Raw genomic sequence first — 144,179 nt, 5'->3', positions numbered from 1 at the left:
AGCAGAAAACCAAGCAGTGTTCTTCACCCACAGCCAGTGGTACCTCAGGCAAATGCAAGTAAGCTGTCGGCACACGCAGGTCCCAGAGCACAGAGCAGAAAAGCAGCTCCTGTCATCACCACCATCACCATCACCACCATCACCATCACCCCCACCATCATCACCATCACCCCCACCATCATCACCATCATCACCATCACCATCATCACCATCATCACCATCATCTCATCATCATCACTATCACCACCACCACCATCACCGTCATCATCACCATCATCATCACCATCACCATCATTATCACCACCATCACCATCACCCCCACCATCATAACCATCACCATCATCATCACCATCACCACCATCACATCACCACCACCATCACCATCATCACCATCACCACCATCACCACCATCACCATCACCATCATCACCATCACCACCATCACCATCACCACCATCACCACCATCACCATCACCATCATCACCATCACCACCACCATCAGCATCACCCCCACCATCATCACCATCACCCCCACCATCATCACCATCACCCCCACCATCATCACCATCATCTCATCATCATCACTATCACCACCACCACCATCACCATCATCATCACCATCATAATCACCATCACCATCATTATCACCACCATCACCATCACCCCCACCATCATCACCATCACCACCACCATCACCATCACCATCATTATCACCATCACCATCATTATCACCACCATCACCATCACCCCCACCATCACCATCACCATCACCATCACCATCATTATCACCATCACCATCATTATCACCACCATCACCATCACCCCCACCATCATCACCACCACCATCACCATCACCATCACCATCATTATCACCATCACCATCATTATCACCACCATCACCATCACCCCCACCATCATCACCATCACCACCACCATCACCATCACCATCATTATCACCATCACCATCATTATCACCATCACCATCATTATCACCACCATCACCATCACCCCCACCACCACCACCATCACCACCACCATCATCATGACTAATACCCTGCAGATTTTAGCATGTTACACACAAACTCACATATAATGCATCTACAATAACTCAACTCAGGAGGTGCCTGGAATAGGCAAATTCGTAGAGACAGAAAGCACACTACTGGTCGCCAGGGGCTGGGGGAGGAGGGAATGGGGAGTTAGCGTTGGATGGGGACCGAGTTTCAGTTGCTGAAGAAGAAAATGTTCTGGAGATGATGGTGGGGATGGTTGCACAACAGTGTAAATGCGCTTGATGCCTCTGAACTGTGCACTTAAAAAGGGATGAATAGATATTCTCTGTTATGTGTATCATACCACAGTTAAAGCACGCACGCACGCGTGTGCACACGCACACGCAGAGTTGGATTTATCCTTGACCCTGGTTTCCAGGCACCCGTGGGGAAGTGTCCTATCTTTGCACCTGAGCCCCAGTCCCCCATCACAGGCTACATGGTGCATTTATCTTTCAAGAATACTTCATGTTGTCTCTTTCCCTAAAACTCTGTCATACTTTGTCTCAGTCGTCCCTTCCTGTTAGTCACGAAGCCATGTTCTGGAGCAAAAGACCATACAAGTCATTTTCTTTGGTGACTGGGAAGAAGTGCTTGTATCTGAAACTGGGAGGAAAACCTCCCTGGGCAAACAGAAGCTGGTGTTTGGCAGCTCCAACCCTGGCCAAACCCTAGGGTTCGAGAGGCTGATACTGCGTCATCAGTGGATCTGATAATTAACTCTCTGAAGAGTGGGTCTCTCCTGGGAGCAGGGACACTCTCTCGCCACCAGGAGGAAGAAACCGGTGCGGTTTCCCTTCCTAATCCCTCAGGGCTCACGGGGCACACCTTACAGTTAGCCTATGTGTGAAATAAACGCAGTGCTTCCATAGCAGGAGCTTCTCTTAAACCAACCTCCATGCAGAAAGCTATAAAACTTGGCACCTCGGTACTTCAAGGGTGATCAGAGACCTAACTCCATGCGCAGAGCTTTCAACTTGACAGACCAGTACTTCCAGGGTTAAATGATTCGAGTTTAAGAATGCACCCACTTGACATAAGAAAATATTCACGCTCTTTTCCTACCTTATGCAGAAAAAGGCAATCAGAATCATGTGGGAAACAAGCTAAAAGGAGCTGACCAAGTTTAACACAGGGGAGCGGGGGGTTGGTACTCTTTGCTTTCAAACGCAAAAATGCTCTTTGGAGAAGGAAACGAGCTTAGCTCTACCATATTGGAGAGACGAGGTCCTGATACAAATACGTACTCAACCAAGGACTTGCATTTGTGGAACCCCACTGAACACCGCCAAAGAATATGACGTTTGGGGATAATCAGGTGTTTTGGTGTCCTTTTTCTAAACGAGGAAGGAAGGAAACCGCCCACGGGTTCTACCTCAGTTCTGCCTCTTATCTACCTCTCCTTTTACTACATGTCACGTGACCTCAAGACCGACAGTAGCCTAACCTCCTGCGCCCCCAGCATCACCCAGGAGGAGGTTAGGAATGAAAACATCCCACCCAGACTTCTGAACTCAGCATCTGCATTTTAACACAGTTTCCCTGTGATCCCCTTGCAAGTTAATGGTTGCAAAGCTCTTAACTGTTATAGAGCATCTCCTTAATCTGTTTACAGACCCCTTGGTCTAGACCGGGTGTTCTCAACTGACGGCAGTCCTGCCCCCATGGGGACACCTGGAGATGCCCTGAGACATTTTTAGTGTCACAACTTGAAGAGGGGCTACTGGCATCTGTTGGGAGCCGGGGACGCTGGTCAGCACACTAAAAGCACACAGTCCCCATGACACGTCCCTCCCCAGGCAATTCTAAAAGTACCACAGTGTAGGAGTTTCCCAGGCTGCCATAAAAAATTACCACATGGGCTTCCCTGGTGGCGCAGTGGTTGAGAGCCTGCCTGCCGATGCAGGGGACACGGGTTCGTGCCCCGGTCCGGGAGGGTCCCACATGCCGCGGAGCGGCTGGGCCCGTGAGCCATGGCCGCTGAGCCTGCGCGTCCGGAGCCTTTGCTCCGTGGCGGGAGAGGCCACAACAGTGAGAGGCCCACGTACCGCAAAAAAAAAAAAAAAAAAAAGATAGCACAGGGTGGCATCTCTTCTGCCCTCACCAAGACCACCAGACAGATGGGAGAAAATGCATCTCCGAGGGCTCGGGTGGCTGGTAGGATCTGCGTTGAATACCCCCAGGCAGATCCATAGAGGCAGGAGTGGTTCCCGGGAGCTGGCAGGGAAGTGGGAGGATTGGGGCATGGTGACCACCAACGCATAGGATATATGTTCTCAAATCGGTACAGTGCTGTGAATGTGCTCCCTGCCACAGGAGGGTCCACTTTACAGCCCTTCAACCTTTAAGCCGTACGTGTGTGCATGTCACCACAAGAAAAACAGAAAACGAAAACACGGGGTCTCAGAGATGGGACGCCCATCCTCCCCAGGTGTGCCAAGTCCCGCCAGCCTCAGAAGGCTAGGGAGAATGTCCCGTGCTGGCACAGGTTTCAGTGTGGTTTCCTCTTCAGCCTGTTTATCCACGGTGCAGTCACCGTGCCCTTATAGCCGAGCGTTTCGTCGTATCTAGGTCAAGAGCTAGTCGCCGAAAGGAAACAGAAGCCTGGACACTGGTCCTCAGGGGTTAAGTTTCTCCTGGTTCCCAGAAGTACCTGCATCTCATCTGTCTTCTGAGCTCCTCTGCGCTGCAGACCCTCCATTCAGGGCAGCTACCCAGGTGTCCTCCCGTCACCCTCCCGGCAGCCTCTGGAGCCAGGAGCCCACGTGTGCACACCCGCCCAGCGGGAAAGGTTGTCCGCCTGGATCTGCTCACCCTCCTGAGGGTCCTGTTTCCCCAGCTGGCAGGGGGAAGCCCAAGGGCATAACAGGACCCCAAGTTTATCATTTCAATCCTGGAGCATCTCCTAAACTGCCTCTCCTCTCCGCTGGATGGAGCTGCTCCCCAGCGATGCTCTCCTGCACCCTCCCGCCCACAGGTGGAAGCACCAGGCTTGCCCGGGGAAAGCCATGTGCGTCCTTCCTACCAGCCCCTAACTGCCCCTTTCCTCAATCACAAGAAAATCCACCTGAAGAAGAACCCCTTGCAGCCGCCCATCAGAGTCGGAAAGCGCTCATTGTACAAGCGCTACAGTTACCTGTGAGACAGGGGCGGGGGGACCTCGCGCCACCCCCATCACCTGCAGGAGGTCATCGTTTCCTTCAAAGCCCTGGAGTGGGGATCGGGGGCTGGCCCCACCCGTCTGCAAAAAAGCAGCTGGGTCTCTGCAGACAGATTCATTCAGGGCCAGTCTTCAAAAGGGTCCCCGTTCCAGGACCCCTGTGAGATTGGATTCCGTCCAGGGCTCACCCACTTTGTTGGGAGAACTGCGGGGGTGCACGGGGCGGGGGGAGCTTGGAGGAGCCAGGTCCCTGGCACATCCCCCGCCCTCTCCCTTCTCGTTTTTCAGGCCTTTGGAGAGGCATCAGCTTACAGAGCACAGGAGGGAAATAGGAGAGCAACATTTCAGGGGAAACGGCAGCTCTGGCTGGTATGTCTGCCCCATACATCCTGTGCACTGGGCAGAAACGGATGGAAAACCCAGCACACCCTGACCCCCAGCGCCAGACAAATGGGGCCCCTCACTCCTGAGCTTCTCCAAGGGCCAGACCTTAGAACTGTCAACTACAGATTGGCCCTTGCTGTCACCTCTACAAGGATTAAATCAAGAGCCGCTGCAGCTGCTGACCTTCAACACCCCCGGAAGGGAGCTCAGGGTGGAGACCAGGAATGAGGAACTCTGTGCTCTGGCAAAAACTGGCGGGACAGGTCTTCAGATAGTTAGAGATTTTCAGGAGACGGTTTTATGAGCCCAATGCTCGCACCTCCTCGTAACCACGAAAGCACTAAAATCCTTCCTGGTGCCACGAAAGCACTAAAATCCTTCCTGGTGCCGTCTGTTCCGTGTGGCTCGCAGGAACCTGCAGGAGACTAGCAGGAACCTGCAAAAATATGTGCTGACTGCGTGCACTCCCCCTTCACCGAAACCCCACATATATGCTGACCTCCCCCCTCCCCTGCTACCTCTTTGGAGCGGTTGCTCAGAGCTGTCTGAAATGCTGTCTCCCAGGCTGTAGTCCTCAGTTTACCCCAAATAAAACAGCTCACAGCTCTCACGTTGTGCTTTTTTTTTTAGTCGGCAGAAGTGAGCTGCTGTGAGACACCTTTCTTGGATATGTTTGTTTCCTACGTTGGGAAACTGGCCAACGCGTGTGGAAAATTCCTCCAGTGAAGCATTCAGCTCGCCCACGGGTAATTTAAGGTGCTACCGCTTCACGCCCAAGTCCCTCTTTGCAAATTAAGCAAGCTTTCCGGGGCACGAGGGGACAAGGGGGACAAAGCCAAAGTCCCTGGTGACTCTTCTCTTCATGCACCCTTTCTATAGGTAGTTTCAAACTCAAGTAAATCATTTTGCAGACACCAGAAAGTGCTTTCTTGGCTGGCGTTAAAGTGTCCTTCCAATGGCTTGCATATTTAAAATCGGTTTTGTCATGGGGCATAAATCCTGCTTAAAAGCCTTCATTTCATGTTATGCGTTGAATGAGATTACAGAGTCATAACATACGGGTTCTTTATTCAGTACGGTTTGGTGCCATCGTAATATGCGACAACGTTTTTCAGCTTTACTGAGTTGTAGTTGACAAATAAAATCATAAGATATCTCAAGTATACATCGTGGTGATTCCATATACGTAGACATGGTGAAAAGATCGCCACCGTCTAGTTAACACATCCCTCACCTCACACATTTATCCTGTTTCTTTTTGGGGGTAAGAGCTGTGGACAAAAACATGTTTCCTGTCCTATCAGGAGTCCTCAATTATTTCAAAGCAAAAGTTAAAAAACATCTAGTGAAGTAGCTGGTCCACACCCACATTTTAGAATCGACTGAACAGAAAAATGTCCATTCAGTCTATTCTAAGACCTGCTCAACTCAAGGGCAGTGAGGGACCCACGGACACCGGCCCCATAGACACGTTCTCAGGATACCTGGGGTCTCCTGACCGCTTGGTTCAGATGTGGGTCCAAAAGTACAGCTGAGTGGGTGTTTGTAGTGGACTGTTGCAGCCTGTTCTCATGACTCATGCCAGTTATGTCCTGTAAAGTCACTGCGGGTGCTACGTGAGCAGAAACCGAACCACCATCCCTGGGGGCATCCTCGGTTAGGTTCGCGCGAGCCACTGGTCACAACCTCTTCATCGGCTAATCAGTACATAACCTGGCTTTGTGTGTGTTTCTGCTTGTCAAAAGCCTCCTCATTTAATGTTTATTTTTTTTTAATTTTTTTATTTTTTAACATCTTTATTGGGGTATAATTGCTTTACAATGGTGTGTTAGTTTCTGCTTTATAACAAAGTGAATCAGTCATACGTATACATATGTTCCCATATCTCTTCCCTCTTGCGGCTCCCTCCCCACCACCCGCCCTCCAGGCGGTCACAAAGCACCGAGCTGACCTCCCTGTGCTATATAATCTTTATTTTCGATGATTCACCTTGAACTCACAGCCAACAGCACTATAACTCTTGCCGGAAGGAAGCTTATCTAACGCACCTGTTTTCTCTGTTCACTACCTGCTCCCCCTTAGGAGCCCTGGACAGAACCTCAGCGCTGCTTGAAACAGCAAAATCACCAACCAGAAGCACGAAAATGCCAACAAATAAGTTGGCACTAAATAGATGAGAAAAGGACATTGTTTACAGGAAGAGCTGAAACAAGAAGGCAGAGGGTCACCTTGCTCAACCTCGCCTGGGAGCTGCCATTTTTCCCGCATCAGTGCAGGTCCACGAATGACCGGGGAAGTGTGGCCATGTTGGTTTGGTGTACAAGGAAACTGTAGCAAGTAGTCCAGTTTGCAAACAGAGGATCACACAGGTAATGAGGACAGACAGTACTTTGAGGACCCCCAGATAAACCTTGACCCCTCATATTCATGCCCCCGTGGGTCCCCTCCCCTGGAGCTAGGGTGACCCTGTGACATGATTTGTCCTACCTACACAACACGGCCGAGGGTGCTGCACCCGTGACAAGTCTAAGAAGAGCTGGAAGCTTCCGCTTTTGTGATATGGGATAAATCAGCCTCCATGTGAAAAGTCCAACTGCCCTGAGACCCCCCCATGCCGTGAGAAGCCTGAATTAGCCATGTGGAGGAGAACCAAGCCCAGGCAGCATTCCCAGCTGAGCCACTAGCTTCCACCCGTGCATCCAGGCCAGTGCATGGGGCCATCTTGGAAGTCAACCCTCTTGCACACTCGAGCTCCCCCTTCCGTGGGGCAGACCCTGGTGTGCCCACAAACCCCACAGAATCCCCAGCAGACAGCAGGATGCCCATAGGCAGAGCTCTGCCTCAGCCATTCTCTCTCTACCTTTTCCTTGGAGACGGTTACCTTGACTTCCAAGACTGTTTACCCAATTCCCAGGGGCTTTCTGAGCCTTCTGAAAGCGGAGCGTCTCCTCCAAGAATCAAAGAAACCAAACAGGATGCCTTAGGCATCCCTGGAACATCCCTAGGCAAGTTTTACCCATCAAGCAAAGACAGGCACCAGGAGGCTCCGGTTCCGCAGCTGGGTGGGACTGACGTGAACTTTGTGTGGACCCTAATATGCATATTGTAATGTGGCTACCCAAGTGCTTTCTTAGAAGGTTCTCTCCGGATGGGGAGACGCGACCTGAATGCATTGCCACACTCCTGTTGCGTGCCCTGAAGTTCCATCAGCTCAAAGTATGTCAGTGCCACTAGGTCTTCATGAAACGGAACCACTCCCTCAAAACCCTGGAAAGGTAGGAGGACTTGATATGAAAGATGGTGACACAGGCTTTACGAGTAGAGTTTCCCCATGTATTCTTAACGAGGGACGGGCGGCCCAGAGGATGCTGTGTTCACCTCGGGCACGGCACCGTGCATCCCCAAAGGGCCCATGGTGGGCAGACCTAGACACAGCAGCCCCCAATCTGTTCTACAAGAGCAAGGCTCTGCTTAATCACATGGGCACCGTGACAAATCATCTCTACATGCTTCTCCATGATTAGAAGTTCATACTGGGAAACAAGTCCCCCATTGCCTTTCCTTGGAATGAATTCTCTTTTTAACTGTTTTTTAAACAATTGAAGTATAGTGAATTTACAATGCGGTGTTAGTTTCAGGCGTACAGCAAAGTGATTCAGATTCTTTTCCATTATAGGTTATTACAAGATACTGAATGTAGTGTCCTGTGCTGTACGATAGGTCCTTGTTCAGAGTGAATTCTCAGTCTCATTAATTACACGGGTCGTTCCAGAAAGTTCTGGGGCACATCCTAGGGGGTGTCTAGGGAAGTTTAGGGCAGCTCAGCTTCCCAAATACGACCAGCAGTGACGTCTGAGTCCAGGTTGCTAAGGAAAGCCCGTGGAGCCAGAGAAGAGGTGCTGTTGGAACTAAGGGACGAGCACAATGCCAGTCTTTGTCAAGACAAAGAAATAAACCAAAGCCACCTGCAGGGCATCCGTGTAGGCAAAAGGCATTAGGACTAAAGTTTAGGTCGCTGAGAGGGGTACCCACCCAATGTCCCAGCTCCTTCACGTGCCTCACAGAGGGTGGCCAAGAGGCAAACTCAGGACATGTAAGCGTTCTCATGAAAATGATAAGTCAGAATCCCTCGTAACCCTTGTAAAGTGTCTCCTTGCTACTCCTCTTGGGTTCCTTTAAAACATCACCTGGTTGGGGGACGGGGAATTAACATCGGGCATGTGTTTCTCTTTGAGCACAATGAAATAGGACAATGAAATAATGCATCCAAAAAATTATGAACGAATTGATGTTGACCCTGAGGTTTGCTTTATCCTATGCGTCCTGGTGTGACTAGATAAGTCTGATGGGGAGAAATTACCCTCGGCCATGGCCTAGCTCAGAACTCTTCGTATGGCCCACGGTACAACAGTAATTCACTGCTCTCGACTAAAAAGCAGATTCAGGAAAAGGGTAGGAAACTGCTTATCAATTTCAAGAATAAAAGTAAAGCGTTGGCAGAACTGGGCTGTAAAACTCATCACCCAGGGCAGCCTTCCTGGGACTCTTGTTACCTTCCTATCACCTTCGAGGTACGCGGTCGACAGAATGGATGGTGTCTTATCGGAACGGTCCGTATCCTCAAATACACGCAGTTTCCAGTGCAAGTGGACTGAAATGGCCACGCAAGAGAGAGTGAGCCCTCACACAGCATGTTTTAAGCAGCTACCTGGGAGTATCCCAAAAAGCATCTTGATAGAGAATATTTCATCTCTGTCTAAACAGGCTTTGGGGAATTCGCTGTTGGTCCAGTGGTTAGTACTCTGCGCTTCCACTGCTGGGGGCCTGGGTTTGATCCCTGGTCGGGGAACTGAGATCCCACAAGGAAAAAACCCAAACAAACAAAAACAAACAAAAAATCAAGCAAACAGAAACAAACAAAACAAAAATAATAAGAACAACAACAAAAAAAACCCCCCAAGGTTTGGATTTGCTAAGCTAGCATGATAGAACAAAATTTCTTCCACATCAGGGTATTTGGCATTTGAGTAGCTTCTGTCAGACAGATGGAATGTCTTATTTCAGACAAGTGGGAAGGGCTGTCCAGGCTGTCTCCTTCTAGAAAAGGACTGCGGACTCATTTCTACCCGAAAAGAGCAGTGTATTAGTTAAGAGATTGCCGTGTACCAAATTATCACACTCATTTCTTCTGTCACGGTTTCCGGGCAGAACATGGCTGGGTCCTCTGCCCGGGGTCCCACAAGGATGAAATCAAAGTGTCGGCTAGAGCTGAACTCTCCTCTGAAGCTCCGGGTCCTTTCTCAAGCCTGCTGGCTGTGGACAGGACTCAGTTCATTGTGGTTATAGGGTTGAGGATCCCAGAGGCCACCGGCTGTTCCCTGCCACGCGAGCCTTCTCCACCCCAAGGCAGTTTGCTCCTTCAAGGACAAAAACAGAACATCTCTGCTGCTTCACATCCCTCTGACTGTAGGTCGCTCACCTGATTAGGTCAGGCCCACCCAGGACAGTCATCCCTGTTGATCAACAGAACGTCACCCGTTTCGAGACTCTAGTTACCCCTGTAAAACCCCTTCACCTGTGTTGTGTAATGTAACTTAATCACAGGTGTGGCATCCATGCTAGTCATAGCCCCACCCACATTCAGGGGGAGATTAGACAGGGTGTGTGGACCAAGGGGTAAGGATTCGGGGGATCATCTTAGAATATGTGTATCACAAGCATAATTATTACGTAGCTTTTACTTCCTACTTATTAACAAAAGAACGCGTGATGCCAAGCATTTTTAAATATCCCCAAATCAATAAGGAAGGGAAAAAAGCTTGAGGCTCCATCTGAACTCCACCCACGCTCCCGGGAAGGCTAACAGCTCGGAAAAGGCATCCCTCAGTTTGAACAAGGACTGGATTTGCTTGGAGGCTAACGCAGATCTGGAAGCAGCAGCCGTAGCTTCCCGATACCAGAGACTAATCAAACAGTGCTTGCCACACCAAGTCCAAAAGCAATTCCTGACTCTACGTTTGATTTTGAACAACTGCACACACACAGCTCACCCAGACCAGCAATGTCATCTCTGAAAATGAAAAATAAGAGAAAATAAGCCTTCTTGATCTCTAAGACACAGTGAGCAGTGGTTTGAAGCGAGACCTTAGTTCCCTGCCCAGGAATGGAACCTGGGTAGCCTGGATGAAAACCAGGAATCCTAGCCGCTAGACCAGCAAGGCCTAGAGGCTAGAAGCAGAGTCCCCCTGGTTCTTAACCCCAGTGAAAGATGCATTTCTCACAGAGGCAAAACTGTAAAAACAGACGGAAAGTTTATTATTAGAGACCCAGCACAACAGTGAGTGCGACAGCACACAGAGAAATGGTTTAGTGAAGACAGAAGCAGGGCAGAGACGCACACCCAGGGAGCAAGGGTGTGGGCGTCCCCCGTAATGAGGAGAAGCCCAGGAAAGAGGCGCTTAGCTCATTCATACAGGGCAGTTCTTCCCGGTCTCTGTTTACCTTTGGCCAGTTACCTGGTTTCTTTTTCCACACCTGCCCTGCCTAGGACCCTCCTCAACACGCGTGCAAAACGTTTTCCCAAGATGGATTTCAGCCCAGAGGCCTATGGGACCGCGTTAGCATCCCTCCTTTTTGAGCCCCCAGGAGCCTTTCTGCACATGTGCAGTGTCTCCCTTGCCCCAAGGATGGGAAATGCACAACCTCTTGATCTTTTACTGAGACAGGGTTTAGCCTCTTTCTGTTCCTGCCACGACTGCTATCTTACGGCGTCCACAGGAGACAAAGCCTGGCTGTTTACCCTCTGTCTGTTGTTATTTCCATTCTGAAGTGCAAACACGAGGCTGATCGTAAATATCTAACCTGAAGCCCATCTATCTCCTGTCTCAGGAATTGCAAACAAGCCTAGTTGCAAGTGTTCCCCTGCGGAAGCCCATCTTCTTCTCGCCCCAAGAAATGTAAACAGGAGGCCGATGTCAGTGCCTAGCCTGGAGCCCATCTATCTCCTGCCTCAGTCTGGTCCTCTTCTTCCTAGCTAGGGGTAGGGAAGAATTCAAATAAAATGTAGCCTGGGATGCTTTCCAGGAAGCTGGCAAGATTGGAGCCCAGAGCAGGGATAAACTCCACAGAAGTGCCAAAGCACATCCCGTACGCAACTGTTAGACCCCAGACTGTGACTCTGCAGGTTCAAGTCCCTGTTGGCTTCTCCATCTGCTGTACAAACAGACGTGTTTTGTTTTGTTTTTTTCTGCATCTGTTGAGACGGTCACGTGGTTTTGTCTTTTCTTCCGTTGAGGTGGTGTTTCACATTGGTTGATGTGCATATGTTGAACCATCCTTGTGGACCTGGAATGAATCCTGCTTGATCATGGGGCTTGAGCCTTCTTCTGTGTTGTTGCATTCGGTGTGGTAGTATTTTGTTGAGGACGTTTGCATCTATATTCATCAAAGATATTGGCCTGTAATTTTCTTTTTTCGGTCGTGTCTTTAGTTTTGGTATCAGGGTGATGGTGGCTTCATGGAATGACTTTGGGAGGGTTCCCTCCACTTCAGTCTTTCGGAACAGTTTGACAAAGACAGGTGTAAGTTCTTCTTTTATGTTTGGTAGAATTATCGAGTGAAGCCATCTGGTCCTGAACTTTTGCTTGCAGGCAGAGTTTTTTAAATTTAATTATTCTTACAGATTCTATGACACTTCTAGTGATCAGTCTGTTCAAATTATTGGTTCCTTCCTGAATCAGTTTTGGAATGCAGGTTGTTCCAAATCCTCTCGGGGGCCGATCTCTACCCAGTCACAGACCCTCCTGATGACTCTTTTCCTAGAGTTCCCCGGCTCTCCAGTGATGAGCCTGCAAATAAGAAGACATTCAGCCCCTTCAAGCTCACTGTTCACTGCTATCACACCGGCCCCAGTCCTCCTATAAAATGTGCAGGTGGAGATAAAGGAGCCTTGGGCTCCTTTGCTAGTTTTCACCCCCTAACTGATAGCAGGTCAACAGAAACCAGCCTTCCTGCCTGTCATTTTGCCCATAAATTAAAAGCAGACCTCTGCAGTCCCAAGGTCTTTCTTTCTTTCTCCAAAAATAAGCCCTGGTATCTGTGCCCCAGATCTTTTCTGAGAACTGAAAAAAAAACAAGACAAAACAAAAAAACAAACCTCAGGAAACTTTCAAGAACTGAACTACTCACCCGACCTAGGAGCAGGAAACAAGATACCCAAATGGATAAGAACCCTGGGTCCCTTCGTCATTTAAAATATAATCACGTGGATTAAATGGTAGCTAAAAAAAACCTTAGCAAGCCCGGCCTGAACAATGGTATCTCAAGTAGTCATTGTGTGACGGACAGCAGGTCGCAGGTTGAGCATCTTTTCTCCCTGGGGAAAGAACAAAGTTGAATTCACATCATGGCCCGGGAGGATCTAACCCAGTGCGTCCTGGACGAGGGCAGTGGAGAGCATCGCCCAGTCCCAATTCCACAAAGAAAGACTAGATTTCAGGATGGCTTCAAGCCAAAGAGTGTCCTGTGGGCTGTGGGATTCTGGGTCCTGAAAGATGATGCGAGAAAACTCTGTTACACTTTTCCCCTTTGTCTTCCTGCATCCCCTCCTTTTTTTGGGGGGGGGGGCCCAGTGGCTTGCGACATCTTCATTCCCCAACCAGGGATTGAACCCAGGCCACGGCAGTGAAAGCGCTGAGCCCTAACCCCTGGACCACCAGGGACTTCCCCCTGCATCCCCTCTTAACTGCTGAATTCTTTAAGCATCTCTGTCTCTCTTTGTCCCACTCTGCCTGCCCTCCCTCTGAGCTTTACCTGGTCCATTTTCTACCCTGCAGTGGACTCCTAATGGCCCAGCTAGCATCCACGTTCTCCTTTGTCCCTATTATCCGAAGCCTAGTTTATTTGAGGTGGCCGTCGGCCTAGCTTAAAGACTAAGCCCCACGGTCTCCCCTGGCACTGCAGGGTCTCTGATGACGTGTGAGCAGAGGCCGTGCAGTGGCTCCTGCCTGAGAGCTTCTGAACGTAGAGCACCTCTGGTCTTCCGCGTCCAGCGTCTTGGACACGACGACGAAAGCTTGGGGCACCATCTTGAAACATGAGTTGACAGTGAGGTCGGAAGCACAGAGTCAAGAGGACTGGACAGGAAAGACCAGAGTATCCTGGTCTCTGATGACAGTGTAACTGGCACGCGGACCCTGGTCTGTCTCCTTCAGCGCGTCCCCACAATAAGCCTCTGCCTTACGGAGGCGCGTGGGATTTTCTTGTCTTGGCTTTTAGTTTTTCTAAGTTGTATTTATTTATTTATTTGCTTGAAGCGTAGTTGATTTACAATGTTGTGTTAGTTTCTGGTGTACAGCAAAGGGATTCAGCTCTACGTTACATATATATCAATGTTTTTCAGATTCCTTTCCCCTATAGGTCATTACAAAATATTGAGTAGGCTTCCCTGTGCTCTGCAGTAGGTCCTTGTTGGTTCTCTGTTTTATATATAGTAGTGGGTGTATGTTAATCCTGAACTCCTAATTTATCCCTCCCCCACCCCCTGATTTTCTTTCATAATAGATAAGTAAGAGCGTACTAGATAGGCACTTGATTGATTTTTATAAGTATCGTGCCGTCAGTAAACATCTTCTGAGCTCGAGCGGGGAGGAAGAGGGTTGTAGCAAACATCATTTCACAGACGCTCGCTGGGCGGTTCTGGAAGAGTGCGTCCGCCTCCTGTGCTTTTCCAGGAACCCTGGAGAGCCGTGAGGGTCTCCTTTCTAGAAAGTGTGTGGTTAGGGCCAGGTGTTGCATCCGTGTGATCTCCTGAGAGCAAAACCGTCCACCCTCACGCTCACCCCGAGCCCTGAGAGATGAAAGCACACGTGACTGTCTGCTTCGTACGCTGTTGCTGTATTCCTCCGTCTTCATTTGTTTCCACAAGGCAAGTCGTTTGATGGTCCGGGCAAGCTTTCAGTTGCTCATCACAAGAACTCCCTAGAAGACCCATCGACTCCCCGCTGAAAAGTGTCCACAGGAAGCGTGCCACGTTTTACCTCTGTGGATGCCCGTGCATCAGTATGAGTTGTTGACAAATCTTTTTAATTCACCCAGGTGTTCAGAGGGGACTATTTAATCACGCACACATCCATAAAGCCTTTGTTCCCAAGTCAGAACGCCCAGTGCAGAAAAAGAAGAGAAACGTATTTTGAACGTCACCGTACTTGACACGTCTGAGCCCCTCCAAATAAAGCCAACGGAAGACCAGTATGTGTAGCCTCAGGTCCTTTATTTTCTCCACCTCCTCTCATCCCTTCTACATTTCTTATCTTCTGACTTCCAGGAAATAGATGACATGGCTGAAGCGTGTTATCTGAACGGACTCTGTCAGCCCATACGTGCTTCCGTTGCTTCCAAAGAAACCTGGACGTAGCTCGGAAATGAATGCCTCCAGGGAAGCAATGAAATCCTTCAGCTGAGCGTCGCCCCTCGTGCACAGCTTGGGGCTTTACCATTGTCTCAGCTGCACAGGTTACAGGACGACTCTTCCATCTACAGGTGCAAAAGCTCAGATTCTAAATTTCGACCATGTGCTACGCAACGCTGGATACAGCATGCCAGCCGGGAAACAGAACCTCAGTATGTTCAAACACTCTCGTTCGGGAAACGTTTTCTATCACAGACGAATATATTTTCATTACTGGTGGGAACCAGAAATCCAATCACGAGCCCATGGAATAATCCCATCACAGTGCTTAAAAAAGAATCACAAGACCTTCTAAGGCAGTGGTTCTCGAGGTGGGTTCTTGGACCAGCAGCCTCAGTACGACCTAGGAACTTGTTCCAGATGCCAGTCGTCAAGCCACGTACAAACCCCCAGACCCACCGAATCAAAAACTATGCTTTCACAAGCCCTCGGAGTGTTTCTGACCCACCCTGAAGTTCAGGAACCACCGTATTAGGTGTCACTTTCTCGTAAGTAGGTTCATATCATATTTGGCGTCTGGTTTCTGGAATCCCATTAATGTTCAAGCACAGCGGAAACCGTAAGATGAGCAGAAGCCATTCTCGAGATAATGACTCAGATGTCCGTGTGTCTGGTGAGATGCGCCTGTCAGTGAGGAAGCCAGTGGTCAGGCGGAGAGAAGAGAGCTCTAGTAGAAGGCTGGGGCAAAACAAATTGCGTTTCCAGTGTAAAGCATCATCTTGAAAATGTGCTGCCTTGAACTTGTGTGTGGGGAGGTGTGGGGTTGGAGGGTTCTTGGGTATGGTCATGGGCATGACCTCCTTGGCACCTTTCCTCCCCAGGTTAGCTGATGGTGCCTGCAGCCTGGCTCAGCCTCAGACCTCACCTGGCGTGGTTATCCTAACTGTACAGGGGGCAACAGTCCCTTGCTTTAAACAAATCGAGATGGAAATGAAGTCTGGATCTCAAAGACACATCTGCACTCTGATGTTCACTGTAGCATTACTCACAGAAGTCACGATGTGGAAACACTCTGAGCGTGTGTTGGTGGATGAAATGATGGGGTGTATATGTAATGCAGTATTATTCAGCCTTAAGAAAGAAGGAAGTTCGGCCGTTTACAACAACTGGAATGAGTAAGTGGACTGAGCCAGATACAGAAGGACAGACACTGCATGATTCCACTTTTTTTTTTTTTTTTTTTTTGTGGTACACGGGCCTCTCACTGTTGTGGCCTCTCCCGTTGCGGAGCACAGGCTCCGGACGCGCAGGCTCAGCGGCCATGGCTCACGGGCTCAGCCGCTCCGCGGCATGTGGGATCTTCCCAGACCGGGGCACGAACCCGTGTCCCCTGCATTGGCAGGCGGACTCTCAACCACTGCGCCACCAGGGAAGCCCTGCATGATTCCACTTTTATGTGGGATCTAAAGAAGTCAAATACGTAGAAGCAGAGAGTAGAATGCTGATTGCCAGGGGCTGAGGGGTCGGGGGAAATGGGTGATGTTGGTTGAAGGATACAGAGTTTCCTTTAAGGACACAAAGTTTCAGTTACGTAGGCTGAATAAGTTCTGAGGATCGAATGTACAGCGTGGTGACTGTAGCTAACAATACCGTGCTGTATCCTGGGAATTCGTGAAGTGCATAAATCCTATGCTCTGTCCTGCCCCAGACACGTGGAAGGATAAGTCTATGGGCAGTTGGTGTATAGTTAGCTCAACTATGGTCTTCGTTTCACTACGTATCAAAACATGTACACATTATATCAAAACGTGTACACTATTTATCAAAACGTTGTATACGTTTTGTATACGTTTAATATACACAATTTTTTAATGGAAATTGAAGTATTTTTTAATCTAAGAAAAAACAAAATACAGTGAGTAAAGAGACGTCATTTGAGTTTGCACTTGAAGGCACACATGCATTTGGTATTTTATTTTTACCCAGGATCACAGTTCCGTTTGAGAATCTTTGCTTGGGTGAAAGATCTATCCGTTTGCCCCCAGGCCACCTTTGCAGAGATGATCCCGCTCTTGCGTATTCCAAACCCTGCATCTTGGCTGCATTCTCTAGGTACGTGAAAGAGAGCTAACCTGCCACCAAATATTGCTTTCAAAACTCTCAATTCTGCCTTCAAGCCTGCTTGAAGCTACCCTCAAGCAGACACTGTCAAGACAAGTGGAAACCAATGTCACTAGCTATTAACCATTTCCACAAGAGGACATAAAATTTTGACTTCGAAGCTAGGTCAACCATGAGATTGCTTTGACATACACAAGCAAAAATGAGGGGACAGCAACAACAAAAAAGCCAGCAAACGACAAATGCTGGAGAGGGTGTGGAGAGAAGGGAGCCCTCCTGCACTGTTGGTGGGAATGTAAGTTGGTGCAGCCACTATGGAGGACAGGATGGAGGTTCCTAAGAAAACTAAAAATAGAGCTACCCTATGACCCAGCAATCCTACTCCTGGACATATACCCAGACAAAACTCTAATTCAAAAAATACATGCACCCCTGTGTTCCTAGAAGCGCTATTTACAATAGCCAAGACATGGAAGCAACCTAAATGTCCATCAACAGATGAATGGATAAAGAAGATGTGGCACATGTATACAATGGAATATTTCTCAGCCATAAAAAAAGAATGCGATAATGCCGTTTGCAGCAACATGGATGGACCTAGAGATGATCATACTAACAGAAGTAAGTCACATGGAGAAAGACAGATATCGTATGAGAGCGCTTATATGCGGAATCTAAAAAAAATGATACAAATGAACTTATGTACAAAACAGAAACAGACTCACAGACTTAGAGAACGAATTTATGATTACCAGGGGGGAGGGCTAGATTGGTAGTTTGGGATTGACATGTACACACTGCTATATTTAAAAGAAAACGTCTTTCCATGAAAAAAAAAAAAGGTGCTTATCACAAGAAAAAAAAATGTGTAACTATATATGGTGTTGGATGTTAACTAGATTCATTGTGGTGATCATTTCATAATAAATCCACATAACACATTTTTTTAAAAACTCAAAACAAAACGAAGGCTATATCCATGTGGAGAGGGGGTCTGACCACCTTTGCCGAGTATCTCCTGCCTTTGGGATCCACTGTGACTCAGTTTAACTTCCTCCTCCCTGATCCAAGTTCCCAGAGACTGACTTGGACGGATAACATGAAAAGATTGCCTCACCCGCTGGCTTCCAATCAGAAGGGTGGGGTACACCAGCAGAAGCCAGGAGGGAAAAAGAAGAGGGAGGCTGACCACTTCCGCCCCGTGCAAGGTACCCCTTCCCACAGAGCCCTCCAAGCCTCGAGATTCCGGTGTTTCCTTTCCCTTCTGCTCCTTCAAGACCCAGATTTTTGCATTCTTGCCTGGAGTTTCCCTATATCCTTCCCATACTTTGGAAACTCGCTCCTTTTTTACAATCATTCTCAAATCACAGAACTTGAGGCTGCCATGGTTTCCTGTGCAGGACTCTCCCCCCCAGCACCCCTTAGTCTGCGCCGCGTTTGGAAGAAAACTCGAGGGCTGATTTAGGTGTTCAGACGCAGACCAAGCTCCGTGATTATAACCCCGTAATGTAAAACCCATTGGCTGCGAACACATTCATTTTCTGCCGTATTAGTGGGTAAGCCTGTTGACTGTGGTTTCTTTCTGATGATCGCAACGACCATTGAAACGCTGTTAGGTGATTGGAGATGGTGTCTGAAGAGTGTTTTGATTTCAGATGACTTACAGGAAACTCTCGACGAGAAGCACTTAAGGTTTGCTTGACGAGGACAGCCCGTGCATTATTTATGTGCTGTATGAAACCTGTAATTATGAATATAATTGATAGTCCGATGCTCACTGCAGGAAATAAAGAATGATTTCTACAGTCATGCTCTGATTTCTGCTTTGGTTCTTAAGACCAGTGGGTCACAGGTAGGGACTTGAAACTGTTCAGCCCAGGCAGGGGCTCCTAGGAGAACTATCAGTGTATCCTGAGAGATTTAAGGCTTGAGAAATTCATGCACACTTAAGCAGCCCAAGCATTGTGACCCTTTAATGTCGTGTAGGAGGGAAGCTCCTACCTTAAAGAGGCTGCTATGGGAAACCAAGCCTGCGTATTGATAAAATTAATGGCTATTCTAGTTATTTCCCCCCCGCAGTGAACACTAAAATGACTCAGTCTTTAAGTTACACTTACCATCTTTCATGGCATTCAACCACCGCATTATAACAGTATCTCACTGCAGCTCTGTGGATGTGGAAAGTATCGGGAAAAAAGGTGAAGACCTACTCAAACTTTATATCCAAAAAGTGATCATTTTTAATCTCCAAAGCTATGGGCACATGAGGGTTCTGTCTGAAAGGCAGCAAAGTTTATCAAATAGAGAAATGCTGGCAAATGTCTTCTGCAAAACAATGGAGAATAAATACTTTGGGCTTTGTAGGCCATACAAACTCCTTCGAAATTATCCAACTCTGTCGTTGTAGCAGGAAACAGCCACAGATAGTACCCATGTGCAAATGAATGTATGTGGCTGTGTTTCAATAAAACTTTATTTATAAAAGCTGACCGTGGGCCAGATTTGGCCCACGGTTCATAGCCTGCTGACACTTGAAATAGAGCAATGTGGCCATTTCTAAGAGTTTACTGCAAGCTTGCAGCTTATATGTGATGCAATGGAACCTCATTTAGAGCATCCTTTTCCCGAATACGCAGTTAAATTTTCCATTTCACTTTCAAAGCAGGTACTTCTGCCTCTACACCAGAGCTTGACTACAAATCTATTTAAATTCTTAATGAGGAATGTTCTGGAAACCTTCAGGGATGAGCTTTGCTGTTCTCTTTGATTTCTGCATTAGTGACCACAGCTTCCCAGGAGTCTTCCAGAACAACACCCTGGCCATTACCAGCGATTGAAATTCCAGCTCTGAGCATTTTGTACGGAGCAATTAAAGTCAAACCCATCAAAGGGAGTGTTGTCTGTGCTCGGCCTCCGCTTCTTAAAATACATATAAAAAGAATGGATATATGTATCACTGAGTCACTTTGCTATACACCTGAAACTAACAGTCTGATTCTTCCGCTCTGATTTGCATCAGTCTTTTTTTTTTTTTCTATAATGAAGCCGCTATTGAAGGATGTCGTAAAAAAAAAAAGAAAAAAAAGAAAAGGAAAAGATTACTTTTGGATTCCAGAAGCTTTAATGCTAGGGTAAGAGGAGAAATTGCAAATGCACAAATGGACAACCCATCTTAGCTCCATTAAAGGAATCATCCGTGACAGGCGTCTTCCTGGCTTTAGCTGAAAGCAATTCCATCAGCCCAGCCCACCCACTGCCTTGCCCAGCAGGTCAGCACCCTCAGGACGAAGTGAGAGCTCTGATGAGAATTCACCTGTCAGTCAGCAAATGGGGGTGACTCTTCCTTGAAGCATCTCCTCAGCTGCTCTTACAGCTCTCCGTTCTAGAATCTTGGATTTTAACCATCAAGGTCTCCGGTACCGGGACTTCCCTGGTGGCGCAGTGGTTAAGAATCCGCCTGCCAAGGCAGGGGACGTGGGTTCGTGCCCTGGTCCGGGAAGATCCCACATGCCGCAGAGCCACTGAGCCCGTGAGCCACGACTACTGAAACCCACGCGCCTAGAGCCCGTGCTCCACAACAGGAGAAGCCACCGTAATGAGAAGCCCGCGCACCGCAACAAAGACCCAACGCAGCCAAAACTAAAAATAAATAAATCAAAACAACAACAACAAGAAAACCAAAAAGCCTCCCTGAAACGAAAATATGGAAGTACAAAAATCCTGCACGGTGAAAAAAGCATGTGGGTGGAGGTAGGAGGTTACCAAAAATAAAAAACATCGACTGTTTTCTGAGAGACAGAAAGAGGAAGTGAGGACCTGAAATCCAAAGTCTGGAGCGAGGGTGGTGACATTTGTTCCTTAGATTATGCTCAACGTTTTAAAAATTTTAAGTGCACACTCAATATGTATGCAAATGTACCTGTCAACATATTACATATTAGTAAGGTTTATTTTCTCCCGTTTAGTAAATAAAATAAATAGAAATTATCATATTTTTCCATATCCAAATAAATCGTCTTTCTTCCTCAATGGCAGAGTGCATACTCTTCTTTTTAAACCACTAATATTTTTTTTTAATTAGAAAAAAAATTTTTTGTGGTTCAATAGCAGATTTTATAGTATTTATTTCTTTATTTAATTTATTTATTGGAGTACAGTTGATTTACAATGTTGTGTTAGTTTCAGGTGTACAGCAAAGTGAATCAGTTATACATATACATATATCCACTCTTTTTTAGATTCTATCCCCATATAGGTCATTACAGAGTATTGAGTAGAGTTCCCTGTGCTAGACAGTAGGTCCTTATTAGTTATCTATCTTATATATAGTAGTGTGTGTGTATCAATCCCAATCTCCCAACTTATCCCTCCGCCCCCTTCCCCCCTGGTAACTGTATGTTTGTTTTCTACATCTGTGAATCTATTTCTGTTGTGTAAATAGGTTCATTTTTACCATTTTTTTAGATTCCACATATAAGCGATATCATACGATATTTGTCTTTCTCTGTCTGACTTACTTCACTCAGTATGATCATCTCTAGGTCCATCCATGTTGCTGCAAATGGCATTACTTCATTCTTTTTTATGGCTGAGTAATATTCCATTGTATATATGCACCACATCTTCTTTATCCATTCATCTGTCAACGGACATTTAGGTTGTTTCCATGTCCTGACTACTGTAAATAGCGCGGCTGTGAACATTGGGGTGCACTATCTTTTCGAATTACGGTTTTCTCAGGGTACATGCCCAGGAGTGGGATTACTGGATCACATTGTAGCTCTGTTGTTAGTTTTTTAAGGAAACTCCATACTTTAAACCACTAATTTAGAAGAGTCTGTGAGGGGAGAGAGAAGGTAGCGATCCATGGGCACCTTGAAGACTGTCTCAACACGGCCAAGAGACAGGTTATCTAACCCCCCAAAACATGCCCATCCTCAGGGGCTTCTGCCAGTGGAAGCCCCCAAGTACGGTGACACCTTACTTTCTCAGATTCAGGAGTTAGGCACTCAGCTGCCCAGAATCTGTACCGTCTTGTAAGGCTTACACCTTTCTCTGCAAGCAGACATGTTTCCTCTCTAGTTTTGAGCGCAAATATTTGTATCGAAGTACAGATACCCACAGGAATACCTCAGTGGTTGTTCCTGACACCCTGTGCTGCCGGCATCAGTAAAGGAACGTGAGGCAGAACCTACCCAGTCGTCCCTTCTCGGGACTCAGGCAATGATCTCCCCAACAGTGGGAGCCACCAGGTCAACTCCAGAGAACCATGTGACTTTTATCAGCCGACTCGATCAAAATGATCGATTCTTCCAGCCCATCCCTGGCCCCTTGACTCTCGGGGCTGTGGACGTACCCCTTAAATTTGTGATTTCAACCAGGTCACCCCGAGGATGGGGGCTTATCTATAGTAAGCGTGTCTACGTGCTGATCTCGATCATACTATACTTGTGCACTCATAAGTTATAGAAAAAACTTGTTTGAAGGAATTCCCTGGCAGTCCAGTGGTTAGGACTCGGTGCTTTCACTGCCAGGGGCCCGGGTTCACTCCCTGGTCAGGGAGCTAAGATCCCACAAGCCTCACGGCACCACCAAACAAGCAAAGAAAAAAACAAACTTGTTTGATTCTCTCTGAGATTGAATATCTTCGTGTGAGCTGAAAACATGACCGAAAGACTGTGAGATTCAAGTGTTGGTAAGATTAGCTAATCCACATCGAGACCCCAACACGTAACCCCATGTGGCAATTTCGCTTTCCCTATAAGCCAGTTTCTAACGCAAATATGTATCAGGTATGTGATAGCCATTTTTGCTATCTATACACTGAGTACCGGATAGAGAAATGGTCATCATCTTGTAACTCGTCGATGGTTAATGGTTCCAAAAAGAAATTGAATTCTGTTGTTACATCCGTCAAGACAGAAAGCACGTCAGTGGTTGCCAAGGGCTGCAGGAAGGGGGATGGGGAGTGAGTAGTCCACGGGTGCGATGGATGTCTTCTTTGGGGGGATGAAATTGCTTTCACGCTCCATAGAGGGGACAGTGATACCGTGTCATAAGCTTACTAAATGCCAGTGAACTGTACCCTTCACAGTGGCTAATTGCATATTACGTGAAAGTCTCTTCGATTTAAAAAAAGAAAAAGGAGTGGCACACTACATGCCTGCCTTGTCCGGAACCGTGATCAGAAGAAGCAGGTATGAAATACAAGTCCGTCAGCCATTTGCCTCATCATATTGACCCTGACTGCATTCATGAATCACATATAATTTCCATATATTGTAGGCAAGTGGCAGCCCCACCCACAGACCCTGAAGCAGCAGGGCTCGTGCGATAGCCAGGATTTCCATCTGCCACGTTGGCAAAGATGCCCACAGTGAGCTGAGAGCCCGTGGTCTGGCTCAGTGAGACGGACTGTCCCAGCCCTACAGATGCAGGGAAATGAATGAAAATGGGCTGCAGTAGACGCTGTGTGTTTTATCGTCTCCTTCGTTGGAGAGTTACGGGAAAATAGTCATTGGGGTATAGATACGCCACCGAGGTACCACGCTGGAACCAAGTAATTCCAATTGACTTTCCAATTGGTATAGATTAAAAACGTAAGACCATCAAACAGAAAGCCACAGAGTGAGTCAAAGATCAGGGGTGACCAGGGGTCTTGGGGAGGGAGGGATTTTAGGACCCTGAAATGATTCGGTATGATGCCGTGATGGTAGACGATGTCGTCATCCATTTGTCAGAACCTCCAGCATATGCGCTACAAAGAGTGAGCCTTAATGTAATCTCAGATTTCAGTTAATAATAATGTAACAGTATTGGTTCATCGGTTATAACAAATGAACCACACGAATGCAAGATGTTAAAGGTATGAAATGTTATAGGGAACACACTTGTGGTTGCCAAGCAGAGGTTGGGGGAGGGATGGATTGGGAGTTTGGGATTATCAGATGCAAATTATTATATGTAAGATGGATAAACAACAAGGTCCTATTGTACAGGACAGGGAACTATAGTCAATAGCCTGTGATAAACCATCATGGAAAAGAATATGGAAAAGAATGTATATATATATATATATATATATATATATATACATATATATCTGTATAACTGAATCACTTTGCTGTGCAGCAGATATGAACACAATATTGTAAGTCAACTGTATCTCAATATACTAAATTTTAAAAATATGAGATGTTGTGCGTGAGTGGGAAGAAAGAGGGTGCATAGGAACTCTCTACTTCCTGCTCCATTTTTCTGTAAACCTGAAACTCCTCTAAAAAATAAACTCTATTTTTAAAAATAGAATAAAGCTTAAAAATAAAGATGAAATGAAATAAAATAAACGCCTTGCTCTGCAAATTTAAGTTACAAATTGCCCCCTCCATTTGCCCCTCACAACTCCTTCAATGTTGAAATCAACATACTGGCTTACCCCACTATGGAGAACAGTATGGCAGTTCCCCAAAAAACTAAAAGAAGAGCTACCATATGATCCAGCAATCCCAGTCCTGGGCATGTATCCAGAGAAAACTCTAATTCGAAAAGACACATGCACCCCAGTGTTCATAGCAGCATTATTTACAATAGCCAGGACATGGAAGCTACCTAAGTGTCCATCGACAGATGAATGGATAAAGAAGATGTGGTAGAAATACACAATAGGATACTGCTCAGCCGTCAAAAAGAAGGAAAGAATGCCATCTGCAGCAACATGGATGCACTAGAGATGATCATACTAAGCGAAGTAAGTCAGACAAGGAAAGACAAATACCATATGGTATCACTTATATGTGGAATCTAAAATATGACACAAATGAACTTATCTACGAAACAGAAACAGACTCACAAAGAGAACTGACTTGTGATTGCCAAGGGGGAGGGCGTGGGGGAGGGATAGAGTGGGACTTTGGGGTTAGCAGATGCAAACTAGTATATACAGGATGGATAAACAACAAGGTCCTACGGTAGAGCACAGGGAACTGTATTCACTCTCCTGCGATAAACCATATGGAAAGGAATATGATAAAGAATGCATATATATGTATAACTGAATCACTTTGCTGTACAGCAGAAATTAACACAACATTGTAAATCAACTCTACTTCAATAAAAAAGAACATATTGGATTATGACAAGAGAAAAATGGTAGCTCTGTGTAGTGATGACAGAAGTTAACTACAGTTATTGTGGGGCCATTTCTCAGGCTATACGTATACCAAGTCATTATGCTGGACACCTGAAACTAACATCATGTTACATGTCAATTATACCTCAGTAAAGGGAAAAAAAATATTGGCTGCTCAGAAGTTTGACAGCAACGTCGAAATGAACTGACATCCTAAAAGGAGACATCTCGTAGCAAATACATAAAGGTGCTTAGCACACAGTGTCCTTCCATTTCATTAGGGCACACTGCACGCTGTTTTCTATATATGTTTTTAGAGATCTGTTTTTAAAATTATTTTTTCTAAGAATGACAAAATCTTTTGATAAACCAGAGTACTTATCTAAAATTATTGGAAACTCCTTAGCCAGTGTTCTTTATTGCCACAAACAAGCCAAATGTGGGTCTTAGTGCTATGAAAGGGACTGATAAATATTGGGAAAACGGATGACAGCTTAATTACAAATAACATCCCGAGTTGCAGAACCCGAAGTAAGTTTACTTAGTTAGATGCTGAAATTTTTTAAAAACAGAAAATCACCAGGCAGCTCACAGGATCCGAGTCATGGTGTCTCAGTCAGCTGGGGCGTGACCACGGATGGTAACATTTAACATTTTCATGACTCTTCATGCAAAGGGAGAAATCTTTTTTTTTTTCAGTATTCTTTTCCCATACCTACCAAAAATGATGCCATGTTCTACAACACCCAGCAAAACAGGATCGGTTTCTGTTAGGCACACAGAACTATTGCAAATATATAAAACAGTAATAAATGTGATCATTAAATTTATAAATCTGAATTAAACTACTATCGATTATTTACTAATGGCCAAACATACGAAGTTTTCCTTCTTATTATTAAGCAGTGTACCAAACATTAAATTTATTATCATTATTCAGTGTACAAAACATAAGATGATCGATTATCATTGTTATTGTTAAGCAGTGCTTATTACTGCTTCCTCACTAAATGGCAAACATTATAATAAGCTCTTTACGTGAAATATTTTGTGCTGGTTTCACAACAGTCACATGAGTTTGTTACGTAGGCATAGCCAGAAGCCAACTCCAGGGTGGTTGGATCTGAAGGCCAGTTTTCCTAACCTTGACAGTCCGATGAAAACATAAACATTCAAGTTTTAAAGTGCTGCTATTTATAACCACGGCCACCTTTGAAGGAGAGGGACGCTCCTTAAATAGAAATCTTGGCGTTTTTCTGGGTCTTGGGAGGGCCTGGATATGTGCCTTGGGGAGAGCAGGATGGATTTTCAGAATCAGTGGAGAAGCAGTTCAGGAAGCCAAAAGCTATTTACAAATGGGATGCTTCAGCTGAGAGGAAAAGTGTGTGCATTTCTCCATTGTAAACTATCTCCACCTTCCCTGGAAGGCAGAAGAAAAGGAGTATTAAATTCAATTTTGGCCTCAAAATACACAAATAAAGAGAAACAGAATAAAAGATGTGTGGGTGGATGGATGGGTGGGTGGATGGATGGATGGATGGGTGGATGGATGGTTGGGTAGATGGATGGGTGGATGGATGGATGGGTGGATGGATGGTTGGGTAGATGGATGGGTGGATGGATCGATGGGTGGGTGGATGGTTGGGTAGATGGATGGGTGGATGGATAGATAGATGGGTGGATGGGTGAATGGATGGATAGATGGATGGATGGATGGTTGGGTAGATGGATGGGTGGGTGGATGGATGGATGGATGGATGGTTGGGTAGATGGATGGGTGGATGGATGGAGTGTGTGTGTGTGTGTGTGTGTGTGTGTGTGTGTGTGTGTGTGTAAAACAATGTGAATCTGTAGGAACAAAATTTACAGGAAATTTAAAATTCCCACTCTATTCCCTTATTTCTGTTTCCCTTCTATTCCTCAGCATACATTTGGTTGAATCTCTTTTCATCGAGTCTCGTGTCTAAGTCATAAAACGTAACCAACGGGAAACAGATCAAAACGCAGAGCATTAGCAGGAAGGCCCAGAAGACGAAGCGCACGCATCAGGCCCCAGGGAATCCAGAGCTGAGGCTACACAGGCTTGACCCAAACTTCACATCTGACTCTCTTCCTGCTTCGCAGCCTTTAACCGACAAGAGGAAATGATTCCATGCCATCTCTTAGCGACACGAGCCCAGACTGGCGTAGCTACGAACTGAGGGAGCTGGCGTTCGTGTCCAAAACAGGCGCAGATTGTCTCTTTAGGGAGGAACATCCAGAGGGAATGGGGGGGGGTCCCTGCGGGCTGGATGCACCTGCTCCCAGTAGCTGTGCAGAGCCCGGGAGCAGACAGCTGCCTCCTGGGCAGGTCTGGGTGCTCGGCGGGCGGGCATCTGGGCTGTGCCCGGGATGAGCTCGGGGATGCGCCCTCCTGCACGGGGCACCTGCGGGGAAAGTCTGTACCTCCCTGTCTTGCAACCTGCCCTTCCAGGGCGGCGTCCACCACACGGGGACAGAGGCAGTCGCTGGAACACAATTCTTTGAACAGGAAACTGGCGTTTAAGATCATCCACTTGGACTTCCACCCACAATCCTTAACTCACCCCAAAGAAGGGGAATGTCTAAGCCTGGATGACTCCTCCGTACATCTGGCCGCACTCAGTAAGGCAGGGAGTCGTGGCTACCTTTCTGAGGCTTGGGGCTGTCCCATTTTTGTGCTCATTACCTTGAAGTATTTCATTCCCCCACCCCTTCTGGGGATATAGGAAAAATGAAGAGTATGTAGGCCTTGCTCTGTTTTCTCAGTGTCTCCGTCCGCCTCCCAGGCAAAGGCCCCCAGTGACCTTCACTCAAAAGCAGAGGAATAAAATCATCTGATTGTTCCATACGTTCTTAGCCTGTTTATCCCTGAGAAAAAGGAAGTGAGACATGTAGAACCATTGACCACGAGAAGCATGCTAACCACGAATCAGCGTGAAAACCACGTGTATCACAAATTTACAAGCCAAGACCAATTCGTTACGTTTGGCAACAAGATGAGAAGAAAATAAGTGACTTACTAGTTATCTTCATAGAGTCGTGGTAATTTTCTCCCATAGCGTCCATTATTAGTAATAATGAGTGATGTAATATATATTTGAATTTTTCTTCAGGAAGGAAGGAAGCAAGGAAGGAAGAAAGGAACTGCTAGGTCCCATGCAATCAGCATGCAATTCTGAGTAAGGCTGTTATGAACTGAACTGTGTCTTCCCGTAACCCCTCTGAGGACATATTTGGAGCCAGGAACTTTAGGGAAGTAATTAAGGTTCAATGAGGGCATCAGGGTGGCACCCTAACCCCACAGGGCTGTGCCCTTGTCAGGAGAGGAAGAGACACCACAGTTCTCTGTCTCTCTCTGTATGTCTCTCTCCCTGTCTGTCTACTGGCATGTGCAGAGAATTGGCAACCTGAGGACACAGGGAGAAGACAGCCGTCCACACGCCAAGGCAAGGGGCCCCGGGAGAAACCAGCCCTGCCCACACCTTGATTTGGGATGTCCAGCCTCCAGGGCTGGGAAACAGTGATTTCTGTTACTGGAGCCCCCAACCCATGGTATTCTGTTATTGCAGCCCTACCTGACAAATACAAAGCACCTCACCTGTTTGCATCTTTAAGACCAACCCCGACCCTTATACCCCTCACACATCATAAGCCCTTAGTAACGTTTTACCGAATTGAGATTTTTTTAAAAATTCCATTCTCTGAAGTGCACGCAAATCATTTGACGAAAAAAAAGGTTTAGAAAAAGTGAGAAAAAGACAAAACTCAGGGACTTCCCTGGGGGCACAGGGGTTAAGAATCCGCCTGCCAATGCGGGGGACATGGGTTCGAGCCATCGTCCGGGAAGATCCCACATGCCGCGGATCAACTAAGCCTGTGCGCCACAACTACTGAGCCCGCGTACCACAACTACTGAAGCCCGTGCTCCACAAGAGAAGCCACCGCAATGAGAAGCCCACGCACCACAACAAAGAGTAGCCCCCGCTCACTGCAACTAGAGAAAGCCTGCGCACAGCAACGGAGACCCAACGCAGCCCAAAAAAATTAAATTAATTAAAAAAAAACAAAAAAGACAAAACTCCAACCGGAGGTATTCAAGGGGGAATGAACGATTGGGATCACGTATTGGAGTTCTTTGTAGTGTCTGAAATGTGTGGTGCACTTATTCATGCCAGGGTCGTTGAGTGGTTGAGGTCCCACCCACCACATCCTGTATCAGATTTCATTCCAGAAGTCTCTGAATGCAACACTATTACTCTGCTCTGCCCTCACCCTAGTAGGTATCACAATAGGTTATAATCATGCATTCATCTCTCTCCATCCTCACGTGGTGACCTCTCTGAGGACAAGAACGGGGTTTGTCCACACCGAGTGTTGACACATTCTTCCTGTAAAGGGCCAGGTGGTAAATATGGGCCGCCACGGCATGGGGGAACATGTACCTTGGTCTGGAAGGGTCTAGAAATGGATGCCCCATGGACGGGTTTCCTCCTGCAGAACAAGAAAACTTTTGTGAGTTGTCGCGTGAGCATATCCTACTATCTAAGAAAAATAATTCCGTCTGCCACAGTCAGGGCGTGTGACGGTCCAAACAGAAACCCAGAGGAAGGCTGTGGTGAGCACACAGGTACAAGCCCCGTGCAGTCCTGGATGGGAGATTGATGAGGGAGATAAGGAGAGAAAGGTTCCAGTTTGAAGGACCTGATAAGTGCACAGTCAACAGGATGTGGTGACAGACCGCATTTGGAAAAAAGAAAAGAAAGGCAGAGATAACGTCCAAATTAGGACTCAGCAGGATTGAACAGAAGTGTGTATATATATATTTTTTAATATTGAGAAAGGGAACCACCAGCTTGGGTGATGGGGGCAAAATGTGGGAGCAATGAATTCACTTGTTATTATTTTTACTCTAGAAAATCAATTTTCGACCCTGAGCCTTTACAAGGAAGTAATAAGAACTCACAGATCTTTCAATTATCACTTTAAAATCATGTTCATATTCAAAGCACATGTACTTGCTTTAATAGTCAAGACGCTCACGTTTCACCAAAACCAGATAAGATGCCTTCTGTTGGTGATTGGTTCAATTGGGGGTTATTTTATAAATACATAAAAAGAATGAGAACGTACACTTCTAAAATGAACAAATAATAATTTTCATTTTAAAGAGGGCAAGATACTTTTAGACTAGCTTTGCATACATGAAGTCTAGTTGACGTCTTTCCTAGAGAAAGATTAAGGTCAACATATTGGAACTATGTCCTGTCATATATGGGATATATTGCTTAGTAAAACGAGAGAGAAGGAGAGAAAAAAAGCTGGTTCTCAACCTATTCTACCACTAATTGCGACTTTGAGATTTTTTTCCTCCATGCATATTTCTGTATTTCTGGTCTCTTCTGGGTCTTAAATTCTGATTGACGTGCTGCAGTTACAAAATCACCGATAAATTCTCACCACAGAGTGTAAATAAACCAGTCGATAGAATTATTTTCTTTTCCTTTCACGCATGCATGAGTATATAATATCTTGTAGAGTTAAAAAATAATAATACGAATACGCATGTACAATGTAGCATAAAGCAAGACGCACATCCCATATGTTATAAGCTTCTTGTCTGTCCCTCCAAAGCCCTCACGGTTAAAATATCCTGAATGTATGATCCTCATTAATTTGTTCTTGTTTGTTTGTTTTTGTTTTTGGGCCACACCATGCGGTTTGCGAGATCTTAGTTCCCCAACCAGGGATTGAACCCAGGCCCTCAGCAGGGAAAGCACCAAGTCCTAACTGCTGGACAGCCAGGAAATTCCCGCTCGTTATTTTGTTTTATAAGTAGTTTTGTCATGGGTCTCATCTCTAAACTGTAAAGTATGTTGTTTGCCTGTTTTTGATCTTTATATAAATGGCATTGGGTTACATGTCTTCTCCAACATGCCTGTTTCCTTCAACACTGTTTCTGAGAATTACGTTGTTGATGTACTTAGCTGTGTTTTATTCATTTTCTTTGCTGTATATTATTCCACCATCTGAATATCACGTGGTTTACTTACTATTTTTTTCCCTCTCGATAACCATTTGGAGGGCTTCCCGTCTTTTTTTCCTAGTACACATTTGTAAAAGTCTTTCCAGGGTGAGTAATTTGTGGAATTACTGAGTCATATGCATTTCCTCATCTTTATTTAGTCATGCCACATGGTTTTTCCAAGTAGCCATAGCACATCTACAGGCAGAGTATGCGTGTTCCCATGTTTCCATGTCTGTGCTCAGCTCTTGCTACTATTGTTACCAAACCACACTTGGGTCCCCTCACCCACGTGAAGTAAAACCAATCTACTGACACGGGATTGTGGTGAAGGAAAGGCACCAAGCAAGGAGTCCGGGCAGTTAGTACTCAGAAGACCCGAACTCCCTGATGGATTTCGGGGGAGGGTTTTTCAAGACAGAGTGAGGGAGGGGGTCTGTGGGTGTGTGGTCAGCTCATGGACCTTCTGATTGGTTGGTGGTGAGGTCATCGGCAGTCCACATCATCAACCTTCTGGTTCCAAGCGGTCTGGGGTCTCCATGCTGGTGGGCAGCATGCAGGTAACTTCTCCCACCTAGTGGAGGTTTCAGTATCTGCAAAACAGCTCACAGGACATGGCTCAGAATATGATCTATAGCCCTTGAGGAGGAACTAAAGGTCCTTGACTTTGTTTAATGGCCAAACTATTATTATTTTGTCTTGCTTGACTGTTTTCTTTCTGCATCTTCTCACTTCTCTGATTAAATGTAATCTTTGACTAAAGTTTTTCTACAGACAAAAGGCAGGTGGAGGACATGGGGTGGGAGGAGGTGGGGGAGACCTGTGTGGGAAGTCCCCATAGGGTCCCGCTTGGTTACACTATGAGATACCAGTGCTGGTTTTAATTTTATATCCCTGATGACCACTGAGTGAGCTGCTTCCCTTTGTTTAATTTATAACTTAGGTTTCCTTTTCTTTGAAATGCCTGTTGGAGTCTTTCACCCTTTTTTCTATAATCGTGTGGTCTTCTCAAGTGGACGTGTAGGAGTTCTTTATGTATTATGAATACTAATCTTCTGTGGATTATGTATAGCAAATAAGTTCCCCCAGTGTGTGTCTTGCCTGGCCGTGAGGCAGGCAAGGAGTCGTGAGGCAAAGAAGTCCTTCGTTTTCATGTCATCGCATGCAGCAGTCTTCTCCTTTCAGAGTTTCTGCCGATTGTCTCTTGGTTAAAAAATTCTTTCTTCCACAAGGTCATCAATATATTTGCTTGTATTTTCTTCTAAAGCGTGTTAAGGTTTCACCTTTTAAACCTAACTGCTTAATCTTAAAACCTTTGATTTTTTTTTTTTTGAAGCATTGTTGATTTACTTGAAACTTTTGATTTGGAGTATGGCTTGGTCCTTATGGAGAACGAGTGGTCCCAGCGCCATAGTGATTAGGTCATGGGTTACCCATGGACTTGTCACACACTACCATGCCTTCCATCGACTGTTTTCAGTCCCAGCACCCAGGCACCACTGCATTCCTCCTATTGCATCCTTAAAGATAACTCGACATCTGCAAGAATCATCTCCCCCTTGTTTTTCTTCTTCACATTTATTTTAGCAATATTGGCTATCTGTGTATCAGTTTTAAAGTCAGGTAGTCAGACTTTTGAAAAAAAATGTTGCTATAACTATGAGAAAGAGAGAGAGAGAGAGACTGCTTGCATCTTTATGCTACCCAATTTTTCAAACTTTCAACATGATACATTTCTCAAATTATATTCTTCAGCTATGTCTGTCAACAGGACACTAAATCTGTACAATTTTCTTCATTTGTTCTTGTGTTTCTTTTGGTAGAACAATCCAAAAGACTTTATTTTTTCTTGTTATTATAAATGGGATTTTTTTCATATTATGAAATATTCTTGTTCCAGTGTATTGAAAGGAGACTGACTTTGCTTCACGATTTTATAAGTGGTAATTTGCTAAACTCATTAATTCTATGTTTTATCTAGAAACTTGTTTGTTTGCCGCCTTCTGTATACATGTAGAAAATGCCCTCTGCAAATGATATGATCCTCCTTCTTTCCAGTTCTTGTACTTTATTTTTTTCTTGTTCTGGTCTGATTGTACTGGCTAGAACCTGCAAGACAGTGTTGAATAGAAATGATGTTATCCCTGAATTGTTCCTGATTTTAAGGAGACCACTTTCAAAGTTTCACTCTTTGGTATTATGTACAATCAGTTGTTTTGTAGAAAGCCTTTATTCAATTAAGGAAGTTTTTATTTATTCCTGTTTTGCTAAATCAAGAATGGATGTTCAGTTTTACCCAAGTTATTTTCTGCATCAGGTGGTATAAGAAGGGCTTGTTTTTACTTCATTTTGTTCTTTCCTTTAATCTGTTCACATTTAATGTGCAGCATAAAACAAACTCACTTAATGGCTTACCTAGCTTGTTTTGCCAACACTTTGCTTTGAAATTTGCAGTTTTTTTCCACAAAGAGTGAGATTGATCTGTGATTTTCTTTCCCATGCTTTCTTAAGTTTTGGCATAGAAATATTACTGGTTTCATAAAATGCATTGAAGATGTTGCTTGTTTTTCTATTGTCTGGAGTAGTTTAGATAATACTGGAATTTTCGACTACTTGATAAAACTACCTGAGCCTAGTATTTTCTCAGTGGGAAGCTTTTAGAGTACTGATTCGATTTATTAAACGTCTATAATACTTTTCAGCTCTTACATAGGTAGTTGAGTCAGTTTTGGTAAAAAAAAAAATACCAAATTCATAGTACAGTGTGAATGCATCTGTTGTGTCCAAGTTCTTAAATGTACGGGGAAAAGCGCTATTAAAAATGTTATCTTCTTGGGCTTCCCTGGTGGCGCAGTGGTTGAGAGTCCGCCTGCCGATGCAGGGGACACGGGTTCGTGCCCCGGTCCGGGAAGATCCCACATGCCGCGGAGCGGCTGGGCCCGTGAGCCATGGCCGCTGAGCCTGCGCGTCCAGAGCCTGTGCTCCGCAACGGGAGAGGCCACAGCAGTGAGAGGCCCGCGTACCGAAAAAAAAAAAAAAAAGATATCTTCTTGGATTTTTTGTTGTTGTTGTTATAAACACTGCTGCATCTTAAGTTATATCTGCTTTTTATTATTCATTGCCACATTCTATTTTCTTTTTATGTTCAATCTTACCAGAATTTTGCTGATTCTACTATTTCTATTTCAGTGTGCTTGTAGCTATATTACAAATTAAAATTTAAATTAAAATAATTGAATGTGTTAAATGTAAATTTTTATTTGGAATTGAGAGATGGGGATTGACATATATACACTAATATGTATAAAATAGATAACCAATAAGAACCTGCTGTATGAAAAATAAAATTAAATTAAAAAAAAATTTTTTTTTTTTTTTTGGCCACGTGTCCTGGCTTGCGGGATCTTAGATTCCCGACCACGGATCGAACCTGTGCCCCCTGCCGTGGAAGCACGGGGTGCTAACCCCTGGACTGCCAGGGAATTCCAAATGTAAATTTTTAAATAACACTAATTTTACTAAAATTCAATTTTAACTTAAAATGGATTTTATTTAAAAGTTTTCAGTGCTTTTAATTTTGACTACGTGGATCTTCTGTTTCTTTTCTTTCTTTCTTTTTTCATGTAATGAACCCTGCTGTTTCCCTTTTCTTTCTTCCTCTTTCCTTTGTGTGTGTTCAACTGCTGTACTCTTTCTAACCTCCCAGGTCGGACACTGTGCTCTTTTAATCTGGTGCCGTCTCTCCTTTCCTGGCACAAACACTGGACCTTTCAATGTAACCTCTCTGCATCCCACAGCCTCTGAACTGTTGAAGAGTACCAAGTAGCCCCAAATGGAACTCGCCAATGTTTGCTCAGGAAATGGAGACTGTCTATGTAAATATAAGGGCGCAATCGAGTTTCAAAGATAAACATTTGCCCCACGTGAAGGTCACTCTGTGCTACCTACTCCTCCGCGAATTTGGAAAGAACGGACACTTTGTTGCGTTTTTAGCAAAGCTCCCTGTCCAGGAGCTGGAAGCAGCGGCAAGATTCCCTGAGCCCCTTAGGGGAGACTTTTGTCCTTGGAACAAAAGCAGTAGGCAGATGGATTCCCCGTGCCTTTAGCCTGTGCTGAAAGCATCCGTGACCGCATGACTGGGTGACCCAAAATAGCACAAACGAGACCCGTGTGGGAAAGCACAAAAGGGAATTAGCCTTCGTGCCTGTGTCTTTGCACGTAGATTAGATGATTCGTGGCCGATGCTATATGTGCCCCACCATCTTCTGGGTGGAGGAGATGGGTACTTGCTTTGTGCTGGTTTTGAAGAGGGAGGGTCACGTAGGTGGCCCCTCCCAAGCTCCCTGCATCTTTCCTTTTCTTTAAAAAAATTTTTTTAAATGGAGGTATATTTGATGTACCATGTTATGTTTCAGGTGTACAATAAAATGATTCATAATTTTTACAGATTATACTTCATTTATTATTATTATAGAATATTGACTATATTCTCTGTGGTGTACAGTATACCCTTTTACCTTATTTATCTTATTTTATTTTTGGCTGTGCCGCACGGCATGTGGGATCTTAGTTCCCTCACCAGGGATAGAACCTGCGTCCCCTGTAGTGGAAGCGCAGAGTCTTAACCACTGGCCCGCCAGGGAAGTCCCAGGGCTTATTTATTTTGTACACAGTAGTTTGTATCTCTTACTCCCCTCCCCCTATCTTGCCCCTCCCCCTATCTTGCCCCTCTCCCTTCCCTCTCCCCACTGGGAAGTTCTCTAGATCTATGAGTCTGTTTCTGTTTTTGTTATAGTCACTATAGATCTCTAGGTCTGTGAGTGTGCTTCTGTTTTTGTTATAGTCACTGCTTTGTTGTATTTTGTAAGTTCGACCTGTAAGTGATATCCTACAGTATTTGTGTCTCTCTGGCTTAGTTCATTAGGCATCGTACCCTCCAGGTCCATCCCTGGTGCTGTATCCCTTGCGCCTTTTCGACGATGCTGAGGGAAGGGTGTCCTCTTACCTGGTGTGCTTCCCCAGGCGGGACGCAGGGGGAGGATAAACTGGCCTGGCTGAGTGTCATCTTTGTCAGCTCCGGAGGTGTCCGTGGGAGCTGACTGCTGCCGCATCACGCAGAATCGTGCCAGGAATCGGGTTTTCTTTTCGTTTAGAACGTGCACCATGTGTTGTCTTTTTCATGACCCTTGAACCCAGCCTTGCATCCCTAATTGCCACTTGGCCAACACGGGCTGAAGTCTTGCTAACCCTAATATCACATTTACACACGCATACCCAGGCCTGATTCATGACATAGCATATACACGTCCATCTGTACTTTCTTCTCGGGTATTTTCTTTAAGCTTCTTGTCCCTTTTTTAAAACAATTAATATTGTTACCTTTTTTATCTTTTGGCCGCTCTGCACGGCACGTGGGATCTTAATTCCCCCACCAGGGATCAAACCCTCACCCCCTGCCTTGGCAGTGTGGAGTCTTAACCACTGGACCGCCAGGGAAGTCCCTTCTTTTCCCTTTGAGTTCAGTTAAAACAAAAGAAACCATCTGTAAATGCCATGAACTGTAAACCGTTCTGACCTGCTGGAAGAGTTTAATTTCAATAAGTACACCAAATATAAATAAAAGTTTAATATTATTTCCCTTTTAAAAAATGCATGGATCGTCATTACTGAGTTTTGAGCACTCTGGTGGGCTCAATTATACCCCCAACCTCCCCCAAAGATACCCTGAAATCCTAACCCCAGTATCTCAGAACGGGACCGTCCTTGGAAATAGGGTCTTGGCAGGTAGAATCAACTTAACGTCAGGTCCTAGTGGAGCGGACGGGGCCCCTCTCTTCATAGAGCTGGTGTTTTGATGACAGGATGGTCCAGTGGAGACACAGGGAAAAAAACCATGGGACGATGGACGCAGATCCTCAGGGGCTGCAGGAGGGGAACGGAGAGTGACCGCTTGATGGGTACGAGGTCTCTTTTTGGGGTGAATTGGGGGGTGCACAGCATTGTGCGTGCGCTGACTGCCCCTGAGTTGTATGCTCTATGATTGTTAAAACAGCAAGTGGGAAGCCTCGTGGGTGCGATCAGAATCTCTCTCTGTGTCTCTGTGTCTCTCTCTCCCTCTCCCTCTTTCCCCCCCTCCACAAATTGTGACAACCAAATGTGTCTCCGGACACGTTGCCAAGTGTCCCCTGGGGGTGGAGGGAAAAGGTCAGCCCCAGGTGAGAATCACTGATCTCAAGTCTAGTAACCACGACAGGGAATTCTCCCCCCTCACCAGCCGCAGTCACCCACCTGTCTGCCTCGTCCATCCTTTCACTGATTTTTCACATCGATTCCGTTATAACGGCTGGCTTTTTCTTTTCTCTTCTGTTATTCTTTCCCTACCGCCCGAGCACTGCGTCTTTCAAGCTTCAACTGTTCCCGCACTCGTCTAGTTTCTGCAACATAACTTCTTTTTTTCTATTCGCCCAAAACACACATACAAGAGACCAAAATGCAGCCCCTGCCGTGGGACAGCCGCCTGGGGGCGCTTGCAGTATTCATTCCACTCTCCTTACGCCACGAAGAGTCTGCAACCCGGCACAAGGCCTCTCGGATTCAGGACAACGACCCCAGGCTTCCTTGCCGCTGGAGGGGCGTAGGATGACAGTTGGTTGGGCATAATGAAAGCACGAAGCCCCCGGGGGCAGCTCCCATGAGCCTCTTCGGAAGAGCTGGGTGTCTGTCACCTTCTTCTCTGACATCTCCAGCCTCCCTCTGAGAAGCCAGATGCCGCCGTCCTGGGCTATCCGGGTACAGACCAGACTCCAAGTGGGCAGAGCACCCCACGGGCGTTGGGCTGCATCCGGGTGGACTTTCTCCTTCCTAGGAAGAGAAAATATCCATCTCTTCTGCATCACTGTGCACTGGGCTTTCTGTTCCCTGCAGAGGAAATGAATCCTACCCAAGGTGGTACCCACATGTATTTTACACTTGCTGGCGTTGCTGAGACCGCGTGGCCTGTTCAGGGTCAGGTGGTGAAAAAGCAGGTGACCATAAAGACACCATCAAATCTATGAAGGCGACAGTGGTGACGAGTGGATAATAAATGTCCCTGCTCTTTGGCAAGTCACCTGACGCCCCGGGCTGACCCCCCAGCCCACCCTGCTGCCCTCTCAGACTTTATCTGAACCACGGTGGGTCTCAGCGGGAAGAGCCTCTATACACGTGGCACCATCTGTTTTGAAAGATGCTTGCACGCACTTGCTTGACGGAAGTGGCAGGGTGAGAAATGAAAACACCTGTACACACACGTTCACAGCACTATTCACAACCACCAGAAGGTGGAAACCACCCAAGTGTCCACGGATGCCTGGATGGACAGATGGATGGAGGGAAGGAGGGACGGATGGATACACAGAATGGGATCCACCCACGCGTGGAATATGACTCAGCCGTGAAAAGGAGTGAAGCTCTGACACAGGCTATAACGCGGCTGGACCTTGAACACACGATGCTCAGTGAGAGAAGCCAGACGCGGAAGGACACACAGTGTGTGATTCCATTGATACGATACGTCCAGAACAGGTAGATCCAGACAGACAGAAAGTGGGTTCGTGTTTACCAGGGAGGGGGTGAGGACTGAATGTTCATGGGGACGGGCTTTCTATTTGGGGTGATGAAAATGTTCTGGAATTAAATACAGGTGCTGGTTGCACACCTCTGTGCATGGACTGAGGGCATCCCATTGTACACCTTGGGTGAATTGAAAGCTATGTGAATAGTATCTCCAAAAGCTGTGAAAACGGAAAAGCGCTAGAATTTTCTTCTTCCCATCTGCAGACCGTAGCTAAAATTAAAATGATACAAAATAATAAAATAAAAATAGTGAATTCTGCTGGTTTCACCTATCTCCTTTCTCAGTTTTGTTTGTATTTCAACTGGGACCTTCTGGAAGATGATGGAATCCCAAGGGTCTCCACAAAGAAGGTCATTTCAGGCACCATGCAAGGGCAATCTTTTTTTTTTCCTAGCACCTCAGCCCAATTCAAGCCTGACACCGTCATGAGACATTTGCCCAGCTGGATTAGATCTCCTGGTTTTTACTTATTGCAACACTTCATACTCTAATAACAATTCCACCTGATCATTGGTTGACAAAATGTTTTCACACAGGTTGTTTAAGCCTCAAAACATTTCTGTGAAAGACATCTCACTCCTAATGTTTCCAAGGAATAAACAATGTAAACCCTTGAACTTGGAAAATGTAATTATTTTCCAATTTAGGATTCTCATCCTACAACTTGGCTCACAGCAAATAATATTCATGTAATCATAAAAAACAAGTTGGGATGACTCTTCACTTCTCTTGGTGACATACACGCCTCAGACTTTATTTAATGAAGGGCACCTAGAGTGAAGCAAAGCAAAGCCAAAGCCACTTTTCTTTTTCAAAGCACTGCGACAGCACTATAATTACTAATGCAAACACACACACACACACACACACACACACACACACACACACACACTCCTTTCCTTGCAAAGAATGTGCTCCTATTAGCTGGAAAACTTCTGATCATATATAATTATATAGTAATTGGGCTCGTAATAGCACTTTCGTCATGCGTTGGATTAGATGGGTGGCATCATCATGGCCACCGTTTCGATCTGTATTAACACCATGTAATTGTTTGGCGGGGCTGGGTGACACAGAGCAGAGCTGATGCTCCTTGGAAAACACAGATGCTAAATAAATCCTCCCCCGTGTCCACTGAAAGTTCACTTCAAACATGGTTGTTTCAGAAAAAGCAACCGTGTAAAAAGCATTGAAAGGTAGCTCAGAGGTGCCTTTCCTGGTAGAGCATAGAATGAGAGAGAATCAGACCGGCAGATGCAGGAGAGTTTTGCGTATTTTTAATGTTTGATTGGTTGGAAAAAGGCCAACTGTCAATATTTCAGAGGTTGGACTTGATTGAAGGCTATTTGAAGAACGTATTCATGTATTTTATTCTTTAACAGGAAGGGAATGTTTCAGATACACTTTTGTGTTTCCTTGTTAGGAAATATATTGAAAATCGTGAGTGTGGTGGGTAGAATCCTAAGATGGGCCCAGTTGTGGGTTCAGTGGGTCCAAAATGTGTGTCTACCCAGAACCTGCAAATAGGAATTCGTTTGGAAATTGGGTCTCTCTGCAGATGTGATGAAGGGAAGGGTCTGAGATGAGATCCTCCTGGAGGAGGGTAGCCCTAAATCCAGTGACAGCATTCTTACAAGACACAGAAGAGGAGAGACCCAGACACAGAGGGGAAGCCACATGAAGACGGAGACAGAGACGGGAGGGACGCGGCCACGAGCCCAGGGACGCCTGGAGCCCCCAGAAGCTGGAAGAGGCAGGAAGGACCCTCCCCTGAAGCCCCTGGAGGGAGCGCAGCCCTGGGACACCTTGACCTCTGACGTCTGGTCCCCAGGACTGACAGAGGATAAATTTCTGTTGTTTTAAGCCATCTGGTTTGGGTCATTTGTGAAGGCAGCCCTAGGACATCTCATACAGTGGCACCCCTGGCCTCTAATTATAACAATCAAAAACACCTGCAGGCATTGCCAGTGGTCCCCCAGGAGGCAGGATCACCCCTGGTTGAGAAGCCCGACTCTAAGCCTACAACAGTCCAGGTTTGAGTCCAACAGAAATGAGCTCCACGTTTTCTGCCAAGAAGCAGAAGCCTCACTGAGTCTCACTGGCCTGGACAGCGTCCCCTGCCCTCACGTGAGCTGACCCGAGAAAGGAGTGAGATTCTGCATGACCCCAGGACTTGGTGCCCAGCCCACAGCCATCACCGGGGAGGGGTGGGTGCGCTCCAGCGTCTTCCATACTGTCAGGTGTCTTGCCCATCGTATATCCACCCCCAGGATGCTGCTCCAGAAGAAGGGTCCCATCCTCCCCGGGGATTCAGGTGGTAAAGCTTGGGCGTCTCTGGGAAGAAGCAGCCTTCTCCTCTTAGCCTGGTGCGTGCTTGGGAATTTCCCAGAAGGCTCGTTCAACACAGCCACACCCCCAGAGCTTTCTGTTCATCCCATCTGGGAGGGACCCCAGATTCTGCATGTCCAGAAAATCCCCAGATGATGCAGCACTGGGGAAGTTCTGTGTGGGATTCATCACCGAAAGGAATGTGCAGTCTTTCAGCGAGAAACCAAAGCTGAAGCCAGGATATGGAAGCAACCTAAGTGTCCATCGAGAGATGAATGGATAAAGAAGATGTGGCACATATATACAATGGAATATTACTCAGCCATAAAAAGAAACGAAATTGAGTTATTTGTAGTGAGGTGGATGGACCCAGAGTCTGTCATACAGAGTGAAGTAAGTCAGAAAGAGAAAAAGAAATACCGTATGCTAACACATGTATATGGAATCTAAGAGATAAAGAAAAAAAAAGGTCATGAAGAACCTAGGGGCAAGACTGGAATGAAGTACACAGACCTACTAGAGAATGGACTTGAGGATATGGGGAGGGGCAAGAGTAAGCTGTGAAAAAGTGAGAGAATGGCCTGGACATATATATACCAGCAAAAGTAAAATAGATAGCTAGTGGGAAGCAGCCGCATAGCACAGGGAGATCGGCTCGGTGCTCTGTGACCACCTAGGGGGGTGGGATAGGGAGGTGGGAGGGGGATGCAAGAGGGAGGGGATATGGGGATATATGTACACATATAGCTGATTCACTTTGTTATACAGCAGAAACTAACACCATTGTAAAGCAATAAAGATGTGAAAAAAAAAAAAAGCCAAAGGCAGCATCCTGTAATTTTAGCGCTAGGCTGCCCAGATATTAAGGAAGATGGTAAAAGGCAGAAACAAGAGACTCAGGGACTTTGTAGAGTCTCCCACAAAAGTAGGTGTGATATTGTGATTTATAAGAAATATGTCTTCGGTCCTCACCCCCCTTTGTGGCATGGAGCTCCCCAAACCTTTGGAATTTCATCAGGAGAGAGACCAAGGTGTCTTTTGTTATGCTAATGAGGTGACTTTTGTTAACTTGCCTAAGGATGGGGGCCCGGGGAACCAACCCTGTGATTAGAGGTTGGAATTTTCAGTCCCACCCCCCTGATTTCCAGGGAGAGGAGAGGGGCTGGAGGTTGAATCAGTCATCCATGGCCAATGAGTGAATCTGTCGTGCTTAAGTAATGAAGCTTCCCTGAAGACCCAGAAGGATGGAATTCAGAGAGCTTCCAAGTTGGGGAGCGAGGTCAGTTCCACGTGACATGATGCCAGACCCCACACTCCACAGGGACAGAAGCTCCTTTGTTTGGGACCTCTCCGTCTGGCTGTGAATTTGTACCTTTTAATATCCTTTGTCACAAACCGGTAATCTAGAGAATAAACAGGTTTCCTGAATTCTGTGAACCACTCTAGCAAATTAATAGAATCCCACCCAGAATAGGTGGTCGCTCAGAAACACAGGTGTCACCCTGGATTTTGGATTGGCATCTGAAGTGGAGGAAGTCTTGCAGGACTCGAGCCCTTCACCTGTGGGGTCCGACCTTTTCTCCAGGTAGATGTGTCAGAATTGAGTTGAACTGTAGGACACCCAACTGGTGTGCAAGAATTGATGTGGGGAACCCTCCCCCCACACACACATACACCTTGGAATTGGTACTAGAATCATTTTTATAGCACAGGAACTATTCCTGCACCATTGTGTTGGGTTCAAACATGTGACTGGCCAATGCGTCAGTAACAGGTGACCAAAGTGTGGGCTCCAAATGCGGCAGCCTCGTTTGTTTAATCTTCTTAGCTCCCATTCTCTGCCAGAAGAGTGGGACACCCCAAGTACCCGCTGCCCCTTGGCCTGCACCCCAGCATGAAGACCCATGGGGAAGATAGTCACCCAACCGGAAACTTGGGGTCCAGCCGACCAGATCCCAAGTCAGTCCCGCTAAGATCAGTGTTCACGATTTCCAGTTCGTTTGTGTATCGTCCTCATGTCTCTTGAGTCGTGATTCACAACCTGGGGGTTATTTTGCCTCCCCAGGGACACTTGGCAGTGTCTGGAGACATTTTGGCTGTGACAGCTATAGGGGAGGGGATGCTGCTGGCGCGTGGTGGGTGGAGACCAGGGACACTGCTCCACAGCCCACAGTGCCCAGCACGCCCCGCATCACAGAGTCACGCAGCCCCAAAAGTCAGTGGCACTGAGGCTAGAAGACAGTGATTTCCCACACAGTAAAATGAGTGTCCTTTGCGGGGAAGTGAACCACGTGCCATTTCTCTGTGCTCACGTCTCGTCTCTTGAGTAACTGCTGTGTTTTAGATCTTCTTGTCCAGAGATAAAATGTTTGTGCAATTTTCTCGATCGCTTGCCAGAGGACAAGGACAACATTTGAATCATAAAACGCCTTTCGAAGGGACCGTACAAAAAAATACTTAAAATTTTAATTCTTAAGGATGTACACTTTAGACTTTTTTTTTTTTTGACTTGATTCGTTTGAAGCATTTTATTCCACTCCAATATCCAAACCGTATTTTAGGAAAGGCATTTGGGTTTGCAAATGTGTTTTTGTAATACGGATAAGTGCCTCTGGAATAGAGCTCACGATTGTATTTCTCTAGGTAAAAAAACAGAAGATCAGACTTCTTATTAGAATCAGAGGGTATTTCAGAAGCGATTGAAGGAACACCGCGGTCCCAGAAATCTCGGGAAAACTGGGGGGATGAAAGCTAAACTCAGCATTAAAACTACAACGTGTTTCAATTCCATCTTAAATCAAGGAAGGAGTATTCATTCTAGCTGCTAATTCTATGCTTAGGAAAACACCCACCTCCCCCATGTCTTCATAAAAGTCTACTTAAATAGTACAGACGCAACGATAGATTGTTTTATATTTTTTAAAATCCTTTATTAAAATAATCAACATAACTTATGTCTGCGTCTTCTTCCTTTTAAAAACTATGTTTAAACAAAACGTTAAATGAATATAGGCGGCGACATCTCTTTGTTCATAGAAGTTGGGGGTGCTTTTTTCATTTGGTTTTTTTTTTTTTTTTGGTCCGGGTGTTAAAAGGACCTCCAGGTCAATAAAAGACAGATGAGTGAGATTCCTGACCCCAGATTTTCCCGTCTGAGGCACTGAGATAAGCAGTAACGTCTGGAAGAGTGAGGTCTGCTGACGTAAACCCCCTCAACCCCCAGGAACTGGACAGACTCTCCCAGTGACATCTGATTAGACAGACAAGATCAAAATTCCACGGGATGAACACAGTTTCTCCCCTCGAAGCCCAGATTGCTCAATTTAAAACAAACACCCACGAGGAAAAGAATATGGATGTGTCCACAGATGCCTTAGGGGTGATCAGCTCAAACATTTAAAAATACCTAAAATTTCAGCATCAGCGTCTAAATATTTTCCTAAGAGTAATCATTACCTGGCTTCAACCTAATTTTAAGCTGTTCTTTTATACAAAGTAATTTCACCACTGAGGCAAGATTCGTTTGGAAGGAGTTATGTCGGAAAGAGGACTTTTTACGTTTGGAAGCTGCAGTTTCCAGAGAAAAGCTGCATTTGGTGATGTTTTCTCAAAGTTGCGTTCTAGTTTTTGCACTAGCCCAGTGACATTTTAAGGAATTAATGAAATGAGCTTGAGAGAGCTTTAGAAGTATCGAGCTAATGTGTCTTCAGATTCTCTGAGAAAGCTTTGCAAATACGAATAATTCCTGCATATGCTGTGTTGGGATTACGCTACCCACGTAGGTGCAAACAAAAAAATAGGTCTAAAAAAAAAAGCTCTTTATGCTTATAGACCTGTACTGAAGAAAAACTTAAAAACTTAAAAAAATACAAACGCAACAATTTGTTTGTTTCTTTAGGTCACTGTGATTTCCGCATTGGATTTCTTGCTGCACTGTTTTCTATACAAATATCATTTCAGCTTCCCTGAATGGAGTTTCTTTCAAACTGGAGAGTTTCACAAAGCATGTGAAACTTGCTTCCCCCTACGCTGTCATGATAAATTGGTTGAGTAGTATTGTCATGGAACAGATACCAGGAAAGTAGCTAAGTTTGTAGAAGTATTATTTAAGATTAAACGGAGACTGGGCTTCCCTGGTGGTGCAGTGGTTAAGAATCTGCCTTTCAAGGCAGGGGACACAGGTTCGAGCCCTGGTCCGGGAAGATCCCACATGCTGCGGAGCAGCTGAGCTTGTGCGCCACAACTACCGAGCCTGCGCTCTAGAGCCCGCGAGCCACAACTACTGAGCCCGCGTGCCTAGAGCCCGTGCTCCGCAAAAAGAGAAGTCACCGCAATGAGAAGCCCACACACCGCAACGAAGACCCAACACAACCAAAAATAAGAACAAATAAATTAATTAATTAAAAAAAAAGATTAAATGGAGACAAATCAATTTTAGGGATGTTTTCTTTAAATGAAAATTGTAACCAAATTTAAAAAGACAAATGTGGGCCTATCTATCTATCTAATTTGTCTACTATATAATAAGTGTCTGGTACATAGTTTCTATCTATCTGTCCACCTATCCATCTAGCATCTATCTATCTACCTATCTATCTATCTAAACGTATATATACACACCCACGTACAAAAATTATATCTATCGTCTGTGCGGAATAGCAACTATACGTGGTGCTAAGACAGTGATTCTCTACCACAGACAGTGCCCTCCTTCTGCAGAGAGGCAATGTCTGCAGACATTTTTGGTTGTCACCACTGGGGAAAAGGACATGGTCCTGGCATGGGGTGAGCGGTGACCAGGGATGCTACTCCACAGCCCGCAGTGCCCAGGACAGCTCCCCTACAGCAAAGAATTATCTGGTCTAAATATCCCCAGTGCCAGGGAAGAAAAACCCTGGGCTGTAGATTAGGAAATATTCAGCGGGACCCGTGAAATGTGCACACCAGGGAAGGGTGCCCACAGAGTGACGGACAGAACAACACAAACGCTGTAGAAGGATCTGATCAGTGTCATTCTCACCTGGCATCTCTGGTCTTTGCACCCGGTGGCATGCCCTATACATGGAGTTGAACATAACTCCAGGTACCACCTATTCTAGAAAAGAAATAAAATAGAAAGTCCCTAAACAATTTTTAATGTATTTTCCAATAAATTATGTATTTTCTTTTACAGTGTCTTTTTTTTTGGGGGGGGGGTGGATGAGCCAGGGCTTTTGGGGGTTTGTTTTTAAATTGAAATAGAGTTGATATACATATACAATATTATATGTCTCAGGGGTACAACATGGTGATTCACAATTTTTCCAGATTAAACTCCATTATAGGTTATTACAAGATACAATGGCTCTAGTCCCTGTGCTGTACAATATACCCTTGTATCTTACTTATTTTATACGTAATACTTTGTGTCTTTTAATCCCCTCCCCCATCTTGTCCCTCCCCCCGTCCCTCTCCCCACTGGTAACCGCTAGTTTCTTCTCTGTATCTGTGAGTCTGCTTTTTTTGCTATATTCACTAGTTTGCTTTGTTTTTTAGATTCCACATATAAGTGAGATCCTACAGTATCTGTCCTTCTCTGCCTGACTTGTCTTGCTGAGCGTAATATCTTCCAGGTCCATCCACGTTGTTACAAATGGCAAAAGTTTGTTGTTTTTTTATGGCGGCATAAAAATGTTAAAGAACCTCTCCGGAACCCCTCAACGTCAGAGCATGAATTGTTTACTTACCAAGGTTTAGTAAAACACTCAGATGGCTTTTGACTGCAAACGGAAGCAGGAAGTGTTAAGGGTGGGGCCCCGGCTCGGTGGCCAAAGTGGTTTGAGAAGTCAAGAAGATAGTATTAGGAAAAGGGTATTAAAAAAAAAAAGGGGGGTTATCAGATGAAGATTCTTGCTTCACTGCTCTGCGGCAGCTGATCTGGTGCGTGTCAGAGTGCAGTCACGGTACTTCAGACGAATGACATCACCTTTTCCCACCGTCCCCGCAAAACAAGCACCTTAAAGATGGCGCAGCCCCAGAGGTGACCTGACATCTCCCTTCCACAGGTTCTTATCTCGCCTCTCCCCCAAGAAGTGGAGCCTAAATTCCTCCCCCTTGCATCCGAGATAAACTTACTATGTCTCACATGTCTTAGTTCCCTAGAGCTGCCAAAACAATGCACCACTGATTGGGTGATGCACTGGGGCTGCACCCAATCGCCGTGCGACTGGGGCTTAAACATCAGACATGTATCTCTCCCAGTCCTGGAGGTTGGAATCTGAGATCCGGGTGTGGGCAGGGCTGGTTCCTCCCGAGGCCTCTCTCCTGGGCGTGTGGACGGCCATCTCCTCCCTGTGTCCTCACAGGGTTGTCCCTCTCTGCGCGTCTCTGTCTTGATCGCCTTTTCTTATAAGGGATCAGGACCCACCCTAGTGATCTCATTGTACCCTCATCCCGTCTTTGAAGACCCCATGTCCAAACACAGCCCCATCCTGAGGTCCTGGGGGTTGGGACTTCAACATATGGATTTTAAAGGCACGCAGTTCAGTCCATGTCACCACAGAATGGGGGTGGAAGGGACACTTGTAAGAGGTTAGGAAAGCCCCTGTAGCTTCCTCCCATTTCTCCAGGGATGCTCCCAGGGCTGGGAGGAAACCGAAGCCCCATGGACGTGGTCCTGCGGACAGCCCCAGCAGAACCCAGCTTCAAGTCACCGCTCCTCAGCTCTCGATTTGATGACCGCTGCGTGCTCATTCCAGAATAGCACCCCATCCATCTAAATATGCAACCGACCTCATCCCATTTAATGAAAACCATGAAGAAACCTGAAGATTGGGAAGAGAGAGGGCAGAAGTTGTGCTATTTCATTCGTATTCATTATGCAGGAGGGAGCCAGAAATCCAGTCTGTTTCTGAAATAACTGCATTCACCTCCTTCCGAGATTCCATTTCCCGGCAGCCTTTACTTTACTTTTGACAAGCTGGAGTTGCACCAGGTGTAGCCTTGAGACAGACGGCTCCCTGTGGCCCCACAGAGCTCTGACGCGTAGGCTCTACCTGCAAGCATCCCGGCTCACACGGCAGGAGCTCAGAAGAACAAACACCCAGCCTGCAACCACAAAAGCCTGCAGCCATCTCACACCTCCGAGTCAGGAAATAATAACACGCGCCTCTTATGAACACTGGCGGCTAGTATGAGGGACGCTGCTTCTGTCCTCTGTGTCTTGTTCTCACTGCTCCTTGCAAAATTCTGGAAAGATCTTTGAGAGCAAGAAAATCGGTAGCAATAGTTCCAAAAGGATGTCAGAGTTTTGAAGCTGTCATTCTTTTTTTTTTTAATTTAAATTTTTTTATTGAAGTATAGTTGCTGAAGTTACAGGTGTACAATATAGTGATTCACGATTTTTATAGGTTGTACTCCACTTACAGGTATTATAAAATATTGGCTATGTTCCCTGTGCTGTATAATGTATTCTTGTAGCTTTTTTTTTTTAACGTCTTTATTGGAGTATAATTGCTTTACAATGGTGTGTTAGTTTCTGCTGTATAACGAAGTGAATCAGCTATACGTATACATATATCCCCATATCCCCTCCCTCTTGCATCTCCCTCCCACCCTCCCTATCCCACCCCTCTAGGTGGTCACAAAGCACGGAGCTGATCTCCCTGTGCTACGCGGCTGCTTCCCACTAGCTATCTATTTTCTTGTAGCTTATTTTATCCCTAATAGTTTGTACCTCTTACTCCCCTCCCCCTATACTGCCCCTCCCCACTTCCCTCTCCCCACTGGTAACCACTAATGCATTCTCTACATCTGTGAGTCTGCTTCTTTTCTGTTATAGTCACTAGTTTCTTATGTTTTTTACATTCCACATATAAGTGATAACATACAGTATTTCTCTTTGTCTGGCTTATTTCATTTAGTCTGATCATCTCTAGGTCCATCCATGTGGTTACAAATAGAATTATTTTATTCTTTTTTATGGCTGAGTAATATTCCATTATATATATATATATATATATGGCACATCTTCTTTATCCATTCCTCTGTTTGATGGACATTTAGGTTGCTTCCATGTCCTGGCTATTGTAGATAGTGCTGCTATGAACATTGGGGTGCATGTACCTTTTCCAATTAGTTTTCATCCTTTCTGGGTATATGCCCAGGAGTGGGATTGCTGAATCACATGGTAGCTCTATTTTCAGTTTTTTAAGGAACCTCCATATTGTTCTCCATAGTAGCTGCACCAATTTACAATCCCACCAACAGTGCACGAGAGTTCCCTTTTCTCCACACCCTCGCCAATTGAAGCCATCATCTGTGGCAAGTGCACAGTTTATCTTGGGTGGGCTGGACTGTGGAACATTCTTGCACCATCAGTCTGGGATGTGACACATTGACAGACCCCCCCACCGGTACAACCTCATCATTTTGCAAAGAGGAAGGCAACCTGCCAACTGGCTAAAGGTAGACAGATGTATACATATTTTTAGAGTTTTTCTGTAAAAGGTTTATCCCGTGCCCTTGGGGCAACAAATGGGAGTGTCTACAGAAACAGACCCTCCACAGTACGACCTCCAGTTCATCAAATTCTCATGGGGATCTAAAATAAGACAAGCTGATGTGTTGGATTTCTGGGGTTACTGTAACAAATTACCCCAAACTGGGGCGACTTAGGGCAACAGAAATGTATCCTGAGTTCTGGAGACCAGAAGTGTGAGAGGAAGGTGTGGGTAGGGCTGGTTAGTTCTGGAGGCTCTGAGGGAGAAGCTGTCCCATCCCCTCTCCCAGCTTCTGGTGGTCCTGGGCTTGTAGATGTATTACCCCAACCTCTACCTCCTTGTAAACAGTGCTTTCTCCTCTTGCGTTTCCTTTTCATGTAGGGACATGTGTCCATGCATCACTGGATTTAAGGCTCACCTGATTCATCCAGGCTGATCTCATTTCGAGATCCTCAGTCACATCCACAAAGACTCTTTTTCCAAATAACATCCCATTGATGGATTGTAACAGGACATATCATTTTTTGCGGGGGGGAGAGAGGGGGGGCCACCATGGAACCCAGGACCTGGTCCATGAAAGACAACCTCTAAGCTTCTTGGCCATCGGCTTTTTAAGAATATGGTGGAATCTCAACATTTTGGCCAAAGATTGTGGAATCCCCTACCAGGAATTCACATTTATCCAGGTACCTTCAGATTCCTTAATGATCACACGGTAGAAATATTAGACTGATTGACATTTTCGAATCCTAAAATTTAGACCCACAGACTCCAGCCTAAATGACTTCACGGTCTGTATTAAAATGCCCCACAGAAGGCTGGGCCCATTGAGGGATCAATTTTCCCCCAAACTATACAGTTTCATCCATTGAACACTCTGTTGTGAATCTTTTGGAAAATTTTTTTAATTTATTTTTTTATTGAACTAATTATAGTTGATTTACAATGCTGTGTTAATTTCTGCTCTACAGCAAAGCGACTCAGTTATACATATATATACATTCTTTTTAATATTCTTTTCTATTATGGTTTATCCCAGGATATTGAATATAGTTTCTTCTGGAAATTTGAAACTCTTTGTACTGTCTCTAGACAAGCCCACACCTACTGCCCCCCTTTTAAAAGCTGAAGTGCTGTATCTGATATTCAGTGAACTGCAGTTCTGTGTGTGTCCACACAGCAGATTAAATTTGTTTCTAAATTGTTCTTAGTTCTGTGTCCCTCAAAGATTTCACACCACAGAACATTCCTATCCCATGAAGGTCTTTTTGTATTTAACCTCAAGCTTATCTGTCACACTTGTATCATCTTTCTTTTTGCCCGAGAGGGCAGCCACGAATTCAGCAAAATTCAAAACAAGTGATACCAAACCCTCGTTTTCTTATAAAGTTCCACTGTTCATTATACAAACACATGGTTGTGTTGTTGTTCTTGGTGGTGGTAACCCCAAATATACCCCATGTATGTGTGATGGATACGACCTGTTGTGCCTTTTATCCTGTGGGCAGGTGTTTGATGTTAAGTCCAGGCATGAGGTGTTGATGGCATCCTTGCTTTCTGGGGATGGGTGGAATCTGCTCTTTCAAGGTTATGGGATGGGATGTTTTAGGGCTCCTTTTGGATATGTCCAGTATTGCCTGTTTCTATTCAAGTCTGTCCACATTTTCTAAGACTGTTCTGAACAGCACTTCTTTCTTTCCCCTTTACTTATGTACTTTTAAATTGAAGTTTTGTTGATTTACAATGTTTTGGTTTCAGGTGGACAGCAAAGCGATTCAGTTATATATATGTGTGTGTGTGTGTGTGTGTGTGTGTGTGTGTGTGTGTGTGTGTGTGTGTATATATATATTCTTTTTCAGATTCTTTTCCATTATAGATTATTACAAGATATTGAGTACAGAGCCCTGTGTTGTACAGTAGGTCCTTGTTGTTTATCTATTTTATATATCTGCTAATCCCAAACTCCTAATTTATCCCTCCCATCCCCTTTTCCCTAATTCGAAAAGATACATGCAGCCGAGTAAATAAAAATAAATTAATTAATTTAAAAACAAAGATCTTAGGGAAAAACCTGAACAAACTTTTTGGCCACCCCAATATAACTTACATATACACTATGGAAAACGTATACGTTATACAGATGATACAAATGTATTTATTACGACTATCGTATTTTAAAATCCATATTCTCATCTAACGCTCCAGGGCTTTATTGTTGCACGTGCCTTTTGACACGTGAAGAATTGATTTCCGCGTCAAGAGTAGACCAAGAGGCCGGCTTTATTTACGTTTAAGTCACCCTGCAGTTTTCTGAATAACGTTTACTGGGTGACCCACGTTCTTTGCCCTGTTAAAACGGCATATGCATTCTGGACTCCTGTGAAATGCATTTCTCAATCTCTTTCTTTCCTCTGCAATAGGAAACTATTTTTTTTAAATCCTGGCTTTATCACGAGAAAAGCTAGTTGCCACCTCATTCCCAGTCTTATTTTTCGGGATTTTTAGAGCCCCGCCACCACGCCTCGGAGGGGATGATGCTGTGAGGCTGGCCTGAATCCTCCATTAAGGAAGAATTCCAGCCACAAATGCCTTCCTCCAAGATCAGGGGGTGTGTTTCTACTTCTAGTCACATCCTCCTCACGTCCTTCACGAGTTTTCAACTTTTCTCTTCCTACCGATAAATACTGATGACCAACTACAGCAATCTGTTTCTCCGATAAGAATTAATGTTTTCTTACGTCCCTCCTGGAAGTTAAGATAAACTACAGAACCACAGTTTCTAGGCAAGCCCTAAGATAACTCTCGTTCCGTATCTCCTGTGAAATCTTGTGTGTTCTGAGGTCTCTGTCCTTATGAAAAAGAAATTGGCGTACAGCATTAGAAAAATCTTTGTAAAGATTCTCCTAATCCAGACACAGCCTTTTGGGACATTTTCCTCCCTTTCTGGGGCGGGGGAGGCATCGTCTTGTTATATAGCGAAGATCAGAGTGTGTTACAAAACTTGGACAGCTGCCTATGATACTTAAAATGTGGTCATAATGCTCCCATTCTGAAGAGTTTGAAAATCCCCTTACGTAAACAGACCAGTATACTTTCCCATATTTCTGGGTGTTGAAAGTATGCCTATTTATTTCTCTATAATAAAAACTGCCTTGAATCATTGGTGTCATTGTCAGATCATGTCACTAAAACAGAATATCACTGACTGGGCGGCTTAAACAGCAGAAATTTATGGTCTCCAGTCCTGGAGGCTGGAATCTGAGATCCCGGTGTGGGCAGGGCTGGTCCCTCCCGAGGCCTCTCTCCTGGGCGTGTAGACGGCCGTCTCCTCCCTGTGTCCTCACAGGGTCGTCCCTCTGTGTGTGTCTGGGTCCTGATCTCCTCTTCTTATAAGGACACCAGTGCTACGAGATAAGGACCCACCCTAGTGACCTCATTGTATCCTCATCCCCTCTTTAAAGACCCCATCTCCAAATCCAGCCACATTTTCTGAGGTCCTGGGGGTGGGGACTTCAACATCTGAATTTGTGTGAGATTGCGGACCACACTTCATCCCATAATCATGGGTAACTCTGATCATGAGGCTTTTGATATTCTCCAAAATTTAATTGTGAAAAGTACATTTCTAGACATAGAATGACTGCACCAAAACATACGATCATTTCGTAACATGACAGCCAAAAGTGTATAAGAATTCCCTCATTAGCATATGGAACATCTCACCTGTACCATGTCAGGTGGATTTAAAAACAAAAAGAAAAAAGCCGTCACGTTCGTTCTCAGTCCAGTTTCTTTGATTATTAGTTACTTTAAAGATTTTCTGTTTCCTCCCTGTGTGAATGACCCGTAGCTATGCCCTTTTTTGGGTTAATTGTCTGTTAATGCCCATTGAACATGTATCAGTTTGGCTCATGTACTTTTCTTAGGCACTTTGCATTCTTGTTGTAAATGTGTTTTTATTTTGTTTATAATTCCATAATGTTCTTACATTTTTAGGCTGTCAGATCTATTTATCTGTTTACCCCTGTGATTCTGTCTCTGTCAAGTTTAGGAGGCCCTCCTATGACCATCCAGGGATTGGAAAACTGACCCCACTCCACTATCATGTTCTAGTCTTGTTGTTTTATATTTTTTGGCCATGCCACACGGCTTGGGGGATCTTAGTTCCCTGACCAGGGATTGAACCTGTGCCCCCTGCAGTGGAAGCGCAGACTCCTAACCACTGGACCACCAGGGAAGTCCCTAGTCTCATTGTGTTGTTTGTTTTCCCACTTCTTTATTTAAAATTTTTTATTTATTTAATTAAAAAAATTTAAATGTTTGTACAATTTTTAAAGGTTACTTTCCATTTGCAGTTATTATAAAATATTAGCTGTATGCCCTGTGTTGTACAATACAACCTTGAACCTGTCTTGTACTTTCCCCCTATCTTTAAATCTAGTCCTTCTGAAATGGATTTTAGTTTTCTTTCGTGGTAATGTCTTTTTAATAGCATACAAGGTGAGAATCTAAAAATCTAAAGAAGGTTTTAATCCAAAGTAGATAACAGTTGGTACTAGAATATTATTTATAATGTCTAGAGACATACACGACTTGATCTGGTATAATTTTTCTCATGTTCCTTTGTGGTACTTGGAATTCATGGAAAGCTCCAGACACTAGCACATGAGCTAAAAGGACAGCCTGACCCAAGTGACAAGGTCTGGTTTGTGGATTCTAGGATGCAGGTCACCGTGGCTCATGGGGGCCACCCCACTCATTCATTTTCACAACTTGAGATTTTAGGTAGGGAAAGGAAACTGCGTTAACGTATGATGGAACAGAATGATCGATGCCCTTGGTGAAATCTCTCTGAAGTCATCATATTTACTTCCTAATCATCTTTGCTTTCTAATCATCACTATGATTCCTTGGGTAAAATGTGACTTCTAAAGTTCAAGTTCAGAAGTCCAGTTACACAGCAGCCACAGGGGCACCGAACGTTAACTTCCCTTTCGGATGAAGGATGCCTCTATCCACCATATGTATTCACGTTTCGGGAAGCATGACCCACCTGTGTTCCTCCAGCATCACAGCTTAGATGTTCCATGAATCTCTTCAGCATCTGACAAGTAAAAACTTTCCTGCATCTCTTCGGTGATGAGTAAATGCACCTTCTTCTAATTACAGGCTGGTCTATCCCAGGCAATGTGTCTATTCTCAACACGTTCCTCTACAGCTTCCTTTGAAATCTCTCAAGAAAAGCCTCCGAGTAAATAGACACGTATAAAAACATTATTCAGGCCTTCCCTGGTGGCGCAGCGGTTGAGAGTCCGCCTGCCGATGCAGGGGACGCGGGTTCGTGCCCCGGTCCGGGAAGATCCCACATGCCGCGGAGCGGCTGGGCCCGTGAGCCATGGCCGCTGAGCCTGCGCGTCCGGATCCTGTGCTCCGCAACGGGAGAGGCCACAACAGTGAGAGGCCCGTGTACCGCAAAAACAGAAACAAAACAAAACCATTATTCATAGACGTTGGAGCTCCATACATGAATAAGAGCAGTGTGACAGTCAAATGTCCTTGTACTTTTTCAGATTTTTAAACTTCAGTTTGTAGAGAGGGTGGCTTAGGGTTTTATGTTAGTGATGGTGGGTTCCTTCATTTTACCCAAATGTGCACATGTTTAACCATGCAGGATTCTACCTTGGATGAGTTCCTTGCTCTCAGCCCGTTTGGAGTTCGTGGCCTCCCTAACCAGGGCAGCGTGTGTGACATCTCCATGGCGAAAACTTCATTTCCATCAGCAGGAAGGCCATTGCTAGGTCACAACTTATCCACGTATGTTGGGTCAAACACTTATTCAACAAGTGAAATTGAAGCTGTTGGAAAAGGGGGTCCGCTTTGCATAAAATATCTCTAGAGAGCCAGGCGCCAAAATACAGCCTTGGGGCGCGTGGGGACGCTTTGCGAGTGGTGGGGATTCAGCTGGGCTCCCACCGGGGCAGGCCTCTGATGACGGTGGGTGTTCTGATCGTAATGATAAAAGAAGTAGCATCATCTGTGACTCATCGTGACAGCAGCGGTCCATCCGTGGAGGCAGAAGTGCCCAGGATTGTAATAGAACGTAGCCAACTAACTAGGTTATTGTGAATTTCTAGCGCATGAAACCAACGCAAACCCACCCCAGGGCCGTCCGGACAAGGGAAAAAGAAGCAGCAGAGGGTTGCAAACCTACTAAAGGTGAGCGCTTATAAATACTTGAATCACTCCTTGCCAGGAAAACATTCACTGGTGCCGAATGAAAGCACAAAACCCCCCTACGAGCCTATGCAGCAGCTCACCTGAGAAAGAGGAACAAAATCACTGAGCATGAGACATGACCTAGGCTATTCCTCGTAAACCACGGCTTCATCTGAATGACAGTAAAGTCTAACCACGCAAATCGGAAACCGTATTCCTGTAACTGGACGCTTCTCTGAATCAGAATATATACTAAAATATATTAGAATGTATATTCCAGAATATATTAGAATGTAGTAATGTCACATAAATAATACCTAATATTATATATAAATTGTAGCGTCTGAAGGCAGCTGAAAACTTCTTTTGGAATATATATATTAGGACATATAATAAAACATGAGAATATATATCTCAGAATAGATTAGAATATGTGGGGTATAAATAGTATCTCATATTATATACATTAAAAACTGTAAAGTCTGTGAGGGCAGCTGAAAACCTCTTGGAATATATATATTAGAACATATAATAAAACATATTAGAATATATATTCAGAATAGAATATATGTGATATAATAATATCTAATATAGATAAAGTCTGTGAGGGCAGCTGAACACTTCTTTTGGAATATATATATTGGAACATAATCAGATAGAATATATACTGTAAAACATATGTATCACGGAATAGATTAGAATATAATATGTGATATTTAGTATCTATTATACACGTATAAATTGTTAAGTCTGTGAAGGCTGGTAAACACTTTAGAATATATATCAGAACACACTGGAATGTAATATAGATATAATAATGTAGAGAGACTGTAAACTTCGTGAAGGCAACTGTGCGCTTTTTATTTTCACTCAGTACACACACGCACACATATCTACGTATCTACTTATAGACATACGCATTTCCAAATACATGCAATTCCAAAAGAAGTGGCCAGCTGCCCTCACGGACCACCCTTTTGCTCTCTCCCTCATTCAACCCCGCCTACACCTGTTCCGGCGTTGACTTTAGAGCTCATTCTGCGTACGGGGAGCGTTTAGTCCGCTGGGTTACAGAGTTCGGTATTTCCCTGCCCCATCACCACCGAATGCTCATCCCAAAGGCGGTACAAATGCCCCTGTAATGCCTCGCTTGCACGGCTTTTTTTTTCTTTTTTGCCTTTCAAGAAATATGCTGTGGTTTCTGAAGAATTTTTATGAGCCTTCCAGATGAAAGCGGCTTTGTTCATCAAGGTGTTGTGAAACCCGCCGGGATATTTATAGGAACAGGTAGGTATGCGGTCAAACTCCGGGCGGGCGAGGAAGGGTCAGATCCACGCCGCCACCCAGAGTTTAACTCTGCAAGCGTCTCTGTTACTTTTTCCTCCCCGGCTGCCATTAGAAGGGCAAGGCGTGCCTTTCACTGGGTGTGAAACACTAGCCTTGACCATCGACCTTAATTAGCCAGCCCGACCGCAGTCACAAGGTCGCGTCCGCGGGGAGCGGGCGCGCGCTCTGCGTGGAGTTGCGCCCTTGCCCGGCGTGGACCGTCCCGGTCGCCCCTCCGCGGGGCACGGCCTGGTGGCCTGAGCGCGGGGGACCAGTCCTTGTCTAAGCAGCCGCTGGGGCGCACGCGGCCCGCTCCTGGAGCGCATTTTTCGCATTCCAGCTCAAGATCTGGCAACCAGCAGAGAGCAGGCGTCTCGCCCGGGGAAAAAGCCACCCACATTGTGCAGAGGAGGGCAGGGGCGCGGCTGGCAGCCGGGGGCCAGAGCACCACACCCAGAGCCGGTTCTGATTTCCTGTCACCCCCTCCCAGTTGGCCAAGCGAGGCAGGCCCGGCCTGGTCCCCCGTAAAACGCCTCCTTTCTGTAGTTCTGGCCTCTGCGACAGACCGTCCCCACGCCGACTAGAGGACTCAGGGGCAGGACCCTCCCTTTCAAGGGCGGAATCGCTGGAATCCCGCCAAACAATAGGGCAGGCTCGGTGCCTCTCGCTGCTCAAACTGTGGTCCGCGGACCTGCGGCCCGGATAGCCCTGGGGGCTGCTCTGAAAGACCGATTCCAGGCGTTCCTTGCCCGGCCCGCTGTGGTCCAAGGAGCACTTTAACCAGATCCCCGGAAAAACAGTGGCCGCATCCGTCTAGTTACATTTGCATTTCAGATACAGCCCCGACATTTTGGGGGTATAACTATAACCAAAGGTGGCCTGGGACACACTTCCCATTAGGAAAAACCTAACGCTATCGTTGTGTAGTTGTCTGTGACCGTACTGCGTTTCTTTTCCGAAATCGTCCCTGGTGTGTTTACACCAGCTGCCCGTCAAGTTGCATGCGCCGCATTTGGTAGTTGTCTGATTGTTACCTGCCTCTTAGTATTTTAAGAAATGGTTCTTTTGAAATAATTAAAGATTTATCGGAAGCTGTCAAGAAACGCTCCGGGAGCGCGGCTCCGCGCCTCCCCCATGGTGCGTATCTTACATGACTGCAGTCCAACAAGCCAGCGCTGGGAGCGGCCTTGGTCCCGATGGTTATTCGCCAGACGTGGCGGCCGCCCGCCGGGACTCGCGGGCACCGCGCGGTCGGCGGAGCGCGCCCCATCCGCATCCAACTCCAGCTTTATTTTTTAACTTTACTTTTCTTTAAGCCACGCCCTCCCGCTCCCCAGCCGGTCCCGCCTTCCCCCAGCCTTCCGGGCTGGGGCGCAGGGGGCGCGGGGACAGGCCTGCGCGTCTCCCGGGGGAGCTCGGCCGAGACCCCATCCCTGGGGCGCCCCGGGGCGCGGAGGCCGCGCAAGCAACCTGGTCGCCCGCGCCCGCGCCAGCGCCCGCCCCAGAATGGCGGGAGAGGCTCCTGGCGCCCGGGCCCTGAGCTCCCAGGGCTGGGGCGCGGAGGGGGCGGGGCGCGGCGGCGCGGGCCACACCCCCAGCCGGGCGGGCTGAGTCCGGGCCGGCGCCCGGGCGGGCGGAGGGAGCGCGCGGCCCCGCCCAGGCCGTTTCCGCCCGGCCCCCCAGCAGCGCGCACGCAGCGCCCGCGCGGCGGCGGCGGGCGCGGGACGAGAGGAATGAACAGGCGGCCGGGCGGCCGCGGCCAGAACCCCGCCTCGCGCCCGCCCGCCCGGGCCGCGTCCCCCGCCCAGGCCACGCCGCGCCCGCCCTCAGAGGCCGCTGGCTACTCCCACCGGCTGCCGCCGCCGCTCCTGCCCTGAGCGCCGCCCCGCGCCCAGCCATTGTCCCCGCCGCGCCGCCTGCTGCGCCCGGCCGCCGACCGGGAGGCGGGGGCCGCGCATGGGTGGCCGCCGCTGATGCCGCCGCCGCCGCCGCCGCCGCCGCCGCGCCGCCCTCCGAGGCTGCGTCCCGGGAAGCCCGGCCCCCCGCGCCCCCCGGCCCGGCCCGGCATCCCGGACCTGAGCGCGCCCCCATGGAGGCGCCCGGGCTGGCCAAGGCGGCCGCGGCGGACGCCGACGCCCGAGAGAGCTCGGGGGAGACCCCCGACGGCGCGCCCGCGCACTTCCCCGGCCCCGGGGCGCCCTCGCCGGAGCCGCCCGCCTACCGCCCGCAGGACTTCGACACGCTGGCCACCGTGGGTGAGTGCGACGCGCGGGGACCCGGCCCGCTGGGGCGCTCGGCGCCGCCCGGGAAGCCGGCGTCAGACAAAAGGCTTGTGTGCGGTCGCCCGGCCGCCGCCCGGGGAGGGCCCTGCCTGGTCCCGCCTGCTCGGGATCTCCGCGCGGGGCTCCCCGTGCGCCCTAGGTCCGCCGAACGCCCCGAGACTTGGAGGGCTTCCTTCCGGCCCCCGAGAGCCTCCCCACCTGCGGGCGCTCTGCCCCGCACCTCCGAAGTCTCCTGTTTTAGACCTTCCCTCCCGCCCCCCAGCAACCTCCCCGGTGTCTGGGCCCCCCCGACGTCACAGAACTTGCTGGGGTCACGTCACATTGAGGGCGGCGGCGGCCGCGGAGACCCTTGCAGACCTCACCTTGGCCAGGCTCCCCCTCTCCCCCGCGTCAGGATGCTCCCACGTGGACTTGAGAGCGTATCTGGAACTGGGAGGTCAGGTGTCCCGTGGCGTTTTAGGGGCGCGGGGCGGCGTTGGGGGTGAATTACGCATTTCCTTATCCTGCCGTATTTTCCGTCTGTGTATCCGGAACTGGGCATTTCTTTTATCCCGGCACTGATTTCCTTTTTGTCGTCCTCCTTTGAACCTGACCACTCCTAGGCAGCTGGAAACGTGAAGTCTCCAGTCCCATGAGTGCCTGGATCCCAAAACGTGTTGGTGTATGGAGCCCGCCCTGAGTGGGTCAGAATATCCCGACTCCGCGAGGGCGCTGCCTTCAGGCTGTGGGCTCAAGCCAGCCTGTGGCTTCTTAGCAACCCTTTGTTGCTAAGGGAGTTGTCCCAACCTGTCAGGAAAGAATCAGTGGGGAAGGGGGCACATACCGTAAATGACCCTGGAGCAGGGGTACCCAGGTACTTCTTCGGGCCCTTCCCCACCCTCTCTTGGAAGGAAGGAAGCATTGGCCTCAAGGGCATGGCTTGGGGTTTCATATGACCAAGGGGCACAGCCAGAATGGCATTAAAACCACTCAGAGTGGCCTTGAAACCTTCCCTTTTCCGTCAGTAGCCTTTTGCCGGTATGTAGTTGGCTGTGAGGAAGGGGTGCCCAGGAAGCCTCGTTTGGGACGGAGGGGACAGGAGGCACCCTCCCTCTCTCCTGTTTCTCTCCTCCTCTCCCTCCAAGCCTTCTTGTCCATCTCCTCCTTCATCTTCTTTCTCTCTCTCTGTCCATCTCTCCCTCCCTTTCCTGTTTTTCTCTCTCTCTGTGTGTCTCTCTGTCTCATCTTCTCCATCTTCTCTCTCTCTCCCTTTCTTTTTCTCTGTCTCTCCCTCCCTCCCTCCCTCCCTCTGGGGCGCTCTGCAGGGCTGCTTTAAAAGCTGGCTGTGTTTTGCAGGGTAGGAGACGAGGATAGAAACCTAGACCAGTGCAGTCATACCGGTAGGTGGAAACACAATTCAACAATGGAAAGTTGGTGGAGGACCCGGCGGCCCTTGGCACACAGCGCTGGCAACTGGATCTGTTTTGGGCACTTAAGCAAGTCTATTGTGAAAGGTGCCAGGGCATCAGGCGGGGCGTGGGCTGGGGGGTGGGCTGCGGACGTGGCGTAGCCCGGTGTCTGCAGCTGCCTGGGGGCCCTTTGGGCGCTGCCTAGTGGGCATAGGGTGCCCAGTGAGTCATCTTGTCCTTAAAAATAGAAAGTCACTGGCTCTGGGGACCGAGCAGGGCCGGGTGGGGGGGAAATGAGCTCTCCAGTTGTCTTTCCCTTTCTTAATGAAGAAGATACTTGCTCTTCAAGGATAACTTCCTGTGGGTTCCAAGGGTGTGAAGGGAGAGCCAGGTCACACGTGTTCAGGATGTTGGACCAGCAGGGGCCTGGGACCCAGGGGGTGTGTGTGTGTGTGGCTTTGCAGTTTTGGTGGCTTTTTAAAATCACCTTTTGCCAGAACTTTCTTTAATATTCCAGATTTATCTGCGCATGGTTAATCTAAGAGAGTAAGAATAAGCTTTTAAAAAATCCCAAACCCATCAGAGGTGTTAGAGTTTCCAGTAACGTTAGACCATGAGGTGTCATGGACAAAAGTGAGGGGCTATGTTGGGCTCTTTACCCACAGTTAGAACGCAGTTGGGGCCAGCATGGTGCCTCTTCATCCTAAGCTTCGGGCCCAGGAAACTTAAGTTCCCTTTTGACTGCCCCGGACCCATCCCTAACTGTCGCCCATCGCAAACAGGCACCCCCAGTGGCTCTGAATCGTCTGAGGCCATCTGTATGCATTTCTCCAGCTGAGCAAGGCTGTCTTCCACAACTTGAAACGAACCCACACACAAAACAGAAGACCAAAAAAACATCCTGACAAACCTCTCAGCCTTTCTTAACATAACCACAATCCCCACGCCCTTGGAACCTTCCAGAATGAGTCAGGGTGGAAGGACCGGGCCGGCTGGGCTTGTCCTCCACCCTGAAGTTCTGGCCTCACACAGTTGTGCATTTTCACCTGGTCTGATCTCCACTCCGGTGTGTGAGCTCTTCTTTTTCTCACCAACAGGTGTTTTTTTCATCCTTTTCTTTTGCCTGTGAGCTGGGCCCCGGGGGAGGCGCCTGTGGGACAGAATTGCTGACTCACAATCCCCCAAGGACGGTTGTGACGATCAGCGCAGGTGGAACGCAGCAGGTGGGCACAGATGTGCTTCTCCATGATTTAGCAAAACCGGCAGTGGCTGTTCAGATGGCAGGACCCCCCAGGAGGGTTGGCACCAGGATACCGAGACCCAGCTGGAAGCCGACGGCCCAGTTCACGGGGCGGCATGACACCTTGGAGATAGAATAAGGAGGAAAGTCAGTGACCAGTAAGGTCTCAGATGCTCTTATTCTGTGCTCCTCAATAAACTGTCTATGGGAAGTTGTCCGTGTTCTAGGTTGATTAGCCCTCCACAAATTCAGACAGCTTGGAAGAAAGCTTAGCTTATGTTGGTGAAAAATCTCATGGGCATTTTGGTGTTGTTGTTGTTGGGGGTAGGAGTTTATTAGTTTATTCATTTATTTTTGCTGTGTTGGGTCTTCGTTTCTGTGCGAGGGCTTTCTCTAGTTGTGGCAAGCGGGGGCTGCTCTTCGTCGCGGTGCGCGGGCCTCTCACTATCGCGGCCTCTCTTATTGCGGAGCACAGGCTCCAGACGCGCAGGCTCAGTAGTTGTGGCTCACGGGCCTAGTTGCTCCTCGGCATGTGGGATCCTCCCAGACCAGGGCTCGAACCTGTGTCCCCTGCATTAGCAGGCAGATTCTCAACCACTGCGCCACCAGAGAAGCCCCAACATGGGCATTTTTTAAAGAGCGTGGAAGAGACCTTGGGTCCTGTCTTGGCCAAACTGATTTCATAGATTGAAAAACAGGCCCAGTTACAGAAGGAATGGTGTGCAGCCCCCCGGTCCACATTCCTGGTCCAGGTAACCAAGCTTGATTTCTCGCTATGAGCACGAACAATGGTGCTATTAAAGATAAAATGTTTTGAAATAATGATAGGTGCACGGGGGATTCCAAAACCTGCACCTAGTCCCATGCACCCTTCATGAAGTTTTCCCCCGTGATGTCTTCTGTAGGTGTCACACAATATCAAAACCAGGACGCACGCCGTCGTGGGGTCCATCCTGCTAAGAGACCACAGACCTTCATCAGTGCTCCCACCTTTCATGGGAACTCCTTTGAGCTTGTGAGGAGCGGGCATGCGTTTGGTTTTGTGCAGTTTTATCCTGTACATCCGTCTGGGCAGCCACCAGCCCCGAGATCGAGGCACAAAGCTCATTCCCTGACCACAGAAACGCGCTCACGCCTGACACTTGTATTTTTTTACTATCACGTCACACTGTCAGAAAGTTGTATTTTCTTTAGACCGAGGAGACCTTCCGTAGTGAGTAATTAAACCTGCACTGTTGTCTCTTACTTTCATTTTCCTCCCTGCTGATAAGATTGTCTCATGCACCCTTGGTTCCCCAGAACCGGCCCTAATTTTTTTCTCTCCCACCTGGACTCCCAAAGCATCACCGGGAGCAGCACGCCCTGGAGGCGGGTGGAATCCGCAGTGGGGAGATTTCCCACTGCATGTGAATGGCTTCTCCCGGGGCGATGTTGACAGAAGCCTTTAGGAGGGAATGTTGCTTACGGTGTAGTGATACCCAGAAAATTGTGTTCACCTTTTAATCTGATTTACCTTGAGTGGGCGTGAATGGTAGTTTCAACTTAAGAGCATCAGAGGAACTTCGAAAGTTGGGTAAAATACGAGAAAAGAATGTTTCTTTTTATAAAATTACGGAAAATACTAGAAAAGAATATTTCGTCTTACAGAAGTCCTGCAGGCTGTTCCTCCTCATTTAAAAAAAATTTTACTTGTTTTTTGGCCACTGCCGGTGGCATGTGGGATGTCAGTTCCCTGACCAGGGATCGAACCCTGGCCGCCTGCAGTGGAAGCGCGGAGTCTTAACCGCTGGACCGCCGGGGAAGCCCCTGTTCCTTCTCATTTTTAAAAAATTGTAGTGAAATTCACATAACACAAAAGGAACCATTTCAAAGGGAACCGTGCCGTGGCGCTTTACACGTTCACAAAGTCGCACGACCCTCATCTCTGTGAGGTTCCAGAACATTTTCGTCTGCTGCCCCCGCAGGGCGACCCCAAATCTGTGAGCAGTCACCCCCTATTTCCTCCGGCTGCTGGGAACCCCCATCTGCTCTCTGTCTCCGTGGATCTGTCTGTTTCGTGTCGTCTTCATCTTACACACTCTGCTTTCTTACTTTGCATCTCCAAGGGGACGGCGGGGTGGGGGGAGGGGGGGGACTTTGGGAAGAGAAGCTTAGGAGATGCACAGCCAATAGTTCCCTGCTCAGGAGGAGAAAAGGAAAATGCGCCAGAGGATAGAAAGTGTGGGATGGGGGGGGGGGGGCGGTCAGGTGAAGACTAGCCAGGAGGAGAAACGTGCAGGCAGTGAGAGAGGCAGGGGTGAGCCAACGAGTCACAGACACGTGCACACAGAACCCGCTGTCCTGGGTCGGATCGAGTCCCCTTCTCCCCCGAAATTCAGGTCCTCTCAGAACCTGGGAACCGGGACCTCGTTTGGAAACAGGGTCTCTGCAGATGGGATGAAGTGAAGGGTCTGAGATGAGGTCCTCCTGGAGGAGGGTGGCCCTACATCCAATGACAGGGTCCTTCTAAGAGACAGAAGAGGAGAGACCCAGGCACAGAGGAGAAGCCCCGGGAAGACAGAGGAAGAGACAGGAGGGAGGCGGCCACAAGCCCAGGGACGCCTGGAGCCCCCAGAAGCTGGAAGGGGCGGGAAGGACCCTCCCCTGGAGCCTCTGGAGGGAGCATGGCCCTGGGACACCTTGACCTCAGACGTCTGGTCCCCAGGACTGGGGGAGGACGGATGCCTGTGGCTTTAAGCTCACAGTTTGTGGGAGCCCCAGGAAACTAATACACCTGCCAGAGAGGACTGCAGAGTTGATTTCTGTGCGGCCTTACAGCTTGGTCCATCAGGCAGTTTCCCCACATCCTTGGAGGTGGAGGACACCAGGTTACATGTGTTTTCCGAGGGCGTCCTCATCCCATCAGCATGTGGGCGTGGCTAAAGCAGAGTCCACTGTTTGACAGAGGTCATCCCCCGAGCTGGATGGGGCGGAGTTAGTTCCCATGTGGTCAGGCCAAGCTTCGCCATGTTGAATCCATCCCGACCTTGTTGTCTTGATTGGTACCAGCTGCCATGACAGAATACCGTCCCCTGGGTGTCTTACCACAATGCAGATGGATTTCTCCCAGCTCTGGAGGCCGCAAGTTCGAGATCAGGGTGCCAGCGTGGTTGGGTTTTGGTGAGAGTTTCTCTCCTGGGTCGCACTGGCTGTCTTCTTGCTGTGTGCTCAGATGGTGGAGAGTGGAAAGCTCTTATAAGGACGCTAATCCCATCCTGGGAACCCCACTCTCATGACCTCATCTCGTCCTAATTACTTCACAGAGACCCACCTCCGGATACCATCACATTGGTGGGGAGGGGATAGGGCTTCAGCGTGGGAATTTGGGGGGGCACAGACATCCAGTCCATCACACTGGGTTGACTCCTCCTTACATGTCACCCTGGCTTCTTTCTCCTGAGCTTCTGCCTTTGGGGTGCAGGTGGCTGTCCGAGCAACAGCCTCACCTTGCCACGTCCTGGATTCCTTACAGGAGGACACCTCTCTCCCTGGATCTGGGGACGACCCTCCTTGTCCCGACCTGGCTCATGCATGGGGACGAGGACATGACGCCATGATGCTGGTCTCAGACCTGCTTCCGGGATGGGTCTCTCCACAGTTGGGGACCACCAAGGAGGCCTTGTCTGTCACTGCAAGAAAAGGGCAGAAGCACCCCGTGACACAGACACACGCTTCCCCTTTCCGGGGTCACTTGAAGCTTGTGAGCACGATGTTCTTCTTGAGAAACACGTGTTCAGGATTCTCAGTGCCTCCTTCAGTCTCAGGAGTAACTTCTTGGGGCTTTCTTGGTATTTTCCCCCAAGTTTGTTTGCTTATTTTCAAACACCCACATGTCACCACCTTCACACCATTTAAAACGTTTCCCCTTTTCTTTGAAAACTACAAATGCTCTTTCTTGCTGGGAAGAACTGAGACAAGTAAAGAACTGAGACAAGAAGGTTCTTTAGAGAACCTAACAGAAAAGAATCAGGGGTAAATCCAAGGTTTGGGGTTTACATGATTGGAAAGCTGTACCACCCCTTGGAGACACTGAGGGGGTTAGGGATGGAGCAGTGTTGGGGGGAAAAGCCCAGGGGTACCGTTCGGGACATGGTTAGTTTGATCTGCCTGGGAGGTGTCTTTGTCGTTATCTACATCGTCTCCGTCCCCTTCCGCCACCTGCTGCCACATCCTGCCACCCTCCACCAGCATCACCTGCATCACTTCTGACCCTCGGGGAACTTTCGTTTAATGGAAACTCACGGAAGGTTGTTGTAACGTGAACAATTCAGTGGCACAGTGCTGTGCAACCACCGCCTCTGTCTGGTTCTAAAACATTTTCGTCATCCCCCGAAAGACACGCTCTGCCCGTCAGGCAGTCACTCCCCGGCCCCTGGCGAACGCTAACCCACGTCTCTGTGGCTTTGCGCGTGCTGGACGTTTCGCGTCAGTGGAATCCTACACTGTCTGGCCTTTCGTGTCCGGCTTCTCACCGAGCTTCACATTCTTGAATTTTATCCTGGTAGCCTGTGTGAGTGCCTCATTCCTTTCTAGGCTGAGTCATGTTTCATTGTGCTGGATGGACCCCATTTTGTTTCTCCTGTTGCATGCGTTTGCTTAGAGAAACAATGTACCACAGCCTGGGCGGCTTAAACAATAGACATTTATTTTCACACAGCCCTGGAGGCCGGAATCTGAGATCCAGGCGTGGGCAGGGCTGGGTTCCTCCCGAGGCCTCTCTCCTGGGCGTGTAGACGGCCGTCTCCTCCCTGTGTCCTCATGGGGTCGCCTCTCTCTGCGCGTCTGTGTCCTGATCTCCTCTTCTTATAAGGAACCAGTGCTCTGGGATCAGGGCCCACCCTAATGACCTCATTTTACCTAAAGACCCCATCTCCAAATACAGCCGCATCTTGAGGTGCTGGGGGTCAGGACTTCAAGATGAAATCCTTTGGGTGGAGGGACGCAGTTCAGCCCACGACACCATGAACCTTTCAATGCATCGTATGGTACCTCAGCCTCCTTGGCGTTCCCATGATGCACTAGTTGAGCCTCACCCCAGGTGGACTTGGCTCATTGCATCCAGGGTAGGCACCATAGTATCATCACCCTCATCATCACCAGCGTCACCTTTTCCAAACACAGGCTCATCTCGTGTTCCAGGACATACGGTAGCGTCTTTGAGTGGATTTGGCGCTGACTCCTCTCAGCACACCTGTCGTGCGTCCACCCCTCTGATGCTCAGAGCACCTCCTTCTTCTGACCCCGGAGTCAGGGAGCCGGGGAGGGGAGGGGGGCGGGCAGGGCCCGCACAGGGAGCCCAGTGCAAGCTCCACTTCCCGTGGTCTCCTGTTGGGATCTCTCGCGTGGCCTTTCCCACCTGTGGGCTACTGGAACAAATGACCTCGAACTCAGTGGCTTAAAACAACATGCATTGATTAACCTGCAGTTCCAAGGGTTAGGAGTCTGGAAATGGTATTACTGGTTGTTTTTTTTCCTTTCTTTCTTTGTTTTTTGGCCGTGCTGTGCAGCTCGCAGGATCTCAGTTCTCCACTGCTCTCGGCAGTGAAAGCTCCCAGCCCTAACCACTGGACCGCCAGGGAATTCCCAGCATGGCTGGGTTAAAAACCAAGGCGTGGGCAAGGCTGTGTGCCTTTGGGAGACTCCAGGGGAGAATTCTTTCGTGGCCTTTTGCAGCTCCTAGAAGCCGCCCGCATTCCTTTGTTTATGATAATCTTCCTTCGTCATTGAAGACGGCATTGCCGGGTCAACCCTTCTCGTGCCGTTTCTCTCCTGCTTCTCTCGGCTCCTTCTAAGGACCCCACTGGATTCACCCAGCTAACCCAGGGGCATCTCGCTATTAAGGCTCTGCTGATTCACCTCTGTGGTTAGCTCCTTGAAACTCAGTTCCCCTCGGCCACGTAAATGAACGCGTCCCCGGGTTCTGGGGATGACGACAAGGACATCTTATTCTGTGTATCATGCACTGATGCTTCTACTCTTCTGTGTGCGCCTCTCCTGAGACGCAGCACCGCTTTGGAGGACGTGGCGGGTGGATGGCTGCGCCCAGCCTGGCCTCAGGCCTGGTCTGACGGCCTTGACTTCCACAAACGGAGGGACCGCAGTTAGCAGTAAAAAGCTCTTCCGTTACTACCCGGGAGGAGAAACGGGAGATCCACTGACGGACAGACGGGGCTGGAAATGGGGTGTGTGTGTGCGCGTGCCCGTGCGCGCTGGGGAAGGGGTTCATGAGTTACCTGAGGCTGTCACATCTTTGCCCTCTTTTGAGGGGCTGGAATGGTGTCACCACTGACTGCCACGTCCCCGGCCAAGCAGCACCAGTTCTCGTGTTGCAAGAGAAAGGCCAGTGACGGGACTGCTCCAAGATGAGATGACAAAGCCTCATACCTTCGAGGAGCTTCTGGCCCCGGGATGGACCTTTAGACACACGGCTGTGACCCGTGTGGAGGCAGGTGTGGTTAGCCACGTGGAATCCCAGAAACCAAGCTGGTGTCCACGCGGGGGCGGGAGGTAACGGCGGCAGTGGGCGGTTTCTTCTCAAGGAGTCTTGAGCATGTTCATTGACTGGACAACACGGGGACGTTTATTGATCTTTTTTTTTGAGGAACTTGGCAGGCTCTCCCCCCGCCTCCCCGAGGTTACCCTTGGAAGAATAGTAAAAGCAACACTATGAAGGCGTCTAAGCAGCTCCTAATTCCAGCAGCGTCGTGCCCCGCCTGCGTTTCACGGGGAGGACGGATCTGCGACACTGCGCTGGGTCGGGTGCCCAGGATGCTGCATCTCTCGCTACACCCCTACGGCACTCCAGTAAACGTCCGCTTGGCATCTGGGTTGCGTCTCCAAGTAAGAGCATATGTTACAAATAGCTCTTCATTGCCTTTGGAGTTAGCCGTGGAGGACTCCAGTCACGCATCCTGAGTGTCCCCGAGGCTCGTCCCATTGGAACGCGCCCCATATCAGTCAAGGCCGCGGATGGAGTGGGCGCGTGTGTTCTACGATGCAGGTCCTTTCCTCCTCCGGCACGGACCGTCCTGCTGCCCTGGGGCGTAGGAACGTGAAGGGGACATTCTCCATATGGGTGGCTGTCACCGTCCTGTGAGTCACCGTGTCCCCGTGTAGGGGCTCCCGTCGGACCCCTCTGGGCCGTCCTTCCAGCCTTTATTTCGCGCCAGGTGCTGCCGCGGCCTCCCCAGCGCCTGCTTGGCCCAGTGCCTCCCGCTTAGTCTAGGAGGTCTGTCAAGACTAGACTCTGGGCGTCCGAGGTCCCCTCCCACTGGGTGATTCCATGCTTGAAAAAAAGATCCACCTTCCGCCCCTTGCACATCTGTTCACCCCACTCACCACTGGAAATTCACGCTGGCTTTCCCTCCAGTTACAGGAAAAACAAACCGTCTCCCGGAGTCCCTGCTCAAACGCGTGAGTTCCTGAAAATCGTTGCACCCAGCGCTCCCACGTCGTGCGCTGCTCTCTATACGCATCCTCTGGACGTGTCCTTTGGACACGGTTTTGATGAGGCGGGCTCATGGAAGGCATTTGGAGGGCAGCCTCCCCAGGGTTCCTGTAACACAGTTGACAGTGATTTGGGTCGATGATGTCACTCTGCTGCCTCATTATCTCGGGAGCCAGTTCACTGAACAAAGGACCAGAACGGGCAGATCTGAGGGCTGGGTGTGGCGGGCAGGGCTCCGCTGCTCACAGGACGGCCTTTGTAACGCCGAGGGCACCTGCGGTCTGAGGTTGCAGGGGCAGACAGAAGCAGGGCTCGTGTGCCCACGCCTGCTTGTGCCTGGGTGTGTGCAGTCTGGGGGGGACGGCTAGCAGGGAGCGAGGAGAGGTGGGTAGTTAGCCAGCTGGTGTTTGCGGACAATTCCAAAAACATTCAGCACAGATTGAAAACTCTCGCTTGGAGGGTTCCCCCCCCGCCCCCCTAAATCGAACGGGCACCCAGAAGGCCAGCTATCTAGAGTTTCCTCTTGTGGAAATTCTGCCTGGGTGCTAGTTTCCATTTATCCTCACACCGTAGGGGAAAAAAACATTTACCCAGAAAAAAACCAAACACCAGTGAGTCAGAGTATTGGCTCCTTGAATATAGTCATGGTTGGCAGTGATTTTACTCATGAAGACGTTCATTTCGTTGATCCTCCGAAAGATGAGTTAGCGCGTTCTTTTGGTAACAGGTTCTGAGGTATCCGTTGTATTGATTTGGGTCAAAGCCGCAGCTTCTCGTTGCCTCGATTATTTTTTCTCTATTGATTTCTTGTTTTCTTTTATTATTATTATTTATTTCACTGCGCTGCGTCTTAGTCGTGGCACGGGGCATCTGGTTCCTTGACCAGGGATCAGATCCGTGCCCCCTGCAGTGGAAGCGTGGAGTCTTAGCCACTGGACCACCAGGGAAGTCTCTTTTGTTTTCAAGTTCATTGTTTTCTGCTTGTAAAGTCAGTAAAGACCTAACACAGAGACGCGGGTTAGGTCTTTATTTCTGCTTGCTTTTGGTTTTTGTTACTCTTCTTTGGGTAGGCTTTTTCTTTCTTTCTTTCTTTCTTTTTTGGGTCTTTATTTACTTTTCCTGGTAGTAACATGTTGTATTTTGATTGAGATTCTGGGCTACTCCTCTGAGCCTCCCAGAGGGCCATGGAAGAAAGGGAATCGTGACCCAGGAGAACCGCTAAGCCTGCGTCATCTTTTCCCACCCTCCCAGGGCACCTTGGTCGTTGGGGGAGTCTTGTGTTCTATGCACTGTGGCTGGTGGACCCTCTTGCAGGTCTGTTTCCCTCTCCCAGCTGCTGCTGCTTTCGTGACAGTTCCCCCTCCACGAATGAAAACCCGCAGCTGCTTCCCTGGGGAGAACCAGCCACAGAAATAAGCAGGGAGAACAGCGAGTCGGCGGCCACCTGCTCCAGCCTGTTTCTGAGCGCAGTGCATTTCAGGACAGCCGCTCGGCTTCCTTAAAAGCAAAAGTAAAACGAGGGCGCCGTCAGCTTTAGACGTCAGCTTTACAATCCCCGTCTAGAACTGGGGATGCCATTGGCAAAACCGTCCGTGGGAAGGGTGGGGGGTGGGGGTGTGGACCGGGTTCTTCACCTCCTGGGCTATCGGCGGGAGGTCTTCTACCTTTGTAAAAGGGGAAACCGACTTCTTTCTTCAGTTGTCCAGTGACTTTCCGTGCTGCTGTTTCTCCCTGCATGACTGCATACACAGGTGTGCACACACCCACGTACACTGGAAGGTTTTTGGCTGAGGGGGTGAGAACCCTTCTGGCTGTTGAAAACACTCCAGTTCTCCGGACGTTGCCAAATCCTCTGATGAAACCTGAGACCGGCCACCTCTTTGGATGGGAAAAGCCATCTCCTGTTGCCAGGCCCGCTGCCTAGCCTTCCTGTCAAGTCAGCAGGGCAGGTCGTTCCTAGGTAGACAGTCCCGAGTCTGCGCCAGAAGGTGGTTTCTGAATTGTCCCTTCAGAATGTTTTTGTTCTGGAAACAGTGCAACCTCTGACGGTCCAGGTTCCGGGCTGCTTCCTTTGCGGTCCAGGGTCCAGGCTGCTTCCTTTGCAGCCTAGAAAAGAGTAATGAATCGTGACAGACATCACACAGGGATAGGAAAGTAGAAGGCAGGGTTAGTCTAAAATGAGGACGCCAGCCCAGCCCAGGGATCGCTCAGTAGCACAGACAGCAGGAGTCTTGCATGTGGATTCCTGAAAGACCACAGGTTTGCAGGGGGGCCATCGAGATGGAGTGAGCAGCTTTTGTCAAGGCTCTGGAGGAACTGGAGACATTGTCTTTCTATCGATTTTATTTGTTGCCAGCATTAAACTTGACTTCCCGAGTGGCTGGCATGAAACAGGTCTCTGGCTGTCCTGACTCTGCATGGACTGGCCGTGCCCGGGCTTGTAGAGCAGTGTACTTGGGGTTATGAACATGTTCTCTGGCTCCAGCTGGGCAAGGCTCAGGCACGGGCATTGGGAGACACTCACTTCTGTCTTCTTAGTAGATGTTTGGATTCCATGTGCTTTCCCGGGACGTGGTTCGCCTGTGTCGTGCAAAGATGAAGGGTGGACGCTTACCCCAACCTGGGGCCACGGGGGACTTTTAAGATGACTCCTGGGGACCCTTAGGTCGCTCCCTCCCAGACCCCCTGGTCTCCGTCCTTAGTCTTTGGGGAATGAGGGTTATGCTGTGGGAATTGGATATCCTTGGCAGGTAGGAAATCCTGGAGGAAGACGGTTGAGGGAAGGTAGGTCTTTGTCACATTCCCAAATGACACCTTTGATCTTGGGGAGAAGGTTGTGGTTTGAAGTAGGAATCATCAGAAAGACTTTGAATGGGAGACAGTTATATTTGATTATGTGTCGTTTGTTCAGGTTTTCAGAATGCCCGTATTTAGTGCCGTGAGCTCTTAAATGATCACAAAATAGACACTAAATGAGAATGAAAAGGGCGGATTGTAATACCTAACAGACTCAACTCAAAATGTGTCTGCTTTGCAGAGTCTAAACTAAAAAGACTGTAAAAATATTTCTTTATCCAGTTTGGAAAATGCTGGCTCTTGCGAAATAGTCTATTTAAGAGGCAGAATGAAATGCCTCTTGAAAGACCGCGTCGGTTACGCGATGGGTTGCTACGGTCGGTCCATAGCTGAGATGCAAGTGGTTCTCAAAGTGGGGTCCTGGGGCCCATGGGAGTTCCTTGTGGGACTCTGAGGTCACTATGACTTTCGTAAGAATACGAAAGCATTATTTGCTTTTTTTTCCTCTCTCCTTCTCGCATGAGTGTTGGGTGGCGTTTCCAGTGGCCGCCTGACGTGGCATCATGGTTGCCTCTTTGACCACCGGTGAAATGCATCCTTGAGGGCTCTTGCGTTTTCTGTATTTTTGTTTTACTTGTTACTGTGGCTGCTATCGAGAGGCACCCCAAGCCCCACACCAACAGACGCTCCTCAGGGATCTCGATAGGTTTCTAGCGCATCCAGAAGTCCTGAGATCAGAGAGTCTGAGAGGTGCTGCTTGGAGCGTGGGGGGCTGTGAAGTGGACATTGACGGGCTTGCAGGTGCCCTGGGTCTGTGTCTACCACACAGTGTGTGCATCACTCTGTACCCTGGGGCACAGTAGGGACCCCAGAAGATTTGTCCAGCCAGACACTGGAAGGATGGATGTGTTGCTGGCTGTCAGTTACGCTGGCGAGAGTTCAGAGCCTGAGGTCAGTTGGAAGAATGGAAGGGTCACCTCTCAGGGATGTGATCAGCAACAGAGAGAAGAGACGAGGATCGGGGTCGGGGCTTTAGAAGAAGAAAGCTTCTTGTGCTCCGGGAACCCAGCGGTTGCTCAGCTGGGGGATATTTCAGCAGGATCCATGCTTTCCATTAACCATCACGTGAACGGTCTAAACATTGTAAAGACTATTATGCAACTTCAGTACAGTTTTCTGTTACCAAGAATAAGTCTAGGGCTAAACCCTGACCCTCCCGTATCATGAAATAAGGATGATTCTCAGTAGTTTGGGAGCAGCATGGCGGCCTCAGCGCTGTCACGCAAATGAGCCAGGCTCCCGAGGAGACGCCGCAGGACCAGTTCAGCAAGTTCGCGTGCCTCGTTCTTGAGTCGTCTGCCTCTCCTGGATTCTCTCACGGCAAACTTCTCCTGTTCTTGGATTCTATAGAGCAGCGCGGTCCAAGAGAACTGGGTGCCGTGAGGACCATGTCCTACAATCTATGTTGCTATGGTGACCAGCTGAGGTACCAGCTTCTTTTTTTAAAATTTATTTTATTGAAGTATAGTTGGTGTACAGTATTGTGTTCGTTTCAGGTGTACAGCAAAGCAAAGTGATTCGGTGATACATGTGTAACATTCTTTTCCATGATGGTTTGTCACAGGATATTGAATAGAGTTCCCTGTGCTCCACAGCAGGACCTTGTTATCTATCCATCCTATACATAATAGTTTGCATCCGCTAATCCCAAGCTCCCACTCCATCCCTCCCCCACCTCCCCTCCCCCTTGGCAACCACAGGTCTGTTCTCTATGTCTGTGAGCCTATTTCTGTTTTGTAAATAAGTTCATCTGTGTTGTATTTTAGAGTTCACATATAAGTGACGTCATATGATATTTGTCTTTCTCTTTCTGAGTTACCCCACTTAGTATGATAATCTCTAGGTCCATCCATTGTTGCTGCCAGTGGCATTCTTTCATTCTTTTTCATGGCTGAGTAATATTCCATTGTATATATGCACCACATCTTCTTTATCTATTTCTCTGTCGATGGGCATTTAGGCTTCTATGTCTTGGCTGTTGTGAACAGTGCTGCTATGAACATAGGGGTGCATATGTCTTTCCGGATTACAGTTTTGTCTGGATATATGCCCAGGAGTGGGATTGCTGGGTCATCATCAACTTCCTTATTTGACTCCACCTCACTTCATTGGACTTTAAATAAGCCACATGTGTCTGGTGACTACCTCATTGGACAGCACAGCTTACACACCTAAGAATCTCAGCAGTCGTATAGGTCAACAAAATCAGACGTCAGAATTCCTTCCTTCTGGGGTGCCACTACCTCAGGATCGTTTTTAAGTGATTTCTCAGACACTGTTAGGGATACCAATGGAAACAGCTCTTTAATAAAATTCTCGGCTGTCCCCTGATTCATTACGATACCTGGGATAAATGACACATCAAAAAGACCTCCTTTCCCTAGTATAAGTGAATGTCCAGAGGCATACGTGTATTTTCCAAAAGTGATTGAATACCAGATGCCATTTTCTAAACATCTGTGGTTGCACGTTCCACACGGACCCCTTATAGCATCTCTTCTGTTTCTATATGAACCATATTCTTGTGGTTACTTGAGGATTTCATAACAAAACACTTTCAAACGGGCAAAACACCTTCACTGATGGGAAGATGGAGTTTGTCAGCAGAAGACAAGCTACATCTTCCTTGAGAAGATGTAGCGAAAGTTACAGTTTTAAATATATTTACACACAGGCATAGTTCACTTTATCGCACTTCGCAGATGCCGCGTTTTTTTACAAATTGACGGTGTAGCAGCCCCGCCTCGAGCAAGCCTGTTGGTGCCACTTTTCCAACAGCACTTGCTCCCTTTGTGTCTCTGGGTCACATTGTGGTCGTTCTCGCCATATTTCAAACGTTTTCATTGTGATGATATGTGTCGTGGTATTGTGGGTAGGGGGGGGGGGGGGGGGGGGGGGGGGGGGGGGGGTTGGGGGGGGGGGGGGGGGGGGTGTGGTGGGAGGATGGTTTGCAGTTTTTAGCAAGAAGCTATTGTAAAACGAAGGTCTGTACATTGTTTTTTTAGACAGAATGCTATTGCACACTTAACAGACTACAGGGGAGTCTGTCAACTGGGAAAGATCACTTTTATACGCCCTGGGAAACCAGAAAAATTCCTGTGACTCGATTTATTGCCATATTTGCTTTATTGAGTTGGTCTGGAACCCAACTTGTGTCTCTGAGGTCTGCCTGTGTGTGTGTGTGTGTGTGTGTGTGTGTGTGTGTGTGTGTGTGTAATTTATTTCCGGCCTCTCTCCATTGTAAATATCATCAGAGACTTTTTTATTAATTAATTTTTATTGGAGTATAGTTGCTTTACAGTGTTGCATTAGTTTCTGCTGTACAGCAAAGTGAATCGGCTCTACGTATCCATTTATCCCCTCTTTTTTGGATTTCCTTCCCGTTTAGGTCACCCCAGAGCACTGAGTAGAGTTCCCTGTGCTACACAGTAGCTTCGCATTAGTTGTTTATCGTATACATAGTATCAGTAGTGCAGAGACGTCTGATGTCGTGTGGCAACCTGACTGCACACAGGTGCCACCTGCTTGCTGGTACGTGCGCGCGCGCGCACACACACACACACACACACACACACACACACACACACACACACACACACACACACACACCCTCATAGTCTCCCTTTCCCAAGTTTCCATTAAACTGATAATACAGTTTATTTTCAGGAACACAGGAATAACGTAGGTACAGACAGTCGTCACGAAGGAGCTGCAGGTGTCACGCACAGGTTAGAAGTTGCATCAGACTTCGGGGCAGCCCAGAGCACACGCCAGCGTGTAGGACAGTGTGGACGAAGCAGCATGGGGAGGGCGGGACACGCCAGACCCCAGACGAGCTGTGACAAGAGTGAGCATTGAGTGGGCCTTCCTGGGCGGCCCAGGGGTTAGGACTCGGTGCTCTCACTGCCGAGGGCTCGGGTTCGATCCCTGGTCGCAGAACGGGGATCCCCGCAAGCCGCACGGCGGGGCCAAAAAAAAAAAGTAAGGCTTGAGTAAGGAAACACAGGGATCCCTGGAGAACTCCACAGCTCTTGTGATGAGCACGGTGCCCAGAAAACCATCAGCGCTGTTGGAACAGTTTATTCAGTAAAGAGACGGAAGGCAGTGGTTGCCCTCTAAGGGTAACGTTCTCCTAATGCTCTCATGCTGAGGGTCCCAGCCTCACTCACACGTGGAAACTTGAGTTTCCTCTGAAGGCCCTCATTCTTAACAGGAAACAGCCACCAAACTCGCCTTGTTGGATAGGTTTACACAGTCTGAGACATCAAGATAGCAGAAGACTTGAGATCCCAGAGAAAGCCAATAATTCAGGGAACCTAAGAGAAGGTGAAAACAAGGGAACGTAAGGAATTTTGTTAAAAGTCTCACTTTGAGTCATTTTCAGAGAAGTTTGACAAGATACTGTATCCATCAACAAGAATAGGAAGTTCCAATAAGAGAGAAACAAAAGAGTTTCCAACAGGATGGCTGGATATTACAAAGGAGAATTTTCTAAAGTCCAAAGGGTGATCTGATCCATGCTTGTGACTGTAGTTATCATCCTGGAGCTGGTGGCCAAAGGCACAGCCGTCACCTGCACCTTGCTCTTGCGAGCTGCAGGGTGGTCTCCAAGGCAGACCCTGTTGGGTGGGTTTGTCTCTCTCTCCCCGACATCCAGGGGGCCCCTTATATTAATTTCCCGGGGCTCTTGTTACAAATCGTTACAAACCAGGTGACCTACAGAAACAGGAATCCATCCTCCCCCAGTCCTGGAGACCAGACGTCTGAGGTCAAGGTGTCCCAGGGCCGCGGTCCCTCCAGAGGCTCGGGGGGAGGGTCCTTCCTGCGTCTTCCAGCTTCTGGGGGCTCCAGGCGTCCCTGGACTTGTGGCCGCGTCCCTCCCGTCTCTGCCTTCCAGCTTCACAGGGCTTCTCCTCTGTGTTTGTGTCTCTCCTCTTCTGTGTCTTAGAAGGACCCTGTCATTAGATGTAGGGCCACCCTCCTCCAGGAGGACCTCATCTCAGACTCTTCACTTCATCACATCTGCAGAGACCCTGTTTCCAAATAACGTCCCATCCTAAGGTTCTGGGTGGACATGAATCTTTGGGGGCTCGATTGAACCCAGTAAGTACATCCCTGCTCCTCCAGACATCCGCAGGGTCCAACATGGAACTTGTCACCACCCTCCCCAAAACAGAACAACTCAGTGGGCCCTTTGGACACCTGCCAGGGTTTCCTGTCTTTTTTTTTTTTTCTTTCTTTCTTAGAGCATACACTGTATACTTTTAGAGTGAATTATGCATAAAAGTCTGTGCAAACAATAACATATACTACAATAACATTCTCAAAAGATCTTACTATATTTTAGCGTTGTTAAGTTATATAAAATACATCTTCATAAAAGTACAGGCTCTTTTTTCAAGTTTTAAATCACGACCTTCTCAGATGCCTCAGTGCTACCCTGTGGGCATCTCCTCCCTCCCTCTCCCAGCCCATCCCCTCCAGCCTCATGCAGGATCTGTTCTTTCGCTCCACACTAGTCTTTCGTCCTTCCTACCGGCTTCTGCAACCGCAGGGAAATCTCTGAAACAAAACGGAAAGCACGCCGAACTCAGAGGAGTCAGTCACTTCCCCCTGCCCGCCGCGTGAGTTCCTGTAATCTGTTGCCTAAAGAACGCAGTGGAAGGATTTCAGAATCCCTGCCTTCTCTTGCCCTGTTTCCTCCATCCTCACAAATCTCCATTGTCTCTGTGGCCTTTGCTATCCTTAATTTCCTTTTTTTTTTAATTTTTAATTATTTTATTTTAGTTTAGTTTTTTGGCTGCATTGGGTCTTCGTTGCTGCGTGCGGGCTTTCTCTAGTTGCGGCGAGTGGGGGCTACTCTTCCTTGCGGTACGCAGGCTTCTCATTGCGGTGGCTTCTCTTGTTGCGGAGCACGGACTCTAGGCGCAAGGGCTTCAGTAGTTGTGGCACGTGGGCTCTAGTTGTGGCACGTGGGCTCAGTAGTTGTGGTACATGGGCTCAGTAGTTGTGGCTCGCAGGCTCTAGAGCACAGGCTCAGTAGTTGTCGAGCACGGGCTTAGTTGCTCCGCGGCATGTGGGATCTTCCCGGATCAGGGCTCGAACCTGTGTCCCCTGCATTGGTAGGCAGATTCTTAGCCTCTGTGCCACCAGGGAAGTCCCACCCGTCCTTAACTTCAGTGAGCCTCTACTTTCCAGTCCGCCCCACCCTCCAATTTCCACTGGAAACTTCCCTTCCTCAAAAACGAACGTCTGTCCCGACCTTCACCCCAAGGTGAGGTCCATCCATATGTACCTCAGCACACCTGTGTCCTGAAGTCCTGCAGCCTTAGAAGCCCCTGAAACACAGATGAGCGCATCAGAGTCAGGATGGCTGTTGTCATTAACGTTTACTGTCAGCCTTTCCCGCACGATGGTAACAAAACTAAGATATCAGGGACCAGCGTTGTGTGGATTGTGGCTGTTTCTGAATCGTGCAGAGCGTCCAACACACAGCAATATTTCAGTAGTTTTTTTTTAATACTTATTTATCTGGTTGCACTGGGTCTTAGTTGCGGCTCGCGGGCTCCTTGGTTGCAGCGTGCGAACTCTTAGTTGTGGCATGCACGTGGCATCTAGTTCCCTGACCAGATATCGAACCTGGGCCCCCTGCAGTGGGAGTGCGGAGTCTTAAGCACTGCACCACCAGGGAAGTCCCAGACCCCGTTTTTGCTTAGAGAGCTAGGTGGTCTTCACAGCGTGGGCCACACAAACCATCTGTTGTCAGAGGTACAGCATTCTCTACATTTCCAGAGGGGCAAGTTGACACTTGACGCAGGAATTGAGCGTGAGCTGAGTTGCGGCACCTTGAAGGCTGTCCGGTATGACAGCTGCTGGCCACGTGAAAGACGATCAAAGCCAGTCGCCCAGCCTCTGGAGCCGCTGTGAGCTTGTGGCCACGGGTTGGACGGCACGGACGTAGACTGTTTCTGTCACCACAGAAAGTTCGACTGGGCTGTCTTGCTCCAAGTTGGTGCTTCTGAACGGGGGGCAATGCTGCCCCCAGTGGACACTTGGCAGAGTCTGGAGACATTATTGATGGTTACACCTGGGGGGATGGAGACCAGGGAAGCTGGGCCCAGCACGCCCCGCATCTGAGATTCATCCAGCCCCAGTGTCAGTAGTGGTGAGGCAGAGAAACTCTGCGTTGACATGAGAGACCCTGTCTGTCTGTCTGTCTGTCTATCAATCATCTATCCATCCACCTATCATTATTATATCTATGCACCATCTATCAAAACTATAAATCTTTCATCTATCCATATCTATCTACCCATCTGTCATCTACCACTCTACCTATTATCTATTTATCCATCTACTGTCTGTCTCTATTTCTCTATCATCTATCTACCATCTCTGTATTTCTCTATTACGTATGTATGTATCCATCTATTCCTATATCATCCATCCATTTATCATCTGTCTTCTGTATCTTTCTATCCATGTATCCATCCATCCATCCATTTATTACCTTTTTCTATCTAGCTGTCATCTGTCATCACTCTTACTTATCATCTACCACCTACCTATTATCTATCTTCTATCTGTCGTCCATCTGTCATCCATCTGTCTATACCAGTGGTCTTCAACCAAGGGGATTCTGCTCCTCGGGGGGACACTTGACAATGTCTGGAGGCATTTGGGGTGTCACACATGCGGGGGGGGTGTCTACTGACATGTGGCGGGTGGAGACCAGGGATCGTGCTCCACAGCCCACAGTGCCCAGCACACGCCCTCCCCCCCAACCCCCGAATTATCTAACCCAGAGTGTCAATTAAGCTGAGGGGCATTGTTCGTAACTTTGCGGGGTGCTATGACATCATCACATCCCACCCTGGATGCAGTACCAGGCTGTGACTTTTAACCTGCCCGGATGGTGTTGTCAGAATACAAAGGCCAGCCTTTGTGCTCCTGGGTGAAGAGTCACCCAACGCGGTTCCAGGTCCCTCACATCTGCTCCTGGGGAGCCCAGTGCAGGGCCAGGGATTCCAGGCGTTTCCTTGTGTTACATTCCTTAGCGTTGGGGTTGGTGTGAGGGACTTCCTGTGTTTCTTTTTTCTTGCGTGATTATACACTTTGTATCTTTCTTAAGAGAGAGTGTAGCTTAGTAATTAATCTGTAAATAGAAGAATTGTGTGTCTGAAATATCTGTTCTACAGGAGGGCTCTGTGAAAGGGAATGTGGCTTGACCCAGCAACATTTTGAGAGAACTGATTGTTTTTGTTTTTTTTAAATCTGTCTAGACTAGTGAACTCACAACTCTTACCCCTCCCACCCAGGGCTCAGCTGAATTGTGTCCAGTTTAATCAGCTGATCTTTGAAGGTTCCAAGTTTAAAAAAAAAAAAATCCTCAGAGCTTTATCCAAAGCACACATTTTTGGGGGTAAATTTTGCTTATTAAGAGATAATTCACAAACCGTAAAATTCACCCTTTCAAAGTGTACAGTTCCACAGTTCTAATTTTAATCTGAGTTAGCACACATTCTTTAATAAACACCTTCTAAAGGTTTTTTTTTTTCGCCTGTAAAACAGAAGTTTGTACTAGTTTGCAGCCGTAATTTCCAAAAGCCAACTTTGAAAAGGAGAACTGCAGGCTTGGGACACATGATGTCATGCATTGTAGTTTATAAGCTTTTCTGATGTTACCTTAAAGGGGGGAAACCTCAAAGAAAAGAACTGGGTTTTACAATGATACATTCTTTCATTATGGTGTAGTAATTATCTTGCAATAATTATATAATGTATGTTTATTGAATTGATCAGTTGAACATAGATTTAACTATCATGTACCTGAAACATTTCTACAGCTCACAGATTTAAAAAATGAAAATTATACATGGAAATGCATCCCTGTTTTTGGCCCCCATCTGCCTCCATCACCACATCCCCTAGCCAACTCCAGGTACCCAGCTTAGTATCTTGTATCTTTCTGCAGAAGCCCCTTTCAGGGACTTCCCTGGTGGTGCAGTGGTTGGGAGTCCACCTGCCAGTGCAGGGGGACGCGGGTTCGAGCCCTGATCCGGGAAGATCCCACATGCCGCGGAGCAACTAAGCCCGTGCGCCGCAACTACTGAGCCTGCGCTCTAGAGCCTGTGAGCCACAACTACTGAGCCCGCAGGCCACAACTACTGAAGCCCGTGTGGCTAGAGCCCGTGCTCCGCAACAAAAGAAGCCCCCTCAGTGAGAAGCCCGCGCATCGCAACTAAGCACAGTCCCCACTCGCCGCAACTAGACAAAGTCCGCGCGCAGCAACGAAGACCCAACGCGGCCATAAATAAATAAATTTATTTATTTTTTTAAAAAAAGTCTTTTCAACATAGAGGAGCACATATCACTATCAAGAGCGGACTGACGTTTTCTTCATATACTGCCTTCTTTCAGCCTCCTTAGAAATTATAGATCCTTTTTTCAATTGGTTTAAACATCTGCAAACTAATTTCACTTGTCTAAACAGTTGAGGAGATAAAACCTTTGCTCCCGTTGGGTGGAGGAGACAAGTGATTCCTGACACCTTGCAGGCGGGGTTCCAGTCAAAGGGGGTGACTGCTGATGACACTTGGGGTGCACGGGTGGTGGAAGGGAGTTGGAAGGGACCCCCGGATCCCCCCGGGTGGCCAGGTGACGCTGCTGAGGCTGAGGCTGCCTGCCGTGTCCCAGGCTCACCTCCGGGTCCGCTGAATTCTTCCCACGTCTGGGCATGCTAGCGCATTGGGGGTATGTCACCCTCTGTCTGGCCCCCATCTTGCAGAACGGCTGCATCAGAGGCCACGGCACGACGAGGCCGGGGGTGTGTGATCCTCAGGCAGCCTCGGCTCTGAAGCGTGGTCCACACCCCTCTGTAGCCCCTTGAGGGTCGCTGCGTCGCTCAGAAGTCTCCCAGTTGCAGCCCTTAATATTATATACATCCTGTGTTAGCCTCTGTACCTTAACCTACCTCGACCATATAGAAGTGTGAGGAAGAAGAGTGTTCCCTCGAAACCCAACGCAGAGCTCAACCCCCTGGCCCAGCAGGTGACACACAGGGTGTGGGGATTCTGCTCCCGCTGAGGGGACCTGGGTTGAAGCGCCTTTTCCGCCGCATCCTCTTTCCCAGCGCCACAGGGAAGAGATGCCGTGCTTTCTTGGAAGCGCTGCTCCTGTGGCATTTTTACCCACCCCCCCGCACTGGCCTGTCGGCTGTCTTTTCTCCTGCATTTCAGGGCAGGTTGGGTCTCCTCCACCCACACTCTCTGTCCCCTTGGCCATGCCTGGTTCTGTTTTGTTAGTATCTGGGATACACCAGTGCCAGGCACACTGAGCATCGTAACTTCAAGAGAGATCGCGGGTTACAGAGAGGTGGAGGGTGCAGGGGATGGGATGGCCGGTAAGGCAGGTCTTTAGAGATGGTTGGGTCACCTCTTTCTGAGCTCTGGTTCAGCTCCCTTCCTGCCAGTATAAACAGGTATGATTATGCTCTATATACAAGGGGCGGGTGCAGACTGTTTCAGGATGGGGTGGATACGTACTGAGAACTCTTGCAGTTGGTCTCTTTGTGATCCTGAGATGCTCCCCTGAAAAAGCTTTACCTCTAACAAACTTCTGGTTACCAGAGGGGATAGTGGGTCCTGGGAGGGAGAGATAAATTAGGAGTTTGGGATGAACAGGTACACACTACTATATATGAAATAGATAAACAACAAGGACCTACTGTAGAGCACAGGGAACTATACTCAATATCTTGTAATAACGTATAATGGAAAAGAATCTGAAAAAGAATATATATATATATATATATATATATATATATATATAAAGAACTGAATCACTTGCTGTAAACTGAAACTAACACAACATTGTAAATTACCTATAGTTCCATTAAAAAAAATAGCTTTCTCTGGACTTCCCTGGTGGTCCAGTGGTTAAGAATCCGCCTTCCAGTGCACGGGACGTGGGTTCGATCCTGGTTGGGGAACTAAGATCCCCCATGCCGCGGAGCAACTAAGCCCGCGCGCCACAACTACTGAGCCCTCGCACCACAACTAGAGAGAGGCCCGCACGCCGCAGCGAAGGAGCCCGCCGCATGCCGCAACTAAGACCCGACGCAGCCAAAAATAAAATAAGTAAAATAAATATTAAACAAAAAAAGGTTTCTCTGTATCAGACGGCTGTGGGAAGTGAGTTGAAATTAGTTGGCGTCCGGATCCCAGGAGTCTTCGGGAGTGAGGTTTCTTGACGTCAGAAGCTGGGTGACGGGTGTATTTAATCCTCTTCCCAGCTCTCTGTGCTTTAAGGTTTGATAGAGTGGTTTGGACTGTCCTAAGGTTGCGTCGGCTGTTACTAAATGAAGGTGGAGATTACAGGTAATTGTCAGGTGGACTGTGATGAGGTTTTGTCTCCTCTCTTGGAAATAGGCTTACAAAGCCCGTATCTATCTGTCATCTGTCTCTCCTTCGTCCATCTCTCCATTCTTTCTATCTGTCCACGTATCTGTGTATCCGTTCCTTCCTGTTTTTGACAGGGGTGGGGGGGGATACAGTCAGGTTAAGAAAAAGAAGGCAGGTGAGCTGGTACAGTCGGTCCTTCTCGACCGATGCCTTTAGCGAAGTGTCTCTGGTCGAACCGGAATCTATGGATTTCGGACACAGGGCTTCTTGAAGATGGTCTCGTGGGGCATAGGATCCTCCAGGGTGTACGACAGACGCGATTTTTTACAAGAACTTTTTATGATGAACTAGTTGAAGACGATTCATTCAGCAGTTGAAGACGCAGGAGAAGTTGTAGAATAGTCCACAGAGGGGAGTCCCCCTGAGTCCTCCTCCGGGACCCCCAGTGATAACATCCTCCGTAAACACAGGACGAAGTTAAAACCAAGACCTGGCTTTACAGAATCTCCCGAGTGGGCCTTCTTTGGGTAAGAGTGGAGGCAACTGAAAGACTTTCTGCACGAAATCTGAGCTTTGATTCTGGGTCCCTTGTAAGAAGGTAACACCCGGGAGGCCACCCTGGGATCTTTGGGTAAAGAATGGATTAGAAGGATGAAGCTGATGTCTTCCGTTGCTGGATTAGGCCCATAGATGTGAAAGACAGGCCTTGACATCTCAGACCCCCGAATCCATCCCCACAGCCGTGGTACCTCCTGTTCAGAACTGTTTCATCCCCAGCGTGGACCCAGAATGGAAAATGTGTGTGTGTGTTTAAGAATTGTTTGCATATTCAAATAAGTGCCCCTCCCTTGCTGTGTGGACGACATCATCCTATTTATTGATTTATTGTTTGAATTTTTTTTTTTTTTTTTTTTTTTTTTTGCGGTATGAGGACCTCTCACTGCTGTGGCCTCTCCCGTTGCGGAGCACAGGCTCTGGACGCGCAGGCTCAGCGGCCATGGCTCACGGGCCCAGCCGCTCTGCAGCACGTGGGATCTTCCCGGACCGCGGCACGAACCCGCGTCCCCTGCATCGGCAGGCGGACTCTCAACCACTGCGCCACCAGGGAAGCCCCTATTGTTTGAAATTTTTATGGGAGTACAGTTGATTTACAGTGTTGTGTTAGTTTCAGGTGTACAGCAGAGTGAATCTGTTATACATATACATATATCTTTTTCAGATTCTTTTCCCATATAGGCCATTACAGAGTACTGAGTAGAGTTCCCTGTGCTCTACAGTAGGACTTTAGTATTTATCTATTATATATATAGTAGTGTGTATGTGTCAATCCCAGTCTCCCCATTTATCCCTCCCCCCAGAGCTCATCCTGTGTAGAGCAGACCCTTCAAAGCATGAACTCAGTCATTTTTAGGGAACCAGTACTATTTCTGAATCTCTGAAACAGGAAGAAAAGAAAAGGTGATTTCTCGTCAGGTTAAAAACTGGTTCAGTTCCCTAATTTTCAACAGAACACAAGAAATACGGTTCTTATGTACAGGACTCCCTTTGCACATTTAACCAGGCTTTGCTAGTTTCTACCTTGGTGGAGTTTGTATCTTAATTCTGCTCCACGCGGTGTTACAATGATCTTGTTATTTCACGTTGTCTTTTCCTTTATTTGTGAAATAAATGTTCTCCTTAAACGTGTCCTCAAAGCGTTTGTTTCTACTCCTTTCATCATCAAAGCGTGGATACGTCCTTTCTTGTGGAGTCTTTTTTCCTTAAAGCACAAGACGGAAGCGTGTAACATAAAGTCACTGCCGATGGTCTCCACGATGTGAAGTCATAAAAAAGCAGTGTGTTTCTTAAAGGTTAAATTTTGTAAGGTATCTAGAAATAGATAGAGGGGTATTGCATATATCATTTGATTGCTGCAGTCTCAAGGATTAAAAAAACAGTCATTGGGAAGCCAGACTTCTGTGTCATAACGGTAAGCTTAAGTATGTGCCTTTTTCGCAGGAGACATTATGCGTATACACTTCTACAAAATCCTTTGTAAGAGGAGGAATCTTCTCACTTCCAGTAATTAAAACATGAAATGAAAATGCAGTTCATGAAAGGGAATGTGGAATTTGGCTGTCTCTCTGGCGAAACTGCCTGTGTCAGAGTCTCCAGGAGAAATTCCCTTTTCTGGCGGGGGCGTGTTCCTGGTGAGGACAGCCACGGGGCTTACCCCACCGGAGCAGAAACCCAGCAGTGTTTCCTTTGCCCAGAAAATGTTGCTGTTATTAGCTATCATCCTATTCTGTCTTGAAGCAGACTCCTGGTTTGCGTGCTTCTTTTTTTTTTTTTTTTTTTTGTGGTACGCGGGCCTCTCACTGCTGTGGCCTCTCCCGTTGCGGAGCACAGGCTCCGGACGCCCAGGCCCAGCGGCCATGACTCACGGGCCCAGCCGGTCCGCGGCATGTGGGATCTTCCCGGACCGGGGCACGAACCCGTGTCCCCTGCATCGGCAGGCGGACTCTCAACCACTGCGCCACCAGGGAAACCCTGCATGCTTCTTTTGATAAGCTTTTGGAAAGTTCATCACTTTTCCAGAACAGACCGGCTTTTCATTTTATGAATTCTAGAGTTTTCGTTGAGTATCTCCTCATCAACTATCTGGACAAAGACAGTTGAGTGTGGTGTCCTCAGTGCTGGCCCTTAAATTTCCCCAGATTTCCCAAACCACATCAGTGTATCAAAAGACTTGAGCAGATCCCTGTTGGGGTGTTTGAAAAACGTAAATTTTCATTTCCAGACGTGTTCTCAAACGGGAGGAAGATAAGTAAAAATCCTGTTAGGTTCTGTATGCAAAAACATGAACACATAGGATTAGGTGATTAGATAATAAGGATGCTAGAAGAATCGTTGCATTGCTTGGTTGAATTTGTACCCCTGGAGCTGCCGTAACAAATTACCACCAAACTAGGGAGCTTAAAACCATAGGCATTCATCCTCTCTGAATCCTGGACACCAGATGTCTGAAGTCAAGGTGTCCCAGGGCCGCGCTCCCTCCAGAGGCTCCAGGGGAGGGTCCTTCCCGCCTCTTCCAGCTTTTGGGGGCTCCAGGCGTCCCTGGACTTGCGGCCACATCCCTCCCGTCTCTGCCTCTGTCTTCCCGGGGCTTCTCCTCTGTGTCTGGGTCTCTCCTCTTCTGTCTCTTGGAAGGACCCTGTCATTGGATGTAGGGCCACCCTCATCCAGGAGGACCTCATCTCAGACCCTTCCCTTCATCACCTCTGCAAAGACCCTGTTTCCAAATAAGCTCCCGTTCCCAGGTTCCAGGGTTAGGAATTGAATCTGTCTCTTGTGGGACACAATTCAACCCTCAACTGGTGGGAGGAGGGTTAGAAAAACTGTGTGTAGGTGAGGCAAACAGGACCAGGCCCACTGTGGGTCCCCTCCCAGGACAGAGGTTGCGTAGGGTCCACATGGGCGATGTCGGTTTTCTGGTGTGTTGGTCCATTAGTGGATTTTTTCTGCAGAACGTGGTGCGGGAAAAGGGGGGAGACCAGAGGGGGATGGAGGGTGAAATCAGAGGGAGTGGCCTCCCTATCATTTCTGTCATTACCCCTGTGATCCCCATACCCCGAGATAAAACCCAGAGTGGTTTCCGTTTTCTCCTTTTGTAATTCCCTGGCATTCCACACTACTCCTACGGTCCCCATTCTGTGTGGATTTCCCCCCAAGTGTTTTCAGTTCCAGCAAACTTACAATGACCCACACGAACTTAAATCCTAGTAGCTTTGATTTTCCACCTGCTTCATTTACATTATGGGTTTTCAAAGACAAAATAAGGTGGTCGCTTTTTTTTAACCTGGCGTCTGCGGGGCAAAGGCTTTGCCATGGTCCCTGTGTGACCTCCCTCCTCTCGGGACCGTTTGTGGGTTTGGGGCTGAGGAAGACGGCAGGTCAGTCCCTCCTGACCCTGCGAAATGCATTTTCTGTGCTTTCCCACACCTCACTCTGCAGTTCTTTTTTTTTTTTTCCCCCTCTGTTGTGACTTCACAGTAAAGTGATACCTTGTGTTCAAGGTGACCCCTTTATTTATTTTTTAAATTTTTACTGGAGTGTAGTCGAGAAATAGGTTTGTTTGTTTTTTCCGCGTTTTTTTGAGATGTGTTTGATGTATAACGCTGTATTAGTTTTGGGTGTGCAACGCAATGACTGGATATTCGTATATATTGCAAACGGATCACCACAGTCTATCTAGTTAACATCCATCACCTCACATAGTTACACATTTTTTTCTCGCGATGAGAACTTTTAAGATCTACTCTCTTAGCAGCTTTCAAGTAAACAATACGGTGTTACTAACTGTAGTCACCATGCCATACTTGACATTCCCAGGACTTATTTATTTTGTAACTGTAACCTTCTACCTTTTAACTCCCTTCATCCATTCCCCCGATCGCTCACCCCTCACCTCTGGCGACCACCGTCGACTCTGTTTCTATGAGTTTGCCCTTTTTTAGATTCCTCATATATATGAGATCATACAGTGTGCGTTTTTCTCTGTTGGACTTACTTCACTTAGCCTAATGCTCTCGGGGCTCATCCGTGATGTCCCAAGTGGCAGGATTTCCTTCGTTTTTTAATTTTATTGGAGTATAGTTGATTATCACACTAAGTGAAGTAAGTTAGACAAAGATCGTATGCTGTCACTCATCTGTGGCATCCAATTAAAAATGATATAAATGAACTTACTTACAAAACAGAAACAGACTCACAGATTTCGAAAACAAACTTATGTTTACCAGAGGGGAAACGTGAGGGGGAGGAATCAGTCAGGAACCTGGGATTGACATACACATACTAGTATATATAAAATAGATCATCAACAAGGCTTTCCTTCATTTTTACGCTGAATAATATTCCATTTCGTCTCTTATTGGGCGGAGTGGGTCATGTAACCATCCTTACCTGCAGCAAAGCTAAAAGGGGGACTTTTCTACTTTCCAACGGGAGATCTGGAGAGCTGGGGATGTATATTGGAGAGCCTGCCAACACCGATCAGAAAAGATGTTTGTCCTTTTTCTTTCTACTGCAATAACGACTTCATACCAGCACCGTTGAATGTTGGTTTGGTCTTTAGCGCGTTAAAGCCGGTCACCTTAAAAATTACAGCATGCTGGTTTCATCCGCCGTCAACAAGACGGTTTCCCTGTATCATCCTGTAATCTGCCTGTGGTGCCGAGGGAGTTCCCCCATCTCTGCACTGCAGGCACTCTGCTTTGAGCTCTCAGTGTTTACAGCACCCACAGCTCAGAGCAAAGCTTAAAAGATGTGGCAGGCAGAAAGGTACAAAAATTAAAAAAAAATCTGTTGAGTCACAGCCGTGTTGTCTTTCTTTTCATCGTTAGAATTTTAGCGTGTGGCGAGACGGTTGATAACGTCGATCTAGTCATCTACCTGTTCTATCAGAGAGATGAAAACAGTATGAGTCCAGACGGGTTCATTTGTTTGCGGTGGGTTCACAGAGCAAGTCGAAGGCACAACTTGCACTAGATGCCATGCCAGTGTCCTCAGTTCCCGTTCCTGCGCCCTTTGCCAAGCGATCTCCTGAAAACACCTCGACTGTGTCCATTCACTCGCCTCGGGGCCCTTCCCCTACTTGCCTCTCTGTGAACCTGCTTGCGCAGAACTTTGTCAACGCTGCCTCACTGTGACACAATTCTGTTTCTACTTCTGAATCATCTTTTGATGAGGACGGACTTTTAAAACCTGTACTGGGGCTCATCATTGGCTTTTTCTGGCAGTTTCTTTCCTTCATGTGTGTCCATCGCTTTCTACTTGTGCAGTAATAAAATAGTCACGATTGGGAACTTGCTTTAAAAGCCAAGGTGACGTAGCCATGTCCCTCACCCCAGCTGCGTAAGCCAGTAGAGGCACTTACGTATTTTGCAGCTTGAGAATTTCAATTTGTAGAAGAGGCCCTCCCCCCAAGTGCGTTGCTTAGGTGTAACTTTGTTTTCCTCTCCATGTTACCATGTGCCGTAAATGGCGTTCCCAACTCTGTGAAAGAGGAGAAGGTGGCTGCGTGGTTGCGTTGAAGGTCTTTTTCGTCTTCGAGCCATCCCTGAATTCCTTTCTTCCTGCTTTCTCATCATGTTGATGGCCATTTTTCCAGCCAGGGAGCCCCAATTCGTTGGCCGTTTTCCACACCTCCTTCCCCTGGGAGAGCCCTTCCTCTGCGTTATTTCTTCGATAAACGGGGGCGGAAAGGACAGCCGTCTTGGGTAAGCTTCCAGAGGGTCACACATGCAGATGTCACTTTTCTGCCCCCAACTTTACCTTTTCTCTGGCCGTAGATAAAATGCCTTCGGAGCTTTAATCTCAGAGGTGCCCTAAGTGATTGCCGGCCTGGGGGAGGGGTAGCAGCTGGACCCCACCCCACAGTGAGGCTCAGAGGATGAAGAAGGGCTGGTGGGAGACCACAGAGGAGGAGACATTGGGTTGACAGTGTCACAGCCTATGGTACACAGGAGGGTTTGATTTCCTTTTACATTTATGCTGTTGATTTCCTTTCATGTTTGCACTTTTTAAATTTTTCTCTCTGTGAGTATCTGCATCACTTGGTTCTAACCCCTGGCAAGTGTTCACAGAAACACTGAGTGCGTTTAGCTGGCATTAATGGCTTAAAGGAAGCAGCTTGTGAGGAGGGGTGTGTCACACTTAGCCTTTTCTGTTTTGTTTTGTTTTAACAGGACGGTGGCAATCACCAACACGTGTACTAGAGTTTTGAGTTCATTAGCCTCTCATACAGTGCTTTGTGGGATAAAGAGGAACCAGGCAGGGATACTCACAAGTTTTCATGGAAAGAGTCATCTTCTGATTTTTTATTTTTTAATCCAATTTTTTAAATTGAAGTATAGTTAATTCGCAATGTTGTGTTAGCTTCAGGGGCACAGCAGAGTGATGCGGTTATATATATGCTTATCTATTCTTTTTCAGATTCTTTCCTATCATAGGTTATTATAAGGTGTTGAGTAGAGTTTCCTGTGCTCTACAGTAGGTCCTTGTTGTTCACCTGTTTTATATATAGTAGTGTGTCTCTGCTAATCCCAAACTCCTAATTTATCTCTCCCCACCCCCTGCTATCCCCTCCGGTAACCGTAAGTTTATTTTCTGTCTTGTCTTGATTTAGAAAACCTAAAGAAAAAGACACGTCGAAGGAATGTATTTAGCATCCTTTTCCATTCTGCCTTTCCCTGTGTGTGTGTGTGTGTGTGTGTGCGCGTTTCCTCTGGGATGACTCATTTGCAGAAAGCATGGCTAGTCGCCCCTATTAAAGAACAATTCGGGGGCGAGTGATCCTGTGTGTGTGTCGGTTCAGTTGACCGTTCCAGACAGGTGCCCGTCACCCAGCCCTCGCACCAGTTGTATCGCCCATTACTGAGTTGTCCGAGCCCCCAGGTTGTCTTGAGGTCGGGGTGCTGGTCTCCCGTCCTGGGGGCCGTGGCTGCTGACACCGCGTCTCCCCACTGCAGGTACGGGGACGTTCGGTCGCGTGCAGCTGGTCCGCGAGAAGCAGAGCACACGTTTCTTCGCCCTGAAGGTCATGAGTATCCCGGACGTCATCCGCCTGAAGCAGGAACAGCACGTGCACAACGAGAAATCCGTGCTGAAGGAAGTCAGCCACCCGTTCCTGGTCAAGCTGTGAGTCCCCTTCGCCGGGTCCCCACCCTCCCGGCCCCCAGGTGGATTCTCCTGCGGGAGGTGGGATGGGGTGCGGTCACAGCGGGTCACCCTCTGCTGAGACATCTCAGCTCCCGGTCTCGCGGAGAAAGGCGCCGTTCCCACGAGTGCCTGCCAGGGTGGCACGCCTGGCGCTGCCCCCCCTGCACCAGCCGCGTGTCCACAGGGCCACCTGGGGCCCGCCAGAGGCTCTGTCCCCTCCTCCCACCCCCAGCCCCCTGGACAGCTGGTCCAGTCGGTCTTCCTGGGACCTCAGTCACCTGCTCACCTCTGCTCACTCACATCGTTCCTTGGGTTTCTAGCTGGCCGTTCAGTGGCCCCATGTCGATGCCTCATAGAACCTTCCAGTTGAAGGTGCCCGATGTGGACCAAATGGATCCCTCTTTCTGCCACGCTCTTTGCTGGCGGAGGGTAGGGCCGTTTCCCACTCAGGGGCCTCAGGTGTGGGCGTCCACAGAGGGCTCTCCGTCCCCATCCCCGGGGGCCTGCCCCTTCCGCCGCCTTCCTCACGCCCCTTCGCAGCCCCCGACCCCTCCCAGCCCAGCCTGGTGTGGGCCCCCCTCTCTGGCCTGAGTGCCCAGCTGTTCTTGGCCTCCCAGACTTGCCTCTTTCAAGGCGTTCATTGCTTTAACTACAGCCGTAGTGATCCCTTCACCCGCACGGCCCTCTGATGACCTGCGTCTCTGCTGACACATCCTCAGGGAATGACCCCAGGGGCTCAGTGGCCTAGAAACGGCTCATCCCGGGCTCTGTCTCTGCCTCTGGCTCTTTTCAGACGCTCTTGCCTCCATCCCAGGAAAGTGACCTGCAGGAGGAGGTGGGAGGTACCATCCATGTTGTCACCGCAGGGCCACCCGCCCCCCCATGGTGCCCCCTTCATCTGCCTCTCCCCACCCCCTACCTCTCCCACCTCACCCTCACCTGCCTTTCTTCTGTGATACACCTGCCTGTACACAGAGACAGGCGCCTGCACCCTGCTCTTGGAGCACCTTGCCTGTGCCCCAGTGCAGGGAGATAACACCTGCCGGCTCACAGCCACCGGAGCAACGTCCCCAGGGCCCGAAACAGCGTGTCACTCGGAGCAGGGACAGGCGGCGTGTTTGACGGGTGACAGAAGGGAAGCAGCTGACTTCTTGTCTTACTTTCCTTTTATGAAGCCCAGTGGCCGTGCTGGGCCAGCGTGGACGGGTCAGTAGAGTCTCATGCTGTTGAGTCATTAAAATCGAAACAGAAAAAGAACTTAGCCGGTGCAGCAGAGCCACCAGCCCTCCCTGTTCAGGTCTGAGTCTCCTCTTCGCTGGGAGGTGGTGGGGAGATGGGTAGAAAATCTCATGCGTGTACATCTTCTTCTGGAAAGAAGAAAAGCTTCTACTTCTGGTGTCTCTTCTAGAAACTGAAATAGTGATTCTGGATGACGACTTCAGTTGGCTAGGGTGTTCAGTACACGTTCTGTACAGGAGATGTGGACTCCTTCATCTGTTGCCAAGTCATTCTCAGGTGATTTGGGAGAACGATCTTGGGCTTTTACCAAATACAGGAAGTCTCAAGCCAGGACCCCAGGGTGTGTCCCCGAGGGTGCTTTGTGGCTGAGTTTTCCCAGGAAGACGGGGCACCTGGCCGCTGGGTTCCGGTTTGCTCTGGAAACCAAGTGGCGTGATCGGTTACGTGTCTGCAGTGACATTAGGAGAACACGGAAGAGAAGCAGGTGGAACTGATGGTGAAAACGAAAAGTCTGCGACATGGGTGTCGAGAAGACACAAGTTTGGAGAAGAGGGAAGAAGCCAGTGGGAGGAGTGCTTCCCAGGGCTGTGCGTGGGTGGCGGGCATGCTGCCCGGCGGCTGGCGGGGTTGCTGAGGTCACCTCAACGCGTATGTTCTGGGACCAGGCACGTCCCCCTGGAAACATTAGGGTGATGCTATAGGGAACCTTGGAGGATGGCTTCCATTCTGGGAACTCCACCTTGCTGTGGGTTGAATTGTGTGTTGTGTCCTCCCTCTCCTGCAAAAGATACGTTGATGTCCTGACCCCCAGTACCCGTGAATGTGACCTTATTTGGAAGTTGGGTCTTTGTAGGTGTCATCAAGATGGAGGTCGAGGTCCTATAGGAGTAAGGTGGGTTCTCCATCCGATGTGATGGGTGCCCTCGTACCAAGCGGAGACGACACACAGAGACACACAGAGAGAAGGCCACGTGAAGACAGAGGTGGAGATCGGGGGTGATGCGGCCGTAAGCCGAGGAGCCCCAGGGATTGCTGGCAACCCCCAGAAGCTATGGAAGAAGCTAGGACGGATCCTTCCCTGGAGATTCTAGAAGGAACCACCAACACCCTGATCTTGCACTTCTGGCCTCCAGAACTATGACAGGATGCATTTCTGTTGTTTAAGCCACCCAGTTTGTGGTCTTCTGTTACGGCAGCCCCAGCAAAGTACCACACACCCCGTCGTCTCCTGGAGTGGGCACCAGCCTAGGGGATGGGCTCTGGGGGTGCTTTCTAACTACCTCAGAGGAGTCCCCAGGATAGAATCCTTGAGCTTTGGGAAGTTAAAAGGGAATAGGGAAGAGGAGGACCGTGAAGAACAGAGCTTTAGTCAAACAACTCTGCTTCCTTGACTCCTGGACAGCTAATCAGGCGGCCTCCTCATCAGGTTGGGTAGACTGCCGAATCCAGAGGGACGCAGACTGTGTATTCCGACGTTCCGTGCTTTTGGATAAGTACCTGAATTGTTTCCATCACAAAGGCTGTAAGCCCTAGTTTCAGTGGGATGGAATTTGACCCCAGGTTATCTGAATCGGGTTTTCTCTAATTTTGAAGAGTGTGATCTCTCTGCACTGCGGTGGCTCTGTAATCTGACAGTCTCTTTGCTACCTTGATATTCCTGTTGCCGCACAGCTCACTGGGTGCCGGCACACCTCAACGCAGTCTTTTTATATGTCAGGTCCAACTGTGCTACGGCCAACAGGCAGGAACTTTTCCTGGTCCTTTAGTCCGCAAGGCTGTCCTCTGCATGTCTGTGTCCTGGCCTCGTCTTCCTATAAGGACCCCAGCCCTACGGGATCAGGACCCAGCCTAGTGACCTCATTTCACGTTCATCCCCTTTTTAAAGACCCCATCTCTAAATCCAGCCACATGCTGAGGTCCTGGGGGTTAGGACTTCAGCATAGAGATTTTGGGGTGGACACTACTACTTAGTGACTTGCTAAGTGCAGGTCTTTCAGTGCACAGGGGTCTTACTATAAAGTACTTGTAGCCTTTGGAAGTTTTCTCTGCTTTATCATTTGAGGGACCTGGCGGTGTTTGAAAACTGGGATTGAATTGATCCAGGGTCAGCAGACTCTAGAGGTGCCCCACACGTAATGGGGAGAGCGCTGTCTCTGACCAGCCCCGCGAACGGGGGGAGTAGGGTGCCCAGGGCCACTGGATGGGGCACCAGATTTAGTGGGAAGAGACCACGAGGGAAGCAGGTACCGAATCCCCCCAGCTGTGCAGTTTCTCTTGGAAATGAGTTGCTTCTCCCAACATCTGCCTTTCATACCATCCAGAAGTGTTGAGTGAGCCTTACTCATGTTCCCGTGAAGCCACATGGAATACCGATGACCCCGGGTATCACGCCGAACAAAGACTCAAGTTTCAACTTCCACGTGAACGGTTTGGCACGTTCGCCCACGGTGTCATTAGCGTGCGGTATTTGAAGTGCTACTGGTTGCGTTGTTGAAAGTCGGCCAGGACGTTCATTACGTCCACATCAGAGAACGCATTCTGTTCTGGGATAAAGCCATCCTGAAGGCCGGTTCAGCCAGCGTAGAGATAATTTCAGAAGAGCTGACAAACTCAGTGTAGAAGGATTGTGTTACAGTCAAGGTGTCCCGGGGAGGAAGGCTTGTGTCCCGCCCCTAGACCAGGACCCTGTGTCTGCTCCCTGCCCTTTGTGCGTCTAGAAATCGCTGGCATCTTAGAGTTGGTGGGATCTAAGGACAGGCATTCTCACCTGGGCGCCACTGACATTGGGGACGGGAAATTCTTTGTGGTGGCGGCTCTTCTGTGTAGCAGAGGAGGTCTAGCAGCATCCCTGGTGTCTACCCACTCGATGCCAGGAGCACACTCCCTCCGTGGTGTGATGGCAAAAAATGTCTTTAGACGTTGACAGAAAATGTCCCAGGGAGTGAAATAGTCCTGATTACAGACCACTGCCTAGATAGATAGATAGATAGATAGATAGATAGATAGATAGATAGATAGATAGATAGAAAGAATGCGTGGATGGATGGATGGAAGGAAGAAAGGAAGACAGGATGAATAGGCAGGTGATATAGAAATAGATAGTGAGATAAATAGATCGATAGGTAGATATTTGGGTAGATGGATGGGTGGGTGGATGGATGGATGGATACACAGATGGTAGACAAATGATTAGATAGGTTGACGGATGGATGGATGGGTTGAATGATGGATGGAAGGTTGGTTGATAACACCGGTGATAGGGGCACACACAGAGACTAGGTGGTGTGGGTGCATTCTCACTTTCCTGTCCCAGCCCCTGCACGTGGAGTTCCCTCATTTCGTCTTGGTGATGAGCCTGTGGACCCAATAACAGTCCCAGTGCCGTGTCGCTCATTGCGCAGCAGAAGACCCAGCTAGCCAGCCATGTTTCATTGGCTTTCCGCTACAGATCTGGGTATGAAAGAACTCAGAGGTCCATCACCCATGGGGCACATCCTTCTCATTATTGGCGAAATGACAGCTTGGATCTCCACGTAGAGGAACTTGGGTCTTAGTCTGGAGAGGACGAGCCCATAGCCTAAAGGAAAGGTCTTTCTTCCTGCCCACAGACTTGAGTCTCGTGTGATCTCCATGGCACATGGACGGGTAGTTAGTAAAACTGTTCCTTGGCTTTTCTGGTAGTTAAGGAGGAAAGAACACCCTGTTCTGACTTCCCTTGACCCCTCTGCACTTGAGTTTCAGAAGCAAAAGTCCAGAAATAGCTCTCCTTCCTCTTTCACCGCCTGCAAGGGACGGCCGTGACAGAAGGAACACGGCCACTTCCCAATTCCTTGTTCTGTGCTTTGTCCGAACGTAACAAAATGTCCATTTTGAATTTTGGGGGGTCTGGCAAGGTGGATGCTTATAAAAGGGAGGTTTGAATTCTCCTGATGGAGGGAAACTGTGACGTTCCCGATGAGGCTCTGGTAGATGCCAGCGTGGTTGGTAAGGACGGAATCGTCAGCCCTTTGGGGCCAGAGGTCCTAAGGCGCTGAGGGTGCTGCAGCAGAATCTCGCAGAAGGAGAAGGCATTTGGTGGCTGACAGGTGGGGGGAATGCTTGGTGCAGGGGCCACGGGTCAGCCAGGAGGCTGGGACATGGGGAGGGATCTGAGTCCGCCTTGGACGCAAGGCTGGACGTGGCGGGGAGCTCCAGCATTGATGCTGGTGTGTAACTCAGGAGCGGGGGTAGGAGATGGGAACGGGCCCCCAGGGCACTTCTGGGGAGGTTAGATGGGCACCTCGGAGGGTGCGCTTCCTGTGCGTTCAGCTGGGGACTTGGGTGCGAGAACGGAGCACGAGGTCACCCCGTCCCCGCCTTCCACAGCGGTGTACTGGCCTGGCACATGCCTGGGAAGTTGGATGGGAGAGACAGCGTTCCAGGTGGGGCAGTTTCCAGGGAGCCATCTGGAAAGAGAGAGAGAGCGAACGGTCGTCCTTGGGAAGGCATCAGCCACCGAGCGTTGGGACCCCTGGGGTCCACAACAGGGGGAGCCTGGGCTGGGGACGGGGAAACAAGTTCAGGTCCCCTCGACGGGGCGGGCGGGGGGCACTGGTTACCATGGAGCCGGTTCGGAAACTGGAAGGGATGTTCCAGAACCTCAGATTGCGCCGGGCGATGGGGCTCAAGAAAGGGTGACGTGAGTGGCTTTCTGTTTTCTCCTTTTGAATGGCAGAGTCCAGCTTTACGGCAGCATCTGGAGAAATTGTGACCAACTTTAAAGTTAGGTGTCTCCAGCTAGATGAGGCTGACTTTTAAGTTGATTAAAATGCCACAAGGGAGGTGCTCACTGCGGACTTTGCAAATAAAAGACAATAATCAAAGGTGGAAAGTGCTTCTTTGCGCTCAGAGCTGACGTCTCTGCCAGTGTGTTCCTACTCATTGTCAATGACAGCCACTTTTTTTTTTTTGCTGTTTATGGAATAATTGATTAATATGTTCTCTCCAATGCATTTTTTCAATTTTAATTTTTTAATCGTGGTAAAATGTACCTCACATAAAATTGACCATCTTGACTTTTTTTTTTTAAACATCTTTATTGGAGTATAATTGCTTTAGAGTGATGTGTTAGTTTCTGCTTTATAACAAAGTGAACCAGCCATACATATACATATATCTCCATACCTCTTCCCTCTTGCCTCTCCCTCCCTCCCACCCTCCCTATCCCACCCCTCTAGGTGGTCACAAAGCACCAAGCTGATCTCCCTGTGCTATGCGGCTGCTTCCCACTAGCTATCTATTTTACATTTGGTAGTGTATATATATGTCCTTGCCTCTCTCTCACTTTGTCCCAGCTTACCCTTCCCCCTCCCCGTGTCCTCAAGTCCAGTCTCTACATCTGTGTCTTTATTCCTGTCCTGCCCCTAGGTTCTTCAGAACCTTTTTTTTTTTTTTAGATTCCATATATATGTGTGAGCATACGGTATTTGTTTTTCTCTTTCTGACTTACTTCACTCTGTATGACGGACTCTAGGTCCATCCACCTCACTGCAACTAACTTAACTTCGTTTCTTTTTATGGCCGAGTAATATTACATTGTATACATGTGCCACGTCTTCTTTATCCATTCGTCTGCCATCTTGACCATTTTTAAGTGTATAATTCAGTGACATTAAGTCCATCCACATCGTGCAGCCATCCCAACCATCATCTCCAGAACCTTTTCATCTTGCAAAGTTGGAACTCATGGTGCCCATGAAACACTGCGTCCCCCTCCCCCTCCCCCAGCCCCACCATCTACTTTCTGATGAGTGTGACAACCCTAGGGACCTCCTCTGAGTGGAATCCCACACTGTGTGTCCTTTTGGGTCTGGCTTCTCTCACCAAGCATCATGTTCTCAAGGCCTGTCCACATTGTAGCCTGTATCACAATGTCCTTCCTTTTTCATGGCTGAGTAATATTCCACTGTGTGACTGGAACACATTTGTTTATATGCATCATGCATCCAGGGACACTTGGTCTGCCTCCACCTCTTGGCTGTTGTAATGCTGCTGTGAACACAGGTGTACAGGCGTCTCAGTCCCAGCCTCAACTCCTTGAGTGCATTTTCGACATCTCTTTCTCTTTCCTGCCCGTGGAGAGTGCTTAAGCATTTTCTCTTCTCCTCTCTGCTTTTCTTTCTTTTTTCTTTTTTTCCCTCAGCTTGCCTCATTCCCTTTTCTTTCCTCCTTTGTCCCTCCATCATCACCAGGTCGCCACGTGGACAGTTTGGTCTGACGCCTTCTGTCCTTCTCCCCGCGCTTAAAGAGCTCTGTGCGCGTGCGCACACACATGCGGAGTGTGGCATGCTCACAGCATACTATTTTTTTTGCCTCTCACTGTTTTGAACTCTGCTTCGTAGAGATCCCTCCTGGGCATTTTGGGTGGACGCTTTCCAGGAGGCCGGGCAGGCGTGAGGGCGTACAGAAAGGGAGGGAGGTCTCTTAGCTTTTCCTTGGAGAGAGGCTGGGCCATGGGCCATGCAAGGTAGAGGTGGGAGGATCAGGGAGCGGACGTGGTATAGGGGACGGACGTGTGTGAACGTGTGCACGTGCTCCCAACGTCATGCACTGTAGTCACACTTGCTGCACACTAGACACTCTGGACTCCTAAGCTCAGCTTCTCACTCACACCTGCTCCTTCCAAGCTAGACTCATCCACCCACCTGGCGCCTGGTCCCTTCTGCCCGGATGTCTCTGCAGGCAGTTCAGGGTCCTCATGTTGGAAAAGAATTCTTGACCTTCCTCTTTGCCCCACACCTCCAATCAGTTCCTCCTTTGGACTCCCCCCAAATGGCCCTTCCAGCTCCTGGGTCCCCTCCCCACCCCCCCACCCCCCGGGCACTGTTTTTGATTTCCTGTTCTTTGCTGCTGTGTTCACTCTGACCAGGGCTTCTGCCCTTTCCTCTTCCTTTTTTTTAACTCTTTGAACTATAGTTGATTTACAATATTGTGCTCGTTTCATGTGTACAGCAAAGTGATTCAGTTTTATATATTTATATAAAACTTTTTTCCTATTCTTTTCCATTATAGATTATTATAAGCTATTGAGCACAGTTCCCTGTGCTGTACAGTAGGTCCTTGTTGGTTATTTTATATATAGTGGTGTGTATATGTTAACCCCAAACCCCTAGTTTTTAAGCCCTCCCCCCGCTTCCCCTTGGGTGACCGTAAGTTTGTTTTCTGTGTCAGTGAGTCTACTGCTGTTGTGTAAGTAAGTTCGTTTGTATCATATTTTAGATTCCGCGTCTAAGTGACATCATATGGCATGTGTCTTTCTCTTTCTGGCTCACTTCGCTCATTATGATAATCTCTAGGTCCATCCATGCTTCTGTGTCTGTGAGTCTGTTTCTGTTTTGTACGTAGATGCAGTCCTGTTACTTGTTAGGTTTCACATAGGAGTGATACTGTATAACGTTTGTCTTTCTCTGTCTGACTGACCTCACGTAGCGTGATCATCTCCAGGTCCATCCATGCCGCTGCAGGCTGCATTGTTTCATTCCTTTTCATGGCTCAGTGGTATTGCACTGTGTATACACGTCCCACGTCTTCTTTATCCAGTCCTCTGCCGATGGACACTTCTGCTGCTTCCATGTCTTGGCTGTAGTGACTGCTGCTTCTGTGCACACAGGGGTGCATGGATCTTTTCGAGTTAGAGTTTTCATCTTTTCCAGACCTGCCCTTTCCTCTTGTAAGTCACATCTCCAAAGTCCGTCCACCTTTGTTCATCTGGGTCCCCTCTCTTTCTTCTCAGTCACCTCCCCAGGGCTTATCCACTCTTGATTGGAGACGGGGGCTTCTTTCTGACATGAAAACCCAACTGTCATCCTTTGTTTTCCAGTCCCGTCAATGACTTTCCTTCCTGCCGTCAACAAAATGCAGACTCCCTACGGTGCATCCACAGCTCTAGGGTTTGACGGGTGCCTCAGTTTCCAACTTCCCTGTATGTCTGTCCCCAGCCTCCTTCGACCACAGATACACCTGGGCAACCCTTCCCATCTTGCTGGGACACACACCCCCTTCTGTGTTCGGTGTTTAGAGCTGGTTCCCCTGCTTCCCACAAGGCTCATGACAGGCCAAACGGGAGATGCCCTTTCCAGTGTGTCCAAGATAGGACATTGCCAGGTTTGAAGTGGGTCCTTTGTTTGGTTTTTTTTAAGATTTCTTTTTTTTTTTTTTTTTGATGTGGACCATTTTTTAAGTCGTTATTGAGTTTGTGACAATATTGCTTCTGCTTTATGTGTTTTGGTGTTTCGGCTGTGAGGCATGTGGGATCTTAGTTTCCCCGACCAGGACTCGAACCCGCACCCCCTGCACTGGAAGGCGAAGTCTCAACCACTGGACCACCAGGGAAGTCCCCGAAGTGGGTCCTTGTCCAGATGTATCCACTAAACAGAGAAAACCAGTGGGTGGTGAGGTCAATAAAGACGGGCGATCATGAGTTACTGGAGATGCTGCTTGGTGATGCTAACCGTGGGTCCCACGCCTTTTAGATCCACTACATGCGTGCTTTTCTCGTAGCGACGTGATAAACCTTGCTTTTGGCCCTCGAACTTCTATTTTTTTTATAGACTCGGTCCTGCAGTTGATGAGAATGACGGGATGAACAGATTAGCTCCTGCAGTTCATCCCGCTTCTGATTCTCTAAACTCAAGAGTTGAATTCCTCTGTGGTCACGTGGACTGCCTCCTGTCAGCCACAAGCACCAAGCAATGACTGTAACTGTTCTTGGAATCGTGATGTCAGGAACTGTTTGAATATTTGTTTACTTCCGATCGTTAATAATACCCAACTCTTTACAACTTCTTTCCATACAAGAAACCTCTTAACTGGTGGAGCTTTGAAGCAAAGATGTATCGGAGGAATTTCTTTTCTTCCTTTCGATAATGTATCTGATTTTCGTGATTTGGAGGAGGAAAGTGGCGTCAGGGCCCTCAGGACTTTTGTTTGTTTTATAGCCGTAAGTTCTATTCGTTATGGGGGCCTTTATTTGAAAAGTATTGCTTCTTAAGCAAGCTGATGACGGATCACTTCTGCGTGTGATCTACAAAGGCAAAAATGACTTACCCGCTTAATATACGGTGGCTTTCGTAGGTATGGCGGTTGGTTGAAGGTTTGTTTGATTTCATTAGATATTTGTGGAACGAACATCTTCATCCAGCTTGGTCGGTCGGTGTAGTTCTCCCCACTCGATCCCTTGTTTGTGACATTTGAGATTGTGATACGGTGATTTACCCTAGGAAATATTTATTTGGTCTTCTTCTCAGTTCCTGGCACAGAGTTCCTAAAACCCTTGCAATTTCCTAAGTGTCGAGAGCCATAAAGGTGTCTTGGAAAGCCCCCGGGTCACCTGTGGCTGGGGGCTGGTTATAGGGGAACCAACCCTTAGAGGGTTGGAACTGTCAGTCCCACCCTGACCTTGGGAAGCGGAGGGGGGCTGGAGGTTGAGTTCACTTCCCAGTGACCAGTGAGTTCATCAGACCTACGTAATGAAGCCTCTATAAAACCCCAAGAAGGTAGGGTTCAGAGAGCTTCCGTGTCGGTGAACATGTAGAGATTTGGGGAGAGTGCAGCCTGCCCCCTCCCCAAATCTCACCCTCTGCATTGGTCCCATCTGGCTGTTCCTGAGTTAGCTCCTCTTATAATAAACAGGCGATCTAGCGCGTAAACGTTCCTGACTTCTGTGAGCCGTTCTAGCAGATGAAACCCAAGGAGAGGTCGTGGCAACCTTCCACCTGCAGCCGGTCGGTCAGAAGCACAGGTGGCCCCCTGGACTTGCCGTTGGGGTCTTGTGGGACTGAGCCCTTACCCCGTGGGGTCTGATGCTACCTCTGGGTGCATAGTACCAGAACTGAGTTGAATTCTAGGACACCCAGCTGGTATCCGAGAAGGGCTTGACGTGTGAGGAATTGGGAGCCGGATAACAGACACTTCACCCTCAGTTGCTTCCTGTGTCGGTTGACCTACCCGTGGATGAAACTGCAGTTCTCCTGGAGCCCAGGGGACGGAAAGAGAGACTGTGACCCCGGCCTCCTTCCCGAATCACCTGGTGTCCAGCCACGCTATTTTTGGGGACTGACGCACTCCACCTACTTGCTCAACCCTGAAAGTCGTCTCATTCCTCGCTCCTAACCCCATCTGGGTTCTGTCCTCACCTCGCCACGTTGTTCATTATCTGATGCTCCTGAGACTTGAGATGAGTTTGCCTTGGAACCTTGTGATCCATTGTTTGCCGGAGCTGGGAATACGTCAGGGCAGCTTCTTAGCCTGGTAGTGGGTCTGTGGGAGCAGTTACAGAAGTTACGCAAAGAGTGAGTTGCCTAGCAGCTCCCTGATGCCCTCCAGGTGCGTGCGTGCGCGTGCGTGCGTGCGTGCGTGCGTGCGTGCATTGGAGCAGCAGGGAGATAGGCTTATATATATATTTCTCCTACCTTTTCAACCCAATTCACAGCCGTAGAAAATGGTCGTGCCCTTGCTTAGATATTATTGACTGTTTCACGTCTTCTTAAGGGCTCAGTTCGGCCCCGAAATCGCAGAATACCAGGCCTTCCCAGATGAGTGCTAGCTAGATTGGCCATCCGCCCTGCCCCAGAGAAATTCAGCAAGTCACCAGTTTACGTAGAGGTTCGGTGTACAAGTTCACCAGTCAGGTGTCAGGATCCTACAACAGCGGTCCCCAAGCTTTTTGGCCCCGGGGGCCGGTTTTGTGGAAGACAGTTTTTCCACGGAAGGTGTGTGTCTATGGTGGGCTTCAGGTGGTAATGAGAGCGGTGGGGGGGCGGGGCGGAACGGCGGCTCATCGCCTGCTGTGCGACCCAGTTCCTAACTGGACGCGGACCAGTACCGTGGCCTGGGGGTTGGGGACCCCTGCCCTAGAACACATCTCCCCGTCAGAACCGCAAAGCCCTTGCTGGGTTCTAAGCTCGCCCGCAAAACACAGCGAGGCTGTCATGCGTTTGGGGTACCGTGCGCTTCTATGCAAGCGTCACGGCACGGAACGTCCTTGCCATACACGTAGGTATGTGGACCGGAGAAGGAGGGCGGGCGGCCCAAAGATAACGACTCATCTCGATTTTAAATGATGGAAGGAGGATGGGCGTCTGCTCAGACGATTTCTCCAGAAAGCCATGTCGGGGAGGAAGACATTTTCCTTATCCTTCCAGGCTCTTCTGGCTGGTCTGAGAATGAAATGGACGTGAGACAGATGAACAGGAGAAAGTCACACGAAAGTTGAATCCCCTGGACACACGGGAGAGACCCAGGAAAACGGAGTCACTCACAAACATGGTCCAAACCCTCATCTTAAATGCTATCATCTTCAGCTAAAGACAAAAGAGCCTGTTGGGGTAGTGGCTTGGGACTTCAAAGGGGAGGAAGGCCGTCGACATGGAGACGGAAAAGAAAAAGTTGGTAGACAAGTGTTTGCTGAGCCTGCAGAGACAATGGGACACGGAGTGGACCCTGATCTCCAGGCCCTGCTGTTTCCCCACCACGGGTGGCCCATATCACGGGCAGACATCTCTGGTGAGGATAGGGGTCCCAGGAACAGCTCCTCCGTCTAAATTCTTTTAGGCTATTAGCGAGAAGGTCAAAGTTTCTCTTTTGAGTCTTTGATTGTTTTCAGGTCGAAATAATCCGCATGCCAAGAGATACTTTGCGGGGGGAAGCAAAGTTGTGTTCCACTCCAGTAGCAATAGCCACAACCCACAACCCCAAAGCACTCTTCCTGCGTCCTGTGTTCCCTCAAGTTTCAACACTGCAAATCTCGAGCCTTTGAGCTGTCAGATGTGAGAAGGAGAACAGGCCAGAGATGCACGGCTATCAGGAACTGGGGGAAAAGCAACGCCTAGACGGGGCTGCCACTGTGCTTCTTACAGACAGGACCCCGGGCCGTCTCTCACTCTGAGAGACAGAAATCAACGGGGAACACCGAGAAAGAATGGCATGTATGGCAACCCTATCGGAGGGTAGCCGTCATCCCCCAACCGCACCCGTCGTGCAAAGAGTCTGCACGTGGAAACGCGCATGTAGAGAAACCCTTTCGTAACGCGTGGCCCATATTGTGCAAAGACATAAAAACCGTAGTGCTTAACGAAAAAGCCATTCATTTGAACATCAGAAGAGTATGTTGTCCTTTTTTCTTTTTAAAAGGCTTCCCTTGGGCATAGAAAAGTTTTTCACATCCACAACGGGGGGCGTTTTTCCTCTCTGCAGCCCATCTTTTTTTTTTTTTTTTTTTTTTTTTTCAAATTTGACCGCACGCACCGCAAGGCTTACGGGGATCTTAGTTCCCCAACCAGGAATTGAATCCGTGCCCTCGGCAGTGAAAGCACCAAGTCCTGACCACTGGGCCGCCCGGGAAGTCCCCCATCTTTTTGTTTATTGCATAAACTTACACCTTCCTGACCACTGCCACACTCGGTTATTGCTTCGTGATTTTCCTTCCAGCTAGTTTTTGGGTCATTGCAAACTATCTCCTCCAGTGCTTTGTGTATATATCGATACGGTTGATTACAGGCAGATCTCAGAGATAACGGTGGGTTCCGTACCAGAGCAAAGAGTAGAGTAAATATCCAGAGTAAAGTAAATATCGCCGTAAAGCGAGTCACACGAAGCTTTTGGTTTCCCAGCGCATCTGAAAGTTACGTTTACGCTGGACTGTAGTCTGTTAAGTGTGCAGTACCATTATGTCTAAAGAAAAGCAATGTGGGTGCCACAGTGAAAAACACTTTATTGGTTAAAATTGCTCACCAACCTCGGAGCCTTTCGTGACTTGCTTTTTTGCAATAGAAACACCCCAAATCACAGATCGCCACGATAACGAAAAGGTTTGAAGTATCGCGAGAATTACCAAAAGGGGACCCAGACACACAAAGTGAGCAAATGCTGTTCCAAAAATGGTGCCCGTAGAGTTGCTTGCAAAACAGGGTTGTGACAGACCTTCCATTTGTTACAAATGCGGTGTGTGCAAAGCACACTGAAACGAGGCGTGCCTGTATTTTTCTTTATTTTATTGGAACAGCCCCTCCCAGCAGCCAGGACCATCTGGTGCGTGGTGCCCTGCGCATCCTCACCCAAGGACGCCGGCTCCTCCGAGCATCCTTTGTTTTCATGGAAGCCCAGAGGGACGCAGCCCTTTGGGACCAGCCTTGGAGGGGAGCACAGTGTCCTGAGCAGAGAAGATGCCCGGCCCGGGGGTTCGGGGATCAGGCACCGCTGCTGGCACGGTAGCCTCGCGTTGCTTCACATCGTCGTCTGTGTGTCCCGATCCTGCGGGGGGACCTTTATATGCTTGTGCGTGAGTCACACGTCTGTGTCCTAAATCCGCTCAGAAACAGAGCCCTTACTTCCAACGAGCGTTTCTCTTTTTGTCTACATCTTTTTTTTTTTTACATCTTTATTGGAGTACAGTTGCTTTACAGTGGTGTATGAGTTTCTGCTGTATCTCAGAGTGAATCAGCCATACGTAGCCACATCTCCTTTACAGGCAAACTTTCCTCTCCATCCGTGCTTATCTCCCCAGGATGTAGCTGTTGCTTTTCCTCTTTGCCGTGACCTCTAAAATTCATTCAGGACTCTGTCTCTTCTCGCATCTGTATTCTTCTTTTCTCCTCAGTTTCTCGCTGCTGCCTTTTCTCCCGTGAACAGAGCCAATCAGCGCCTTTCTAAAGGGGATGCGTCTCTTCTGACTCTCTGGGGACGTCTCCTACCCGTCGTTGCTTGGAAGTCTCTTGCTTTGGGCTTTTGTTAATGGCCGCCTTTCCCAGCAGGTGTCTGGGAGGCCATCATGAATGGACTGGAAATTTGCAGTCTTGATGACGACCCTGGGGCCACTGAACCAGGTGTGATCCCTGAGGTGTGCCCACCCCGTGTGAGTCTGCTCGGGCTGTGAGACAAGCGCCCCAGATGGCACGGCTGTAGCAGCAGAGTTATTGGCGCATGTTTGGGGAGGTTGCAAGTCTGAGGTCAGGGTGTCAGCCTTGTGGGTGCCCTTTGAGACCGTGGAGACGGCCGTCTCCTCCCTGTGTCCTCCCAGGGTTGTCCCTCTGTGTGTGTCTGTGTCCTGATCTCCTCTTCTTATAGGGCCACCTGTTCTATGGGATCAGGGCCCACCCTAGTGACCTCATTTACCTTCATCCCCTCTTTAAAGACTGTATTTCCTAATCGAATCACCTCCTGAGGTCCTGGGGTGAGGACTTAACATATGAATTTGGGGGTTGGGGACACAGTTCAGCCCATAACAAGCTGTTCACCAGTTTATCGTCAGAAGTTGGTATTTACTCTTGGCCGTTCTGAGACCTTTGCACGTCGACAGGATAGCCATCCCTTAGCGTTGTGTCTCCCTGTATCCTAACATCTGCGTGCACCCGAATCTTAACGTCTACCTATACGTGTCCAAACGTGTGTCTGTACACGTAACGTTAACATCATCTGTGCCACATCTTAGCACATCGATTGGGTACCTGTACCCATAACATGGATCTCTGCCAAACCTTAACATGTGTCCACACACATATCTCGACATCTGTTCACCTATACGAGTATCTTAACATCCACCTAGAGATCGATCTTAACGTGTATTTATACACATAACGTGACATCTGTCTATGCCATGTCTTAACATGTATCTGTACCAATAACATCGCTCTCTACCAAATCTTAGCATCGCCGCACACACAAATGTGGGCATCGGTCCATCTGTATGAGTATCTTAACATCTACCTAGGGATGTATCTTTTCTTACAAAATAATCATCTGCTTATGTGTTGGTTTTTCTGTTCTGATACCTATAGACATATCTTAACATCGATCTCTACCAAATCGTTTTTTTGTTTTGTTTTGTTTTTTTGCGGTACGCGGGCCTCTCACTGTTGTGGCCTCTCCCGTTGCGGAGCACAGGCTCCGGACGCGCAGGCTCAGCGGCCATGGCTCACGGGCCCAGCCGCTCCGCGGCATGTGGGATCCTCCCGGACCGGGGCACGAACCCGTGTCCCCTGCATCGGCAGGCGGACTCCCAACCACTGCGCCACCAGGGAAGCCCTCTACCAAATCTTAACATCTGTCCACACATGTCTTGCATCTGTCCATGTATATGAGTATCCTAACATGGACCTAGAGATATATTGTTTTTTTTAAAGATTTAATTGAAGTATAGTTGATATACAATGTCGTGTTAATTTCTGCTGCACAGCAAAGTTATTCCCTTATACGTATATATGCATTCTTTATCATATTCTTTTCCATATGGTTTATCGCAGGAGAGTGAATACAGTTCCCTGTGCTCTACAGTAGGACCTTGTTGTTTATCCATTCTCTATATAATAGTTGGCGTCTGCTCACCCCAAGCTCCCAGTCCATCCCTCCCCCACCCCCTCCCCCTTGGCAACCACCAGTCTGTTCTCTGTGTCTGTGAGTCTGTTTCTGTTTTGTAGATAAGTTCATTTGTGTCTCATTTTAGATGCCACATAGAAGTGATATCATATGGTATTTGTCTTTCTCTGTCTGACTTACTTCACTTCGTATGATCATGTCTTACCGAGAGATATATCTTAACATGACCTGTTCATGGAACACGACCTCCGTCTAAGTGCCATCCCAGCATCCGTCCGTCCCTGTCCCTTCCTGTCCCTCCGAGGCGCAGCCCTCACTCCCGCTCTGGTCCCGCAGGTTCTGGACGGGGCACGATGACCGCTTCCTGTACATGCTGATGGAGTTCGTGCCGGGTGGTGAGCTCTTCAGCTACCTGCGCAACCAGGGCCGCTTCTCCAGCTCCACCGGGCTCTTCTACGCCGCGGAGATCGTCTGTGCCATTGAGTACCTGCACTCCAAGGAGATCGTCTACAGGGACCTCAAGCCGGAGAACATCCTGCTGGATAGAGACGGTCACATCAAGCTCACTGACTTCGGGTTCGCCAAGAAACTGGTGGACAAGTACGTGAGCGTTTCCCCCGTTTCCCATCTTCCCGCCCCCTGCCTCTGGCAGCGTGCTCTGCGTCCTCTGCGCTGTGACCTCCTTTTTCTTTAGATTCCACACAGAAGTGACATCGTATGGTATTTGTCTCTCTCTGTCTGACTCACTTCACTCAGTATGACAATCTCCAGGTCCATGCACGGTGCTGCAGATGGCATGATTTCATTCATTTTGATGGCTGTGTAATATTCCATTGTGTATATATGTGTGTGTATATATATATATATATATATACCCCCCACATCTTTATCCATTCCTCTGTCGATGGACACTTAGGTTGCTTCCATGTCTTGGCTATTGTAAATAGTGCTGCAATGAACATTGGGGTGCATGTATCTTTTCGAATTAGAGTTTTCTCCAGATATATACCCAGGAGTGGGATTGCTGGATCACATGGTAGCTCCATTTTTAGTTTTTTGAGGACCCTCCATCCTGTTCTCCATAGTGGCTGCACCAGTTTACATTCCCACCAACAGTGGACGTGCTTTCCCTTTTCTCCACACCGTCACCGACTCATATTACGGCTTGTCTTTCTTTTTTTATTTTTATTTTTTGTGGTACACAGGCCTCTCACTGCTGTGGCCTCTTCCATTGCGGAGCACAGGCTCTGGACGCGCAGGCTCAGCGACCATGGCTCACGGGCCCAGCCGCTCCGCGGCACATGGGATCCTCCCGGACTGGGGCACGAACCCGTGTCCCCTGCGTCGGCAGGTGGACTCTCAACCACTGTGCCACCAGGGAAGCCCAGTTATCTATTTTATACATAGTATCAATAGTGTATATATGTCAATCCCAATCTCCCAATTCATCCCACCACCCCTCCTTCCCCCTTGGTATCCATACATTTGTTCTCTACGTCTGTGTTTCTATTTCTGCTTTGCAGGTAAGTTCATCTGTACCATTTTTCTAGGTTCCACATATATGCATTAATATATGATGTTTGTTTTCCTGACTTTCTTCACTCTGTATGAGTCTCTAGGTCCATCCATGTCTCTACAAATGACCCAGTTTCGTTCTAGGCTGCTGTTAAGTGCAATCTGATTTTCCCCTATAGAATTTCATCTATTTCATGGCTGAGAATAAAATGGGATGGTTTTACGTAGAAGAGTGTGAGGACTTTATATAGTTTTAAAAATTGGTTTATGGCATTGGTGCTGCCCCCTATTGGTAACGTGTGGTATATAGTCCACCTGCTAGTTTTTTGGGGTTTTTTTAATCATTTTATTTGGAAGCCCTGATTCAAGCAAACAACCAATAAAGTGTTTCACAAATTCACTCGGTGATAAGTTTGGCCAGCCGTCATCATTTTACAGCTGAGAAATCTGAGGCCCTGAGAGGTAAGGTAGTTTGCATGTATCCCCACAATTGCCAAGTGGTAGTACCTTATGGCTTCCAGGTTAAATTTGTTTCCCTTACCAAGAGCCTCTGTTCACGGAAGCACCTCAGAGGGGCAGTTAGGAATGAAGAGTGGATATGGGGACCCCTTGCCTCTGCTGGACCCCTGTGTCTGCCGCTCTCCAGCTGGAGAGATTGAGTACGTTGTATGTTGTCATCACCCCGTGTGCCTTGGTTTTGCTCGTCTGTGTAATGAGAATTGTTCCTACCCTGCAGGGTGATTGGTAACAATGGATGGGTCTGCTCGATGGAAAGTATTTCCTAAGAACGGTTCCTCTCATGTAGTAAGCATTGAGTAGACTGTAGGTGCTTCTGACTTCATCATGCCCACCCTCACATCATCATCACCACCACCATCGCCACCGCTGTCATCACCATCATCATCCCATAGATATCACCTTCATCACCATCACCACCGTCATCATCACCCTCATTATCACCATCATTATCACCATCATTATCACTATCATTATCACCATTATCATCATCACCATCATCACCACTATCACCATCATCACCACCATCTCCATCATTGTCATCTCCATAATTATCACCTCCATCACCACCATCACCATCACCTTCATGATTACCACCATTGCTCTGGACTGAACTTGTGTTCCTCCAAAATTCATGTCTTGAAGCTCCAACCCCCACTGTGTGGCTGTATTTGGAGATCATGTTGTTAAGAAGTAATTAAGGTCAAATGAGGTCATGACAGTGGGGTCCTAATCCCATAGGATTGGTGACCTTATGAGAAATGTATTTCTCCCAGTTCTGGAAGTCCATGGTCAGGATGCTGGCTGATTTGGTTCCCGGTGAGGCCTCTTCCTGGCTTGTAGACGGCCTCCTTCTAATACAGTAGAGAGGTCTCTCTCTCTTCCTCTTCTTTTAAGGACACGAGTCATTGGATTAGCCCCAGTCTTAACCTGATTACATCTGCAAGACCCTATTTCCAAATACATTCACAGGTACCGGAGTCTAGGACTTTTGGGGGGGAACACAATTCAACTCAGTGGGGATGCCATGGAAGGCAGTGGGGGAGTCGGAACACATGAGCAGTTGGACGTCTGTTTCACAGAGCATACTTGGATAACGGTCTGCCACCCCCCGTTGTGGTGGACCTGATAACAGTGAGAAAACTGAGAACGGCGGGTGTCACTTGGCCCTCTCTTCAAGAGCCAGTGAGCAGAAACGATAAGACCAGGGGCATCGATAATTCACAGCCTGGACCAGCACACTCTCCCAGTAACATCCCCCACTGTCTGTCTTGTCGTAACACATTTACTGCAGTCTGAAGCTCTTTCTAGCAATTTGTGACTCTCTACCTCCAAGAAGCATGGGGGCTTTTTGCAGGAAGCTTTTTTAAGTATAAAGAGAATTCTCTTAAAAGGAGAAGACTGCTTCCACCTTGCACAGTAATCGTCTGCTGTGCACCTGGGTGTACACATGTCTGTTAGAGTCCCTGCTGTCAATGCTTCGGGGGCCTTAACCAAGGACGGAAGTTTCTGGGACTTACGGAAATTCTCTTTAACTTTTTAGGGAACTGCAGTACTGTTAGAAATCTAAGGCTTTAAGGATGTGTACTGCAGTCTGAAGCTCTTTCTAGCAGTTTATGCCTCTCTACATCCAAGAAGCCTGGGGGCTTTTTGGAGAAAGCTTTTCCTTGAATCAGGGGGTCAGGCTACCTGAGTTTACTGAGAAACTGGAAAGTCATACAGCCTTCCATCTGTGCCCCATACCCCAGGATGAAGCCAGGGAGAGACTCACCTTTCCACATGTAAGCGGAGACACCACGCCTAACACAGATACAATTATCTGCACCCACCTGCACCTGGTGAGGACATCAGCTAAGCGCCAGGCTTCCAGCTAGATTCAGGCCACCGTGGATGTGCCCCACCTGGGAACACAGCATTCACGGGCCAGTACCTGGATCTCTCAGCAGAATTAATGAATTTCATGAGCCAGAGCGACGAGGGTTGACTTTGAGTTGACTCAGCTGGGTGTGGCGGGAAGAAAGATGCTCCTAAGCTTAAGTCTTGGGGACAAGAAACTCCTAACTGGACCGCCAGGTGGTTCTGTGCACCCTGACGGGATGCCTCTTGAAAAAGCCCAGCAGGTAGTGTGAGCCCCTTCCTGCTCGACTCCGTGTGGGAAGAACCCACGTCTCCCATCTCCTTTCCTTCCTTGAACTTACGGCCACCTTCTGCACCCAAATTCCTGGCTGGTTACCAGACCATACAATTTCTATCTGCACCAACGTAACGTGACCTTCCATTCCTTCCATAGGATTTGAAAGTGGAATGGTACTTCATATCACAGGGGGTTCTAGGGAAATGGGAAAGAGTCTGTCGTGTGAAAAAAGAATCAGAGATTGGGAATGGAGAGGTGTCATGGAGAAGGGAAGCAGGGACCCAAGAGCACCTTTGGGTGGGTTCCTGGAGAGAGCTGAACACTCCCGCCCAAGACCCCCAACACTCCAGTGGACCTGGGGAGGGCTCGGACCAGATGCACTGCTTACACAGCAGGGTCAGCGTGAGCTCGATGATGGGCAGAGAAACAGAGAGAGTGGACAAACGTATCAGTGAGCAGACACTGTTACTTTCTTTACATTAAACCTGCAAGATAGGGGTTTCTTCTATCAGTGCTTCATCATTGCATCTCTTGTTGGAGGAGTTCTTTGCAAAGGGTATTTTCTCCCTCCTAAGATGCCGTTCCTTTCTCCCTGTCTACAGACAGGTGCCAGACACAATGGCAACACTAGGCAACCCGGGCACACGTGGTCTGGACCTGGGCTGCAGCCCAGAGTTTTTAAGTGGCTGCCCCAGAGACATGCTCCTTGGCAGAAGCGTGCCAGCTGGACGTGGCTCCCACACAGCTCTGTCTGGACTCGTCCCGGATCCTTTCCAAACCCGCCCTTGGTCCAGCTTCTGCCGACGTCCTGGCTACCTTACCTTGACTCTGGGTATCAGACACCTGTTCCTGGATCTCCCGCCCACGGGGACACCCTCCTTTCTTAGCCTCTTCTGTCTCTGCACTTTATAAAATTTTAATTGTGGCAAAATACAGATAGCATCCAAGATACCACCTTAACCAATTTTAAGCGTAAAATTCAGCGTATGAATTACATTCAGTACGTGGTACAGCCATCCCCAACCATCCATTTCCAGAACTCCTTTCTTCTTGCAGAACTGAAACTCTGTCCCCGTTAAAACGTGCCAGCTCCCCTACTTCCTCACCCTCAGCCCCTGGACCCACCATCTGCTTTCTGTCTCTGTGAATATGACTCCTCTAGGGGCCTCATGTAAGTGGAATCATTAGGTAGTTTTCCTTTTCACTGAGCATAATGTCTTCAGGGTTGGTTCTTCCATGTTGTAGCAGGTGTCAGAGTCCCCTTCCTTTTCAAGGCCGAATAATACTCCATAGTCTGGATCTATTCCTTTTTGTTTATTCATCCGTGAGGGACACTGGGGTTGCTTCTCCCTTCTGGCTGTCGTGAACAGTGCTGTAATGAACACACGTGTGCAGATGCCTCTTCAAGACCCTGCTTTCATGTCCCGTGTGTATCTGCCCAGGAGTGGGATTGCTGGATCCTAACGGTGGTTCTATTTTTAGTTTTTTGAGGCCCCTCCACAGTGGCCGCACCATTTTACATTCCCACCTACAGTGCAGGGGGGCTCCCTTCTCTCCACATCCTGTCACCACTTGTTCTCTGTTTTTTTGATGGTAGCCAGCTGCATGGGGTGAAGTGGTCGCCTCTGCACTTTCGACTCTTTCCTCTCGCCGATCCCATGGAAAGTCACAAGGAGAACCTGAAGTTCTTCCTCACGGAAACTCCATCGCATCCCCTTTCTGAGCTGTAGCTCCTTGTCTACGTGACATGATGTCATCTCTCCAAGCCTGAGGGGGCAACTGGGTGGTCAGCCTCTTTAAATTAAAGAGATAGACGTGGACATCATGATGACAATTTTCTGGACCTCCAAAGCTGTGTTTCCAAATGTTTTGTTTCCCTAGCCATCATTTAGCTTGTAGCCCATCACGTAGCACAAGTTATAATACCCAGTGTGGAGTGTGAAAACCCCAGGTGCTTTAGAAGCAGGGGTGAACTGGGTGAGGGCTGATGTGATATGGCCCGGTGGGCGTTTGGCTTCTGAGACCCGCCATAACAAAGTACCACAAACGAAGGGGCTTAACCCAACCATGTTACAGCCTCACAGTTCTGGGGGCCAGTGTAGGAAATCAAGGTGTTGCCAGGGCAGTGTTCCTTGCAAAGGCTCTAGAAAACCATCTGTTCTGTGCCCCTCTCCTAGCTTTTGGTAGCCTCACGTGTTTCTTGGCTTGTAGATAAAGAAGCTAGGAGATGTGTATAAAATGGAATATTATTCGGCCATTAAAAAGACGGAAATCTTGCCATTTGGGACAACATGGTTGGACCTTGGGGGCGTTAAAGTGAGATAAGTCAGCCACAGAAGGACGCATACTGTGGCATCTCACTTAACGTGTAGAATCTAAAAAAGCTGAATTGGAGATCCCACTCCTGGGCATACATCCAGAAAAGACGAAAACGCTAATTGGAGAAGATACATGTGCCCCTGTGTTACTAGCAGCACTATTTACAGTAGCCAAGACATGGAAGCCACCTCAGTGTCCATTGACAGATGAATGGGTAAAGAAGATGTGGTACATGTATACAGTGGAATATTACTCAGCCATGAAAAAGAAGGAAATAATGCCATTGGCAGCAACATGAGTGGACCTAGAGATGATCATACTAAGCAAAGTAAGACAGAGAAAGACAGATGTCATATGATATCAGTTATATGTGGAATCTAAATAAATAATACAAATGATCTTATTTACAAAACAGAAACGGACTCACAGACTTAGAAAACAAACTTATGATTACCAAAGGGGAAAGGGTGGGGGAGGGATAAATTAGGAGTTTGAGATTAACAGATACACACTACTGTATATAAAATAGATAACCAACAAGGACCTACTGTAGAGCACAGGGAACTATATCCCATATCCTATGATAAACCATATGGAAAAGAATCTGAAAAAAATATGTGTTTAATTGGATCACTTTGCTGTACACCTGAAACAAACACAACATTGTGAATCAACTATACTTTAATTTTTAAAAAAAACAGCTGAACTCAGAGAACCAGAGGGTAGCATGGTGGTTGCCAGGGGCAGGGGATGAGCGGAAGGGGAAATGGGTGAAGGTACAAACTTCCAGTTGTATGATAAATACGTTCTGGGGATCTAGCGTATATCATGATGACAGACACACACCAAAAACACAAAACAGGCAGATGACATTGATTGCCTTGGACGTTTACCCAACGTAAGAACGTGGGCTGGAACCAGACGGTTTCCAGATCTTCTTAGTGGTTTAACAGCCTAGCTGTGTCAGTTGCACTTTGGGGAAGAGAAAGTCACTGTTCAGACTTTGGCCGAAGGCGCCGATGGAGCTCATAGCTCATGTGTCACAGCAGCGTTTTCCCCGGCATCTCCTTTGGTTGCCCTTTTTTTTTTTTTTTAAGATTTTTTTGATGTGGACCCTTTTTGAAGTCTTCATTGAATTTGTTACAATATTGCTTCCGGTTTATGTTTTGGTTTTTTTGGCCACCAGGCCTGTGGGATCTTAGCTCCCCGACCGGGGATGGAACCTGCGCCCCCTGCATAGGAAGGCAAAGAACCACTGGGCCGCCAGGGAAGTCCGTGGTTTCCCTTTTGGATATTAATCACTATCGCTGATCTGTCATATAAAACGTGAACATGACCATAGCGTGTTATTTTCCTATGCTTTGGACACAGGGTTTTGTTTTGGGTTTTTTTGGGTTTTTTTGCGGTACGCGGGCCTCTCACTGCTGTGGCCTCTCGCGTTGCAGAGCACAGGCTCCGGACGCGCAGGCTCAGCGGCCATGGCTCACGGGCCCAGCCGCTCCGTGGCATGTGGGATCTTCCCGGACCGGGGCACGACCCCGTGTCCCCTGCGTCGGCAGGCGGACTCTCAACCACTGCGCCACCAGGGAAGCCCTACAATTTTTTACTCTTGATGAGAACTTTTAACATCTATTCTCTTAGCAACTTCCAAATGTACAATACAGTATTATTAACTATATAGTCACCACGACATATGTTACAACCCCAGGACCTAATCTTTCAGCTGGAAGTTTGTATTGTTTTTATCTTTTCACGGGTGAATTTTTGTTAGCAAAGTCCTCCATACTGAGATATACAAATAAAGAGAAAATTAGGAAAATCATTCTTTATTTTCCATAGGGCATAAAAATTTAGATATTTCAGGAGAAATGTTACAAATTATAAGTTTTAATTAAACATTGGGGCTTTTTAAAGTATAAATAGAATTCTCTTAAAAGGAGAAGAAGACTGCTTCTCCCATCTGTTGTGGGAGCACAGGGAAGGGACGACCCAAATAAAAAACAACCACCCACGCGATCAGAAATCTCCGCTTTCTGCGCTGGGTCCGGCTTGGCTGGTTGGAATCTCTTGCTTTCAGCCAGCTGTCCTCTAGGTGGCGCTAAAAGCTAAATATTTTGCAAGTCTCAACTCCTGGGGAGAAAATCCTTTCCCAAGCTGTCCGCCCCATTGAAACCCCAAACATCCCAGAGCCCCTTAACCTGAGGATTTCCAAAAGCCACCACGGATACTAAAATGACCGCGAACCCACAAAAACACCTCAGGCCTTTTGCAGAGCAGGTGGAAAAGGCACTTAGCTGTGGCTTGGTGTCTCCTCTGGGGGCACAGAACCAGCTCATTTATTCATAAAGCAGACGTCTGGGTTCCTGAGGGTCGTTCCCTTGAGTCAATCCTTGAATCCTTTTTTCCATCATTTTATGGGGAAACAGGGACTGGGGGTTTTGCTTCTGAGCAGCAAAGGTAAGCACCAAGAAGAAGACACAGCCGTGATAACAGGGCCGTCACTCAGATTCTTTCTTGGTTACAGAGTGTTTGTTATAAAGGACAAACGTCAGGGAAGACGAGGTTACTGTCTTTATCTACCGGGCGAGGGTTTAAGGCATCTTGTCGATCAATTCAGTGACTAACCTTCAGTGCCTCTGAGACGCACGCACTGGCCAAGCACAGCTGAGTTTTGTGGACCCCCTTCTCTGCCCACAGGACGTGGACCCTTTGCGGGACCCCCGAGTACCTGGCCCCCGAAGTCATCCAGAGCAAGGGCCACGGGAGAGCCGTGGACTGGTGGGCGCTCGGCATCCTCATATTCGAGATGCTCTCGGGGTGAGTCGGGTTTCCGTGGAGAAGTCTGCGGCGAGTCCCTGCCCCCCTCGCTGGCCCTGGGGTGCTCAGCCCGCCCCCAGGATGGGGCACCGGGGGTCGGGGGCAGCTTCTCGGGGTCGGGGCGCACGGCAGTTTCCCGCTGCTGGTGACGGTGATATGAACGGACCGTCCGGCTTGATTTCCAAAGAGCGAAAGCGGAGGCTTGAAGGACCAGCAGGGCACAGCTGTCGAGGTCTTCCGTCCTGTCTGTAAGTGTCCCTGTCTCCCAAGAAAATGCTGTTCATCTCCCGCACGGACGCTCTGGAGTGATTCCCGGAGCTGGGTAACGTACGTGTCGGATCACGCAACTGAGGGCGTTATGAACGGAGAGTGTGCCGGAAGGGAAAGGGTGTTCTTCCCTGGAATCCCAAATGTGCCTCGGGGGAGGTTAGGAGTCACGCTGCCCCTCGTCCAGAGAGCCGAGAGTCGGACTGTTTCTCGGGGTCGGCATGATTAAATAGTGAAGTGTGTGGCTTCTGCGTGAGACGTGCAGGATGGACACAGAAAGCAGGCCTCCCCCTCGTAGAAACCGTGGACCTGGGGATTCTCCCCCGTCCTGTGAACGCGAGGCTCTTCTGTCTGACGGGCAGCCCTCCGTCCACACTCCCACCCCTTCCCTGTGTCCTGCCTTCTTTGGCGGCTGTGCTTTTTGCTGGTAAGTTTTGCAGACACTGAGTTTGCTCTGGTTTTAATAAAACCCGGAGCCTGTTCCATGCCTGTGTGATTCCCTGCAGGGCTGGTCCACAGCTTTCAGTTGGAAAGAAAGATGGAAAGAGGCCTTCTCCTGCATTGAGTGTGTGAGCAGCCAGGGGGGAATCTCTGCAAACCTGTCCGTATTCATCTGTCAGTCGTCCCTCTCTTCATCGTCTACCTATGATCTCTCTGTCGTTTATATCTGGTTATCGTCTGTGTATCTGTCATCTGTATCTATCTGTCGTCTTTGTATATCTTCTCTATTGTATCTGTGGTCAGCTCTGGTATCTATTTACATAATATACCTATCTGCCCACTCTTGTCACCTGTTTATCATCATATTTACCTATCATCTAGTTTGTCATTTTTATCCATCATCTATCTACCTATTTGTCTTACTATCTGTACCTATTTATCTCTAACTGTATATCTGCTGTCTATCATCTGTATGTCATCTATTCTATGTATCTATCATCTGTCATCTACCTATTCTATCATCTACCTGTATCGATCTCTAACTCTCTATGTATTTTTATCTACCTATCATCTATTTATATCTATCTCTAACTGTATATCTATTAATTTTTAGCTATCTGCTTTTCTATCAATCATAGATCCATATCTATCAATCATAGATCAATATTTGTCAATCAATCATAGATCAATATCTGTCAATCATAGATCAACATCTATCAATCATAGATCAATATCTATCAATCTATCAAATCTTTTCAGTTTTCCATTGCTCTTTAGTCAAACACCTCTAGCAAATCACATAGACCCAAGTTTCTTCATATGCACCCTAGCCCAGGAAGTCCTCATCAAAGCAGCACGCTGAAATAAATGGCATGTACGGTCAAGCCACTAAGAAGGTATAGAAACTGTACATCTTTCTGCACCTGTACTTGATCAGCTTCCACGTTCAAGCCAGCAGCATACCTTCCCTCCTGTACATTGCTGACCACGAGAGGGCAGCCTTGTCCGAGGAGAATTGAATCCCGGCGCCCAGTCATGTTGAGCAGAATGGGGTCCACGTGTCCTCTGTTTTGTCTTTATTGTTCGGTTGGACTGTAATAGTGCAGAATACAGTCATGCGGAATATCATTAGGAGAGGCAAGGTTGGAATATAATAGACTGTTAGAACACAGTATGGATAGACCATAATAGAAAATTATTAAAATAGAGTAGGCTAGGGTAGAATTAGAATATAATATTAGGATGTACTAGAATTATTATGCGGGTTATTATATAAACATAATTATTAGAATTCTAATAATTTAACATGCTATTTTAATAGTAACTAAGATACTATTAGGATATAATATATTAAAATAATATTCTCATTACTATTGGGATGTAGTATATTAAAATATTAGAATATTAGAAAATAGAAAATATTCTATTCCAGTAGAAGGTTAGCCATACGGTAGTTCTAGTAGTCTCAGAGAACATTAGGAATTCAGTAGAAACTAATGTAATTAGAATCTGTTACTAGGTCCTATTATTAGAATAATTGGAGGTTAATCATTCAGACCCTCTCCTAACCCAGAACACCGTAAGCTGAACTTTGCATTTCATAAAAGGGAGCTGTTAGTTCACAGTCGGCATATTTTTGTTTTCCACATTTCAGTTAGTCAGGCTTGTCTGGGTGGTATTTCCAGAGACACCCGTCCTTGCCCAGACCGCACGCCTGGCTGACCCGGGGCTGCCCCTGAAGTCTGGCCAGCCTCTGCTCTCTCCTGGACCCGTCCCGAGTGTCCTCACGTCTCCTCCAGCTGCCCCTGCCCGTGGCACGTTCCCCTGGCAGCCACCGGAGGGGTCCCTCACCGACACCCGCCAGGCCACGTCCTTCTCCCTAGCAGCCCTCGAGGGGACAGAGCCGGAGCTCCTCGTTATGCGAGGCTCTGTAGAAGATCTACCCACCTTAGACGGAGGCCTGGCCTCTCTCCTGGGATCGCAGGCCTTCCTGCTGCCCCCCCAGCACCCGATGCGGCATTGCTGTCCCTCTCTCTGCCAGCCGCCTGAGGGCATCCCCCCGGCCGGTCCCTTCTCTTCCGGTCCTCAAGATTCAGGCTCACCTGTAACCTGCCCTCAGAGCCCTCCTCCGCTGCTTCCAGCCACGCTCCGCCCTAGCACCCCTTTCTGTTCTCTCTGGAGCGCTCAGTGGGTCTGAAACCATCTGGTTCCGTGTGTTCGTTGCCCACGAGATCACTGGATGGTGCAAGCTGCTCTTCTCACCCCCTTGAACCCAGACGCCTTTGGTGGCCAGTGGGAGGGAGTTCTCATATAGATGGCGGAGGTGGCCTTTTCTTCCAGGTTCCTGTCTCCCGCGTGCCTGTTGGATTTCCATTTTCTGTTTTGGCACCTTTAGCAAGATCAGGCTAGACTCTGCCTTGTCTGTTTGCTTACTGCTTTCATTGGTGGGTGAAATGTTTCATGAAGTACAAGAAGTACACTTGTTGGGTACAGCCAGCCACGTGATTAGGTATGAGAGCATGTCATAACTGGGATTTTATTTTCATCGAGTAAGAAATGTTTCGGTTGGATTGAAAACAGGTGGCCCATTCATGGGCTTTTCCAGGAGCGCCCAACTCAGCCCTGATGTCTTCCATCATCTGTTCCTTTCATATCCACCCATGTGGAGAGTTTCAGTCGCACGCCTGTTTTTCAGGAAGATGGAACTAGTCTGCATTTGGAGTTGCGTCCACGTAGAACGTTAGCTGCGGTGCAGTGGTTCTCAAAACGTTTCAGCCGCAGGACCCTAAAAGTTTTCAGTAACCATCTGTCCTAAAAATTATGAAAACGCCCCTAAATGTTAGTATCGACCCCAAAGAGCTCTCATGGATACAGGTTCTATCTGTTAACGTTTACCACATTTGGAAATTAAACTGAGATGATATATATAAGTATATAAGTTTATACGTAAAAGCAGAAGGTGATAAACTAATGATGAGCGTAAATCAAATTTTTAATGAAAACCATAACTACTTCCTAGTATTAAAAATAGTTAGAGAAAACAGTGACGTCGTTTCACATGTTCACTAGTCTCTTTTATGTCCGGCTTCATTGCGGGCCACTGCGTCCTTCCCTTCTCTCACACTCTGTCTGGTGTGATTCGTTGTTTAGGTTGAGGTTTATGACGAAAATGCAGCCACATTCAGATTTATAGTCAGAAACAGAGTGTCACAGATCTCCTGAAAAGGGCTCGAGGAACCCGAGGGTTCCCTGGGACCCCACTTTGAGAATCACGGCTGCCATGCCAAAGATAGGGTGCCCCGGGACTCTCTCTCACGCTCCAGTCTGCCCGGGTGTTTCCTGGCCCAGTACTTTGTTCTTGCCCCTTTTTCTGAGGATCTCAGATATTTGTTTTATAGGAACGTATGAGGCCGAGGACCTTGGAGGGAGAAGTCAAAAGAGGGCGATGCTAAAAAAAAAAAAAAAAGAGGGCGATGCTATAGCAGCCCATCTCTCACTTCTCTCTCCAGAAACTCTCCTTTTCCTTGAAGCCATTTCCAAAGTACCTGCCTTCCAAGGTCCTTTCCCTGTTAAAATGGGATGATAGTGTGGGACCATCATTTTGTTTTTGTTTTCTGGCCACATCCTGTGGCATGCGGAACTTCCCGGACCGGGGATCAAACCCCCCGTGCCCCCTGCAATGAAAGCACGGAGTCTTTTTTTTTTTTTTTTTTTTTTTAGATAAATTTGTGTATCTGTTTGTTTGTTTGTGGCTGCATTGGGTCTCTTGCTGCACGCGGGCTTTCTCTAGTTGCGGCTGGCGCGGGCTTCTCATTGCGGTGGCTTCTCTTGTTGGGAGCACGGGCTCTAGGCACGCGGGCTCAGTACTTGTGACTCGCGGGGTCTAGAGCGCAGGCTCAGTAGTTGTGGCGCACGGGCTTCGTGGCTCCGCGGCACGAGGGATCTTCCCAGACCAGGGCTCAACCCGTGTCCCCTACGTTGGCAGGTGGATTCTTAACCACTGCGCCACCAGAGAAGTCCAAAGCATGGAGTCTTAAGCACTGGACCACTGGGGCCGTCCCAGGAGCATCATTTTGTAACGGGTCTCTGGGGTCTGATGAGAAACGCAAGGTCACAACAATGGCGCCTGTTTCTGGACGATCCATTTTTTTTACTGGGAGATTTAGGTAGGTCGACGGTATCTATACAAAGAATCCAGATAGATGATGGAGAAAATGGCAAAACTGGCATGAATTTTTCAGACGAAAGTCTCGAGCCTGCCTTCACGGGGATGGGCAGCTTGTCCCTCTGACTACGTCTCACCATGGACAACGCAAGGAGCACATAACGCCCAGTTCTGTATGACAAGCACCCGTTTATTAAGAATTGGAAGGATTCTGTTGGATTAAAGGCAGAGACTTGAGGGCACTTTCTCTGGCCGCTTTGCACACGCCGAGTTCTCCGATACGCCCTCTCCGTGCTTTTTCCTTCAGGCAAGCTGTGTTAGTGCTCTCCCTTATTATTGTTTTTTCCGCTCGCTAAACTACTGCTAACATGCCTTTCCCATGATAGTGTCGTGTAATGCCAGCTCCCCCAGAGTACTGCGTGCCACATTCTCCACGCACGTGGGTAGGTATGTATGACACATTTTCTCCCTGAGGACCTCATCTCAGACCCTTCACTTCATCCCATCTGCAAAAACTCTGTTTCCGTATAAGGTTCCATTTAGGTAGTCAGGGTGAGGACACGGGTGTAACTCTGGAGGCCACCATTCCACCCCTGAGACACTGTTTCTCTAAAAAAACATGAGGAGTTGATTTGGAATCAGCACGAGAATTATTGTTGATCATTGAGATTTGCCATCAATCAGACCATCATTTGAAACCTCCCCTTCATATTTCCATTGCTTATTCCACTGAATTAGAAGACCTCCTTCTAAAGAAACTAAATAGAGGTTTTGCTTTCGAGTAGAAGGTCTTTGCCTTGAACACTCTGAGGAAGTATCAGAAGTATACCTCGTGCCCAGGGGCGTGTGGCTATCTGGTATGCATTTAGTGGTTTACTTCTGGAGTTTCTTGGGTTTTTCGTGGTCCTCACAGTTGGAAGTATATTTCTTCTTTAGCTTATGTCACGTGGTGTTGTTTTTCTGTTTCCAGATGTTAGAAAGGATAGGTCTGTTAGTTCCTCTAACTAGACTGTAGTCTTTAATTGTGGGAACACTGCCGCAGAGGATACATACGTGTATGGCGTGCGTGTGCCAGTACAACTTTATTGACCAAAAGAGGCTGTTGGGCCATCATTGGCCAACCCCTAGGGTAGATCTTTGTGCCTAAAATCGCAAACTGGAAACCAGCCCTGCTGTCACTCACCTCCCAAAGTAGGATGGAGGTGAATTCATCGACCGTGGAGATTTACATGTTGGCTTCTGTAAAGTTATGAAGTACTTGAGCCAAAAAAAATAGGATCCAGTGTAACCTCTCCTCTTACATTTGGCCTGTGTACACTTATTGAGCACCTACTGTATGCTCCACACTCCCGTAGGCAGGAGGGATACAAAGAGGTCCACTCATGGTCCAGTTGGGGAGACATTTTTAATGGCACCCTAGTGACCTCAGAGTTGGTCAGATGGCCTCACGGTCATTGCCTTTTCTTTGCCGGCCCATCCTCTGTCCTCGAGCTGCAGTGCTTCACGCTTGGCCTCTCGCAACCATGTCTTCGAAGCTGGTCTCGAGCCATCCATGGACTCCAGGATGCGAGGAAAGAGCGGCCGTGAAATAAATTCTGTTCTGCCCGGGTCAGGCGGAAAGAGTCCTCCTTACCCCGCAGGGATGTTTTCCACACTTGCTCGGCACTAAAAATAGATGTTTATGTTTCTAACAGGTTTCCTCCGTTTTTTGATGACAATGCATTTGGCATTTACCAAAAAATTCTTGCAGGCAAGATCGATTTCCCCAGGCATTTGGACTTCAGTGTCAAGTAAGTAAACCGTTCCCTCCTCGTCGGGTGTGTTTGTTTTTAAAGCATCTAAGAAACCCCAGTTACGGCATCTGCCGAGCGGGGTACCATCCTGTGTTATTCTCTGTGCTGGGCTGAAGGCGTCTTGACCGGTCCTTTTTTCCACCAAAAGGGAAGAGGTTTTCATGACTCTGCTGGGATGAGACTTCACCTTTTAATGATTCTCAGCCTTATTTATACCGTTTAACAGAAATGACACTTACAATTAGCGAATAAAGGCGTTTGTTACCATATTTAATACGAGAGCCGTTTTGTTATTTGACAAGAAGGGTGTCCTTCCTCCCAGCTAGTGTTGCGGTTGGCACAAGCGTTGATGGCTTTAGCAGAGTTTCTCTTTTCTCTCCTGCTTAAATTATTTTCATTCTTAAAGTCCTTTCTCCGGCTAGAATTTTGAGTTACGCCCTCGTTGTTTCAAGAACTGTCGCATTGCTTCAGTGTTAAACTTTGGGTGTGCGTTTTTGTGTCAGTGGGAGGAAAAGCTAAACTTTTTAAAAGATAAGAGCGCTTTAGGTTTTCCAACGATTTTTCCAACGACCTTGCTCTGTGTGTCAGCTTTTAGCCATCGGCACCGTTGTGAGTCCTAATTTCTAGCTGTTTTACTGTATTTCCCAGATACGTTGATAGGTGCTTCCAACCTCTTCTGATTCCCAAATGGGGTTTAATTGTGTTTAGTTGAGAACTAAACTTTTCTCTCTTTTTTTGCTACATAGTTTTAAAGGAACCTGTTAAGTTCAGGGAAAACTTATTCCATGGCAGTGATCAGCTGTGATCCTGGGGCCACTGGCTGCATCTAGTTTTTTTTTTTTTTTTTTTTTTTTTTGCATCTAGTTTTGTTTCACCTTAAACAGCAATGCTCAGTACGGACCAAGGATGGTGTTCCTCTTGGTTCGTGTGGCTGGAGCTTGTGTCGTGTTTGACCCACCAGCTAGGTTTCAAAAGATTTTAGCAAGAAAAGGAGACTCCAGTTAGACGTAAATTATCCGGAAGGGAGACTTCTGAGTCCTGAATGGGCCGACGGTAAGGTGACAAGGGGAATGCATACAGCACTCAAAAGTCTATTGCTCTAGAAAGAAATGAAGAAATATGGTCTAGGATTTCTCTCCCAGGCTCCAGATCCCATCAGTGTTGATGTGAGGAGTTGATTTGGAATCAGCAGGAGAATTGTTTTTGATCATTGAGATTTGCCAATTATTTTTGATCATTGAGATTTGCCATCCATTCGAAACAATGTTTCGAATGGATGGCAAAACACAAATTGAGTTATAGGGGAGGGGTGGGGAGGGATGAGGAAGGATCGGGGGAGGGTATTAAGAGAAGACAAAATAAAGAGAAAAAAATAAAGTTGAGTGATAAATGTATCAACGATTGACCGATGATATGGTCAGATTAGCGCCGCCTCACACCCACGGGCGCTGCTACTTGACGGCCCCTGTAGACTCCCTGGAATTCTCCTGGTACACCTGCGGCTTGTAAACACCCGCTGCATGTTGGCGGGACCCGCCCGCGATGGGTGTGACGTCACTGCTGCCGTGGGTGCACGTGCTCCAAGCAAGATAAAGATGAACTACCTCCTGTGTCCTCATAGCCTGCTGCTTTCTTTGGTAAACTTGTGACGGTCTCAGGCAACACAGATCATCAGACTGGATCCCCTTCCTCTTTCAAGGAAGGACTTAAATTCTTCCAGGAGGTGTTTCCCCAGGAGAAGGGAAGATCCATAAATCTTAGGTCATTTATTTGCTTATGTTAATGTATGTATTTGTAATGGTTAAAATAGTAAATTTTATTTCTATTTTACCCCCATTTTTTTATCCATTTTGTTTTATTGAAGCGTAGTTGCTTCACAGTATTGTGTTAGTTTCAGGTGTACAGCAGTGATTAGGTTATACATATACACATATATGTACATATATATGTATATATATATTATATATATGTATATTATATATACATACAAATTCTTTTTCAGATTCTTTCCCATTATAGGTTATTACAAGATATTGAATATAATTCCCTATGCTATATAGTAGGTCCTTGTTGTTTATTTTATATACAGTAGTGTGTATCTGCTAATCCCAAACTCCTAATTTATCTCCCCCCACCCCCTTTCCCAGTAAGTCTGTTTTCTGTGTCTGTGAGTCTGTTTCTGTTTCACAGATAAGTTCACTTGTATCTTTTTTTTTTTTTTCTGGCCATGAGCGCAGCATGTAGGATCTTAGTTCCCCGACCAGGGATTGAACCCATGCCCCCTGCATTGGAAGTGCGGAGCCCTGACCACTGGAAGGGAAGTCCCTGTATCATTTTTTAGATGCCACATACAAGTGACATCATATGATATTTGTCTTTCTCTTCTGACTGACGTCACTTAGTATGATCCCCTCCAGGTCCATCCACGTTACTGCAAACGGCACAGTTTCATTCTTTTTTACACTCACGTTTGTATATAGAGTACGTTTCCAACGTTTCGTGAACAAGAAGATGTTATAGAAAGAGAACAGACCTAAGCGTAATCTCCGTCCGGTCTCCTGCCAACTCCCCGTCTTTTTCTCCTAGTTTACTTTCAAGAGAGAAGCAGCAGAGGCTGTTCTGGAATCCTCGGTGAGGGTGAGGGTGAGGGCGAGGGCGAGGGCTCACGTGCGCAGCTCCAGGCGTTTCCTCTCACGTCCCCAGTGAGGGCTCAGCAAGGGCAGGAACCTGGGACCCTTTGCTGCCCTTGGTGATGGCAGACCATAGTTGAGTAAAGCTTTACTTCTTCACGTTTTTGCCTAGATCTTCATGAGCTGGCTGAGAAGCAGAGCCCGAGGGAGTGATTTCCTACCCAAGTGACTGTCACCAGGTGGCCCTGAGGGTAGAATTTTGACTGAAGTTGTTCAGGTCCTTTGTGGGTTCCTGCAACCTCAGCGTTGGACCGTGTCAGCGTGTTGGCCTGGGCACATGTCTCTTTGGATGAAGCTTCAGGTTTCCTTGCAGGAATATGTTTAATGGAAAAGGAAGTAGAAGCTTGGGGGCTTTGTGCCGACTTGGTAGAACTCATATTTATTTACAAGTGTTTCTCTGTGTCTGAAAGTGTCGAGGAGAAGCCAGCTGGCACCCGGGGAGTCAGTAGGATTCAGAGTTTCAGCCTCGGTGAATGAAGGGCCTGCCAGTGGACTCACAGGCATTCCAGGATGGAGGTGCCCACCTGCCGCGTCTTGGATGCCTGCAGAGTTCCTGTGTGGCTTTGCCGCATCGGGTGGCCCCCTTTCCTTTGCACCTTTTGCCTTCAGGATCGAGCTGTTTCGCAAAGATCCGATTTTATATATTAAATAAATCTTTGATTTTCTTGTAATCCTGGGACTGGCAGCTTTAAGGATATGCACTCATAGGGCTGAGGGTGCTGTAAATAATAGGGGAAAAGAAGAAAAACACATGGAGTTGGGGATGTTTTGGGAGTGTGGTGTTTGGTGACCTTGTTTTTTTCAGTTTGTTTCTTTGGTATGTCAAAATAATGAAGGGGAGACTCACTAAGTATGGGAAAGGTACCTTCATTTCTCAGTGCTCTTATATCCCTCTGCCTTGCACAAGAGTAAAGTTCCTCTGTTTTTGATGGACACATCAAAATCCTAGCCTTAAGGCTACATCCTAGCCTTAGGTGAGCCAGTGTTCTTGGGTTTTCTCTTTGAGATGGATTTGGGAGAACGTCTAGAAGGCCTCCCGTGCTACTTAAGGTACACAGTGTTGGGAAACTGTGTTACAGTTATACCTTAACAGAGTTTGATCAGTAGGAACCTGGGGGATTTCACAGTGCAGATGTGAGGAGCCCTGGGTCCCTGGTCCCTCATTTATCACCTGACGCAGCTGAGCCTCCTTAGCTGGTCCCACAGCGCCCAGGGCGTAGCTGGAGCCTGGGTTTGTGCTGCTTACCCCGGGGCATCGTTGGATTCAGGAAAGCTGAGATGCTTAAAGCTGAGTCGGGGGTGTTTGATTGTCCTGGAAAACATCCTTATATGCTTGAAGTCCCTGGATATTAATGTATACACAACATAGTCAGCGTATTAGATACTTAAACACACACATTGTACTTTTTATTTCCTTAACTGTTACTCTGAGAGCTAGCCCATCTTCTGGAAGTCTTGAAAACCATCTCCAGTTTCCCATCATAGTTGACCGTCCTGCTGTATTCTGATACTGCCTGCAATTTATTTATTTATTTTTAAACGAGATTATTTATTTATTATTTATTTTTGGCTGTGTCGGGTCTTAGTTGCGTCACGCGGGATCTTTTGTTGAAGTGCACGGGCTCTTCGTTGCAGCGTGCAGGCTTCTCTCTAGTTGTGGCGTGCGGATTTCCTCTTCTCTAGTTGTGGCGTGCAGGCTCCAGGGCGCGTGGGCTCTGTCGTTGTAGCGCGTGGGTTCCAAAGGGCGTAGGCTCTCTAGTTGAGGCGTGTGAGCTCAGTAGTTGCGGCACGCAGGCTTAGTTGCTCCGCGGCATGTGGGATCTTAGTTCCCTGACCAGGGATCAAACCCGTGTCCCCTGCACTGGAAGGTGGATTCTTTACCACTGGACCACCAGGGAAGTCCCCCGTCTGCTATGTAGAGGGAGGATCTCAGTGAACCGGCACACACGAAAGGGATCCAGTAAGTTTACGTGCTTACGGGAAGGCAAGGATGGCCAGACAAGAATCTCACAGATAAACAGACCCACAGGGCAAAGCGAGACCATCGATTTTGGTAAAACTGCATGTCGTGTAGTTGGCGGGGATGGCCTGACTCGTATGTCTGAAATGAAGCCTCCCCATCCCCAGGGCAGGCACATTTTCTCTCGCTCCGGGGCTGTTCTTCTCTACGATGATCTAATCAACCTCTTCCCCTTAGCTAGGTCCTTCTCGCAGCTCTGCGCCGCAGAAATTATTTAGGAACAGATAATGGTTAGAAAGAAGCGTGAGAAAGCGTCCAGCCAGTGTGAACCGCTGCGCCCGTTGTCCACGTTGTGCGGTGTGGATTTTGCTGCTGTTGACCTGCTGTGTTTGCGTGGGTCCGTATCAACATGCCTGTGTTTTTGTCTCCGTCTCCCAAACAGAGACCTCATTAAGAAATTGCTTGTTGTCGACAGAACCAGGAGATTGGGAAACATGAAGGTGAGTGTTTCCGTCCGTACATGTGAAGTGGTATTCGTTACAAGTGCCTGTCATTTGACTTCACACCCCTCAGCAAAGGCAGAACATTCGTATTCAGTCATTGGTCAGATTCCAAATCTGGGTTTCTGGGGCCTGCAGAACCAAACTGGGTCTACACCCCATCTCCTTGTCTCTCCAAAGGAGCCAGTGACTCAGCAGTGATCTGTAGGTTACGAATCACGACTTTATTTACTTTTGTATTTTTCAACAACGTTGTTGAGGTATAATTCACATACCATCCAGTTTCCCCGTTTTAAAGTGGACGGTCCGATGGCTTGTAATGTATTTGCAAAATTGTGCGACCATCACCACAGTTTTAAAGAACCTGCTCATCCTTTCCAAAAGAAACCCATATCCTGTATCCTGTATCTGTCACCTCTCTATCCTTCTATCCCTCCTGGTGGTAGGCAACCACTGGGCTACTTTCTGTCTCTATAGATTGTCTTATTCTGAGCTCTCATGAAAATGGAATCATACAAAACATGACCTTTTGTGTCTGCTTCTGTCACTGAGCACCGTGTGTTCAGGGTCCATCCACGTGGTAGCCTGGGTCAGAGCTTCTCTCCTTGTCCTGGCTGAGTCCTGTTCTACTGTGTGGATGGACCCCGTGCTGTGTATCCATCCGTCTGTCCACGGACACTTGGGCTGTTTCCACTTTTGGGCTGTTAGGAATAGTGCTGCTATAAACATGCATGTGCAGGTTGGCGTGTGAGTTCATCGTCATTTTAGAAGCTGTACACCATGTGTGCTTTTGTCAAACTTTTCATCCGGAGGGAGACACGTGGAAGGAACTGACTTGTATAAACTGTGATATTGTATATGCCTGTCTTGGTTCTGTTTTGGCACTGCTGAATTTGAGACAAACCAGGGACATTTTCTTAGCTGTTTCTAGCTCTGGATGTCTGTGGATAAACTTAGACGTGGACCAGTGCATTGACCCTGTCAGTTGCAGTCTTGAGGGACGAAGTAGACCTGTGTGTGAGACTTGAACCCCGCAGGTCTCGTGGGGCCCTGTTTATGTGGGTGTGTACATTTCCTGGGGCGGCTGTAACAAAGGACCACAAACCGTGAGCTTAAAACCACAGGAATCCATCCTCCCCCATCCTGGAGACCAGACGTCTGAGGTCCAGGTGTCCCAGGGCCGTGCTCCCTCCGGAGGCTCCAGGGGAGGGTCCTTCCTGCCCCTTCCAGCTTCTGGGGGCTCCAGGCGTCCCTGGGCTTGTGGCCGCCTCCCTCCTGTCTCTGCCTCTGTCTTCCCGGGGCTTCTCCTCTGTGTCCGTGTCTCTCCTCTTCTGTGTCTTGTAAGGACACTGTCATTGCATTTAGGGTCCACTCCAATGGCTTCATCTTGACTTGTTTACATCTACAGAAACCTTGTTTCCAAATAAAGTTACATTCGCAGGTGCTGAGGACTAGGGCCTCAACATGTCCTTTCGTGGGGAGCAGAGTTCAATACATAACGAGTTAAATTGGTTGGCTAGTTAAGGCTACTCATGGAGATTGGCTCATGTGTTGAGGTCCTTAAGGGAGGGGAGTAAACGCTAAGTGGTTGGATATCACTGGTGAAAGGAACAGATCTGTGAAACAGCATGGTTGTTCATCCAGTAACGGGCTGTGTTTCTCCTCCTGGCGCTCCCTCACTTGCAGTGTTTCTCTTTTTATTTCCCAAACAGACCATTGTGTTTAACTCCTTCATCCTCTGTGGACACTGCTCTGTCCTCCACACTTGGAAAGTTTCTAGCACTTACTTTCTCCTTCACTTCTTTGTCTATTTGTTGTATCTATCTGTCTATCATCTATGTGTATCTATATGTCTGTCATATTCCATCATCTATCTACCTATATATCCGTCATCTATCAGTCATCTATCTAGATATCTCATCCATCTATCTCTCCATTATCTGTCAATTTATCTATCATCTATCTGCCTATGTACCTATCACCTATCATCTGTTATCTTCCGTCATCTATCATCTGTCTGTTATCTATTGAACACCTATCTACCTAACTTTCATCTATCATCTATAAATGTATCTATCTAAATAGCTCATCCTCTGTCCTCTACCGTCATCTACATCTATCTCTCTGTCATCTATCTAGATACCATAAAACCTTAGTATCCATACTGAGTTTGAACTTTTAGGGAGTAAACCTTCAGTCCCATTTACCTTCTCTCAGCATCCCTCAAGGTAACACTCATCAGATGTCATTATTTGACTTACATATGGATGGTAAGACATAGGAAAAGAAAAAGAGTTTTCAAAATAATAGGACTGGAAAAAAGTAGAAAACATTGACACCCCATCTCCTACCTTTTGGAGATATGGTTACAGAGAACTTTCTTTTTTGAGGATAAATCATTTAAAACTTTAAAAAATATGAACTGATACACGTTTTAAAAAGTTAACTTCAGATGCACTGGCTCCTGTGTCACAGACTTCACATGTTTCTGTCTTATAACTTCACGCATTTAATTGATTAAAAAGTTGCTACAAGTGTCGTAAAAAAGGAGAAGAAGGGTGCAGCTGAAGGCTGAGAACTTGGAAGGGATTTTCAGAGGCCCTGGTACTGGTGGTGCCTCCTGTCCAGCTATTGACACCACAGCTGAGGATGAACTAGACAGACCTTAGTACACATTGGTTTTTGTGTTTTGTTTTTTTTAAATTATTTTTGGGGTAGAGTTGATTTACAGTGTTGTGTTAGTTTCAGTTGTACGGCAAAGTGAGCGCATATGCATGTATCCACTCTTTTTTAGATTCTATTCCCATATAGGTTATGACGGAGTATAGGGTAGCATTCCCTGTGCTGTACACATTGTTAATTGAGAGGCAACGTTGGGTAGTTGTTAAAGTCTCTGAAGTTTGACATGCTCAGTTTGAGTTACAGACTTACTCGCTGGGCAGTACAGAGCAAATGACATCATTTAATGAATCTCAGTTTATACATTTCTAAAATGAGCGTAATTTCACCTGAGGAAATTGTCAAGATGAAAACAGGTGTCAAACTCAGACCTGACCGCGCGTCAGTCTAATTTTATGTCAAGAGGCTGAATCATAATTATACTTTGGTCTTTGGTCCAGAGCGGCATACACGTGAACCTCGTGACCGACTTCTTTCTACGACAAAGGAAAGCGAATGAAACTCAAATGCCTTCATCTGTCGTTTGCCCTAATGGCTCACACTCTGGGCACAGTGACTGCACACGTAGCAAACTCTCGTGTTTCTCCGTAGGGCATCCCGTAGAGGTTCTTTTGGAATATTTTCTTTCCTATCCTGTCAACCTTCTGTTCACTGATGATGCATGTTTCTTTTGCAGAATGGAGCAGAGGATGTGAAACGGCATCGGTGGTTCCGGACCATGGACTGGGAGACTGTCCCAGAAAGGAAACTGAAGGTACAACGTGTTTAAATGGGCAGGTCGTCCCTGGGCAGCCTGGAGCTCTCCTGAGCTCTCATTCACTTAGGATGGACACATAATGAATTGATTCGGTACAAGCAACCATCCCAAGTCATTAACAAGCCAAGTTCCCTATTCAGGGGGGAGCTCAGCTGAAGAGTCACCTAATGGGGGCTTCAGACCCCACTTTTGCAGTTGGGGTTTTGGAGAACTGGCTCCATCCGTCCCTGGCTCTGAGACTATGATGAATCTCATCTGTTCCCTTTCTAAGGGGGAATAACACAGGTAGGACGCATGTCTCATACTTATGGACGGATGTGGCACAGTGATGGTGGCAGCTTAGATGGAAAGTATTCTGAGGCCCATCTTTCTTTGAACTTAATATGTGATTGACGGGTATCCTCAACAGCAGTGTTTTCAACGTTGCCCTTGGGCGCCAGTGGAGAGACTTAAAAAATGCTAATGCCTCGCCCCCAGCCCAGACTCTAGGGGTGGAACCGATATTCATTTTGTTCAAGGTTTTAACTTTTATGTATTTTATTCTATTACACTGACTTACAAAATTGCCTAAGTAACATATTCGCATTGTTCCAAAACCAAATCAATATTAATAGGTATACATGGCCAGGCTGTCCCCTCCCAGCTGGCTATAGGTAACCACTTTTATTAGATTCTTCTGTGTATCCTTTAAAAGTTTCCTTAGGTTACTGTAAACCCGGGTGGATACACATATTCTTATTTTCTCTCTTTTTTAAAAAAAGTATTTGTTTTTATTTATTTATTTGGCTGTGTCGGGTCTTTAGTTGTGGCACGCAGGCTCTCTAGTTGTGGTGCGAGGGCTCCAGAGCACTTGGGCTCAGTAGTTGTGGCACGCGGGCTTTCTAGTTGTGGCACGCAGGCTCTAGAGCACACGGGCTTAGTTGCCCCGTGGCACGTGGGATCTTAGTTCCCTGACCAGGGCTCGAACCCATGTCCCCTGCATTGGAAGGTGGATGCTTAGCCACTGGACCACCAGGGAAATCCTTCTCCCTTTTTTAAAAACACAAAACCTACAGTTACACATTCACTATTCTAATTTTGCTTTTTTCATTTAACGATACAACCTCGAGATCTTCCCGTATGATACAACCTCGAGATCTTCCCGTATGATACAGCCTCGAGATCTTCCCGTATGCCTGAAGAGCTTTCTCATTCTTTTTAAACCGCACGGAACTCCTTTACATGTCTCTACCATCGTTTACTTAACCAGACCTCAACTGACAGACACTTAAGGCCGATTCCAGTCTCCTAAGAGGAATAATGGCGTACATTTCTTTTGTGTTGAAGATGACTTTCCAGAAGTGAGATCCTTGGGCCAGAGGGTGAATGCGTTTGAAATCTAGGTACTTTTGCAGCATACTTCCCTGTAGAAATGGCATCCTTTTGTGCTCCCAGGGGACTTGTTCTGAAAAATGCCTCTTTTCCCCCAGCTCAAGAGTGGTGAGTTATACAACTTTTGCAGTTTTGCCTAACTGATGGTTAAAAAGAGGTATCTCTGTGTAACTTTATTTTTATAGCTTTTTAAAAGCTCGTCAAGTGATTCCAAATATGCCACCCAGATAGAGATACTCCCCTGGAGCCATTGACTGGGCTGGAAGGTTTCTGAAAGCCAGAATCATGCACCTTCTGTCCACGTGGTGCGTGGTTTATAGAAATAGCTCATTTATTGAATGCAGTGGGAAAGAATGAAGGAAAAGTCACTATTAAACTTACTCTGTGACTTTTAAAATCTTTGTAAATCCTCAGCCTCTTTTATGGAGCCAACCCAAGATCTATTCACGTGTGGGTTGGCTCATTTGGGGATGGGAGTTGTCTGCTGTGCGTATACAGCGTGAACCTCACTAATTGGACTTTCTGGCACGGAACTTCTGAGTCAGATGAGGAACGTGGCACCTTCACCTGAAGTTCCTTGATGTTTCTGAGATGCTGACCACTCCATGCTCTTGGCACTTTGATACACTCACCAAAATACACAAGTGACAAGAGGGTTTTCTTTTCTTTTTTTTTTTACATGAATAATTTTTAACTTACTTGACTCATTTCTGTGTCCACATAGCAGTTAAAATGTTCCCCCTGGGATCCACGTATGAACGCATGCTCTGTCAGGATTCTCCAGCTGCATCTGCTTTGCTGTGGTCTGTTAGGAAGCACGGAGCTTTGGGACAGGGACAAATCTAGGTCCTCATCCTGGACTTGACTTGAGGATTCTAGCATCATGAGCCTCAAGTGTCTTGTGAAACATCCAGGTTAGGATCCATCCTGCAGAGGAAGGGAGAGAGGGGTGGTGCTCACCACGTGTGTTAAAGGCTCTGGACAAAGCATAACAGTTTCATAGGATTAGAGAAAACTAGTTGGTGTCTGTGTGTGTGACAGAATCTTGGAGTTGGATGTGTGCAGGAATCAGCAAAGTACAACCTGTGGGCCAAATCTGGCCCCTTGCTTGTTTTTATAAATAAAGTTTTATTGGCACATAGCCACATCCATTTGTTTAAAGATTGTCGATGGCTGCTTTCCCACTGCAATGGCAGCACTGAGTAGTCGCAACAGAAGTTGTATGGCCTGAAAAACAAAATGTTTTACTAACTGGCCCTTTATGGGAAAAGTTTGCTGACCCTCTTCTCAATCCCAATGCCTTCATTTTTATCAATGCAGGATTGTGGTATGGCCTCTTGAGATAATAAAACCCAAGTCTGGAGCTCTTTCCATCTTTCTGGAATTTTCCAAAGTATGGCTACAGGACCAGCTACATCAGAAAGTCCCCGGCCTGGAAATCTCAATTTAACAAGCAGTCCAGGTGGTCCTCAATTCTAGAATTTAAGAAGCAAGTGCTGGGTACCTTCCTTCTTCCCTAAATTCTTCAAACTGTGTAAGCATTCATCAATCTGATAGTTGACACCTCACTTGCAATATCTTTAATTCCAAGCTTTTCCTGTTCATAAACAAAGAAAAGCAGCTCTGTTGTTTTCCAGTTCTTTTTACATTTTCACAGAAAGCTGTAGACATAGAGGGATGTATGGGTAGACCTCAGAGATACTGTAAGCTTGGTTCCAGAGTACCACAATAAAGTGAGTCACACTAATTTTTTGGTTTCGCAGCACATATAAAAGTTATGTATAGGGAATTCCCTGGTGGTCCAGTGGTTAGGACTGTGTGCTTTCACTACCAAGGGTGAGGGTTCGACCCCTGGTCCGGGAGCTAAGATTCCCGCAAACCAAGGCGTGGCCAAAAATTAAAAAAAAAAAAAGAAGAAAAATTAAGTTATGTACAATATATACTATCCTGTAATCTATTAAGCATACAGTCACACTATGTTTAAAAAAAGTGTCCGTACCTTGATTCCAAAGTACAAAAGAAAACAAAACAAACACAATTTCAGTAGTAACATCAAAGATCCCTGGTCACAGATCAACATAACAGATATAATCATAGTGGAAAAGTTTGAACTGTGAGAATTGTCGAAACGTGACACAGACCCGAAGTGAGCCAGTGTGGTTGGAAAAAGAATCCCAATAGACTTGCTCAGGGTAGGGTTGCTGCAAAGCTTCCATTTGTAAGAAACACAGTCTGCGCAAAGTGCAATAACGTGCGCTGAGCGTAATAACATCCTGGCGCGCGCTGTTCCTCTGTAACGCGGTGTTGGGTCTTGTTGATCCCCCAGCCTCCCATCGTGCCCAAAGTGTGCAGCGAGGGCGACACCTCCAACTTCGAAGCTTATCCCGAGAACGACTGGAACATGGCCCCTCCGGTGTCACAGAAAGATCTGGAAGTCTTCAAGAATTTCTGAGCATGGGCTCCCCACCTGGAAGGTATATCTTTTTTTTTTTTTAATATCAAGGAATCTCATTTCATGCATTAATTTTATCAGTTGAATTCTGTTTCTTTCTTTCTTTTTTTTTAACATATACATGTATCTATTCTTTTTCAAATTCTTTTCTCATTTAGGTTGTTACATAACACTGTGCCCAGTTCCCTGTGCTCTACAGAAGCTCCTCGTTGGTTGAACTTATTTACAAAACAGAAACAGACTCATAGACTCAGAGAATGAACTTATGGTTACGAGGGGGGGAGGGTCGGGGGGAGGGGGGAGGGATACATTGGGAGTTCGGGATTGATACGTCCACACTGCTGTATTTAAAATGGGTAAACGACAAGGTGTATCTTTATTTTTAGTAGTTAAAAATCAGCGAGGGGGCTTCCCTGGTGGCACAGCGGTTGAGTCCGCCTGCCGATGCAGGGGACACGGGTTCGTGCCCCGGTTCGGGAAGATCCCACATGCCGCGGAGCGGCTGGGCCCGTGAGCCATGGCCACTGAGCCTGCGCATCCGGAGCCTGTGCCCCGCAACGGGAGAGGCCACAGCGGTGAGAGGCCCGCGTACCGCAAAAAAAAAAAAAAAAAAAAATCAACGAGGTTGACAGAACCTCATGTGCAGGAGGTCTTGCATAGACCGAGTGGGGCTTCTCTCCCCGCCTCGGGCACGAGCGATGGAGCAGAACCAGCCCTAGTCCCTTCCAGGGCAGCAGAAGAAACAGCCGGTGTGTGTGGGCCGCACGGCCAGAGCAGCAGCCTCACCACCAGGATCTCACTCCCCGGACCGACCTGCCGGGGCAGGGTCTGTACCAACACATACGGCTCCCAGGAGACCGGTGCGCCTACACATTGGAGAAGCATAGCTCTCGTGGCTGCTTCCTGGAATCCCCGAGGTCCAGACCACAGTACTTCCCAAGGATTTTCAGAAGGGCTCTTGGGTCTCTTTTTGTTAGAAAGGAATCATCTGAGAACACCTTGTAGGAAATTTGCTAAAGTTAATTTGAGATTGAAAAGAAATGACTTTGAGTCCCTTATTTCCACGAACCTTTGAAGGTCTATGACTCTCTGACTTTGAAGGTCTGGTTTATTTAGTTAGTTATTGAGTTAGTTTAATTGCCTTTTATTTTTCTCTCTGGTATCTAGGGGTTGGTTTTTATTTTCTTCATTTTTATTTTTTATTGAAGTATAGTTGATTTGCAATATTGTGTTAGTTTCAGGTGTAGCAAAGTGATTCCATTGTATATATGCATATATTTTTTTTCAGATTGTTTTCCATTGTAGGTTTTTGCAATATACTGAGTATAGTTCCCTGTGCTGTACAGTAGGTCCTTGTTGTTTGTCTATTTTATACCTAGTAATGTGAATCTGTTCATCCCGAACTCCTAATATATTCCCTCCCCGTTTTTCCCCTTCGGTAACCATAAGTTTGTTTTCTGTGTCTGTGAGTCTGTTTCCGTTTTGTAAAGAAGTTCATTTGTATCATTTTTTTCCCCAGATTTATAGTCGAGTTACTTTTAATGTACTTTGGCCAATGGCAGGGGCCGTATTTGATGACATTCTTGGTGACCCTTTGGAAGTCAGGAGACCATTTCATGATCTCATTGCTTCCTGTTCATGCAACCAGCTTGCATTTTGCTCTTCTAAAAGCCAGACACTTTCATATTTGAATCTCTCTCAGTCATTTTACCGGCTGGTATTTTCCGCTGAGCGATTAGGTGTGATGATGCTATGCGAAAAGATATTCTTTCATGAAGCGAAATCTCATCCCACAGGTGAGACCCGAGTTCAGCTTCGTTACAGGATTCCGGAGCTCTGTTCTGCAGCTGTGGGACTTACTCGTGCCTCTGTGTGTGGACTCCTGCTTCTCGGCAGGTGGAGATGGATGTTAAGACAGCTGGCAGGGGACCTCTCGGCTCTCTGTGCCTTGTAGTTCTCTTCATCATAAAATGTTTTTTTCTGGTTGTATAATCCCACAGCAAAGCACATTGAAACTAGGATCTGTTTTTGTTTTGTTTTGTTTTGTTTGCGGTACGCGGGCCTCTCACTGTTGTGCCCTCTCCCGCTGCGGAGCACAGGCTCCGGACGCGCAGGCTCAGTGGCCATGGCTCACGGGCCCAGCCGCTCCACGGCATGTGGGATCCTCCCGGACCGGGGCACGAACCCGTGTCCCCTGCATCGGCAGGCGGACTCTCAACCGCTGTGCCACCAGGGAAGCCCTAGGATCTGTTTTTGCTTGAGTGATGAATCTCCCTTCTCATCGTGGGTGAGGAGAGGCTAGTTCTGTGCATGTCAACACCATAGAACATTAAAAACCCACCTTTCAAATATTGTTCCATGTCTCTTATTAGGCATCTTCTCTCCTTAGAATTCAGGCTTGTGGGTCTTTGCAGTAAGAATTCCAAAGGAAAGTTGGGTTTCTTTCGTGCTATTATTGTTGTTGTTGTTCTTAGGATGACAAACTCTACCCAGGTGTTTAAAAACTAACAAAATCCTTTGTCTGATTTCATGCCAGAAACAGGGTGATTTGAGCCTGCCTGGGACAGATGGCTGCCCCCAGGCAGACCTGAAGAAGCATCTTCTTAATGGGATAAGGACTTTTCCACATTTATATACACCCGGATGTGTATAAAGAGATTGCAGAGCCATTGACATTTGTGGACCTAGAATTATTTAAGCAACTGGAAATCGACTGCACAGTAGGACGTTTTGAAAAATTGTTTCGTTGTAGATTTTATCTTCTTTTTAGGCTTGTGTTCCTACTGGGATATCCTGGGGTTTTTTTCTCATAGACTTTATAAGTTTGAGCTGAACTTGTTCAGATACAACCACAAATCGCGTGTGTGTGCCTGTGCGTGTGTCTGTGTGTGTATAAAAAGGACGGTGTGCCTGGATCAGGGAAATTGTGCAGTGAAGTAAATGTTCCTACTTTCCAGAGCCTATGGTGTTTTATGTTTCCGGTTTTTTTTCAAGCATCTATTCTCTTGGGGACAAATTTTAAAAGTATGATATGTGCATTTTTTACCATCTTATATGCCTTTTATGGTTATATGTGAAGAAAGTATCATACGACGGTCTGTATCCAATATCTTCAATGCTTTGTGTCTGGTAGCCTTGGGTCATGAATCCAGGACGACAGGGAAGGAGATGTGGCTTTGGACTTTAGTGCAAGGCGAGCCATTGGCCATGACTGTTATTCAAGGAATTTTCTCTATTGCATTAAAAAATCTCATACTCTGTAGGGGGATGGCTATCTATTAATATTCCAGGTTAAATCCGTGGACCAAACGGCATCTCCCAAAGCAAACTCGTAGCTTTCTGTATTGGCTCAATGAAGTTATGCAAATGTTTTCTTTTCCCTTTGGTTTTAGGAAAAGTAAGAAACAAAACGGGTACGATGGAAGTGTTTGAACCTCCCTCGTTTCTGCTTAGTTTTGCTTCTTCTTGTCAATGTTCAGTCCATCTGGTGTCATAGACCTGGTTGGCTTGTGCAGCATAACCGTTGGGTGAGATTCGTTTCTCTTTGGACGTGATGGTGAGGGTCCCCTGGGGAGTGCTCTGCTGTGCCTTCCCCTTAGCACTGATCTTGAAAGCCACGTGCTGAGTGGGTCGCCATGAGTATGTTGCTGTGTAAATATGGGTCTTCCCAGAAGCAGTGCCTGGGCGGAGGGCCTTGGTGTCTGTCTGGTCCCTCGTGCATTTCCTCCTCTACTCTCTGCTTCTGCTTTCTGATTCCAAACTTTGCTGTGAAAATCTGAAGGCGCCGCCCATACTCTGTTGGCTGTGAGTCAGCTGAAAACACAGCATCGCTCAAACCTGTTACGTATCCGATCTTAGGGCCCAACCACGGCCTTCTCCGTGGAGGTCTGTGCGTTTAAGAAGTAGGTTCCAGAGCCTTCAGTGGCGGCAGGGATGCACCCGATAGATCTCCGAGATCGCCTCTCCTGCATCCTCCCTTTTCCTGCCGAGAAAGGTCCAGCTCCTTGGGCAGCCGGCATGGGGCAGAGTGTGCCCCACAGGTGTGTTGGTGTCAAGCGTTGGGCGCCCCCTGAGCTCTCAGCCCCCTCCCCGGCCTCTGCAGCTCATGTGTTCTTGGGTTACCGGGCAGGTTCTTTGCCATCAACACTGTTTTTACTGGGCTGGGCCAGGAAGGCTTTTCTTCCTATAGCCCCTTCCTACCTCTATCTCTTCTGCAGGCACATCTGGGGGTGTGGAGAGCTGCCATTTGCAAAAAAATCATACATTTTTTTTACCGCAGCAAAAAATGTCCAAGGAGATGCAGTCACCTCTCACATTTGGCCAGTTTCCACTCACGAATCCAAAGACGAGGGCTGTGTGTGTTTGAAGGTGACATGAAGGCAGCTTACACCTATAAGAGCTTTAAATTGAAGACACTAAATCACCCCCTTCTCATAAATGACCTCGTCTGCAAAAACCAACTCCATAGGTGAGAGTGAGTCCAAAATTTAGTAAAAGAAACCCGTTACAATGAGTAGCTCAATAAAAATTTATTTTCCGAGGGTGCGCTTGGATAAATGTTCCCACAGAACTGTGTTTTCAGTCTGTACTTTTCGGGCGCCGTGCTCTTTGGATGAAGCCATGGGCCAACAGGGGCTAAAATTTTACCATGTAATTTCTGCACTGTTTCATCGTTGAACGTCAGAAGGTTAAATGAGCAAAGCAAACCTGCACGGAGGTGTAGACACACGAGGAAAAACATGTCCTGTGTCTTCTGACTATAAAGATAAACAATTAGGGCTTCCCTGGTGGTGCAGTGGTTGAGAGTCCGCCTGCCGATGCAGGGGACGCGGGTTCGTGCCCCGGTCTGGGAAGATCCCACATGCTGCGGAGCGGCTGGGCCCGTGAGCCATGGCCGCTGAGCCTGCGCGTCCGGAGCCTGTGCTCCGCAACGGGAGAGGCCACAACAGTGAGAGGCCCGCGTGCCGCAAAAAAAGAAAAAAAATTATTATTTGGAGGTTTATGCTTAAAAAAATACAAAATAAATGAAACACCTTTCTTGAACACAATGCAAAATTGTACACACACACGATCCCTATGCGTGTTTTTTTGGGTTCGCGCTTCCTGTCCAGGATTTAATTTGTGAGATGAAAAGAGTCCAAGAATGCATGAACACACACTGCCTTAATTTTGAACAAATATGCAGGGAAGACAAAAGTTCAAATGCATTGATGACTTGGTTCTTTAAAAACGTTGTCATTGACCGTCAGCCACGCAAAACATTGAAAGTGAAGAGGAATTCCAAGAGTACCACATGGTGTTTGTCTCACCTTCCAGACCCTCGGGCCCATTTAATTACACAAAGCGTTACCTGCCGGTGACCAGGGCATGAATTACATGGTTTGACGTAATGCAAAGATGGGTGTGATCAAAGTGAGTCTTAAGCACATGGCATGCTCCCCGTGTATAACCGAAAAATTGTTCCCTCCCTGGAGGCCTTCTGCCGCGTTCACATATCGGATCAAAAATAATCAGGGTGCAAAGTTTTGGAGAAAATTCACATCCATCAGCACAACATTCAGAGCCGGAAAAGGACAGATTGATTTTTGTGTTCTGCAATTTTGACAAGTTGGTAAATGACAATGCTATTTAAAAAGTCTTTAGGAAACACATGTATTGCAAGAGGTGGATTGAGGCGGGTCTTGTTTTCCTAAGGGGACTGTCGCCAGCCTGCTTTGATAGGCATCTGTAAAGCTGAGAAGGAGATGAAATCACAGCTGACCATACGGCATAATGTTCATGGTCACAGAAGTTGGAATCCCCCTCAGCAGAAATGTATCGTTTGCCAGCAATGGAAAAATCGTGACTTATGCTCTCCACATGTCAAAATACGCAAAAGAAACTCCAGTCACCAGGTAACAGGTGTCCATATCACACCGTCACGATGCTTTAAAACACCACCTCCTGTTGTGCTCCTGGGGCAGCTGCACCATCAGCTGTTTATAAAGGTCTCGTGCAGTGTTTTGTTTCCTTCTGTCCGTCTGTATGTCGGGACTCCCCTGCTGCCAGCCACAGCGTCACCAGTAGCGCTGAGCAGTTGGGTGATGTGACACACATTTGCCCTGTCTACGTACAACCTAAGTTGCCTCTCAGTTCGGAACCACTTGAACTGTGAAATACAGCTCCATCCTGTTCCCGCGAGACCCCGACGCACCGCCCCGTAGGCACCGAGGGCCGCCCACCCAGGTGAACGCTGCAGGCTGCAGCAGGTCCCATCAGAACATCAAAATTCTCACGTTAGCTGCAGGTGCAGGAAAGATTGGATTTTTTTTTTCCCAGCCCTTTGATTTTGCATCGCGAAATTTACACCATCACAGGAGCCCTTGATGGCTCCCAATTAAGATTTGAAGGGACACATGCCTGCATTATTCTTTCTCCAGGGGTCCGTCTCCCTGGCGTGTATTTTACACCTGTTGGGCACATCCTATGTACTGTATGTACCCTCTAGCCCTGTTTCTGACTAATTAGTTCCACTTCCCTGGATGTTGTTGAGTTACCAAAAACAAAGAGAAAAACACATGCACAGTTGTCTTAAGATGTTTGAGCAGTTGTGTGTGTGTGTGTGTGTGTCTGTCTGTCTGTCTTGTTGGAGGTGGAATGGGGGGGGATGCTTTCACCAAGCATAATGTTTTCATATCAAGCTTGTTTTTGCAGACCCTGTGGGGTTGCATCCAAGGAGCAGTGCTTCATAATCAAAAGGAAATACTCTGTAACGGTTTCCTCTAAATTATTGTGTCTTAAGATGTTCTATTGATCTTCCATGGTGGACTTTTGTTATTTAAGTACAAGTCATTACATGTTTGTTTTTGCAACGGGGATGTGAAGCCTTTCTGCTCGCAGGCCGTCTTTCCTGGTTCCCTGAGATGCTTTTCCAGCTCTGCAGGGCCGTCAGAGCTTCCTTCTTTCTTGCGGGATGAAGTTCCTGGGCCAGCGTGGCACGTCCCCAGTGAGTCACACTGGGAGCCCCGCCGGGTCATCCCAGCTTCTCATGTGGATTAAAAAACCCTGTCAATTCCTTGCACAATGAAAATCACTGTGATTTGTATATATACCCTAGGAAAATTTTACTGCTGTCTAATTTATGGAATAATACTATTGATTCCAGGTTTGTTTAATAAAACTTTGTATCTTTTAAGATAAAGTCTGTCTCCGGTCTGGTTCTTTGCTCACAGGGAAAGCTGTAGCTTTTCTGCTTTCATCGAGCCTAGGTGTCGGAAGTCTTCCTTTTTCTTTTTAATTTTTTATATTTTACTGAGATATAATTGACCAAAAAATTATGTTTGTTTCAGGTTTACAGCATAACGATGCTATATATGTATACGTAGCAGAAAAACACCCCAGTATATCTATTTAACATCCGTCCCCTTACATAGTTATAAAATGTTTTTCTTGTGCTGAGAACTTTCAAATTCTCCCTTAAAACAAGTTTCAAACATATGATACAGTATTATTGTATTTTCTTCTGCAGAGGGCCAGATGGTTAATATTTTGGGCACTGCAGGACAAGCTGTGTGCAAATCAGCCCTAGACTGTATGTAAATGAAGGGGCGTGGCTGCGTTCC

General features: G+C 47.7%; 1 protein-coding gene across 4 annotated transcripts; it reads left to right on the top strand.

Annotated features, from left to right (window-relative positions):
- The first annotated feature begins 56,511 nt into the window (after positions 1 to 56,511).
- Positions 56,512 to 143,944, top strand: PRKX (protein kinase cAMP-dependent X-linked catalytic subunit). 4 transcript variants are annotated; one of them, XM_079909867.1, is made up of 9 exons: positions 59,177 to 59,515; positions 91,426 to 91,594; positions 108,539 to 108,802; positions 117,384 to 117,503; positions 124,071 to 124,166; positions 129,262 to 129,319; positions 132,675 to 132,752; positions 136,453 to 136,600; positions 142,273 to 143,944. In XM_079909867.1, exons 1-8 carry the CDS (start codon positions 59,350 to 59,352, stop codon positions 136,576 to 136,578), a joined length of 1,077 nt encoding a protein of 358 aa, XP_079765993.1. In that variant the 5' UTR covers positions 59,177 to 59,349; the 3' UTR covers positions 136,579 to 136,600; positions 142,273 to 143,944. The 4 variants fall into 4 exon arrangements, with proteins under 4 accessions (XP_079765994.1, XP_079765993.1, XP_079765991.1 ...); XM_079909865.1 differs by having other exon boundaries at positions 139,115 to 143,944; XM_079909866.1 differs by lacking the exon at positions 142,273 to 143,944 and adding an exon at positions 136,737 to 136,846.
- The last annotated feature ends 235 nt before the right edge of the window (positions 143,945 to 144,179 follow it).

The sequence above is a fragment of the Stenella coeruleoalba genome, assembly GCF_951394435.1.
Source record: "Stenella coeruleoalba genome assembly, chromosome: X".
NCBI classification, from domain to species: Eukaryota; Metazoa; Chordata; class Mammalia; order Artiodactyla; family Delphinidae; genus Stenella; species Stenella coeruleoalba.
Note: the sequence above shows the minus strand (reverse complement) of the source record. Positions and strands in the feature narration are given on the sequence as shown.

Bases quoted from the DNA above. Each gene is read 5' to 3' on its own strand.
- PRKX (XM_079909867.1), top strand. From the start codon at position 59,350: ATGGAGGCGCCCGGGCTGGCCAAGGCGGCCGCGGCGGACGCCGACGCC. The intron at 59,516-91,425 runs GTGAGTGCGACG...TCCCCACTGCAG, and splicing joins CGACACGCTGGCCACCGTGG to GTACGGGGACGTTCGGTCGC. The intron at 129,320-132,674 runs GTGAGTGTTTCC...TTTCTTTTGCAG, and splicing joins GGAGATTGGGAAACATGAAG to AATGGAGCAGAGGATGTGAA.